Source organism: Mirounga angustirostris, unplaced genomic scaffold, assembly GCF_029215605.1.
Source record: "Mirounga angustirostris isolate CCGP_5_RB_7025 unplaced genomic scaffold, mMirAng1.0.hap1 SCAF_5, whole genome shotgun sequence".
NCBI classification, from domain to species: domain Eukaryota; kingdom Metazoa; phylum Chordata; class Mammalia; order Carnivora; family Phocidae; genus Mirounga; species Mirounga angustirostris.
The window spans coordinates 98144507-98259415 of record NW_026991713.1 but is presented as its reverse complement, the minus strand read 5'-3'; the positions used below and the strand labels follow the sequence as shown (position 1 = coordinate 98259415).

Below are 114909 nucleotides of genomic sequence, written 5' to 3'. Positions count from 1 at the left end.
TCAGCGGGGAGTCCATTTGTCCCTCTTTCTCTCCCCCTCCCCCTGCTCATGCTCTCTCTCTCAAATAAATCTTAAAAAAAAAAAAAAAAAAAAAATGCAGAATGCCAGGCCCTACCTGTTGGATCAGGACCTGCATTTAGAAAAGGGCCCTGGAAGATGTGTATGCACATTAGTGGAAAAGCACCGATGTGCAGAAATGCTGTATCAGAGTGGGGCCATTCCCATTACTCAGGTGGCTGAGGCCCACCCAAGCCTACTAAATCAGAATCTCTAGAAAAAAGACTCAGCGATTTTATTTTTATTAAACATGGCAGTTTATTCTGCACAGTAAGATGTGAGAATCACGTTCTAGGGAAAGGAGCCCAATTCCAGCTTTACTTTTTGTCTTCAGCGAAGATAACTTATTTCGGGTGACACCCAGGTTGGTCACAAGCCAGCCGGTAGGCACACATGTGGGTGGGTGTGATCTGAAAAGAAATCATAATTCTATAATGTACAGCATCTTCTCTCAGAGAATTTGCATGTTCCGGCAGTGCTGTTTTTCATTTGTATCATAACTCATGGTGCCACATGCTTGCTTTCTCTAAAAACCATGATTCAATCACGGTAGTTTTTCTTTCCTGTCATGGCCAACACCTCCTTTTATATTTTATAATGCATCCTTTATTATCCTGATAAGAAAATCATAACTTCTATAACATGCAATCAAAATACAATGTTGTATTAATACAAACAAGAAACAAAGGTAGTACATAATAAAGCAACATGTACTCCTGTATACTGATGTGTGCACAGCCATATGGAAGGCATGAGGAAGTTGTTGCTTGCTCGCCTCCGCTGGGCGGTCACAATGGGCACAGGTGTAAACTGGCCTGACATCGCAGGGGAGGGGTTGTGTTGGTCACTGAAATACTGTGAGCACCGCCACTGTTCATGATACCACCTTCTGTATTTAGTGAACAACTAACTTCTTGTAAAGTTCAGAACAAAACAAAACATAATCCTTCCTAGGTTTATAGTAATTGCATTCTTAGAAAATGCAGCATAGGGACGCCTGGGTGGCTCAGTCAGTTAAGTGTCTGCCTTTGGCTCAGGTCATGATCTCAGGGTCCTGGGATCAAGCCCCACGTCAGGCTCCCTGATCAGTGAGGAACCTGCTTCTCCCTCTCTCTCTGCCTCCCCTCTCCCAACCCCGTGCTCATGCTCACTTGCTCTCTAAAATCTTAAAAGGAAAACCCAAAATACAACATATTTTATTTTTTTATTTTAATTTTTTATTGTTATGTTAATCACCATACATTACATCATTGGTTTTTGATGTAGTGTTCCATGATTCATTGTTTGTGCATAACACCCAGTGCTCCATGCAGAATGTGCCCTCCTCAATACCCACCACCAGGCTAACCCATCCTCCCAACCCCCTCCCCTCTAGAACCCTCAATTTGTTTTTCAGAGTCCATTGTCTCTCATGGTTTGTCTCCCCCTCCAATTTCCCCCCTTCATTCTTCCCCTCCTGCTATCTTCTTTTTTTTTTTCTTAACATATATTAAAATGCAACATATTTTAAACCCATACCAGATGTCCCTTATATCTATAAAATAGAGTTAGATTCTAGTATGTTTCAACTCCTCATTGGTTGTGTTCTGACTCACTGTGGTAAGCCTACCACTCCTGGTTTGTGCCCACTAAATGCTCCTGGTGCCCCTCAGTCATCATGATAACCAAAGGTACCCACAGGTTTTCCAGATGCCTCTAGGGGGCTTTACCACTCCTGTTAAGAACTATTGCTGTGAAGACTGTTGAATCTCAGATCTGTACCTCTGAAACAAATAATGCAATATATGTTTAGAAAAAAAAAAGAAGAAGAAGATAGCAGGAGGGGAAGAATGAAGGGGGGGAAATCGGAGGGGGAGATGAACCATGAGAGACGATGGACTCTGAAAAACAAACTGAGGGTTCTAGAGGGGAGGGGGGTGGGAGGATGGGTTGGCCTGGTGGTGGGTATTGAGGAGGGCACATTCTGCATGGAGCACTGGGTGTTATGCACAAACAATGAATCATGGAACACTACATCTAAAACTAATGATGTAATGTATGGGGATTAACATAAGAATAAAAAAAAAAAAAAGAACTATTGCTGTGATCCATGCACAGAAATTTTTGAAAGTATGTTGTAATCTTGGGGGGTCAAGGGATGAGTTTAGGCAAGGTGACAGTGGTTGAACTGAAAAATCTGAAACACCATTGAGCAGAGTCCAGTTGTGCGACATAAGCACCTAACATTCTCTGTTGGCTCTTCTACCAGACGGGCCCAGGGCACACCATGTTTCAGCCTTCTGACTTGACCTCGGATTTTCTTCCACCGCAGTACACTCCTCAGTAGAGCGCACATTCGAAGTTGGGAATGCAAAAAAGCTGCCTTAGTACCTCTGGTACTAACTTTAGTTAGGTAAATTATTACTGTTCGTTTGCCCCGAATTAGCACAATAACCAAACTTCTATGGGTGATTTTGCTGGGTTTCACCTCCTGGTCTGCCAACCCCTCTGATAACTGTTCCTTTGCACTGTCCTCCTGGCTTGTCCTCCTGTGCTTTTTCCTTAGACCAGTGCCAGAAATTTTCTCTTTCATTTTCCTTGGCTCCTGAGGAATCCTGTTTAATCTGGGCTACCTGGCATCGTGCCTCAGCTTCAAATCAAAATGCCGCGACAGTCAACTGACCATGAAGGAAATGTCCCCTGGGCCTCCATTGAATAAATCATGAACCAGACAGTACTTTTCCTGATCCTTCTAAATGAAGTCAAAACTATTTTCTTCCTCTCCATTGCTTATCTCCTTCTCTCCAGACTTCATATTTTCTGTCTCTTAGGGAAGACAGCCTTTTCACTTTTCTCAAATTGTTCCCAGGAAACCCACTTGGATCTCTCTATCTCTGTCCTGGTCACTTGTCCACGGGGGACAATTTATGTCCATGTCTCACACATGCATATTGTCTCCTCAGCTCAAATAATACTGCCCAAGGTCCCAGCGTTAAAGATTTTCATCCATTCAACTAGTAACATAAAAGTTAAGGGAAGCTGCAGCCCTGGAAGTCAGCCTGGGTTCTGCCCGGGCTCCGACTCTTCCCAGCTGGGTGGCTGGGTTGTTGCTATTCCCTCCCTCCACTGTGAAAATAGGTTGCGGTGAAGGTTTCTTAAGAGCATATGGATAAATCACATATCACAGTCCTGGCAGATAGCAGATAATATCAGCTGGGGGTTGACTTACCCTTCGGGCCATTCTTGTGCTGGATTATGGGAGTACAAGGATGCTTTCCACTCAATGAATTCACAGTTCAGTGGCAGGAAACAGAGAAGTAGTAGTTACTGTACTTCAATGTCAATTTTTAGGTTTCCGGGAGGGCAATTTATCAGTATAGAGATTTTCAAATGATATAATTTGTTGAAATAACTAATTTTTAAACTTTTATATTCAATCCATAATTCTAATTATACATTTATTGAATTGAGCAATTGGCTTTGAGGGATTCTTATGATTTAGTTGCTTAAATTTCCTGAGATAGTTAAATTCATTTTTAAAAATAATAAATTATAAGTAAAAATTTAATAAATTATTTTTTCTGTTAAGTTTTGCAACTTAAGTTTTGCAATATACAAAACCTTCCCATGTACTTGAACAAATCTAGTAAAGCTAATAAATTAGTTATATAAATACTAACATTAAAGTCTGGTAATCATGACACTGTTTACAAACTTTGAAAAATTCCTCCTACCTTTCAACTTAAAAACCAAAGTAAATAAATAAAATACACATTTGAAACTGGAATCATAAGATGAATCTGTTAGACTCTAAAACGCTAAATTTTTAAATATTTCAAATACTTTTCAGTACCAAATAGGCAGAGGATATTCCCAAATTTGACATGAAATATTAATCAAGGTTTGAATTACTTCATTCTGTATATTTAGTTTTAAGTCTTTCAGAAGTGGAAGACCTTTACCAACTAAGGAACTAAGGAGGCAGTCGTCGCATCCCAGGCTTTTTGGAATGCCCTTCTCAGGGCATGGAGATTGTGAGTGACCCAGGGTCAGTGCCCTGGGCACAAGATCTGGGACACTCATATCCAGGGTGGTTCTTTTCATGATGAAGAGGGTCGAGCTTAGTGTTCACTTATAGGGCCTTTTTTTTTTGGTTGAGACCTCAAATCATGCTCTCATGGGGGAGCACTTAGAGCCTGTGTTCTCTGGATTCAAGTTGCATGTGACCTGATCATCACAGATGATACCAACCTTCAAGACTATAAACCCGCCCCATTTGTAATTACATTTGCATTTATAATTTACCTACATTTATCATTATACCTCTATAATCCAACAAATCTATTTACTTTCTGATCCTACTCTAAATTCCTTTCATGTTCTTCCTGGCCTTCCTGTATATCTCCCTCAGCTTTGCTTGGTCCTAAGGTCACCTCACATACTTTATCCTAATGACAAATATAAATTCTATAATGGAAGCGTATATGGAGATATATGTGAAGAGCTCTGGGAGTATTGAAGGAAAGGCTATTCTGAAAGGGTTGGGAAAATTCCACAGAAAATGAATTTTAAAGCTGTCTTGACGATAACCCAGAGAAACACATGAGTGTACATATGGGTTTGTTGTTTGTGTGTTTGGGTGAGGAGGAAGCAGTCACTTGGCATGAAGAGAACAGCATGAACAAATGCACTGGGGCATAGAGAGTAGGTGGTTATCTGTGGGAGGTAGAGTCCATGTGTTGGGAGATGGAGGAGTGGGGAGTGTGACCCTTACCTTGGAGGTTTAGCAGGTAAGCTCCATATGGACTTGGGTTCCAAGGTGAACTCCAACACTTCTCAGCTGGAAATTTGGACAGACCACCTAACCTCTCTTTCTCAGCCTCAATTTCCTTATCTGTAAAATGGACATGATGATGGTAATACCTACAGATACCTAAATCATAGGATTGTGGTGAGGAATTAAGTGAGATAATGCATGTAAAATGCTGAGTCTGGCACATAGTAAGCACTCAGTAAAAATTAGCTATAATCACTTAGTAGGGAATACCATGACTATCTGAGTCCATGCATTGGTTTCCTGACTTTATAAGTAATGTCTGCCTTTCCTGAGGGAGGGAGTAATCCCTGTTTTCCAAGTAGTGGAAACAGGGGCTTAGGGAAGGTGAATTGCCACATTAGTAAGTAGCTGAGCTGCTTTTCTAACCTGGATCTATCTGGTTACAAAATGGGAGCCTTGTTCCAGGAACGGTTTAAGGATGCTCAGGAGAAAGACACAGACAGATTTACATTCTAGAACGTTACAAAGTGAGTGGGAGCTGTAGGGAATGGAAGGCATATTTGAAGAAATCTCTCTGGTGAAGGAAAGACCTAAGAGAATGAGCAAGGGCAGGGCAGAAATTTCAAGGGTGTCAAATAAAAAGCAAATTCAGACTTAGGGAGAGGTTTTATTTGAAAAGATTATTGCAAGGGAGGAAAGAGACTATTGGAGTCAAAGAGAGAGACCAGAACTAAGTCTGAGCTCAACTCTGCTGAAGTAGAGCATGGGACGATTCTTAAAGGGCTGGGGGTGAGCTGGAGGAGAAGTCCTGGGGGACACTAGGCCATCTGGATTCCGTGAGGCCCAGGATGAAAGGAGGTCACAGGTCATCTGTGTTTGTTCACTGGCTTTATCCAAAGGGAAAATAAACCTTTCTTAATTGTATGACAGGAGGTGGTTTTTCAGATTGGAGTGAGGTACCCAAGTTATGCTCCTACCCCTCTACAGAGCCTGGGACATAGGGGGTGCTATGTCCCTGATGATTACATTTCAAAGGGATGGTCCTTGAGGAAAACATTCCTGCACTGTAAAATGGACAAAAGGCTTTAAAAAATATTTACATACAACTCAAAGGGGCAGAGAAAGACTTCACACGTTTTCTAAAGAAAATGCTCTAAGGGAGGTCGGGGGCCTAGAATCAGGAAAAAGCCTGTCCAAAGTTTAGTCAGGCTGAGGGAGTGGTAAGGCCCTCTTGATCAGGGGGTACATAGATGCAAGCACCTTGATGCACTGGGATGATGCCCGTGTAGTTTGGTTCTGGAGGAAGTGGACGGGATGGGAGTCAGAGCACAGATGGAGGATTAGCTTCAACACCAGGACAGTGTGGGTTGATAGTAATAGTAGTATGAAAGTGAATATTAAAAAAAAAAAACTTTTCCTAATGTATTCAAAGTGCAATGTCAGTTTCTGTCTCTCAACTTTTCTTTAAAATCTCAACACTAGAATGTAACCACATGAGACCAGGACTTTTTTTTTTTTTTTGTCATATTCACTGTGATGTGCCCAACACCCAAAACAGTGCTAGAAATCTATTTGGCACTCAAAAAGTATTTGCTGAATGAATGGGGTAGGGAGATTCTCACCTTAATATTCTTAGGTGAAAACTCCATCTGACCCCAAATTGTTCTGGCCTTGGTCACATAATAACAATTTTAACTTTGTAATAAAATCTCAAGGCTCAATTTTGTCATGAGGATGCCCAGTCTCAGGTAATAATTAAAATCCTAGCTTGGTAGGCTCCTGGGTGGCTCAGTCAATTGGGCATCTGCCTTTCAGCTCAGGTCATGATCCCAGGGTCCTGGGATCGAGTCTGGTATTGGGCTCCCTGCTCAGTGGGGAGCCTGCTTCTCCCTCTCCTTCTGCCCCTCGCCCATGCTTGTGCTCTCTGTCTCATGCTCTTTTTCTCTCTCTCTCTCAAATAAATAAATAAAATATCAAAGAAAAAAAAAATCCTAGCTTGGTAACCTAAATCTCTTCTCTGCTCCTCAGCTGGGGTCCAGGAAGATGGTGTGGTTGGCCTTCACTCATCTTCATCCTCACTTAGCCAACAGAGGTTTTCTTTGCTCCAGGATTGGGCCAAGGGTGAGGGAGTATGGGGGAAAAGGCACGGTCTTATGCGGCAAGCGTCTTCACTGGCAGATAGATGTGTGGGCCTTCTCGGCAGCAGATGTTTAAAGCTGAATGTTGTGGGGTGCTTTCATGAAAGTGATGATGGTTTGCAATGGTAATTGAAGCTATGGAAACAGATGCTGTGGAAGATAAAGTATCACATAATTAAAACATCACCCATTAACATCTTAGCACAAATTGAAGTGGCTACAGCTCATTGATAAGGACCCGAATGGCTGAATAAGGATGAATAATTTACAGAGTGATATGTGTGTGGAGTGGGGTGTCAGATGGAAGCAATACTAAGAAATGTGAATTCAGGAGTTGTAAGGGAATGTAGACATGATCAGGTCTAATCTCCACCTGTTGTAACTGAAGAAACCAAATAAAAACGAGAGATGACAGCTCTATAGGATCTGGGTGAGCAAACACTTCTGGGGCCAGGCAGTCAATAAATAGGATGACGGAAATTGAAATGTAGGGGAAAATGTGTACTTCCATGGAAAACAGTGCATCATCTGGAGTCTAGACTGTAAAGGAGAATTCACCCCACCCGGCTATCTGGTTCAGATTCTGTGGGGGCTATTTCACAACTCTGTAAGCTGAAAATAACTGCTAGCAATGCAAAAATAATTCTTGTCCACAGACACGTGAATTCTGTCCAGCAGGGGTTTGGCGGACCTTCTTCCCTAGTTTTACCTCCAAAGGCATTTTTATTTCAATATTCCTGATCTTTGGATTCTCCTTTGAACTGGTTGTAACATCTCACCACTTGACTCATTAATGAATTAAATACAGTTTTTAACATGTGTTCACTTTTATATCTGTATGAGAGTTGTGATTGGTACCTTTGTTTCAAAATTATCCTTTAACTCAAGGGACTGGAGCGAACTGGAGCAGTACCCCCTTGCTTTCTCCAGATGATTATTTCCAGATGGGGATGTTGGTCAGTGTTACCAGCTCTCCACAGAATTTCAAGGGAAGCTGAAAATCTAATTTTTGTACATGTGTGAAGCCTCTTGATTTTTAAATATTGATGACTGAATTTTTTAAAAAACAACAACAACAAAATCTGTGTGTGCCCCCCAAATCTCAGTGGCTCAATCCATTCCAATGGCCACCATGTTGGGTCAGGACAGCAGGGGAAACCTGGATCCAAGGAGTACCATATGCTGACCTGAAGTAGACCCTGGGCTCCCTCATGTATTTGCTCGCCCCCATGGCCAACCTGTGAAGTAGATACCACTCCATGTTACAGGGCAGCAGCCAGTCTAGACCTGGCTCTTCTGCCCAGTGTTGTTTTCCCTATGACCAGGAACAGTGGGTGTTGGAGGAGGAAAGGAAAGTTGTCATGCTTTATAATTTTGCTGGGGCCAGCATAAGCCTGAGCTGTGAGATCATCAGGTTCACAAGAAATGTCAGTTGGGAGATCCTTTAACGGTGGGTGGCGTGGGTTTTCAGGGAAGCTTTCATAACCCACCACCTTCTCCAAATGATTTGTTTTAGTGCCAAATGAAGAAGTATTCCTAGGTTCTTTAAACCTGATACCTAGATTCTTTCTCAAGGACAGTACTAATAGGGTGGTTGTAAATCAAAATGGAAACAACAGCATGGATGACTTTGTAGGAAAACTGACAGGATCATAGGATGGATAAAAAGCAAAGCTTCTTCACTTTTGAGTTTCCTTAATAAGTTTCATGACCAGAGTGCATAAAGCATTCATTCATTCATCTAAAAAATTACCCACGTCCTACTGGACATGTCTAGCACTGTACTAGAGTCTACTTGGCATATCACATACATATAAGACTTTCTGCCCCTTCTCATTTCACTTACCCCAATAAATGTGCCAGGCAAGACCCTGAGTTAGACTCACAACACAGATAAGGGGAAGCAAGGTAGATTCACCTAAAGATTCACAGCTGATATCATAAAACAAATGCAATGGTATCACAAGACATCAATGATTCTAAATCCAGAGTGCTAAAGTTGGATTATATAATTTCTGTGGGGCTCATAATCAGACACTTTGAAACAAAAACAAAAAAGCAGAATATGTGAAGAGCTGATTATTGATAAAAATAAAACAAACCTTTTGATGACCCTGGTTCAATTGCTTTCGTTGAGTATCACCAAGTTTTCTATTCAGTTCAATCTGGCAGAACTCTCATGATATTTCAGACATTGTGCGAGGTGCTGGGGAGTCCAAGATAAGAAACTGACACTACTCTAAAGGGGACCCTCTAGCTGGTGTTTTTTTTTTTTTTTTTTTTTTTTTTTACCACCCCTCCTCTTTTTTTTTTTTTTGCCACATGGCCTGAGAATAATTTTTTTTTTAATTTTACTATGTTATGTTAATCACCATACATTATTACATCATTGGTTTTTGTTGTAGTGTTCCATGATTCATTGTTTGCGTATAATACCCAGTGCTCCACTCAGTACATGCCCTCTTTAATACCTATCACCAGGCTAATCCATCCCCCAACCCCCCTCCCCTCTAGAACCCTCAGTTTGTTTCTCAGAGTCCATAGTCTCTCATGGTTCTTCTCCCCCTCCGATTTCCCCCCCTTCATTTTTCCCTTCCTGCTATCTTCTTCTTCTTCTTCTTCTTTTAACATATAATGTATTATTTGTTTCAGAGGTACAGGTCTGTGATTCAACAGTCTTGCACAATTCACAGTGCTCACCATAGCACATACCCTCCCCAATGTCTATCACCCAGCCACCCCATCCCTCCTGCCCCCCACCACTCCAGCAACCCTCAGTTTGTTTCCTGAGATTAAGAATTCCTCATATCAGTGAGATCATATGATACATGTCTTTCTCTGATTGACTTATTTTGCTCAGCATAATACCCTCCAGTTCCATCCATGTCATTGCAAATGGCAAGATTTCGTTCCTTTTGATGGCTGCATAATATTCCATTGTATATATATACCACATTTTCTTTATCCATTCATCTGTCAATGGACATCTTGGCTCTTTCCATACTTTGACTATTGTGGACATTGCTGCTATAAACATTGGGGTGCATGTACCCCTTCGGATCCCTACATTTGTATCTTTGGGGTAAATACCCAGTAGGGCAATTGCTGGGTCATATGGTAGCTCTATTTTCCACTTTATGAGGAACCTCCATACTGTTTTCTAGAGTGGCTGCACCAGCTTGCATTCCCACCAGCAGTGTAGGAGGGTTCCCCTTTCTCCACATCCCCACCAACATCTGTCGTTTCCTGACTTGTTAATTTTAGCCATTTTTACTGACCACCCCTCCTCTTAAAAGAACTTTTCCTCTATTTGGTCTTTTCCCCTCTGTACTCATTCCAAATTTCACCATTGTCAGAGTTTTCATTTTAACATAGAAACTTGAATTTTTATTCCCTTGCTTAAAAAACTAAATGGTGGGGGAGTCAATCCTAGTTTGATAGGGATAATGCTGTTCTTTTTAGGTGTGTGGACTCTGAAATGATTGTGAAGAATCAGACAGGAGGGGGTTCAAAGTTCATTACTGGCATTTTGCCTAACATCAGGACAAGAAGGTATAGATTTGGGAACTGTCAGTACTGAAGGAAACCCAAGGAGGAGAGAAGAGCCCTTGAAACCAAGACAGAACCAGGAGACATGATGGGGATGCTGGAAGCCTAACCTAGAGAGAAATTTGCAGATCACTGGGGACTCGGCATGGCCATCTTGAGTCTTTTCAGCAGAAACCACTTGGTTCCTTTGCTCTTAGTGAAAATGACAAAGTTAATATTGAAACCAGGTCCCCCAGCATTAAAACTCCAGAAACCAAGTTGAGGTATAAGTTGTCCCATTTACAGGAAGACTGTTCCAGAAATGCAGGGAATTTACCATGATATGAATCTTCAAATCACATGTGCCCAGTTTGGAGATGAGAGTCCATTATGGTGTGACAAAAGGTGCTATCTCATAAATGGCCTCAACATTACAAGTAATTGTGCAAAGAACATTCTTAGACACATTGCCCACATTTCTGATGGTCTTGTCAGGAAATGGAATTACTGGGCTGAAGGAAGTGAACATCATGATAACATGATTAACTGGTATGTCCATGTTAGTTATTATCATACACCAAATTCTGTCACTATTAGTGTCTGTTTTGGAGCTCTACTGTTTCATCAGTATACCATATTTTGTGGCAAATTGGATTCTATTTTAATTATTGTAGTTTTATGGTATTCTTAATGTCTAATGAAGTACACCTGAAGTTCACCTTGTTACTTGATGGATCAAGACCTTGGATGAAATGAGGAATTGGGTTTAGAAAGGAATAACTCAGGTCTTCTGAAACCCTAGCCAAGGAGGGGCTGCTCCCAGGGCAATCTCAAATGCATGAGTTGTTCCTCAATAAGAATTGAGTATTTATGTTCAAAACTAAGTAGTTTTTTTTTTTTTAATAAGAAAAGAAACATATATGGTTGGGCAGATATGCTATAGTTCTGGAAATAGAGTTTTCTTCACAAGACTTCTAGGAAGATTACCTTGAAACATTGGAAGATTATTGGTTTTGATTATTTTGTTTGATCAGCCTAACACTTTCTTCAGTTAAAAACTTTTTTTTCCTAACACATTTTATATGAAACAGATAAAAGCAAGATACTCTGGAAGCAGAAAGCAGTGAGGAGGACAGGTCTAGTGCTCTGCTGGCCTGCTCTCTACTTTCTGATCTTTATATCAGCCCCAGATGCATCTGATGGAGTCTCTAGACATCTCAGAGGATATTGGAAAAACTCTTGGCTTAGAACTATAGGGGTAAGAATCCAAGCTCCCTTGCAATGTAGAACTAATCTTAGCTGGCCAGGGGAATGCTCTGATGGCAAACTGCCCAGAAGAGGGGAGAACAGACCAGGGAGCCTTCATCTCCAGCTGTGTGAAGTAGGAGAAAAAATGGAGGGGAGGAGAGCTGAGCTCCTTCCCAAGATCTACCTCAGCCCTGAAGCACAGACAGAGCCTTTAGTAGGACCACTATACCATTTTGAAAGTCATGCCATTACTTGCTTGACTGAATCAGCTAGATTTAGAATCAAGCTGAGATATCACACACACACACACACACACACACACACACCTAAAACTTATACATAATAGGCTGTCTTCTACCTTGGTTCATACTGCCTTCCTGAACATGTATGAGAACATTTATATGTTGTAGCTCTGGAGGGAAGGAAGAAGAGTCTATTCCCAAAGAACTAGAATAATGACAAAATCCCTAATTAAGTTTTTGCAAACATTCTTCCGGCCATCCCCAAATAATCCCACTGTGGCAACATTAAAAATGGCTGAGAGAAGTCACAACAGTAGTAATAGCTGCCCCGGAAGCCTCCCACAGCCCAGTCTGCCTCCAACCCTTCATGGAAAAAGCAATCTCTACTCATCCTATCACACAGAAACACATGTACACCATCACCACCACCACACATGTGTAGAGTCCTTGCATTACTTGTGGATGTTTATCTCACCATCTCTTTTACCTTCATAATGTTGTGCACCATCCCAACTTTGGATAAAACAAGAGATTTTTCTGGCTACTGCTAGACCAAAGTCTATAGCCAAGGAAGGAGGAAAAGAAAGAATGCTAGAATATCATTTCAAATATTTATTTAGCGGCCTCTCTGACTCTCTCATATTTCTTCAGTGATTTCAGAAAAAAAATTGCTGGAGTTCCTAATTGCTTTTATTTTTATTATGAGGAGCCATATGTTTTATTTGTATTATTAAAACTTTCTATTTTGTTAATTATACAATATCATGAGTATTCACATAAAAGTCTTTTTTATGGACATAAGTTTTCATCTTTCTTGGGTTGGTACCTGGGAGTGGAAAAGTTGGATCATAGTGTAGGTCTATAATTAACTTTATAAGTGAGTGTTCTGTAAATGCCAGTTAGGCCATGTTGATATTGTTGTTCAGATCTTCCATATCATTAATGTGGTAGGAAGAGTTCTAAGATGGGCCTTATTGATGTAGTAAGAACATTAGGGTTCAAAGCTGACAGCCAAGAAAGAATTCTTGAGATGTCGTTGGTGCAAAAAGGTGACTTTATTAAAACATGGGGACAGGACCTGTGGGCAGAAAGAGCTGCACTGGGGTCATGAGGACTACCCCATTATATAATTTCAAGTTGGGAGGGGGTTAGGGATAGTGTAAGTCTCTAAGGAATTTTGGAAGCAAGGTTTCCAGGACCTTGGGGGGCCTAGCTATTGTTGGGGAAAGGTCATTTATTACTGTCTAATAAAACCTTAGTCATGAGACCCTTCAGATGTATATCGCTGGACCATATGCTTGGGGGATGATTGCCAACATTAGTATGTATCTTGGGAGTTAGAGATAAAGGAAGTTTCCAAAGGAATTTTTATATGTTAAAGTAGATTTACAGGATCCTGGGGTGGGGGGAGGGGGTCCAGTCTAGAATTGCCTTTTGCCCTTAGCAAAGTATTAACATTGAGGCAGTTGAGTCCCTAGAGGAATGTCACCCTACCTGTTTCAAGCACTTGTCAGTGGGCTGTAGGTAGTAAGGAAAATTAATAATTTTTCTTCTGCTTTTGTTTTCCACATCACTATGATCTCCATTCCCTAATGTTACTTCCATGATTAAATTATACTATATGGCAAAAGAGGATTTTACAGATGCCATTGTAGGAGACCAGAATATGCCACTTCAAAATATGCCTTTTTGGCATAAGGCTTATTTTAAACTGATTATTTTGAGAAACAACAGTCACAGAAGAGCTCTGAAAATTGAGTAGAAGTTACCCTTTTGTAATGTAAATTTACATTTATAAAGGAAATCTCTATTTGTAATGGTTTCTCCTTTTCTGTACCTGGAAGAGAAGGATGACAAGAGACTCATCAATGGACGAGGCACCAATTTAAATCTGCATAACAAATCTTACTTTTATTTACCATACTTTTCCTGACCACTCCCCAAACTGGACTCCCTATAGCCTTCTTGTTTTGGTTTTAGCTGAAGATGATATTTAAACCTGAATTCTAAGGCACCATACTGAGTGTTATTCATTTCCCTCAAGTATCTCCCCAAGAGGTATACATGTTAAAAACTTCTGTTTAAAAGCAGTTTTCTCTGGCTGGTAGCAGAGAAGGAAGTCAGATTTTGAGCATGAGGACAATGTGATGCACCACTGCTGACTTTGAAGATGGAGGGAATGCAGGTAGCTTCTAGGAGTTGAGAGTGGCCCTGGCTAACAGCCAACAAAAAAAAACAGGCTGCAGCTACAAGGAATTGAATTCCGCTAACAACCTAAAGGACCTTGGAAGTGAATTCTTCTATAAAGGCTACAGAGCCCAAATTAGCTGATACCCTGATTTTGGCCTTGTGAGGCATAGGCAAGAACCCATTTAAGTTCATCTTGGCTTCTAACCTACAAAACTGTGTTGTTTGAAGCCACTAATTTTGTGTCAATTTGTTATGCAGCAATAGGAAGCAAATACACTTACAAACTTTTTGTTCTAATTGTTTTATGACTTATTCTTTCCAGGATTGTAGATTTGCCTGTTTATCTTTAGTTCTGACACTTTTTACATTATGTATTTTGATTCTTTGTTATAAGTTTCATAAACATTTAAGATTGTTATGTCTGTCTGGTTGATTGACCATTTTATTATTTTAGAAATTTCTCCTTTATCTCTGCTAAAGCTCCTTGTTTGGAAGACTTTCTTGTCTGATATTAATATAGCCACACCAATTCTCTTATGCTTATTATTGCAGAGTATTTCTTTTTCTGATCTTTGACTTTCAACATATTTGTGCCTTGGTGCTTAAAATGTGTCTCTTGGAGACAGAATATAGCTGAGTCCTGCCTTTTAATATAGTCTACTTGTCCAGGGGTCAGCGAACTTTTTCTGTAAAGGGCTAGATAGTAAATATTTTAGGCTTTGTAAGTCATATGGTTTCTGTCAAAACTACTCAATGTAATGTAGCACAAAAGCAGCCATTGACAATCCATTTATGTATTCCACCAAAATCTTATTTCAAAAATAGGTGGGTTTCTGGTTTCCAGCCAAACTTGGAAGTTGTCATTTTGTCCTAAGAACAAATAAAAAGCTGAATAAAGTGAAAATCAACAACTCTTCTCAGATCCTTCAGAGAATTGAGATCACTGGGCAAACCACTGCCCTCAAAATTAAAGAGACAGGCAGATACAGAGAATCACAACTTACTGGAGCAGAAACCCAGGAGCAGAAACTTCCTCAGGAACCAGTACTGGGATATGAAAACCTAAACTGCAGTTGATGAGTTGCTGGAGACTCAGTGCAAACAATTCTGAGGTTAAAAAATCCTTGGGAGGTCCAGTCTTACAAGGGTGCCCACACTTTTATTTTACCTCTAGTAGCTTGACCAGATTTTCACAGTAAATATTGGAGAAAAATCTACTTGTGCTTCTACCAGTGGAAAGAGAAAATTAATCATTTTGAAATATGCTAGAGCATTCTTTTTTTTTTTTTTAACAAGACCTGCCTTCAAGAAAAACTATTTTACCAGAGCCTAACCTGATAGGGCTTTATCAGAGGGAAGAGGGAAATACCTAACTATAGCCCCCTTGAGTCATCTTGTTCCACCTAAGTGTGTGGGGGAGAACTGAGAAGCATTTATAAAGTTCACAGTCGTAGGCACAGGCTCATTAAAAGACTGAGACCTAATCATAAGGTTATATAAAATTTCCCTTCCCCCCACACCACCTTTCCACCACATCACTACCATGGTTCTTTTTACCCAGTACAATATGTGCAGCTTTTAGCAAAAAATTACAAGGCATACTAAAAGGCAAAAAGCACAATTTGAAGAGATAGAGCAAGCACCATAGCTAGCCTCAGAAATATCAGGAGTGTTGGTGTTATCAGACCAGGAATTTAAAATAACTATGATTAATACGGTAGGTTCACTAGTGGACAAAGTAAGACAAAAAACAAACAAACAAAAAACAACAACAACAAAAAACCAACAAGAACAGATGGGTAATGTAAGCAGAGAGATGGAAATCCTAAGAAAGAATAAAAAAGAACTGCAGAGATCAAAACCAGTGTAATAAAATTGAAAGATGCATTGTTAAGTCCATTGGTAGATTGGACCCAGCTGAGGAGGTATCTCTGAGTTCTGGAGGGTATGTCAATAGAAACTTTAAAAACTAAAAGAGAAAAAATACTGACAAAAATGGAGTAGAATATTCAAGAATGGTGGGACAATATACGAGGTATAACATATACCTAATGAGAATACCAGATGGAGAAAACAGAGAGAAAGGAACAGAACAATTGAAAAATTTCCCAAATTAGTGGCACACATCAAACCACATATTCAAGAAGCTCAAAGAACACAAAAAAGGATAAATGCCAAACTTCTCAAAAGCAACAACAAAACTCCCAAAAAACTACACCTCGACATCTCATATTCAAACTTCAGAAAATTAAAGATGAAAAAAAATACTGAAAGAAGCAAGTGGTGGTTGGGGGAAGTGCTTACCTTTGGGGAAGATAAGAATTACATCTGAATTCCCCTCAGAAATTATGCAAGCAAAAAAAGGGCAGTGAAGTATTTAGAGTATGAGAGAAAAACTCCACCAATCTAGAATTCTGTATCTTACAAAACTATTCTTTAAAAGTGAAGTAGAAATAAAGACATTCTCAGACAAATAAGAATTGAGGAATTTGTTACCCATAGACTGCCTTGCAAGAAATTTATAAGTTTTTCAGTGAGAAGGAAATAACATATGTCAGAAACCAGGATCTACATAAAGAAAAGTATTAGAGAAGGCATAAATAAAGGTAAAATAAAACTTATTTTTCTTATTCTTTTTTTATATTCCTTTTTTAAAATTTTATTTTATTATGTTATATTAGTCACAATACAATACATCATTAGTTTTTGATGTAGTGATCCACGATTCATTGTTTTCATATAACACCCAGAGCTCCATGCAGTACGTGCCCTCTTTAATACCCATCACCGGGCTAACCCATCCCCTCACCCTCCTCCTCTCTAAAACCCTCAGTTTGTTTCTCAGAGTCCATAGTCTTTAATGGTTCACTCTCCCTCTGATTTCTCCCCCTTCATTTTTCCCTTCCTTCTCCTAATGTCCTCCATGCTATTCCTTATGTTCCACAAATAAATGAAACCATTATGATAATTGACTTTATGAAAAAGTCAATTATCGTATTTTTCTTATTCTTAATTGATTTAACAGGTAAGAGTTGTTAAAAAGTAGCAACAATGTATTTGATAAATATATCTTATGAACAAGTGAAATGAATGAAAACAATGATACAAGGGGAAGGAAGGAGGAATTAGGAATATTTATTATTATAATGTGCTTGTGTACCTGTGAAGCATTACACTGTTATTTGAAAGTGGATTGGATTAGTTGTAAATGTATATTGCAAACTCTAGAAAAACTAAAATAAAATTTTAAAAAGTGGCATAATTGATATGCTAAGAAAGGCAAGAAAATGGATTCATATAAAATGCTCAGTTAAAACACAAAAGGCATAGAAAGAGGGGAAGACAAAAATGGGAACAAATAACAAGGCCAATAAGTGGAAAACATTAGCAAATATGGGAGATATTAATCCAAATGTATCAATAGTTATCTTAAACATCAGTGGTCTAAATATAACAGTGAAAAACAGATTGTCAGAAGTAGATAAAAAACTAGACCTTATGTTGTCTACAAGAAATCCACTCTAAATGTAAAAATACACATAGATTAAAAGTATAAGGATTCAGAAAAATGCATCATTCTAACACTAATCAAAAGAAAGCTAGAGTAGCTATAAGATAGAGCAGACTTCAGAATAAGAAAAATCACCAAAGGCAAGGGAAACAAGGGCAAAAATGAACTATTGGGACTTCATCAAGATTAAAAGCTTTTGCACAGCAAAGGGAACAGTTAACAATACCAAAAGACAACCGACAGAATGGGAGAAGATATTTGCAAATGACATATCAGATAAAAGACTAGTATCCAAAATCTATAAAGAACTTATCAAACTTAACACCCAAAGAACAAATAATCCAATCAAGAAATGGGCAGAAGACATGAACAGACATTTTTGCAAAGAAGACATCCAAATGGCCAACAGACACATGAAAAAGTGCTCAACATCACTCGGCATCAGAGAAATACAAATCAAAACCTCAATGAGGTACCACCTCACACCAGTCAGAATGGCTAAAAATAGCAAGTCAGGAAACGACAGATGTTGGCGAGGATGTGAAGAAAGGGGAACCCTCCTACGCTGTTGGTGGGACTGCAAGCTGGTGCAGCCACTCTGGAAAACAGTATGGATGTTCCTCAAAACGTTGAAAATAGAGCTACCGTATGACCCAGTAATTGCACTACTGGGTATTTACCCCAAAGATACAAAAGTAGTGATCCAAAGGGATACGTGCCCCCCAATGTTTATAGCACAATGTCCACAATAGCCAAACTATGGAAAGAGCCAAGATGTCCATCGACAGATGAATGGATAAAGAAGAAGTGGTATATATATACAATGGAATATTATGCAGCCATCAAAAAATGAAATCTTGCCATTTGCAATGATGTGGATGGAACTAGAGGGTATTATGCTAAGTGAAATAAGTCAATCAGAGAAAGACAATTATCATATGATCTCACTGATATGTGGAATTTGAGAAACAAGACAGAGTATCATAGGGGAAGGGAGGGAAAAATGAAACAAGATGAAACCAGAGCAGGAGACAAAACTTAAGAGACTCTTAATCTCAGGAAACAAACTGAGGATTGCTGGAGTGGTGGGGGTGGGAGGGATGGGGTGGCAGGGTGATGGACATTGGGGATGGTATGTGCTATGGTGAGCACTGTGAATTGTGTAAGACTGATGAATCACAGACCTGTCCCCCTGAAACAAATAATACATTATATGTTAATAAAAAACTTAAAAAAAGAAAAATTGTTGGAAATAATGAGGGGCATTACATAATGATAAAAGAGTCAATTCTTTAAGAAGATATAACAATGCTAATTGTGTATGCACCTAACAGCAAGGTAAAAACTGATAGAACTGCAAGGAGAAATAGATGAATCCACTATTATACTTAGAGACTTCAGTGCCCCTCTGTATATACTAAACAGATCTAGCAGGCAGGCAATCAGTCAGGACATAGTTGAGCTCAATACCATCAATCAACTGGATGTGACTGACATTTATAGAATACTTCATTCAAAACAAGTAGAATACTCACTCTTTTCAAGCTCACATGGAACATTTACCAAGGTAGACCACGTTCTGGGCCATAAAACTAATCTTCACACATTTAAAAGAATAGAAACTATACAATACATGCTCTTAGACCACAATGGAGTTAAAATACAAAGATAGCTGGAAAATTCCTAAATGCATGGAGATTAAACAACACTTCTAAATAACACATGGGTCAAAAAAGAAATCTCAAGTGCATTTAAAACTACTTTGAACTAAATTAAAATGAAAATACAATTTATCAAAGTTGTGAAATGCAATGAAAGCAGTGCTTAGAGGGAAATGTACACCACTGAATGCATATATTAGAAAAAAAGAAAGACCTAAAATCAATAATATAAGTTTACATTTTAGAATCCTAGAAAAAGAAGAGCAAATTAGATCCAAAAGAAGTAGAAGGAAAGAAATAATCAAAATTAGAACAGAAATCAGTAAAATTGAGAACAGGAAATCAATAGAAAAAAATCAATAAGATCAAAAGCTAATGTTTAGCTCTAGATTAGCAAAATTGTTAAGCCTCTATCCAGGCTAACTAAGAAAAAAGAGAAGAAAGAGACTAATAATATAAAAAATGAAGGTGGGGACATCCCAACAGTTCCCATAAATATTAAAAGGATAATAAAGGGATGCTATGAATAACTTTATGTCCACAAATTTAATAAACTAGCTGAATGGACCGATTCTTTGAAAGACATGATCAGCCAAAACTCACACAAGAAGTACACAATCAAAATGGGCCTATATCTATTAAAGAAATTGAATCAATAGTTATTAACCCTTCAAAATAGAAAGCACAAAGTCTAGATGGGTTCACTTGTGAATCCTACCAAATATTTGAGAAAAAAGCATACCAATTTTCTACAATCTCTTCTAGAAGATAGAGGCAGAAGAAATACTTCCTAACTTATTCTTTGAGGTTAATATTACACTAATACCCAAACCAGACAAAGAAATTACAAGAAAAGAAAACTGAAGACCAATGAACGTTGATGTAAAAATCCTCAATAAAATATTAACAAATTGAATCCAGCAATGTATAAAAAGAATTATACACCGTGACCAAGTTGGATTTACCTCAGGTATGTAAGCCTGGTTCAACATTCAAAAATTATTTAATGAAATCCTTCACATGAACAGGCTAAAGAAGAAAAATCACATGATTATATCAATAGATGCAGATAATACATTTGACTAAATCCAATATCTATACATAATTAAACTAGGAACAGAGAGGATTTTCCTCCATTTGATGAAGAACATTTACAAAAACTTTGAAGCTAACATCATACTTAATGGTGAAAATCTAGAAGCTTTCCTGCTAAGATCAGGAACAAGACAAGAATGTTCCCTCTCAGTACTTCTTTTTTAACATAATACTGGAAGGGCACCTAAGGCATAAGACAAGAAAAGGAAAAGAAGCACAGTTTTGGAAGGAAGAAATAAAACTATTTGTCCACAAATGATGTGATTGTCTATGTAGAAAAATCCCCCAAATCAACCAAAAAAACTTCCAGGAACTAAGAAGTTCTAACAGGGTTGCAATATACAAGGTTAATATATATAAAAGTCAATGGCTTTCCTATATACCAGCAATGAATAATTGGAATTTTAAATAAAAAACACAATACCATTTACATTAGAACCCACCAAAATTAAATACTTCAGTATAAATCTAACAAAATATGGACACAATCTATATGAGGAAACCTACAGAACTCTGATGTACAAAATCAAAGAACTAAATAAATGGAGAGATATATCATGTTCATGTATTGAAGACTTAATATTGTCAAGATGTCAGTTCTTCTCAACCTTATGTATAGATTCAGTGCACTCTCAATCAAAATACCAAGTTATTTTGTGGATATCAACAAACTGATTCTGAAGTTTGGAGAGGCAAAACACTCAAATACAATAAGAATAAAGTTGGAGGATTGATATTATCTGACTTGAAGATTTACTATAAAGCTACTGTAATCAAGACAATGTGTTACTGGCAAAAGAACAGATAAATTGATTGATGGAACATAACTAAGAGCTCAGAAATAAACCCACATGAATACTGTCAACTGATCTTTGACAAAGGAACAAAAGCAATACAATGAAGAAATAATCATCTTTTCAACAAATGGCACTAGAACAACTGGCCATCCACATTAAAAAAAAGAAAAAGAAAAAGAATGTATTTATAGAGCTTACATTCACCATAAAAATTAACTCAAAATGAATTATGGACCTAAATATAAAATATGAAACTATAAAACTTCTAGAAGATATGAGAAAACCTAGATGATCCTAGGTTGGGTGATGAATCTTTAAATACAGCACCAAAGCACAATACATGAAAGAAATAATTGATAAGCTGGACTTCATTAAAATTAAAAACTTCTGTTCTGCAAAGGACAATGTCAAGAGAATGAGAAGATAAGCCACAGACTGGGAGAAAATATTTGCAAAAGACACATCTGATAAAGAACTGTTATCCAAAATATACAAATACACTTAAAACTCAACAATAAGAAAATTAACAATCCTATTAAAAAATGGACAGGGGTGCCTGGGTGGCTCAATCAGTTAAGCATCTGACTTCGGCTCAGGTCATGATCTCGGGGTACTAGGAACAAGCCCCCCATTGGGCTCCTTGCTCAGTGGGGAGTCTGCTTGTCCCTCTGCCCCTCCCCCTTGCTCATACTTTCTCTCTCTTCTCTTTCTCTCCCTCTCAAATAAATAAATAAAATCTTAAAAAAACTGGACAAAAGAACTGAACAGATGATTCAGAGAAGATAAACAGATGGTAAATAAGCATCTGAAAAGATACTCCACATTCATATGCATTAGGGAATTGCAAATTAAAAAACAAAATACCACCACACACCTATTAGAATAGCTAAGATCTGAAACACTGTCAACACCAAATGCTGGTGAGTATGTAGGAACAACAGGAACTCTCATTCAGTGCTAGTGGGAATGTAAAATGGTATAGCCACTTTGGAAGACAGTGGGCAGTTTCTTAGAAAACTAAATATACTCTTTACACATTATTCAGTAATTGCACTCCTAAACAAGTTACCTAAGTGAGTTAAAATTTCTGTCCACAAAAGAACCTGCACATAGATGTTTATAGCAACTTTATTCACAATTGCCAAAACTTGGAAGCAACCAAGATGTCCTTCAAAAGATGAATGGATAAATAAAATGTGGTATATTCAAAAATATAATATTCAGCACTAAGAATAAATGAGCTATCAAGCCATGAAAAGACAGGGAGAAAACTTAAACACATTTACTAAGTGAAAGAAATCAATCTGAATATGCTCCATAGCATATGACTCCAACTGTATGACATTCTGGAAAAGGCAAAAACATGGAGACAGTAAAAAGATCAGAGATTGCCAGAGTTTGGAGGGAGGGAGGGCATAGCACAGAGGATTTTTAGGGCAGTGAAATTATTATAAATGTTACTATAATGGTGGAGACATGCCACTATATGTTTTCCAAAATCCATAGAATGTATAATATCAACAGTGAGCTCTACTGTAAACTATTGATTTTTTTTAATTTTATTTTTTTATGTTATATTAGTCACCATACAATACATCATTGGTTTTTGATGTAGTGATCCACGATTCATTGTTTTCATATAACACCCAGTGCTCCATGCAGTATGTGCCCTCCTTTTTAAGTTTTTTTTAAAAATTTTATTTTATTATGTTATGTTAATCACCATACATTACATCATTGGTTTTTGATGTAGTGTTCCATGATTCATTGTTTGCGTATAACACCCAGTGCTCCATTCAATACGTGCCCTCTTTAATACCCATCACCAGGCTAACACATCCCCCCAAACCCCTCCTCTCTAGAACCCTCAGTTTGTTTTTCAGAGTTCATAGTCTCTCATGATTCATCTCCCCCTCTGATTCCCCCCCCTCCATTTTTCTCTTCCTAGTATCTTCTTTTCTTTTTTCTTTTTTTTAACAAATAATGTATTATTTGTTTCAGAGGTACAGGTCTGTGATTCATCAGTCTTACACAATTCACAGTGCTCACTAGCACATACCCTCCCCATTGTCTATCACCCAGCCACCCCATCCCTCCCACCCCCCCACCACTCCAGCAACCCTCAGTTTGTTTCCTGAGATTAAGAATTCCTCATATCAGTGAGATCATATGATACATGTCTTTCTCTGATTGATTTATATTGCTCAGCATAATACCCTCCAGGTCCATCCACGTCGTTGCAAATGGCAAGATTTCATTCCTTTGGATGGCTGCATAATATCCCATTGTATATAAATATATATACATATATATCTTCTTTATCCATTCATCTGTTGATGGACATCTTGGCTCTTTCCATAGTTTGGCTACTTGGACATTGCTGCTATAAACATCGGGGTGCACGTACCCCTTCAGATCCCTACATTTGTATCTTTGGGGTAAATACCCAGTAGTGCAATTGCTGGGTCATACGGTAGCTCTATTTTCCACTTTTTGAGGAACCTCCATACTGTTTTCCAGAGTGGCTGCACCAGCTTGCATTCCCACCAACAGTGTAGGAGGGTTCCCCTTTCTCCGCATCCCCGCCAACATCTGTCGTTTCTTGACTTGTTAATTTTAGCCATTCTGATTGGTGTGAGGTGGTATCTCATTAAGGTTTTGATTTGGATTTCCCTGATGCTGAGCGATGTTGAACACTTTTTCATGTGTCTGTAGGCCATTTGAATGTCTTTGCAGAAATGTCTGTTCGTGTCTTCTGCCCATTTCTTGATGGATCATTTGTCCTTTGGGTGTTGAGTTTAAGAAGGTCTTTATAGATTTTGGATACTAGTCTTTTATCTGATATGTCATTTGCAAATATCTTCTCCCATTCTGTCGGTTGTCTTAGTTTTGTTGACTGTTTCTTCTGCTGTGCAAAAGCTTTTAATCTTGATGAAGTCCCAATAGTTCATTTTTGCCCTTGCTTCCCTTGCCTTTGGCAATGTTTCTAGGAAGAGGCTGCTGCGGCTGAGGTGGAAGAGGTTGCTGCCTGTGTTCTCCTTTAGGATTTTGATGGACTCCTGTCTCACATTTAGGTCTTTCAACCATTTTGAGTCTATTTGTGTGTGTGGTGTAAGGCAATGGTCCAGTTTCATTCTTCTGCATGTGGCTGTCCAATTTTCCCAACACCATTTGTCGAAGAGACTGTTTTTTTGCCATTGGACATTCTTTCCTGCTTTGTTCAAAGATGAGTTAACCATAGAGTTGAAGGTCCATTTCTGGGCTCTCTATTCTGTTCCATTGATCTCTGTGTCTGTTTTTGTGCCAGTACCATACTGTCTTGATGATGACAGCTTTGTAATAGAGCTGGAAGTCGGAATTGTGATGCTGCCAGCTTTGCTTTTCTTTTTCAACATTCCTCTGGCTATTCGGGGTCTTTTCTGGTTCCATACAAACTTTAGGATTATTTGTTCCATTTCTTTGAAAAAAGTGCATGATATTTTGATGGGGATTGCATCGAATGTGTAGATTGCTCTAGGTAGCATTGACATCTTCACAGTATTTGTTCTTCCAATCCATGAGCATGGAACGTTTTTCCATTTCTTTGTGTCTTCCTCAATTTCTTTCATGAGTATTTTATAGTTTTCTGAGTACAGATCCTCTGCCTCTTTGGTTAGATTTATTCCTAGGTATCTTATGGTTTTGGGTGCGAGTGTAAATGGGATCGACTCCTTAATTTCTCTTTCTTCTGTCTTGTTGTTGGTGTATAGGAATGCCACTGACTTCTGTGCATTGATTTTATATCCTGCCACTTGACTGAATTCCTGTATGAGTTCTAGCAGTTTTGGGGTGGAGTCTTTTGGGTTTTCCACATAAAGTATCATATCATCTGCAAAGAGTGAGAGTTTGACTTCTTCTTTGCCAATTCAGATGCCTTTGATTTCTTTTTGTTGTCTGATTGCTGAGGCTAGGAATTCTAGTAGTATGTTGAGTGGCAGTGGTGATAGTGGACATCCCTGCCATGTTCCTGACCTCAGGGGGAAAGCTCTCAATTTTTTCCCATTGAGAATGATATTTGCTGTGGGTTTTTCATAGATGGCTTTTATGATATTGAGGTACACATCCTCTATCCCTATACTGTGAAGAGTTTTGATCAAGAAAGGATGCTGTACTTTGTCAAATGCTTTTTCTGCATCTTTTGAGAGTATCATATGATTCTTGTTCTTTCTTTTATTGTTGTATTGTACCACATTGATTGACCTGTGGATGTTGAACCAACCTTTCAGCCCAGGGATAAATCCCACTTGGTCGTGGTGGATAATCCTTTTAATGTACTGTTGGATCCTACTGACTAGTATTTTGGTGAGAATTTTTACATCCATGTTCATCAAGGATATTGGTCTGTAATTCTCCTTTTTGATGGGGTCTTTGTCTGGTTTGGGGATCAAGGTAATGGTGACCTCATAAAACGAGTTTGGAAGTTTTCCTTCCATTTCTATTTTTTGGAACAGTTTCAGCAGAATAGGTATTAATTCTTCTTGAAATGTTTGGTAGACTTCCCCTGGGAAGCCATCTGGCCCTGGGCTTTTGTTTCTTGGGAGGTTTTTGATGAGTGCTTCAATTTCCTTAGTGGTTATAGGTCTGCTCAGGTTTTCTATTTCTTCCTGGTTCAGTTTTGGTAGTTGATACATCTCTAGGAATGCATCCATTTCTTCCAGATTATCTAATTTGCTGGCATAGAGTTGCTCATAATATGTTCTTATAATTGTTTGTATTTCTTTGGTGTTGGTTGTGATCTCTCCTCTTTCATCATGATTTTGTTGATTTGGGTCCTTTCTCTTTTCTTTTTGATAAGTCTGGCCAGGGGTTTATCAATCTTGTTAATTCTTTCAAAGAAACAGCTCCTAGTTTCATTGATCCATTCTACTGTTCTTTTGGTTTCTATTTCATTGATTTCTGCTCTGATCTTTATTATTTCCCTTCTCCTGCTGGGTTTAGGCTTTCTTTGCTGTTCTTTCTCCAGCTCCTTTAGGTGTAGGGTTAAGTTGTATGTTTGAGACCTTTCTTGTTTCTTGAGAAAGGCTTGTATTGCTATGTACTTTCCCGTTAGGACTGCCTTTGCTGCATCTCAAAGATTTTGAACAGTTGTGTTTTCATTTTCATTGGTTTCCATGAATTTTTTTAAATTCTTCTTTAATTTCCTGGTTGACCCATTCATTCTTTAGTAGGATGCTCTTTAGCCTCCATGTATTTGAGTTCTTTCCGACTTTCCTCTTGTGATTGAGTTCTAGTTTCAAAGCATTGTGGTCTGAAAATAGGCAGGGAATGATCCCATTCTTTTGGTACTGGTTGAGACCTGATTTATGACCTAGGATGTGATTGATTCTGGAGAATGTTCCATGGGCACTAGAGAAGAATGTGTATTCCGTTGCTTTGGGATGGAATGTTCTGAAATGTCTGTGAAGTCCATTTGGTCCAGTGTGTCATTTAAAGTCTTTATTTCCTTGTTGATCTTCTGCTTAGATGATCTGTCCATTTCAGTGAGGGGGGTGTTAAAGTCCCCCACTATTATTGTATTTTTGTCGATGTGTTTCTTTGCTTTTGTTATTAATTGCCTTATATAATTGGCTGCTCCCATGTTAGGGGCATAGATATTTACAGTTGTTAGATCTTCTTGTTGGATAGACCCTTTAAGTAGGATATAGTGTCCTTCTTCATCTCTTATTATAGTCTTTGGTTACAATCTAATTTGTCTGATATAAGGATTGCCACCCTAGCTTTCTTTTGATGTCCATTAGCGTGGTAAATTGTTTTCCACCCCTTCACTTTCAATCTCGGGGTGTCTTTGGGTCTAAGATGAGTCTCTTGCAGACAGCATATCGATGGGTCTTTTTTTTTTATCCAATCTGATACCCTGTGTCTTATGATTGGGGCATTTAGCCCATTTACATTCAGAGTAACTGTTGAAAGATATGAATTTAGTGCCATTGTATTGCCTGTAAGGTGACTGTTACTGTATATTGTCTGTGTTCCTTTCTGGTCTATGTTGCTTTTAGGCTCTCTCTTTGCTTAGAGGACCCCTTTCAATGTTTCTTGTAGGGTTGGTTTCATGTTGCAAATTCCTTTAGTTTTTGTTTGTCCTGGAAGCTTTTTATCTCTCCTATTTTCAATGAGAGCCTAGCTGGATATTATCCTTGGCTGCATATTTTTCTCATTTAGTGCTCTGAATATATCATGCCAGTCCTTTCTGGCCTGCCAGGTCTCTGTGGTAGGTCTGTTGCCAATCTAATGTTTCTACCATTGTAGGTTACAGATCTCTTCTCCCGAGCTGCTTTCAGGATTTTCCCTTTGTCTCTGAGACTCGTAAGTTTTACTATTAGATGTCGGGGTGTTGACCTATTTTTATTGATTTTGATGGGGGTTCTCTGTGCCTCCTGGATTTTGATGCCTGTTTCCTTCCCCAAATTCAGGAAGTTCTCTGCTATAATTTGCTCCAATATACCTTCTGCCCCTCTCTCTCTTTCTTCTTCTTCTGGGATCCCAATTATTCTAATATTGTTTTGTCTTATGATATCACTTATCTCTTGAATTCTGCCCTTGTGATCCAGTAGTTGTTTATCTCTCTTTTTTTCAGCTTCTTTATTTTCCATCATTTGGTCTTCTATATCACTCATTCTCTCTTCTGCCTCATTTATCCTAGCAGTTAGAGCCTCCATTTTTGATTGCACCGCATTAAGCCTTTTTGATTTCAACTTGGTTAGATCTTAGTTCTTTTATTTCTCCAGAAAGGGTTTCTCTAATAGCTTCCATGCTTTTCTCAATCCTAGCTAATATCTTTAAATTCATCATTCTGAACTCTAGTTCCAACATCTTACTAATGTCTGTATTGATTAGGTCCCTGGCAGTTGGTACTGCCTCTTGTTCTTTTTGTTGAGGTGATTTTTTCCATCTTGTCATTTTGTCCAGAGGAGAATAGATTAATGAGAGAACAAAATGTTAACAGGGTATCAATGCCCCCAGAAAAATATACACTAAACAAATCAGAAGAGATCTGAAACCAGGGGGAAATAAAGGGAAAGAATGAAAAAAGAAAATAAAAGAAAAAGAAAACAAAAAGAGTATGATTAAATATGATCAGGCTGGTGCTTAGATCAGTGCCACACACTGGATTTGGGGCATATTTTGGTCTGTTAGGAGAAAGTGCCTCCCAAAATTTTAAAGAAAGAAAAACTTATATATGTACACAAATAAGGGTAAATATGATGAAGGGATGGAATATGACTGTAAAGATGCAAATTATAAAAGATTTTATAAAAGGAATTGATAAGAAGTTCGTTGAAAAAAGAAAGAAGAGGATTTAAAAAATAGGGGGGAGAGAATGTGATCAGGCAGGAGACTAGAACAAAGCCATACACTAGAGATTTAGGGTATATTTTGGTCTGTTAGAAGAAACTGTATCTCAAAATTTTAAAGTGAGAACATCTTATATATATTTACATATATACCAAAACTAAGGTTAACTACTATGAAGGGATAGAATGTGACTCTAAAATTGAAAAATAAAAAAGATTTTTAAAATAAAGGGATTAATAAGATATTGGCTGAAAAAGGGAAAAAGAAAAATGAAAAAAAAAGAAAATTAAAAAAATTAACTTTGAAAGAGTAAAGAAGCATGGGGAAAAAACCATGAATTCTATGTGCAGTATTTCCCTAGTGCTGGAGTTCTGCCATTCTCATTGATCGGTAAATTTGGTCTTGGCTGGCTGTTCTCGCTGATCTTCTGGGGAAGGGGCCTGTTGCTGTGGTTCCCAAGTGTCTTTGCTGGAGGCCAAATTGCCCCACCCTTGCCGGGTCTGGGCTAAGTAATCTGCTGGGGTTTGCTCTCTGGAGCTTTTGTTCCCTGCAAGCTTTCCGTGCAGCTTTGGAGGACGAGAGTGAAAATGGCGGGCTCCCAATCTCCCCCCTGGAGGAGCTGAGAACTCGGGGCCCCGCTCCTCAGTGTGCCCCCAGAGAAAAGCAATCAGTCACTCCCTTTTCCCCGGTCTCTGGCCTCACTCCGTGCTCACCCGGCCTGTGACCGAGCATTTCTAGCTCTGTCACCTGACCCCTTGTGGTCTCCAAACCCAGCAGATCCCTGCAGTGCACTCCCGCGCCACTCCTCCCAGGGGAGGAAGGGGAGTCTCCCGGGATCTGCCGCTTGTTGGGTCTCTGCTGGAGGAGTAGTGGCCTGACTGCCATGGATCATGGTTTATGGCAACCCTGAGCGGAGAGCCCGCCCCTCAGCTCTGTCTTTGCAGCCGGCTTCCCCACTCTGATACCTGGGAGCTCTGCCAAACTCAGGCACCCTGGTCTTTCTGTGACCCCGAGGGTCCTGAGACCACACTGTCCTAGCGAGGGTTCCCCCCCCCCAACCCCCCCACCCCTGCTTAGCCACTGGAGCGACATCCCTCAGTGGAGCCAACTTCTAAAAGTTCCAATTTTGTGCTCTGCTGCTCTATTACTTGCCAGAAGTAGCGACGGAGGCCCCCTCCCCCACTGTCTATCTTCCCGAATATTGCCTCGGATTCACTTCTCTGCACGTCCTACCTTCCAGAAAGTGGTCGCTTTTCTGTTCAGAGAGTTGCTGCTATTCTTTTCTTGGATCTCCTGTTGAGTTTGTAGGTGTTCAGAATGGTTTGATCCCTATCCAGCTGAATTCCTGGGACCAGACCAAATCCAGGTCTCCTACTCCTCTGCCATTTGCTCCTCCCTGTTTGTCATATTCAGTCTGTGTTTTTTTTTTCAGAGGAATCTTTGAAGTCTGTTGTCTCTTCTCTGCAGGTCAGTTTGGCTAAGATTAGATAGTGTAATCTTGACTGAACCTTAATAAACTGTCCTAGATGCCAGTAGGCTGAGGGACATTGGAGGGCTTTGCTCTGGTGTGGACTTTGATTTAAACAACGTTTAAACTGGTGCAGGATGTTGATAGTGGAGGAAGCTATGTGTGTGCAGGGACAAGGAGTGTATGGGAATTCTCTGTATGCTGCCCAATTTTGTTGCAAACAAATTTATTTTAAAACTGCTCTAAAAAATTTATTTTAAAAAATAGGTGGCTAGCTGGATTTGGCCTGTGGGCTAATAGTTTGGCAATGCCTGATTTAGTCTAACAATCTTTGCCTTTAATTGGTGTGTTTAGTCCCTTTTTAAAAAAACATAATTATTGATATGGTTGAGTTTGAATCTACTACTTTGCTATTTGTTTTCTATTTATCTCATCTGTTTTTTGTTCCTCTGTTATCCCTTTTCCCATCTTTCTTTGGCTTGATCAATTTTTTTTATTATTTTGTTTTAATTTCTCTGTTTTTTTCCATTATGTTCTCTTGGTAGCTCCAGGGATTATAATGTGTATCCTTAAATTATCTACCTAGAGTTAATACTATATAATTGTTAGCTATTATATTATGTAATTTTAAATTCAGTATTTTTAAAATGTAGAAACCCCATAACCATGTAACTCCATTACCTCTTCACACTTTGTGCTATTATTACATATCTAACTTCTACATACATTGTCATTCCACCTTACTATGTCACTATTTCTGCTCTAAACAGTCATTTGTTTTTTAAGATTAAGAGAAGAAAAAAATGGAGTCTTTCATATTTAGCCACATATTTACTATTTCTAGTGTTCCTCATTCCTTCCTATAGATCAGAGGTTCCTTCTAGTGAAGCATATTATTGAAGTATAGTTGACACACAATGTTAGATTAGTTTAGGTATGAAGAATTTTCTTTAGAGCTTGTTCTAATGCAAGTGTACTGATTCAGCTTTCATTTATCCAAAAAGGTGTTTATTTTTGAAAAGTATTTTTGCCTGATGTATGATACTATGTTAATTATAGACTCCCTCCCACTTCTTTAAAGATGTCATTTCATTGTCTTCTAGCCTCCATGTCACTGATATTATTGCCCCTACAGTGGCTTTTAAGATTTCTTTCAGTGGTTTCCAAAAATTGTTCAGTGCCAATATGTGTTTTTAAAAAATGTATTCTGCTAAAAAGACATTTATATTTGCAGGTTTGTGGTTTTCACTAAATCTGACAATTTTTTTCAATTGTTTTTTTACATTTTTCTTTCTCTGCTGTCCTTCTGTGACTCTAGTTACAATTAGACTGCTTGGTGTCCCACAATTCACTGAGTGTATTTCAAAAAATCATTTTATTCTCTTTTTACTTGACATTGGATAATTTCTATTGATATATTTTGAAATGCATGACCTTTTGGTCTGAAGTTGCCAATCTGCTAAGTTTTTATCCAGTAAATCTTTAACTGGATCTTTAAAAATTATACTACTTGAATTTCAATTCTAGAATTCCCATTTGGTTCTTTATTAGAGTTTCTAGTTTTTCTTTGAGATTTCTCCATCTCACCAATCATTATGTCCATCTTTTTCTTTAAATCCTTGAAACTTTAAGTAGTAGCCTTTTTAAAGACTTTTATTTTTTAATGACCACATCTGGGTGATCTGGTGAATTTCTGTTGACTACTTTTCTTCTTTAATGAGTTACATTTTCCTACTTCTTCTCATGTCTAGTAATTTGTGATTGTATCCTTGAAGTTGTGAATAAATCCTTGTAAAACATCTGGTTTATATTTTTTTTCTTTAAAAAATGTTGAATTTTGTTTTGGCTATTAATATACTGGCAACTTATTTTGATACTGTTGAGACTTGTTTTTAAACTTTATTAGAGCAGTTTTAGAGTGGTCCTTACTCTAGGGCATGGTCCTTACTTGTAAGCACCATTGTGTTTGGCAGAATACCCAGGGTGTTCAGTAATATCTCTCTATCCCGACTCAGCCAGAACTCTTGCATCCCCAAAGACTGTGCCTCTAGCGTCTGTTATGCTTTCAGCCCTGTTGCTATAGGCTAGATTCTGTGGAGTTTCTTTCTTACCTATTCAGCCTATTCCTTGTCTGAAAACCAGAGGTAATACTCAGAAAGCTTCTGCTTTCTGTGTAGCTCCTTGAATTTTGGTACCCTGAACTGAAATTTTCAGATGCTTTAACACCTCCTATACTCTATTCTCTGACTCCTCAGCTCAGGGGACTATCATGCTCTGCTTGGAGTTCACCATCCAGTGGTTGTGAAATTGTTCCCAGGTAAAAAGATGGGATAAATGGAGGGCTCAATTCATGTTTCCTCTTTTGGGATTAGTCTTTTGCTGCCTCTTTCCTGAAAAACAGGTGTTTCATATGTTGTGCTCAGTTTTATAGTTGTTTTTGGCAGGAGGGCAAATTTAATGTAAGGTAGAAAATATCCTTCTCTCAAACCTATCAAACTCACTTTCACTTGCCTGCAATTCCAGAGTCTCTTTTCCTAAGTGCATCTTCCAATTTTCTTTCAAACCGATAGTTTCAGCTTGAATTATTTAAATGTAACTGAATGTATTTAAAGTGTCACTGGAATGCTTAAATGACATAGAAACTGAGCTGTTGGCTGGCAGGTGGCAGCTGGGAAGTAAGGTAGCACTTCAAATCATTATCCATCAGTTAACATTTGAAGAACTGAATTTAAAGGCTTATGAAAGTGAATTACATGGACAAGTATGGGCTTTACAAAAATTGTGTCCACTCTAGTTCTGATGGTAATAGCCAAGACATCCTTGCTAGATCACTGATAAAACTCACAAGCAGGTGTTGGAAACAAACAAACAAAAACAAAGAAAAACCCACATGTTTTGGTTGTGGTCCCAGTTCTTCTCTTCTTTTGCTACCTTGTTCAGCTATCTATATTGGTCTATTTTCGAGGCTATTTTCCCCCTTTGGGCCAATTCTGTTCTTTTATAAGTCCTTAGGGATGATGAATTATGCAAAGAGTTCTGTTAATCTGCCTCTTCTCAAGTTAAATGTTTATCAATTATATTGACTATGCCATTGGCTCTTCCTAATTCACACTCTTAATTATATCAAATGAATTAGGTTTTATGATGCTAATTCTTCAGTATGATTCTTTTTCCTCTGTTGCTATGGTGGAGGAGATTTGTCTAAGCCTCTTGACTATTGACAGGAAAGATTATCTTTAAAGTTAGTTTTGCAGGAAAGTTTTTCTTTTTACTCAGCAGTCTTGCTTACATTATTATTTCTTCTTGGATCATACTATTCATATTCCCACTCCTGGCTGAACAGATGGAGTGAAAAACTATTGCTTTGGAATACTTGTTCTGTGTTATATATAGATTTTAGTACAATGATAAATATATAGGCAACCAATCCAAGAAGTAAGGAAATATATGCAAAAGGAAAACTATTTGCAGGCCAACTGTACTAACCCTTAAAACTGTAGCTTAAAGAAGTGTGATTAAAACACTGAAAAGGAAAGAATACAACCTGATCCAGGGTGAAAATTACTTACCCTTCTGATCCTTAGTTTCCTTATCTATAAAATAGGGTAACAATCCCTGCATCACAGGTGGTTATGAAGATACCTATGAAAATGCCTAACACTGGCTGCCCATAGAAGATACTTACAAAATATTTATTTCCTTTTTGTCCTCCCATGCATGTTCACATCTACAGATAAGCTTTTTCAGCCACTATTATCAAACTTAGTCTTTGTCAAATGAATGAATCTTCTGATATTACGTAGATATTTGTAAGGAAGGGTGCAGTTTAATCTCTTGAGAATACAATATCCCCAAATGAGTATAGAATGAGCAGAAATTTTAGTGAGGAAATATGAGAGATGGAGGAGCTTCCCCTTAAAATGTCAGCATTATGATCAACAAAATCAATCAATTATGAAATATTTATTGTCTGGCTAGAGGTTTTATGCTAAGGAAGAGAAAAGATAGACATTATTAATGATTGAATCACCGTTTTTCCTTAATAGTATTAAGATAATATGAACATAAAATTGTCCATACTTGAATGTTCCACTTTATGTTTAATTCCAATACACTTCTACTTTGAAAAATTTTATTCTTTTCCTCTGAGCAAAATTTCTGTCCCTGATCTCTTCCTAGAGCTTCAAAGCCAGATTTCCATTTTCTCACTGGACATACCTGATCTTTCAGAGGCCTTTCAAATGTGCCTAGTTGACCCAGCGAAGTCATTCTCCTTCCAACCTGTATCCCTCAGTGCTCTAGCCCCTGCCACCCCAAGAGATAACCACTCTTCTTCTGTATATTTTTAATAAAGGGTTTGTAATTTCAGAAAGTGATGTACTTTAGTAATAAGTTTGTTTAGAGTAAGAATCACACCTTTAAAAAAAAAACTTTTAATTTTGAAATAACTATAGACTAACAAAATTTTGCAAAAATAGTACAGAACAGTCCTGTGTACCCTTCATCCAGATTCCCCCAATGGATGTATTTCATATAACTATAGTGCAATAACAAAACCAGACATTTGACATTGATAATTTGTGTGTGTACTTCTATGCCATTTGATCAGATGTATAGATTCATGCAACCAGCATACAATCAAAATATTTTAGAACTAGTCCATCACCACTGCACATTACATAACTTATCATAGTCTACTACTATCATCACTTTACCAGTTCAAATGAATTGTAAAAATATTACCTTATTTTAAGTTTCTTTACCCTCTTCAATTTATGATTGTCCTAAGTACCTCTTCCACATTTCTTCTTTCCTTCCTTCCTTCCTTCCTTCCTTCCTTCCTTCCTTCCTTCCTTCCTTCCTTCCTTCCTTCCTTCCTTCCAGATTTATTTATTTATTTTAGAGAGAGCATATGCACATGCATATGCAAGGGGGGAGATGCAGAGGGAGAGAATCTTCAAGGAGACTCCATGCTGAGCATGGAGCCCCACTTGGGGCTCGATCTCAGGACCCATGAGATCATGACCTGAGCTGAAACCAAGAATCTGAGGCTCAACCAATTGAGCCACTCAGGCACCCCCAAGATTCTTTCTTTTATCATTTCTTCATTTTGAAAATTTCCTGTAAGCTTTCTTTTGGAGTAGATCTACTAGCCAAGATTCTCTTAATTTTTTCTCTTTTCTCTTTCTTTCTTTCTTTCTTTCTTTCTTTCTTTCTTTCTTTCTTTCTTTCTTTCTTTCTTTCTTCCTTCCTTCCTTCCTTCCTTCCTTCCTTTCTTTCTTTTTCTTTCTTTCTTTCTTTCTTTCTTTCTTTCTTTCTTTCTTTCTTTCTTTCTTTCTTTCTTTCTTTCTTCTTTTTTGTTTTTTGTCTGAGAATGTATTGATTTCTCTGCCATTCTTGGGGAATATTTTTGTGGATAAAGGATTCTGGATTGACCATTCTTTTCTTTACCCACTTGACAAATGTGACACTTCCATTTGGTTTTTGTGATTTCTGATGGGAAATCTGCTGTCATTTACATTGTTTTTTCCCTACAGGTGAGCTGTCATTTCTCTTTTGCTGCTCTTAAGAATTTTTTCTTTCTTTCTTTTCTTTTTTAGTTTTCAGAAGTTTGATTATGATATGACTTGGTGTAGATTTCTTTGATTTATCCTATTCACAGTTAACCCAGCTTTTTAAGTTTGTAAATTTATGTCTTTTGCCAACTTTGGTTAATTTTTAGCCCTTATTTCTTTGAATTCTTGTTTAGCCTCACATTCTCTCCTCTCCTTCTGGGACACAGATGAAATATTAGATATTTTGTTGGAGTCTCAAGTTCTTGAGGCTCTGTTATTATTATTGTTATTATTTTAAAGATTTTATTTATTTGTCAGAGAGAGAGGGAGAGAGAGCACAAGCAGGGGGAGCGGCAGGCAGAGGGAGAAGCAGACTCCCTGCTGAGCAAGGAGCCCCATGTGGGGCTCCATCCCAGGACCCTGGATCATGACCTGAGCCGAAGGCAGACACTTAACTGACTAAGCCACCCAGGCATCTCTCTGTTATTATTTTTCAAGTCTGTTCTCACTTTGTTGTTCAGATTGAGTAATTTCTATTCTATCTTCTAATCAAGTTTCCTGATTCTTTTCTCTATCTTCTTCATTGTGCTGTTAAGGATCTTCCTGTGATTTAAAATTTTTATTTATTGTATTTTTCAGTTCTAAAATTTCCATTTGGTTTTTCTCTATGTCTCCTATTTCTTTCCTGAGACCTGCTATTTCTTTGCTGAGACTTACTATTTTTTTCATTTGTTTGAAGCATGTTTATAACTGCTCACTGAAGTATTTTTATGATGGCTGATTTAATTTTTTTTTCAGACAATTCTAACATCTGTGTCATATAGGTGTTGGTGTCTGTTGATTGCCTTTTTCCATTCAAGTTGAGATTTGCTATGACAAGTGATCCTTGTATGCATCCTGGACATTGGGGGTATTATGTTATTGGACTCAATTTTATTTAAATCTTCTGTTTTAGCAAGTTTTCTGACACTGCCTTGCTGGGGAAAGGAAGATGCCACCTTGTTACATCACGTGGGAACAGAAGTCTGGGTTTACTACTTGGCCTCCATCAAAACTTGGTGGGGCAGGGGTGCCTCATTATACTGCTGAGGGAGAAAGTTCAGGTTGCCCACTAGGCGTCTGCTGATACCACTAGGGTGAGAGAGAGCCATTTTGTTACTATTCCCTTACTGGCATCACGGGGGAACAGGGATAAAAGTTATGCCTTCCCTACTCGGCTTTCTCTGAACCATTTTGGAGGGGGAGTGGAAACCGAAGCTTCCCACATGGTCTTTGTCAATGGGATGGCCATGGCAAACAGCAGGTTTTTCAGTCCTGGCTGTTGGCTGGGGTAGGTCAGTTATTATCTAAACATTTTTTTCTTACTGGGCTGTCCCTTTCTTGTTCCTTTGGCTAGAGAGAGCAGGCTTTTATTGTCCAAGATTCTTGGAGGCTTTTATTGTCTTTTTTTAATGTAATTTCTTTTTTTTTACTTTTTATTTTATTTTATTTTATTATGTTATGTTAATCACCATACATTATATCATTAGTTTTTGATGTAGTGTCCCATGATTCATTATTTGCGTCTAACACCCAGTGCTCCATTCAGTACATGTCCTCTTTTTTTTTTTTTTAAAGATTTTATTTATTTATTTGACAGAGAGAGACACAGCGAGAGAGGGAACACAAGCAGGGGGAGTGGGAGAGGGAGAAGCAGGCTCCCCGCTGAGCAGGGAGCCCGATGCGGGACTCGATCCCAGGACCCTGGGATCATGACCTGAGCTGAAGGCAGTCGCTCAACCAACTGAACCACCCAGGCGCCCAGTACATGTCCTCTTTAATACCCATCACCAGGCTAACCCATCCCCTCACCCCCCTCCCCTCTAGAACCCTCAGTTTGTTTCTCAGAGTCCATAGTCTCTCATGGTTCATCTCCCCCTCCGATTTCCCCTTATTGTCTTTTCTTACTGGCATTTACAGTTTAACAACTTCTCCAGCATCCAGGATAGGCTATACTAGGAGGAAGAAAACACAGGGAACTCACTGCTGTCATTCCTCAGCTCCCAAGATCTCCAGCCAGTCTGCCCACTTTTTCTCCACCTTTCAGTCTTCTTATGCAGGTTTTATGTATAATGTCCAGAGTTTTTAGCTGATCTTAGTGGGGAGGAATAGAGATAAGTGGATCTACCCCATTTCATGCCAGAAACAGAAATGATCATGCATTTTTAATTTATTTTTTACTCCAGTTTGCAGGTGAGAGCATAGGAAAGATGATGAAAACAAACAAAAAAACTCCACCTGATTACTTTTCATTTTGTTCTTTTTCATCTTACCTGATTTTCCAAGATCCGCATTTCTTTACTTTAATCCACATGTCTACTTCAGCTCTTGTCTGCATATACCATGTTTGGGAACCTAATAAAGCGTTCAAGGGACTGGGATGAGTGGGAGATATGATTATTGAGGGACCCAACACCAGAATAACAACTTTGAATTTTTGGCTCTGGAAAACAATTTGAAGTATTTAACAATGATGATGATTAGGTGATTTGTCCAAACATATAGTGAATGTGAGGTATGGAAGCAGAAGAGTTACTGGAAGTTGGGGCAGAGTAGAACTATGTTGTTTGGAACTGTGTAGATGACAAAAGAGGATGGGACCAGTGAAGCATGACCATCCCCTGTGGCTCACCCTCAGGGGCTGCTTCCAGCTCATCCACCTGTTTCTAGGTAGATTCAGCAGGACAGTCTTTCCTCAAGTTTGTTGAACTAGCATTTGCTGCACATCTAATATGTTCAAGACTCCGTAGAGTTAGATAAAAGGACATCTGAGATGTGATTCTTGTTCTCAAAATCATATAGTATGGAAGCTTCCCATTTTGTGGATTCTTTTTTCAAATTATTTATCTCATATACTTCACATGCCCTTTCAGAGAGCAATTGTACCAGAGAGAGGGAGCATTAAAAAATAAAATAAAATGAAACAAAACAGAGAGAGAAAAGCCTCCCCCATCACAGCCTGAAATAGCTCCAGGGGCAAGCATTAACCTGACTTCTAAGATAGTGCAAGGTGTGTCCAGGTACCCTACCAGTCATTGGGTGGCTTCCCTGGCACACTCCACACATGTGACACAGCTCAGGGAGAAGCCAGGCAGCTTGTGACAGCTTTTCCAGTTGAAGAATATCAGGCTTAGCAGGCAGCAGCCGGCAGAGACAAAGCTCAGCTGATTGTGATCTTTAGCTTACCTGGGCAGTGACACATTCAGGCCCGCAGGAGGTGACAGTTTCAGAGGCAGGGTATGATGTCCAGGAGAAATGTCCTCAAAATCCTCTGCATTGGGCTGGCTCTGGTTATTGCCACCAATGTCCTCCTGGTATTTTATACCAGGAGGACATTAGAAAAGTTGGTTTGGGGAAATCTCCAAAAGCAGCTTCATTTGCCTTCGTCTGAAAGGAACAAGACAGTGATAAAGAGACTCTCTCATGTGGAGGTGGATTTGCGGCATCTGAGTAAGTTTATAATATCAACTTGGAGGGATGGTGTGTGTGTGTGTGTGTGTGTGTGTGTGTGTTTAGGGACACTTAGAAAAAAGGGGCATGGAAGAAATAATGAATGAGAGATCACATTCTTTTTCTCAGTTGCTCAATTAAGCATCTGATATTGAATTCTATCCCTCCAAATGGGAGGTAAGTGAGAATTAGTGGGAATCAGAGCAAGCAGTTGAGGGGAGTGGAGCAGGATATGTCTATGTGAGTGGTGTGTGGGTACACTTGCACACATACATGATCACAGGTACATGCATGTAGGCAGGGAGATTGAGGCTCAGTATAAAAACCCCTGAGAGGGCAGGAGCTGTTAAACAGAGGTGACAAACTCTGGGGCAAAGGCCTCCCTTCCAGGTTGCTGTGAGTTCCCATCAGGAATTAATGGGGACTGGGGCGCCTGGGTGGCTCAGTTGGTTAAGCGACTGCCTTCGGCTCAGGTCATGATCCTGGAGTCCCTGGATCGAGTCCCGCATCGGGCTCCCTGCTCGGCAGGGAGTCTGCTTCGTCCTCTGACCCTATCCCCTCTCATGTGTTCTCTCTCTCTCAAATAAATAAATAAAATCTTTTAAAAAAAAAAAGGAATTAATGGGGACTTGTTAGAGGACCCAAGATTGAACCCTGACATGGCCATGATCAACAAGTGCTTATCTCTCTCAGCCATAGACTCTGGATCTATAAATGGAGATGAGAGGTTACCTGCTGGATCTCATACAGTTGTGAAATATATGCAGAAAATGTTCTGTAGACTGATGTGTATCACATTTTAATCTCTCTCTTTTTAAGTTGAGGTATAACCGACACCTAACATTATGTTAGTTTCAGGTATACAGCATAATGTTTCAATATTTGTATATATTGTGAAATGATCACCATAATAAGTCTAGTTAACATGCATCATCCCATATTTAACGATTTTATATGCAAATACAGGATTAACTATAGACACCATGCTGTACATTATATCCCATAACTTATTTATTTTATAACTGGAAGTTTGTACCTTTTGACGCCCTTTACCCATTTCACCCACCTCCCCCATGCCCTGCCTCTCGCAACTACCAATCTGTTCTCTGTATCTATGAGCTCATTGCCCACCCCACTCTTTTTTTTAAATTCCACATATAAATGATATCATACAGTAGTTGTCTTTTTCTGTCTGACTTACTCAACTTAGCAAGATGCCCTCAAGATTTCCCAAATTTTAACTTCTTCACATGAATTCTGGGGTTTTAAAAATTTCTTTTCTGGGGTTTATTTTTGATTCTGGCTCACCGTGAAACTCTAATCCCTCTGAATTTTATGTGTCTCAGGATCTGACTCCAGTGAGGGGCACAGCTATGTTTCCTCTGCTCCCAAGTGAGAGGGATCTAATCCTTGTGCCCCTGAAGGGAAGTGTTGAATGTGTGAGCAGGGAAGTGACTGCACAGACATGAGAGTGTGTGCACATGGGGGCTGGAGATGGGGAAAATCCCTTCTATAATGAGAACTGAGCATTGTCAGGGTTCAGGGTGAGGCCAAGGGATAGAGAGAAGGACAGACAGGAGAAACAAAAGGAAGAGTTTAAATGGAGACTGGAGGAAAAAGGGAAAACAAGATGAGGGGAGAAAGAAAAAGCACCATAGCACCGTCTACATCCTCCTTCATAAGATGCATCATATTTTATTGTGGTACAAGTTTCTGGAGGGCAAATTTCATAGGGGCTTGCTTAGTGAGTATTTTATAGAGTGTCTTACCACTTTATTCCCTGTACCTGGCATGTAGAAATTATTAATCAATGAATAAATGAATGACTGTGGGAAGGAGAAAACAAAGACAGGCAGACAAGGATGAAGGGAAGAGGGGTACAAGGCAAGAAAGTAGATGAAACAGAGAAGATTGTAAGATCCAGAAGCCCTGGCTTTGAGCACACCCCAGTGGATTAACATTAACTATGCAAATGTGCTTAGTACAGCTTCACCAGAGGATGCCTGTGTACCTAACCAGTCACCGTCACTCTGGGGCAGAGCACCCAGACCACACCAGGACTCTCTCACCCAATCCCAGGGTTCATCCTATTGGCTCAGGCTCCTCTGGCCTTAAAATAGTAGGACTTCTGCCTCAAGCCTGACTACTCTTTCCTTCAGCTGGGACAAAGTATGCCTTGAGAGCCACCCAGAACCATTGGGTGTACTTCCCCTGCTTTCTTTGCAATGACCAGTTCCTCCTTTTCTTGTTATTCTCAGTGCTTCCCCCTTTATTCACTCTAAAATGATATGGTGTCAGGGACTCCCTACCACCTGAGATGAATTTCAGAATGTCTTCTGGACTCTGTTTCCAGATCACAAATGCTCTTCTTTCCTAAAGGGCTTCCTGAAATCGAAAGCCTGTTCAATTACCAATCATCCTGGTTGCTCATTGCCTCCAAAAAGATTGACAAAAGTCATAAGTCAATAAGGATGTCTACACAAATTATGTAAACTATCAAGAACAAAAGCAAACATGTGATGATAATTGTGGGAGGGGTTGATGACCCTAAACTAATTTGATGGAACCTCCCTAAGGATACTTTGTCCCACCACAAAGACAACATTGGGTGTGCCCCCCTTGGGTTCTGGAAAGTTTCAGTATAGTCATGGGGACAGTCTAGTGACACTGTATTCATCCTGATGGACTCTGCACTTACATCCTCAAATTAATTCTAGAGTGTCTAGGTCCAAACAATTTCCCATTGACAGCATCAATGAAAGAGAAAAATCAGATATTCCCCAAGAGGAGTGTAGGGGAATTCAAAGGCACAGAGATCCCAAGACCACCCTATGACCCTCACATACTTAGTATAGAAGAGTTTGAATAAAAAATACTATTCAATTTGGAAAACTGTAAAAATTCTGCTCTCATTTTTATTTTCCACTGGAGCAAATATGCTTGGTACTCACATGAGCCTTTTATAAAAGACCAACCATTTATTTTTCTTACCGAGTTTGCTTTGACCATCCTGTCTTTGCTTTTAAGCTCTTCCCTGGTTGTTTCTCCTTCCCTTTGGGCCAGTTTAATGCCACCTTCTAAACATGTCCTCCTCTAAGTTGAAGAGACTTTCCTGTTTCCTTTTTAGGGGCTGTATATTTAGCTGAAATTCAGTCCATGTTCTGCTCACCAAGCCATGTGCTGTGGCATGGAGCTGCACCTACTTAGAGGAAATTCACACAATAGGACAGTCCCCTCATCAAGCAGGTGCCCCTGGACTGTAATTATCCACAGATTTTCTTCTAACTTGTAGGAAAGTACTAGATGGGCTAGAAGGTGATCCTATCAGTCTGGTTGGAATTTAGAGAGTTTAGGGAGAATTAGTAGGAACTAAGTGGGTCCTTATGGTGGAATGCCTTGATTATCATTTTGGGGTTTAGTGCTGAGGAGTGTCATAATCCATTTTGGGCTTGGGAAATATTAATCTGATCTAGGTTTGGTCTAATGGAGGAGAGTCAGAAGTCTGTCACAGTAGCCCTTTACCTCATTATGAAAACCTGGCTGCCCTCTTTCCTCTGCTAACATTTCTCTGGCTGACCTCTCTGACGAGTTTTCTCACTCCTTACAGACTTTGTAATAGCTCCTGGTTTAGTTTTTGTCTCTGCCCCCAATCCTGTTATCCCCCTGGGTGATACAGTGTCATCATTTAATACCTTGTCCTTTCCATCTGTGAAGCTCTTTACCTACATCCCACCTCACATTTCTATGGTGTATTCTGGACTTTGTCACCTCCCAGAATTGTTCACCTTAGAAATGACAAACTCATGCTGTCCATTCCTGATTGAAACCTCATGACTACAATACATCCATCGAACTTTTCTCTATAACAGTGCTATTTCTCCAACTCTGCTCTTTGCAATATCTACAACTCCATTGCACACTTGTTCTGTTGCACCCACCTAAGAACCTCCCCACACTGTGTGAAATCAGTTGATCACCTTCTCTGTGCCTTCACTCAAGTGCTTGGTACTGCTGAAAAAATTCTCATAACTGAACCACTACAAATTCATTGTCACTTGCCTCAGCTGACCCTCTCTGGTCCCACGGTGCTTCTGTGTTTCAGAAATCAGGTCTTACTCCAATTTCTTATCATAACAATTTAAAAAGTTTCTCACTTTTCTTAATCCCCTTCCTCAGTTCTCCCTACCCCTCCCCCAGAAGAGGAAACAGAGAAAACAGAATTGATAGCCAAATTTTATTGTGTGCCAGGCTCTGTCTTTAGCACTTTATATGTATTAATCCACTTAGTTATCACTGAAACCCTGCGAGGTACTTGGCAAATCTAAGACCAAGAAGAGAAATCCCTTGGCCAAAGTCACACAGGTAGGAAGGTGTAGGGCTGCCTGGCTAAGGACTTTTAACATTGATGTGGTAAATTGTTGGATAGGATCAGCCTGTCTTGTCTGGCACTCTCCTTAGCAACCAGCCAGAGAAGATTCTCAATAAGTCTTTGGTGAATCAAAAGTCCAGATAAGAGTCAATAGGGAATTGGATGGGAGTGGAATGAAAAGAAAAGGATGAATTCTATCCAGAAGAGGCATACTCCACACATAGGCAATTGAATGGAGGTAGGGAAACAGAGTCAAAGGGGACCTGAGTTTTGGTGGTTGGGTAGGTAGGAGAAGAGTGGTTACCATTTGTAGAAATAGGGAGGTAACCTCAGGAGATTTGGGGGGAAGGTGATGAGTTCAGTTGTTAAGGAATTTGGGGAACTCGGGAAACAGCAAAATGAGAGACATCTCCAATAGACACTTGAGATGAAAGTGATGATGATAATGATGACCAACATTGACTGAGTATTTATTAAGTGACAGGTACAATTTTAACTGCTTTATACAAACTCATTTAACTGCTTTATACAAACTCATTTAATTCTCCTCAAAATCTATGTAGCAAGTGCAGCCGTGATTATCCCCATTCAGAGAGGTTAAGATGGTTTTCCTTAGGCCATGCAACTGCTAGCTGGCAGAGGTGACTTTCAAAATCAGGCAGTTTGAATTTAGAACAGCAGATTGTGTGTTGGGGGTGATAGTGGCCTTGAGTTGAAAGGCAAAGCCTTGGGGATAGATGAGATCACCAAGGACAGGAGGGGACAGAGGCCAAGGAGTGGGGTAATATTTGGGGGACAGGGCAGAGGTGCTTGTTGGATCCCATCTGTAATTCTATGGTGCAGAGAGTACTCACTGAGAGAAAAATGATGGCAGCATAGCCAGCACAGGCTGAGGTGAACCTAGCTGGGGGCAAGTGGCAGAGTCAGGTAAAACTGGTTTGTTTTTCTTCTGTTGATGATATTCCTAGCTGAATGATCATGTGCCCAGGCTCCAGGATGGAGCTATACCATGGGCCTTGTATCTGGAGACAAGGCCACTGGTTTGGATGGCACTGAGGAGAAGATATATTTAGTATTAAAATCAGACTCAGCTAAGCTGGCTCTCTGTGAGCTACTAATAGATTCTCCTTCCTTTGGGTAGGGAGATGGTAAGTCCTGGTTTGCCTAGAATGGTCCTGCTTTACACCTGTGGTCCTGGTGATTCTTGTTATGTAACTATTAATAGCACCCCATCTACTCTGAAAAGTGTCCAAATTAGATAGATTAATTATATTTTCATCACTAATTTAGGGGAATTGTGTTTTTGAGTGGATTGGCAGGCAGAAGCACTTACATTGTAAGTAATTACTTCCTTTTTCTCTTTCTCTGTGGAGTCCGCAGAATTGAGCTTGAGGTACATATGGTGAGACTCTCCAAACAGAAATCTTATAGGGTTGTTGTAAAGGTGACATAAATAATGGTTGGAAAAGTGTTCTGAAATTTGGAGGCCACTTTCCAAAACTATTGTTATTGATGTCATGGATCCTAGAAGCCCTCTTCTATATAAAAGAGTCCTGTCACTGGTTTCTTTTCTTCTTCTTTTTCTTCCTTCGATCCTTCCTCCTCCCCTCCCCCTCCCCCTCCCCTCCCCCCTCCCCCTCCCCCTCCTCCTTCTTCTTCTTCTTCTTCTTCTTCTTCTTCTTCTTCTTCTTCTTCTTCTTCTTCTTCTTCTTCTTCTTCTTCTTCTTCTTCTCCTCCTCCTCCTCCTCCTCCTCCTCCTCCTCCTCCTCCTCCTCCTCCTCCTCCTTCTTCTTCTTCTTCTTCTTCTTCTTCTTCTTCTTCTTCTTCTTCTTCTTCTTCCTCTTCTTCTTCTCCTCCTCCTCCTCCTCCTCCTCCTCCTCCTTCTTCTTCTTCTTCTTTTTCTTTTCTTCTTCTCCTCTTCCTCCTCCCCCTCCTCCTCCTCCTCCTTCTCCTTCTTCTTCTTCCTCTTCTTTGTGAAGACAGTGTTTCTGAAATTGATGTGACCATTAGATTGATCTAGAGCAATTGTTAAAAATTCTGATCCCCACACTCCACCCCAGACCTACTGAATCAGAATCTCTGGGGGAGACCTGGGATTCTGTGCTTTTAACAAACTTTTGAAGTTTGCTTATGATTAAGCAAGTTGGAAAATGTGGGATTAGGACATCTCCAATTTAAAATTCTTGGCAAATCAAATATATAAGTGAAGGGAATGGTGGATAATGGTGCAGTTTAGAATAGATCTGCCTTTGTTAGCCACTGATAGTGTAGTATGATGTTTCAAATTTCATTGTACAAAGGAGTTACTCCTTGATTTTGTTAAAAATGCAGATTCTGTAACTTCTCTTCCCCTATCTCTATCTGACTCTATGATTCTGATTTAGTTGATTTGGGGATAAGCCTGAATACCTACATTTTAAAATAATCATGACAATTCTGATATAAGAGTTTCTTGGGCCTTATTCTGAAAAATGTTAGCTCATTATCAATCTATTTCTCAGGTCACAGTTTCTTAAGAAGACTTAAATGTGTAGGACTCAGGATAGATAAGCTCCGATAAAGGTTTAGGAGAGGTGTGTTCTAGTGCACACCTGGCCAGGACAGCCTTGCAATAGCTCTGACAAATTCCCTTAACAGACTGCATCCCCTGGGACAAGAGATTACACATTTCAGAATTTGAAGAGGAAAATATTTCAAGAAAATTTGGATAGAAAACAATGCCCAGGATTACCTGAAATATTTTCTCCCCTGCCTTTCATTTGCAGAAGAAAGTATGAAATTGGCTATGAAGCAAGAAGAAAATGTGGACAACACAGTGGTGAGGGTGAAATACGAACATCCTGTTCAAAAGGCATTGAAAATCAAAGCAAGTGAGACTAAGAAGCACAAACCCAAAGAGTTACTCTTCCCAGACTCACAGCTTTTCAGGCAGTGGGGTAAGGATCTTTCTGAGGCCCATCAGAAAAAGGCCAAGGACCTTTTCCAGAAGTTTGGTTACAACGTGTACCTCAGTAACCAGTTGCCTTTCAGTTGCACCATCCCAGATACCCGAGATTCCAGGTAGGACAGACCAAGTTTGGGTTGCCAAGGGACCTTGGTTTAATTGGGGGATGAGCTTTGGGAGCAGTGAAAGTCAAGGGTTGAAAGAGGGTTGAGGAGTGGAAAATTGATGGGGAAGGAATTCTGGCAGGCTGACTGAGCAAAGTTCTTGTTTTTAATCCATTTTATAATGGCAGCTCAGAGAGGACAACTGACTGGTCCCAATGTTTACAGCCCCTTGGAAATGGGCAGAGATGTCAGAGAAACAGATCCTTGAGAACTGATAATGAGTCTAACTCATAATTGTACAGATGAGGAAACTGAGGAAAGACTTGTGCAAGCCACACTGAAGTTAACAGCTCTATTTGCTCCCATGGTGTTTTCCTCAAATTCTGTGTGAATTCCTCTCTGTTATTAATTCTAATTTAAAGAGCCTTCCCTGGGGCACGTGGGTGGCTCGGTTGGTTAAGCGACTGCCTTCGGCTCAGGTCATGATCCTGGAGTCCCGGGATCGAGTTCCACGTCGGGCTCCCTGCTCAGCAGGGAGTCTGCCTCTCTCTCTGACCCTCCCCCCTCTCATGCTCTCTATCTCATTCTCTCTCTCAAATAAATAAATAAATAAAATCTTAAAAAAAAATAAAGAGCCTTCCCTGGGGTGCCTGGGTGGCTCAGTCAGTTAAGCATCTGCCTTGGGCTCTGGTCATGATCAAGCCCTGCATTGGGCTCCCTGCTTGGCAGGAAGCCTGCTTCTCCCTCTTCTACTCCCCTTGCTTGTGTTCCCTCTCTCTGTCAAATAAGTAAATAAAATCTTAAAAAAAAAAAAGAGCCTTCCCTCTCTTTCTCCATCAGTTTCTTCTTCCCATTGCTTTTTCTTTCTTTGCTTCTCCCACCATTCTTCGTAAGTCTTGAAAATAACAACTTTGTTGAGATATAATTCATATACAATTCATCAATTTAAAGTGTACAATTTAATGGTTTTTAATATATTCACAAGGTGGTGCACCATCACCGTAATCAATTTTAAAACATTTTCATCACTTCAAAAAAAATTCCATACCCATTAATAACCCCTCCTTGTTTACACATAATTCCTCATTTCTAGGCAACCATTAAGTTTCTGTCCCTATGGATTTACCTATTCTCGACATTTCATGTAAGTGGAATAATATAATATATGGGTCTCTCGTGACTGGCTTTTTTCACTTAGAATAATATGTTCTTTTTTATATTATTATTATTATTTTTATTATGTTCAGTTAGCCAACATACAGTGCATTATTAGTTTTTGATGTAGTGTTCAACGATTCCTTAGTTGCATATAACACCCAACGCTCATCACAACATGTGCCCTCCTTAATACACATCACCTGACTGACCCATCCCCTCACCCCCCTCTCCTCTGAAACCCTCAGTTTGTTTTCCAGAGTCCAGAGTCTGTCATGGTTTTTCTCCCTTACTGATTTCTTCCCTTTCAGTTTTCCCTCCCTTCCCGTATGGTACTCCATGCTATTCCTTATGTTTCACATATGAGTGAAACCATATGATAATTGTCTTTCTCTGCTTGACTTATTTCATTTAGCATAATCCCCTCCAGTTCCATCCATGTCAATGCAAATGGTGGGTATTCATCCTTTCTGATGGCTGGGTAATATTCCATTGTATATATGTACCTAGAATAATGTTTTTAAGTTACATTCGTATTATAGTACGTATCAATACTTAACTCCTTTTATTGTCAAATAATATTCTTTTGTACAGGTACACCACATTTTGTTTATCTATTTTCCAGTTAGTGGAAATTTGGATTGTTTCCACTTTTTGACTATTAAGAATAATACTGCTCTGAACATTCATGTATAAGTTTTTGTGTGGACATATGTCTTCAGTTTTCTTGGTTATACCCTAGAAGTATAATTTCTGGGTTATATGATAACTCTATATTTAACATTTCAAGGAACTGCCAGACTGCTTTCCAAAGTGACTGCATCATCTCTAGCAGTATATGAGAGTGCTGGTTTTTCCACATCCTCACCAACATTTGTTATTCGTCTTTTGATAATAGATATTCTAGTGATGTGAAGTGGTATATCATTGTGGTCTTCATTTAAATTTTCCTGATGTCTAATGATAGTGAACATCTTTTCACGTGCATATTGGCTATTTGTATATCTTCTTTGGAGAAATGTTTATTCAGAGACTTTCTCCTTTTATTTTTAAATTTATTTTAATTTTATTATGTTAGTCACCATACAATACATCATTAGTTTTTGATGTAGTGATCCATGATTCATTGTTTTATTAATATGATTTTGTCCAGTTTATCTAATTTTTTTCTTTGGTTGCTTATGCTTTGGATGTCATATGTAAGAAACTATAATGCTTAATGCAAAGTCATGAAGATTTATGCCCTTTTTTTCTAAAAGTTTTGTAGTGTTAATCTTACATTTAGGTTTTTGGTCCATTTAAAATTAATTTTTGGACATGGTGTGACATAGAGGTACAACTTCATTTTCTTGCGTATGGCCATCCAGCTGTCCTAGCACCCTTTGTTGAAAAGACTACTTTTTCCACATTGGATTGTCTTGGCACCCTTGTCAAAATCAATTGGTCATAAATATAAGAATTTACTTCCAGATATCAATCCTATTTCATTGTTTTATAGGTCTATTCCTTATGACATTAACTCACTGACTTGACAACTGTAGCTTTTGTAGTAAGTTTTGAAATCAAGAAGTATGAGTCTTCCAACTTTCTTCTTGTTCAAGATTGTTTTAGCTATTCTGAGATCTTGAATTTCCATATGAATTTTAGGATTAGCTGGTCAATTTCTACAAACAAACCAGCAGTATTTTGATAGGGACTAGATTGAATCTGTAGATCAATGTAGGGAGTATTGTCATATTAACAAATCTTTCAATCCATGAACATAAAGAATCTTTGCATTTATTTAGGTTTTCTTTAATTTCTTTCAACAATGTTTTGGGTTTGGGAGTGTAAGTTTTGTACTTATTTTGTTAGATATGTTTATCTTTTTGATGCTAGTTGAAGTGAAATTGTTTTCTTAGTTTCATTTTCAAATTGTTCATTGTAAGTCTATAGAAACACAATTTTTTTTGTATGTTGAACTTGTATCCTGCAATCTTGCCATATTCATTTATTAATTCTAATAGTTTTTTTAGTGGATATTTTAGAATTTTCTATTAGACTATGTTATTTGTACATAGAGAAAGCTATACTTTTTCCTTTCCAATATGATGATTTTTATTTAATTTTCTTGCTTAATTGCCTGACTAGAATCTTCAATAAAATGTCACATAGAAGTGGTGAGAGAGGGCACTTTGTTTTGTTCCTCATTATGGATGGGGGATGCATTAAATATTTCACCATTAAGTATGTTAGCTGTGGCTTTTTGTACATGCCCTTTATCAGAAATCTCATTCTATTTCTAGTTGGTTTAGTGTTTTTTTCTTTCTTTTTTTTTTCTTGTTATGAAGGGGTCAGATGCTTTTTCTGTGTCTATCAAATTGATCATGAGGTTTTATTCATTATCTATTGATATAGTGTATTACATAAATTGATGATAGGATGTCAAACAAATCTTAAATTCATGGCATAAATTCTACTTGATCATAGTATGCAGTTGTTTCTATATGTTGCTGGATTTGGTTTGCTAATATTTTGTGTCTCTATTCATAAGAAATATTGGTTTTTAATTTTCTTTCCTTGTGATATTTTTGTTTGTTCATTTTTTAAAAGATTTTACTTACTTATTTGACAGAGAGAGATTGAGAGAGAGAGAGAGAGTGCAAGCAGGGGTAGAGGCAGGCAGTGGGAGAAGGAGAAAGAGGCTTCCCGCTGAGCAGAGAGCCTGATGTGGGGCTTGCTCGAGGACCCTGGCTGGGATCATGACCTGAGCCGAGGGCAGAACCTTAACTGACTGAACCACCCAGGTGCCCCTTTTTGTTTGGTTTTGTAACTAAGTAATACTGGCCTCATAGAATGACTTGAGAAATGTTTCCTCTTCTTCTATATTTTGGAAACATTTGTGAACAATTGGTACTAATTATTTTTAAATATTTGGTAGAATTCACCAGAAGCCATCTGGGCCTGGATCTATTTTGGTGGGTAATTAGTGATCAGTAATTCAATCTCTTTACTTGATATAGGTCTATGTAGATTTCTATTTATTTATTTCAAGATTTTATTTAAATTCAAATTAGTTCACATATAGTGTAGTATATTGTAGTTTCAGAGGTAGAATCTAGTGATTCATCAGTTGATATAACACCCAGTGCTCATGACATCAAGTGCCCTCTTAATGCCCATCACCCAATTATGCCATCCCTCCATCCACCTCCCCTCCAGCAACCCTCACTTTGCTCCCTTTAGCTAAGAGTCTCTTATGATTTGGCTCCCTCTCTATTTTCATCTTATTTTATTTTTCCTTCTTTTCCCCTATATTCATCTGTTTTGTTTCTTAAATTCCACATATGAGTGAAATCATATGGTATTTGTCTTTCTTTGACTGGCTTATTTTGCTTAGCATAATACACTCTAGTTCCATCCATGTCATTGCAAATGGCAAGTTTTCATTCTTTTTGATTGATGAGTAATATTTCATTGTATGTATGTGTATATATATACACCACATCTTCTTTATCTATTCATCAGTCGATGAACATTTGGGCTCTATCCATGTTTTGGCTAACAGACACATGAAAAAACGCTCAACATGACTCATCATCAGGGAAATACAAAACAAAACCACAAAAAGATAACACCTCACACCTGTCAGGATGGCTAAAATTAACACCTCAGGAAACAACAGATGTTGGCAAGGATGCAGAGAAAGGGGAACCCTCTTACACTATTGGTGGGAATGCAAACTGGTGCAGCCATTCTGGAAAACAGTATGGAGGCTCCTCAAAGAGTTAAAAATAGAACTACCCAATGACCCAGCAATTGCACTATTGGGCATTTATCCAGAGGATACAAAAATAGTGATTTGAAGGAGCTCGTGAACCTCAATGTTTATAGCAGCACTATCCACAATAGATTTCTATTTATTCTTGAGTTGCTTTTGATAATTTATCTCTTTAGGAATCTGTCCACCTCATCTAAATTTTCTAATTTGTGGGAAGATTGTTTATTTATAGTGTTCCCTTATAATCTTTTTTTATTTCTGGAAGGTCAATAATGATGTCCCACTTTTATTCCTGATTTTAGTAATTTGAATATTCTTTATTATGTTCTTGGTCAGTCTAGCTGCACATTTGTAAATTTTGTTGATGTTTTCAAAGAGCCAACTTTTCAGTGATTGTCTCTATTTTTATATCTATTCTCCATTTTATGTATTTCTACTCTCATCTTTATTATTTCCTTCCTTCTCCTTGCTTTGGATTTAGTTTGCACTTTCTATTTTCTTAAGGTGGAAGGCTCGATTATTATTCTTTTTTAAAAAATATACTTATTGATAGCTATAAATTTATTTCCTAGCTTCTCTTTAGCTGTATTCCATAAGTTTTGGTATATGGTGCTTTGTTTTTTCAGTCATCTCAATGTATTTTCTAGTTTCCCTTGCAATTTTTTTTGACTCAATGGTTACTTAGGAATGTATTGTTTAATTTCCACATATTTGTAAATTTTCCTTTTTTTTTTCTGTTTTCATCTCTAATGTCACTATTGTAATGAGAGAATCAATTTTGTATTAACTTAATCTTTAAAAAATTTATTGAGGCTTCTTTTGTATGCTAACAAATGATCTCTTCTGGAGAATGTTGTATGTGTAGTTTGAAAATATTATGCTTTTATTGGGTAGAGTGTTCTCTAGATATCTGTTAGGTCTAGTTGGTTTGTAGTGTTGTTTAGTCTTCTGCCTAATCTTTTCTTGTTTATATTTTGCTTAGTTGTATCTATTATTGAAAGTGGGATATTGAAGTCTCTAATGATTATTGTTAAATTGTCTATTACTTCCTTCAATTCTGTCAGTTTTTATTTCATATATTTTGGGAGTCTGTTGCTAGATGTATACTTTTACAATTGTCTTATCTTCCTGATGGATTGATCCCTTTGTTGTTATAAAATCTTCCCCTTATCATTACTAAGATTTTTATTTTAATATCTATTTTGTCTGATATTAGTATAACCACTCTAGCTTTCATATGGTTGCTATTTGCATAATATATCTTTTACTTACAATCTATTTTTATCTTTTTATCTAAAATATGTTTCCTGAAGATATAGTTGGATTTAAAAAAATGCAATCTGACAATCCCTACCTTTTGATTAGATTAATTCATTTAAATTTAATATTTTTATTGATATAGTTGGATTTATGTCTGCCAATTTATCTTTGTTTTCTAATGTTTTATGTCTTTTTTCCTCTCATCCTTTACTGATTGTTTTTTATGTTAAGTGAATATTTTCCAATGTAACGATATCATCCTTTTAATTATTTTTCAGTATATTTTAGAGTTATTTTCTTAATGGCTGCTCTAGGATTTATTGTGTACATCTTAATTTATCAGAGTCTACTTAGACTTATAATGAGATATAGGAAGGCTAGTCATATATAACTTTATTTAATCATTTTTGCTATTATTGTTATACATATTACATATATGTATGGTAAAAAATAAAAAATATATACTGTTATAATCACTTTATATAGTTTTATCTATTAAAATGAGGAAAAAGGAGAGGAAGTATAAATTTATGAAGTTTGTTATTTATCTTTTAAGTTATCATGTCTGATTCTCTCCACTTGTTCCTGTAGATTCAATTTACAATCTGGTGTCATTTTCTTGTGTCAGTACAGCTTTGCTCCCATCTACCTCTTTTGTGCTATTATTGTCAAGTATATTAAATCACTATATCTTATAGGCCCAACAATTAGATATACTTTAAAAAAATATAATTGCTTTTAAAATCAGTTAAGAGAAGAAATAGGCATTTATACTGTCTTTTATAATTGTGCAATTACCTTTACTGATGCTCTTTGCTCGTCTGTGTGTGTGTGTGTGTGTGTGTGTGTGTGTGTGTGTTGAGTTACTACTGTCTGGGATTACTTGTTTTCAGGCTAAGGAACTTAGTATTTCTTGTAGGTGGATTTGCTACCAACAAATTCTCTCAGTGCTTATTTATTTGCCAATGTCTTCATTTCACTTTCATATTTGAAAGATAAAAGATAAAAACTGCTTGGTTAATTTTTCTTTCTGCACTTTGAATATGTCACTCCATTGCTTTCTGGCTCTATTGTTCTGATGAGATATCAACTATTAATATCACTGGGGTTTCCTTGTACCACAGGTAGGTTATTTTTCTTTCACTTCTTTCAAGGTTTTCTTTTTATCTTTGGCTTTCAACATTTTGACTACGATGTGTCTGGGTGTGTATCTCTGCATTTATCTTACTTGAAGTTCATTGAGCTTTTTGGATGTGTCTAGAAGTATTTAAATATGAGTATTTCTTTTAGGGGTTATGAAATATATCAAAAGTTGCAGCCTCTAAGTGCTAAGATCTTATAGCTGAATTCATCCAATATCAAATGAACATGGAATTGTGAGCAGGAATTTTTTTCCACAAATTTTATTCCATTTATACTTTTAACCACCAGAACAAAAGAATCATCATTGAGGATCTGACCCATAATCTATGTAATACATGGCAGTGGCCTAATGTAGCATTTGAATGATGAATTGATACTCTTCGTCACATCACCCTAAGAAGATGATTCCTCAGCATCCCCTAATTCTCTAAATCAGAAGGTAACTGGCATAGCCATAGATGGAGATGTGAGAAGCTACTTTTTCACTGAGACTCACTCGTCTCAACATGTAGATCACCCCAAAAGCATTCAGAGAAACCTTTTTCCTGTACAAGGATGGTAACAAAATTTCACCTTAAAGCCAACTCCAGTTGATTGGTAGTGACTACCTGGAGTATTGTGGTGGGAAAACTTTTGAGTCCATATGATCAAAGGCATGGATGATCTGTTAGTGATGCCTGCCATCATGAGAGGGGAGCATGGTACCATGTGTGTCAGTATTTGCTACTTGTGAACCAGGACACAAATAGGACCTAACATATTTTCTCCTAGGTTGATTGCATAATTTAGGTCTTTAGGTATGAAGATAATATGCTGGAACCAGTTGGTAACTGAAGATGCCTTGTATTTATTGATTTTGAAACATCCAGATTTAATTCCATAAGGATTAACTCATGAAACTGCTTGTGAGAAAGCATTACTGTGGATACAAAATATTTATGAATCAAATATCTACATATACTTGAAAAATGTTTGAGTCACATCTGATACTACAAACCAAATGAGTACTCTTCCTCTCTGCTGTTCATAAAAAAAATCTTTGTGGCCCAGACATATATGGATTTCAGAGCTAAAGCATTCTGGAAACCATATGGTTTAAAACTATAGGAAGACCACTCCATTGACTTTCTTTGAGAGAAATAATTTAGTGAATTAGAGGTATTATTACATAGAATTACACAATAATGTAAGAATAGATCTTCTATGCCATTTAGTCCAGCTTCCTGCTAAGTGAGATGTCAAAGTGATTGTAATCACTGTTCCCCCACCTTTCTGGATAGCTATCTGAGCCCAGAAAAATGCCAGCCCTGGCAGCTCTCCTGTTCTCATGTCCTCGCTTTACCTTTCAGAGACCAGAGAAAGGCTACTCAGGAGAGCACTGTGTGGAATTGGAGAGTCAGTCAGTTACCTTATTGAGTTTAGGTGGATGTTAAATACCAACAAATGATTAAACACATGAAAAGTCATAGCTTCAATTGTTAATCTTTTTTTTAATTTTATTTTTATTTTTTTAAAGATTTTATTTATTTATTTGACAGAGAGAGACACAGCGAGAGAGGGAACACAAGCAGGGGGAGTGGGAGAGGGAGAAGCAGGCCTCCCGTGAAGCAGGGAGCCCGATGCAGGGCTCAATCCCAGGACCCCGAGATCATGACCTGAGCCGAAGGCAGACACTTAACGACTGAGCCATGCAGGCACCCCCAATCGTTAATCTTTAATAGGGAATTTATCAAAATGCTGTGGCCAGGACCAGCTACAAAATTTGCAGGGCCCAGTGCAAAATGAAAATGTGGGGCCTTTTGTTCAAAAACTATTTAGAATTTCAAGATGGTGTTAGGAAGGTATTAAGCCAAGTTAAGTCACTAAGTGTGGGGACCTGTGTGACTGCATAGGCTGCACACCCAGGAAGCTGGCCTTGCTGCAGGTGTAACTTGTCTTAGGGAATCCCAATGTAAGAATATATTTTGCAATTGTTTAAAGTCTGTTTCCATGTGTACATATCAGTTTATTTGTTATGCACAATGGTAGTTTCAGGTAAAGTTATGATATACATAAAGTTTATCTTTCTAGCTCTAACACCTAGAAGCTACCTTTTCTCTTCTCCCATTGTGCCTTCTTATTGTTAGGGGGAAGTGGGGTGGACTGTGGTTCTATAATGGAAGGATTTGCCAAAGATCAGTTCCTGTAACTGTCATCCAACTAATAAATATTTTTTAGGATCTTCTGCTGCACTACCTAATATGGTAGCCAGTAGTCACATGTGACTATTTAAAATTAAATTAATTAAAATTGAATTAAATAAAAAATTTAGGGTTTTTTTTTTTTTTTGGTTATATAGTGACATTATAAGTGCTCGATAGCCACACATGACTAGTGGCTATCATAATGGGCAGCACAGATTTAGAACATTTCCATCATTGCAGGAAATTCTGTTGGACAGAGCTGGTCTAACCATTCTAGGTCAGGTGTTGGGGAGCAAGGAGGAAGGAGAGATCATTCTTTTTGGAACTGCAGGAGCCACATTTCTTGCTTCCCTTGATATAAGGTTGGGAAGAGAATGTGGGGTGTGGATAAGAGAAGTGTTGGGAAAACATTTAGAACATAGCCAAGACAGTACTCAAAAGGAAGCATGGGAGACTGAGTGGAAAAAAGAAAATTTAAAGGTGGTTGATTGGATTATGTGGATTAGAGGGAAGAGAAGCTGAACAAAGTTTTAATCAGGTTTCAATTTAACTTAATTACCAACTCTTACTCTTGATTAAATACATATTTATTATATAATCAGTCTGTACTAGATATTAAGAACTGCCCCTGAACTTGAAAGAATTTAAGATTCATCTGTCACACTCCTTTGCCTCTGCTTTAAATATTGAAGACCCTCAGGCTTTAGCTTAAGGCTCTTTTCTGCATGTAACTTGAGTGATTTTATCCAACTCTTACGAATTCAACCACCACTTACAGGGTGATGACTCCTAAATTCACTTGTCTCCAATCCAGATTGTTCAGCTGTGACCCTGGGACCATATATGCAATGACCTGCTGGGGAATTCCATGGTGTGACTCACAGGTGCTTCCTACTCAACATGGCCAAACCAAAATGTATCCGTTTCTTTTTCTCCTCTCATTGTTCCTAGTTCAGTGACTGGTGCCACTGTTCAAGTAATAAATGTAAGAACAAGAACAGCAATAATCACTGAAGTAGTAATAGTAGCAGCTAACATTAAATGAGCACTTCTTTTGTTCTGAGCATTTTTGCACATTATTGCATTTTACCCTCATAATAATACTGTTGTGAAATAATAGAAAAAATATATTTGTCTCTGTCCCCTCTTCCTGACACAGAGCTAAAATCCTTGTGACTTCCTAAATGATGAGAACACTATGAGTATTTTATGTTCTAATGAGGTGACTCTGAGTGGATCCCTGGTTGGCGGCTGGTTATCAGAAATATCTACCATGATAAGGAGCTTGGAATTTTCAGCCCCATCCCTATCCCTCAGAGAAGGGAGAGGGATTGAAAATAGAATTAATATTCGATCATGTGTATGTGGAGAAGCCTCCATAAAATCTCAGTAGTATGGAATTTGGAGAGCACCCAGGTTGGTGAACACATTAGTAACTTAAATACTACTCAGGTCCAGACAGCTCCACTGGTGAATTCTACCAAAGTTTAAACAAGAATTAGCTTCAACTCCTTAAACTCTTCCTAACAATAGAAGAGAAGGGAATACTCCACAACTCGTTATATGAGGTCAGTATTACCCTGATACCAAAGTCAGATAAATACATTGCAAGAAAAGAAAACTGCAGAGCCGCATCCCATATGACTATAGATGTCAAAATCCTCAGCAAAATACTAACTGAATCTAACAGAATAGAAACAGGATTACACACCAAAACCAAGTTGGGATTTAAGCCAACAATATAAAATTGATTCAAACTCTGAAAATCAATCAGTGTAATACATCATATTGATAGAATAAAGGACAAAAGCCACACTATAATGTCAATAGACACAGAAAAAAAGCACTTGACAAAATCCAACCTTTTCATGATTAAAAACACTCAACAAGCAAGGAATAGATGGGAACTTCCTCAACCTAGCAAAGGGCATCTATAAAGAGCCCATATCATTCCTAATGGTGAAAGACTGAAAGCTTTCCCTATATGATGAAACTAAACAAGTATGTCCGACATCAACACTTGTATTCAAGATTTTAGTCAGGCAAGAAAGAGAAATAAAAAGCATCCATCTTGGGATGGAAGAAGTAAAACTGTTTCTATTCACAGATGACATGATCTTATATAGGAAATCATAAAAATCCATTAAAAACTATTAGAATTAATAAATGAATACAGGAAGGTTGCAGGATGCAAGATCAATACATAAAATTTATCATGTTTCTACAGATTTGTAGTGAACAATTCAAAAATAAAATTAAAAAAAAGTGTCACTTAGCATCAAAAAATACTTGGGAATAAATTTCACAAAGAAGTGCAAGCTTGTAGATGCAAAACTACAAGACATTAGTTAAGAAATTAAAGATTTAAATAAATGGAAAACATCCCATATTCATTGTTAGAACATTTAATTTTGTTAAAATAACAACAGTCTCCAGGTTGATCTACAACTGGATTTTCGGTAGAAATTGACATGTTGATCCCAAAATTAAAATGAAAACACAAATGATCCCAAATAGCCAAAACACCTTGAAAAGGAATAAAGAATAGAGAAAAGAAGAATAAAGTTACAAGACTCACATTTTCTCTATTTCAAAACTTACTGCAAAACTACAATAATCAAGACAAGGTTTAACTGGTTAAGGATAGATATATAAATCAGTGGTATAGAATTGGTACCAAGAAATAAACTCTTATGTTAATGGTCAATTGATTCTTGACAAGGGTGCCATGATACTGTGATTTATACTAAGAAATATATATTTGGTCTTCACCCCTGTTCCTGACATAGAGTATCTAAAATCCTTGTAATTTCCTAAGAGATAAGAGAGATGAAAGTGTCTTTTGGTATCCTTAACAAGCTCCTTTCAGCCCTGAATTAATGAGGTGACCTTTAGAAAGCCTCTAAGGCTATGAGCTGGTTGCTATAGTAATGAACCCTATAATTATAAGGTTGGGATATTCAGTTCCTCCTATATCTTCTGACAGGGGAGAGAGGATGGAGATAGACTTGACCACTAACAGGCAATGATCTTATCAATTATGCCTATTAAAGCATGAAGGATGCCAAGGCTGTGCTGCACCCCAAACTCCACTGGGACAGAAGTTCCTGTGCTCTGGACCCTTCAGAACCCTGGCCTGTGTATCTCTTCACATGGCAGTTCATTCATATCTTTTAGTATCTTCTGTAATAAACTGGTAATCTAATAAGTAAACTGGTTTCCTGACTTCTGTGAGCTGCTCTAGCAAATTAATCTAACCCAAGGAGGGGGTCTTGGAAACTTCCGATCTATAGCTAGTGGGTCAGAAGCACCAATAACAACCTAAACTTGTGATTGGCCTCCAGAGTGGTATGTGTGTGTGTGTGTGTGTGTGTGTGTGCCAGTCTTGTGGGTGGGAACTCTTAACCTGTGTGATCTGATGTTAACTTCAGGTAGGTAGTATCAGAATGCAATTAAATTATAGGACACGCAGCTGGTGTCACAGAATTATTTGATGTGAGGAAAAAAACCCACTATCCAGTCATCAAAGTTTTCATTATGAGTAGTGCTGTGAGTAGAGAGAAAGAGATACACAGGAGAGTTTTTCCTCTTTACAGGTGCTAAGACAACTGAATGGGGGTAAGAATTATCTCTTCAACAGATGGCACTGGGACAACTGGTTATTTATATGCAAACAGATGAAACTAGGTCCTTATATCATACCATACATAAATATTAACTCAAATGATCATAGATGTAAATAAAACTAAAGCTCTTAAGAGAAAACACAAGATTAAATCTCAGAGATCATGGGTTAGTCAATGGTTTTTAGATATGACACCAAAAGCATAAGTGATAAATGATTGAAAAGCTGGACTTCATCAAAACTGAAAAATTTTTGCTGCAAATAATATCATCAAGAAGGTTAAAAACAGCTCATAGTGTGGGAGAAAATACTTGCAAACCATATATCTGATAAAGTGCTTGAATCTAGAATACATTAGTAGCTCTTATAACTCAATAATAAAAAGACAAATAACTAAATTAAAAATAAACAAAGGACTTAGACAATGTTCCAAAAAAGATACACACATGGCTAACAAGCACATCTGAAACTAATGATATAGTAACTATATATTAACTAATGGAATTTAAATAAAATAAGTTAATAAAAGAGAAAAAAAGATGCTAAACATCATTACTTATTAGGGAAATGGAAATTAAAGTCACAGGGAGGTAATACTTCACACCCACTGGGATGACTATCATCAAAATGACAGATAATGACAACTGTTGTGCAGGATGTGGAGAAATTAGGACCCTCATTCATTACTGGTGGTAATGTAAAATGGTTTGGAAAACACTACAGCAGCTCATCAAATTGTTAAACAGAGTTGTCCTATGACTTAACAATTGCACTCTTAGGTGTATATATAAGTGAAATGAAAATATATGCCAACACAAAACTTGTTCAAGAATGTTCACAGTGGCATTAGCAACAGCCAAAAAATGGAAAATATTTTATATGTCCAACAACTGATGAATGGATAAACATGTGGTGTATCCATGCAATGGAATATTGTTTGACAGTAAAAAGGAATGAAGGTCTGATGCATGCCACAATGTGGATGAACCTTAAAAACATTATGCTAAGTGAAAGAAGCTAGTCATAGAAAACCACATATTATATGTTTCCATTTATATGAAAAGCCAGAATAGACAATTCTATAGAGATAGAAAGTAGATTAGTTGCCTTCGGCTGAAGGGAGTGGGGGTGGAATGGGTTGGGGAGAAATGGACTGGTAATAGGTATGGGGTTTCTTTTTAGTGTGATGAAAATGTTCTAAAATTTGACAGTGGTAATTGTTGTTCAACTCTGTGAATGTTATAAAAAACACTTGTATACTTTTAAATAGGTGAATTTTTATCATATATTAAGTACATCTCAGTAAAGATGTTAAAAGTAAAGAATAAGCTAGTTCCTGGCATATGGTAAACATTTAATAATGTAAACTATGAAAACTATGAAATTAAAAAAATGTGTCAAGCATAATTCTTTGAACAGTTCCCCTCTTCCCTACAGTGGTGAAGTAGAGGTTTGTGTCAGAAATGACTGACAGCCTGAGAATATGGGGAAAAGGTGGTGGCAATGACAGAAGACTTCTGGCAAGAAAGCAAATTTAGAGATGGGGGAGGAATAAGGAATCTTTTTGGGGGAATGTTGGATGTTCAAGTTGATCCATCTACTGAAGATTGATATGAAAGACAAGGATTTTATCCTCATAACAGGAAAATTTTGGTTAAGCAAATATAAGATCTTGCTGCAGTGACAATCACCTTAGAGTTTCCCTTCCTAATGAGTTTGGGGGTTGGTGAGCCGATTAATATATTAAAGCATCATATATAGTGAAGGGGTAGATTGGATAGTAATGTTTAAGTAATTTTTAAAAAGTTTTTAAAAAGTAACGTGGTTATTTAAAATGGTTTCTTATAGGTGTCTTCAGAAAACATATCCTTCACAACTCCCATCCCTTGGTGTCATTCTCATATTCATGAATGAAGCTCTGTCCATTATACAATGGGCCGTCACTAGTGTCATCAACCGCACCCCCCTCATTTGTTAAAGGAGATCATCTTGGTGGATGATTTTAGCTCAAATGGTGAGCAACTTGATCAAAGAATAATAGTTTATTGACTGCTGAGCTGGAAAAGAGTTTTATCTTAGAGTTTAGGACACTTTAGTTTCCTCATATAGTGAAGAGAAAGGGATCATTTATTGAGGTCGTATGTGCTGGACACATTAATCTTCACAAAGTCAAGGCAGAGGATCATCACCTTGATTACATAGATGGGGAAGCTAGGACACAGAGAGATCACATAATGTGCCCAAATTGCAGAGTGAGTTAATGGTGGAGCTGACTCAAGTCCAGGACTGAGTGACTCCGAAGCCTTTCTATGTACCATGATGGAGACCTGAGGGAGTAAACTGGGGTCCAAAATTAGACCTCAGATACCAAGAAGGGATTTAGAACTGTTCCCTATGAGGAAAAGCAATCTTTCTGTGTAATTAAACCCAGAGAAAATGGAGCTTTGGATGCTGAGACTCTTCCCAGTGGCAATGTTTCTTGCTCATAGCATGCCCCCTCCCCATCCCTATCTAGTTCACCCAGCGGGGACATGAAGAATTGGGAGATAGTGGGCAAAACATGAATGTTGGTAATAATAACTATCTCATAAACTGCAAGGAGAGTTACATGAGATAATCGTGGCAGCTAACATTGTTCCAAGCACCTTATGTATGTTAACTATTTTAATCATTACAATAACCTATGAGGAGGAACCACTGTTTTGGCCATTTTACAGATGCAAAAACCTAAGGCATAGTCTGGTTGAGGAATTTGCTAAATATTGCAATGCTGGTAAGTGACAAAATTGAGATTTGCAGAGTCCAGAGCCCTATCTCTAGCCACTATGTTCACTGATATAATACGTAGGTGATGAACAGTATTTAGCACATAGTAACCTCTCAGCCAGTGTTAGCTCTTAGTTTTTTAAATTTTGAAGAACTAGAACAAAGTCACAGATTTGCGGTAGCAATAAGGAAGAAATTTCTGAGAGTAAGGACTATGGAGTGGCTGCTCATGGGAGGCAGAATTTGTTCCTTCTCTGGGGGATCTTTAAGTACGAGACAGGTACTTATTGCAGATTCAAATTAGGGGCATATATATATATATATATATATATATATATATATATATATATAGTCAAATTAGGGGCAGTTTGACCTAAGAGGAAGAGGCAAATGACCTCTAAACTTTCCTTTTTGGATTTCCAGACACTAAAAATACTCCTTTTCATGTTTTAAATACCTTCCTTTCTTGTCATTTCAATATAAATGCACAAAAAAATAAGAAGGTACAGTTCTTAAGCAGAATTCCATTGAAAACCAAAGAAAAGAAAATGGCTGACTTCATTCCTTTCTGTGCAGGCACACCTAGTTTTTGAGTAGGAAATAAGAACTTGATTAGAAAGACCTCTGTCCTCAACATCTGGACACACCCTGGCTCCACTCCCTGTCTCTGTGAGATGATCTGAGGCAAGCCGTCTCACCTGTCTGAGACTCAACTTTTTCATGGGGCAAATGTAAGGACTGAGCTGGGGGACCCCTGAAGATATTATTTCCTGTGGGAAAAAAAAATCAATGGCTCTTTAATTCCACATTCCATGAAGAGTAGATAAGAATTAATTCAAGATTTCTACCTATGGAACAATGAAATCAAAAGATACAAGATTACAAATGTAGGTAGACACATAAAGAGAAGTCAAGCAAAACTCTGGATCGTTCCAAACTATTCCCTTATCATATAATACATCTCTCTCACTTTGGTCAGGAACCCATTATGCTTTTCATAGAGATAATGTGTGAATTGGCAAAGAAGAGGGGACTGTTAGTCCTTCTTTGACTGGTATCCCTGGGACAGGGATTAATTTCTCTCTCCTTAACCATAAAATATCAACTAGATTGGTCCTACACTGAACAGAACTTAAAAATCTGTTTTGTGTTAAATTGAGGAAAATAAATGGAAGTCTACCACATATGCCACAAGAGAAACTTACTATTCATTTGACTTCGTGGGGCAAGTAATTCAACTACTCCATGTCTCCACTTCCTCACCTGTAATACGGGGGAAATAATAGTGTTTACCTGATAGGACAATTTTGAAGATTAAATAAGACATGTGAAGTCCTCAACACAGGACTTGCTCGCAATAAATGTTAACTAGTGTTATTACTCCTTGTTTACCTCAGTATCATTTATAGTACTGTTGAAATGCCATAACTTGATTATGTCCCTGTCCTTTTCCCCCTAGATATGAAGCTTCATTTGTATCAGGTCAAATGTTTCAAGTGTCAACAGAGCTAATCCAACTATTTCAGAAATTGTATTAATATATGTGGGATTCTACATATTCGCTCCAATTTTAGGCAAATTTTATAACTAACAACTATTTATTTTGTACCAAAAAACAAGCACTATGCAAGGAAGATTTCAAGAAGTTCCCATATTAATTTATGAGGCAAGACATACCTATGGAAAGATATTTCAATATATGAAGAATGGTGTGTCAAATTGAGTGAGCTGTTAGTGAATGCAAGAAAGCCTGGAGAAATGGCTGGGATGAACTAAAGAGGCTTCCTGGAGGAGGAGGACTTGGATTGGGACTCGAAAATTTGGTAGGATTTAGAAAAGCAAAGAAAACAATGGAAGACTGGGTGTGTGTATGTGGGTGTCGGGGATAGAGAGTGATGAAAAGAATGATATGAGCAAATCTGCAGAAGCCAGAAGCACCCTGAGCTGAGCATCCTGGAATAAAGAGTTTGGGGGCAAAGAGGACCAGTGGGAGAGCAAGGCTGAGAAGGAGGCCTAAGTTTACTTTAGAAGATCCATTGAAGGGTCTTTAATTCTTGTGCTGGACTGTAGGCATTATTTCTGAGAGGATGACTCAGAATCTACAACTTATAAAATTTTGGAATTGGAAGGATCTTGGCATATTATTCAGCCTTTCTTTCTAAGTTGAGGAAACAGAGATCCCCAAATGGGAAGTGACACAGAAATAGATAGTGAGGGAGGTTGAATTACACACTAGATATCTGGGGTCTATGGGAAACTCTTTTTTCTCTTTTTTCCTTTTTTCTTTTTTTCCCACCATTTTGGTTCACACAGTTTATTTAAGAACTCATACAGAATACTCAAGATAAATGATTTTTAATCCTCATCTTTAATTCTCTTCTTTATCCTGGTTAATCTGGAAGTAATGTAATTCCTAATTATGCTGTTAACAACTATGTACAACCAACCACACAGAATATTCTTCATATTTCTTGGTGAGATTTTTCTAATGCCTTTTAGAAAAAGGTACCTCAGAAGTTATGGTAATCCTGCTCTTGCTCCTTTCAATGATTATAACACCTCTACCAGGATTCCCAGGTTTTCCATTCACTTTGATTTTTTCTTGAAGAAATTGCTAAAAAAATAGGCAGAATCCATGATTCTTCTACAAGGTGGGTGCCATCAAGGGTGAAATTCAGAACCTGCTCCCTCCCCTCACTTTGCCACAAGCCTTTTCAGGGGCACCATGGTGGCAGAAGAAGAAAAAAACATGGCAACTCCTTCTGATTGCTTCCTGAAAGTAGTGACTGGGTAAGTGTAGGGACTTTCCAGCTTGGTTTCTCACAGTTGGAGCAAAAGCCTTCAGATCCACTGGCTCTCTTTAAAACCTTCAGTTACTGAGTCAGTCTTCCTGGAGTGCACCTGGGAAAGTCCTAATATAGGGCAAATTTTTGTGCCACAGTCATGTAGGTATTGCTTCCAGATCTTGGTCATTCCAGCACTCACAAATCTACTCTTCTTCTGAGAGAGGAACCAGCAAGAATTTCATCTCTGGGCCCTGGGAAGAGAGGGATAGAGAGAGATCATGATAAATCCAACCAAGTACACACATAGTTCTTGAGGCAGCATTGCATGGTGGTTAGACACAACATGGGCTCACATCCAGGGTATGCCACTTATTGGATGTGTAACTTGGAGAAGTTTCTTAATCTCTCTGTGTCTCAGGGTTTTTTTTTGTCTGTAAAGTGAGGATACTGAAATACCTACCTTATAGGATAATTTGAAATTTAAATAAATTAATGTTATCAATGGAAAACTCAGTCACTTGGTTAGATATTTTAAACACTGCTTAGTGATTTGCATGCAAGTTTTTCTCATACATATGAGGAAGTCAACTGGTAGGCTGAGTCAAAGAACAAATTTATAGACAGCCTTTATAAAAGACAGGGGAAAGAGGGAAGAAAAAAAATGGAAACAATCTGGGAATAGTGAATCCTGTTTGCATAATTTAGGGGACAAATTCATTAGCTAGAAGCTGGAAAAGTGATTAGCCTGGGCATTCTGTCCAAAACTGGTCCTTGAGTAGGCCAAGTAGAAATATGTAAAATAAGACAAAACAGTTTCAGTTGTTTATGGATTCTCCAGAAAATCTTGAGAGTTTAGCCATGGGGAAGACATTCCAGGCTGTCTCCACAATGTCTGTTCATCAGCATCTCTACCTTAGCTAGGTCAGGTCTATCTACTCATTCTTGTGAGAATTCTCAATACACATAAAGCTTATATAACAATCCTTGTTACATGGTAAGCGGTATGATTATTCTAAGGTAGTTAAACTTCAAGGGAAATGAGATTAGGAATGAGCATTAAGCCTGAGGATAGAATGGAGAGAAGTAGGTGCAGGGGAAACACTACTTATTTCTCAGTCAAGATGGTAGAATTGCTCAATCTAAACTGGAAGTAGTCCAACCACTACTATATAATAGTATGAAATTTCTACACCACATTGATTATTGCACTCAGAATTTCTATAGGTGTGCATTTGGTTGGCAGGAGAACTAAACGCATACTTGGATGAGAAGATTAAACTTTACAACCAGAAGTATCCAGGACTACTAAAAATAATACGGCGTACAAAGAGAAAAGGTCTTGCTCAAGCACGCAACACTGGCAGGAAAGTGGCCACAGCTGATGTGATTGCCATCTTGGATGCTCATGTTGAAGTGAACGTTGGGTGGTAAGGCTCCAGGAAGTTTCTTCTAAGAAAGGGGAAAAAGGAGATACTGAAAATGTACTACATACAAGACAGGATATTATGGAAATAGGGAAAGATAGCACCAGATCTCGAACAAAGAAAAGATCCAAAGACAGGGTGTTTTACTCAGGGATTCGTAACACTAAACTACTAAAGAAGTAATAGTTTAGTGTTAGGAAAAAACAACAACCAGAACAAAAACAAAAAACAATGGGCTTGGAGTGTTGACAACTGGATTCTGACCCTGACTTTGCCAAACAACTTTGTGACTTTTAATAAGTCACATTTAACTAGACATTTATGTCCTTAACTATAAAATGAGGAAATTATCTTTTGATGATTCCTAAGGTTTTTCTCAAATAGTAAAGAGACATCATTTTGGAAACAGGGAGACTCAAAGAGTTAATGTAAATTTAGGCAGAATACAAATAGTCCTGTTCATAATGACTTGAGAGTGGTATTTGGGTACTAATTCCAAATCTGTTCTTGACATATCTGTTCTTTTCATATCCTGAAAACTGCGAGTCTTTGCATTCTGGAGTATCCTACTCAGAGCTCAGCACAGCATAAATGAAAAAGGTGCTCAATGTCAGGGCAAAGTGCTTGAGGAGGTTTTGTTTGCTTGCTTCTTCTTACTTTCGTATCCAACCTGGATTTGTTACACACTCTTCTTCTAGGGCAGAGCCCATTCTGTCTCGGATTCAGGAAGACCCCACTGTAATTGTGTCTCCTGTGTTTGACAATATTCATTTTGACACCTTTGAACTGGAAAAGTATGCATTGGCAGTTGATGGCTTTAACTGGGAACTATGATGCCACTATGATCCACTGCCAAAGGCCTGGTTTGATCTTCATGATGCCACCGCTCCAGTGAAGTAAGTCTGAGATTTAGGGAATTTGATTAGAACATGGGAAATCAGGAATGGATGGTGTGGGTTTTGTTTATCTTTTATGGTACTGATGGGAGTGGGTGGGAGAAATGGAGGAGATGGGGTGAAGGACAGAGGATAGAGAAAAAATTATAGGCACTTTAGGCTATCTAAGGACTTTCAAACAAAAACCAAAGTATATAATGTTTTAAAAAAATATTTGAGACATTTTAAGAATTTTCAGGCTATGAAATAGGGATATGAAGATGAAAAAGGTATAATTTCATTATAATATGAGAAGGACTATGGCAGGATGAAGGTGAAGGAAGGCTACATGTACTTAGTTCAGCCTGAGGGTTTAGAGAAAACCTTCAGGATAAGAAGAGACTTGAGTAGACCTTTGAAAGCCAAATCATCATTGGCTTTCTACCCCTCACCACCATCCTGACCCATTTCTCTCATCAAGAGGTTAGTAACTCTCTTACTATGTGTTCTATAGGAATCCTTCCATCATGGGCATCCTGGCTGCCAACAGGATCTTTTTGGAAGAGATCGGATCTCTGGATGGTGGGATGCTGGTCTGTGGAGGAGAGAACGTGGAGCTTAGCTTGAGGGTGGGTACATTTTCTTCTCATTATGAGAAAAAGCAGAGGGGGAAATAATTGGAGAGTAGTATGGTCTTTGGAATTCTGGAACAAGGCTGAATGTCATTGGCTCAAGAGATGGACAAATTATCATGTTTCCAAGTCACTAGGAAAGGCAGTAAAACTTCTGGAGTGGAACTTTCTAGTATAGGTTTGTATAATCTGGGAGATATGGATGGAAAGAGGTATAATTGAGGCTTGGCAGATGGTATTCTTATTTACCTTAAGGGAAATAAGCATTCCAAGCATTTTTCCAAGCATTTCCTAGATCTCATGCATAAAATATCCCTCCTATAGTATTCCTTTTGCAGCTTCTGTATAATCCAGAATCCTTTGTTAAAAGGCCTTGCCCCTTGGGTTTGTGGTTTTTCTTATTAATTTACCTTTCTTTCATCTTCCAGCCTAAGACTGAACTTTAAAAAAGGCACTAACTTATGTTAGTGAGAATTACATGAGTATTGGAAACAGACAGACTTAAGTCCAGATCCTACTCTACCACTTGAAAGTTTGTGTTATCTTGGGCAGATAGAAGCTCTCTAAGCCATACCTACTACATTGAGCACCTAGCATGCTGAGTGACATGTGACTTATGCTCATAAATGGTTAAAGATAAAAATAATAATGATAAGGATGTCAGGATGGCATTGTAAAAAAATGCTGAACTTGGCTTCTAATCCTGACTCTGCTAACTCACTGTGGACTGAGGTTCTATAAAATGGCTTTTTTTTCCCCCCAAGCCCTGAAATTCTGTGCCTGAGACCAGGTGATCTCTAGTCCATAACAGTGTCTGGAAGCATACGATATTTTCTAAAGCTTATTTAGATCTACAACTTTCAATTTTTTACTTGGAACTGATGACCCTAGAACTATATATTATACCCAATGAAGACCTAACCAGGACCTCACATTTATGTGTTAACAAATACAATTTGAGTCCCTATCTGGGTTATACCGTAAGCCACAGTAATTGTTGGGCAGAGAAAACTACTGCTTTGCATGTTTGTCTTGACCAGTTTTCCCTTTTATGAAATGAAGAGAAACATCCTTGTTTCATCTACCTCATAAGGATAATGGCACTGTTAAAATGTAATAAATATTTTTAAATGATTTATAAAGATATTAATTGAATCCTTGTTTGACTACTGTGAGAGAGGCTAAAATAACAGGTTTAAACAAGATAGAGATTGATTTCTTTTTCCCAGAACAGTTTGAACATAAGCAGTTCAGGATTAAGATGGCAGCTTCAGGGTGATGGGAACAAAAACCCATCTTGTGGTTCTGCTACACTCAACACCACACCTGTATTCTACTCAGTAGGAAGAGAAAGGGGGGGAAAGACAGAGCATGTTTTCTTTTTAAGGGCACTACCTGAAAGTTGTCTATGTTATTTCCCTCAAATCCCATTGGCCCCTGCTGGTCATATGGCCACTGGTGAGCGAAAAAGTCTGGGAAATGTAGATTTCAGCTAGTTGCTATGTGTGCAGTTATTCCTTCTACAACTATAGATGTAGAGGGAAATAGGTATTGAGTGTACAATTAGTCTCTAGCACAAAATAGAAATGTAGAAATAATTATTTTATGCATGGTACTTAGCAAAGTCCTAAGATGACCTTAGTTACATTAGGGCTGATGTTTTCCTATCTATCATAGCTTCCATGAATTTGGAACTCCAATTCTCCAACTTAGGACCCCAAGCCCTTCTTACCATTTCTGAGTTCCCCATGCTTTTCTCTGCTTTCTTCTTCTGCTGCTTCTTGTCTGTTTCCATTCCCCTCACCATCCCATATTGAACTCTGATATTTTAGTTTCCACAAGAAATTCTCTTTCTTTTAATATTTTGTGCTTTTTTGATAGATTTTGCTGGAAATGTAGGGAGTGTCAGGGAAAGGCCATTCTTTTCTTTTTCTTGGATAAAACAGTTCTACCCATATCTAGTTTCCTTAGTTTGTGTGTGTGACTATTTGCCTTTTAAAACCTTCCAGCACTTGTTAAGATCTGTCTTTCTCCAGTGACAGATCATGGGGAACATTAGAACTGCATGGAATGTTTTGTTCTGACATCTAGAGGCATGGTAGTGATAGTGCACATGGAAGTGTATAAATGGAGATGGACTGTTGGGGTTGATGCTCAAGAAAGGAAAACCAGCATTTATCAGGCACCTTGTGTATTCCTGACCCCTTGACAGAGCTTAATAGGCTCACTGCTCAGAATCCAATTCTGTCATTTACCTGCTGGTAAATGTGGGCAACTTACTTAAATGAGGATAATAATAATACCTACATGTTAAGGATTAAATTCATGAAAAACATTAGGGTAACATTTGCCACAGAGCAAGTCATTGTTACTATAAGCAGAAGCTTTACATCTCTCTCTGTGTGTTACACACACACACACACACACACACACACACACACCCCACACACAGAATGAGAATGGAGGAATGTTTGGCAAGTGGGAATAAACTGAAAGAGTAAAATTTGAAAACTGTTGGTCAAGGATAATAGTTAACATTACTTCATAAATGGCAATCATGACTTTTATCTTTTCACTTGAATTTAAGTTTTTTTTTGTGCCAAAATTTTTTTCTCCTCTGAATTCCTGTGGATTGGAAACTACCAGCAACTAAAAAAAATGAAATAAATTTGTATTTGAAATTTTAGATGTTTGGCTTCAGAAACTAAAATCTGAAAGCACATGAGTTTTAACCTCCACATGATTCTGGAAACTAATGAAGAGAAATTCAGGAAGATAATGGAAGAAAAGATCTGTTTCAAGTTAAAAATCATAGACATTTATGGATACTTGTTATGCCATTTATTCCTCCTGACAGCTTTATGCCCTTTGTGGATGAGCCACCTGAGACTCAGAAGGGGAGTGTTTTGCTTCTAGTTGCCAGGTATGCAGTGATAGAATCAGGGTTTGAACACAGGTCAGTCTGACTTCAAAGCATGGCTTTTTGTCATTGTGCTAGTCTGGGTTTTGGGGGATGAGGGAGAAGAATCTGTGGATTCAGAAGTAGAAGAAGGGATAAAAAAATTTTGAAAGTCAGATAAGGGGACTGACCCTTCAGGTGGTTAACTGAACCAGCAGGACCTAAGTTCCTCACTCTTATCTCAGAGGCTCCCTTGGGCATGAAGGTAGTAGGTTTTTAACCACTGCTAGATAGGCCAATTAACTCCCAGAAACTGCACTTTTCTTGGGAAACCATGAGGAGAAGACACTGGAGCCATTATATCAATCTAATATCATTAGATAATTCTATCATCTATCTGGATGAAGATCATATTTTTAAGCCAAATATTAGAGTATGTGGCCTGAAAAGTAAGTTTGTACCCATCAGGATGGCAAAGAAGAGTATTTATAATTATATCATTATATCATAAGTCATGATATCTCTTAGTCAAGAATTACTTGTATTAGTTATCTATTGCTGTGTAGCAGGATTATCACAAAGTTGGTGATTCAAAGCAAAGTGCATTTACCATCTCACCGTTTCTGTGGATTAAGAGTCCATGCATGGCTTAGCAGGGTCATCTGCAAAGCTGCAGTCAAAGTGTTGGCCAGGGCAGTCAAAGCGTTGGCCATTGAGGATTGACTAGGGAAAGATCTGCTTCCAAGCTCATGGGATTGTTGGCAGCACTCAGTTGCTTGAAGCCCTCTAGACTGAGAGAGCATTCAGTTTTTTGCTGGCTATCAGTTGGAAGCCACCCTTAGTTTCTTGCCCTGTGGCCTCTTTATCATGGTGGCTCACAACATGGTGGCTTGCTACTTCAAAGCCAACATGACAGCACGTCTTCTAACCAGATGGACACTGCAATCTTATATAGTGTAATCACATACATGCAATCATGTACATCCTATCACCTTTGCCATATTTTATTGGCTAGAAGGAGATCACAAGCCCACACTCAAAGGGAAGGGATTAGAGAAGGGTATGAACACTAGGAGGCAGGGATCATGGGAGCCCCTGAGAGTCTGTCCACCACATTGCTTTATATCTAGTATGCAGGACAGAGTGGGTCTTGGGAAGTGAAGTCCAGTGAGATTGGCTCAGAGTGTGGTACCTCTTAGGACTCTGGCACTTTCTTGGGGATAATAGAGCCAAAGGCAGCCATTCCTTTGGTCTGTTCAGGAAGATTTCCTGAAGGATGTAGGATTTTTGGAGCTGTCTGAACAATGGGAGAGAAGAATTTTGGTAGATTTCTAATGAAGGTTGTTTTAGGTAGGTAGGTTGAGAGGCCACATTGAGATGGGAGTGAGAGAACTAAATTTACATTCTTTAAAAATGATTCCAAAATGTGTTCTCTGTGAGTCTACAAGCTATGCTGCTTCTTGGTCATGGGCCTAGCCTGCCCAGGTGACTTTCTTTTCTTCTTTTACAGGTGTGGCAATGTGGAGGGAGAATCGAGATCTTACCCTGCTCCCGGATTGCTCACCTAGAGAGACACCACAAGCCCTATGCCTTGGATCTGAGTCTTGCCTTGAAGTGTAATGCTCTGCGAGTGGCTGAAATCTGGGTGGATGAGTACAAACACATGGTCTATTTGGCCTGGAACATACCTCTCCAGGTTTGTCATGGATTGAACAGAAGCAGGGAAGAACGAAGGAGGAGGAGGGGGTGATAAGTGTAGGAAATGGGAGAGATAGAGTGAAAGTGCCATCCCTGCCCTAAAAAATTAGCATAAAGTTCCGATGGTGCAAGGATAATGACATCTAACATTAGGTAGTAATACTATGCTCCAGGTAGTCATTAATCATTGCAACATATCTATGAGGAAGGTTTTTTTTTTTATTCTTCCAAGTTTACAGATGAAGAAACTGAAGTACAGAGAGTTGAAAGGAATTTGTTTAAAGTAATAAAGTAATAAGCAGGAGAGATATAATTTAAACCAAGGAATCTCCTAGATTCTATGATCTTCATGCATCATCTATACTGGGGGATTCCTTGTGGGGCAGGGCTGGACATTAGGAATTTATGGGACATGGCAGGTGGGATGTGGGATGGTGGGAATAGAGACTGTAACCCTGCTGGATGCACACAAATGAGGATGGCCTTCTTGGCTAAGGCCGGCCACCTGAGGTTGGCATGGCATGCTGTCTTCTGTCCTTGAGCTGCGACTCTGGGCTCAAGCATTCTTTCCCTTTGATTCCCCACAGATATCACTTGTAGAAAATCTCCTTCAATCTCTAAATCTTGCTACCAGAATATTCCTTTTGAAAGCCTTTTTCTATCATGAGGAGTATTTTGTGCCTTACTGGTGTAAACATTATCTCAAATGGGAGCAGTCTGCATTAGCTTGCTAATGAAGGGAAATAAACCTGAGTGGCCCTACTATGCAGGCCTTGCAAGTACCTTTGAAGCTAGCAGAGATTACTAGGTTTCAAGCTCTTCCCACTTTACTTGAAAAACTATAATTATCAAGGTTACCTTCCAGGCTATCAGGAAAATATTTCATTCCCTCGTGTGTCATTCATACCCTTTGGTGGAGTCAAGGATGTTATAAGGCACAGAAATAGTCCATGTTTAATTTATAGAACTCTGGAATCGATTTTGGAGACATTTCTTCCAGAATGGCACTCCGGAAGAACTGAAATGTAAAACTTTTGACTGGTATCTGAAAAATGTTTATCCAAACCTGAAGCCAATCCACAACATTGTGGGCTACAGAAGAGTATGTATCATGAAATTGCAACTCAGATTTTAAATATTTGACTATAAAAGACAATGGGACCTGAATTACATGACAGCTCAGAAAAGCATTTCCTAATTCCATCCTGTCCAGGATTATCTTTCTAGCCCTTACCTCCTTTCTCAGCTTTTTGCCCTTGGGCCTTCTCAGTGTCCTTTTGTCTCTTGCTCCCCAGACCCCATCTCTTTTCCTTGTCTTTGCCTCTGGTTCCTTACTTTGCAAACTGCAGCCCTAGATCTGACCTCTCAGTTTCTCAGCCAACCAGGGTATCTGGCTTGGTCCCCCTTCTCTATATGTGCTGTGACAGTCTGAGGGGTGGGAGTTCTTAGGAAGGAACATCACAGCAGCACCTCCTTCCAGCATTTGTCTAGTGCAAAGAGAATGGCTTCCAAGATCCCAAACCTCTGCTTCCTTTTGGTTGGTAATTTCTGGCACCCTTGGAGTAGTGGGGAAAAGGCACGACGTAGGGAGGCTTGAGGGCCCTCTTTCTCTACCTCTTTCCAATGGTGTTTCTGTGTGTTTTGCCCTTTCAGATGAAAAACACGTTGGATGAAAATATCTGCCTGGATCAGGGACTTGTTTCAGGCAAAACCCCCAGCATGTTTTATTGTCACAAATACAGTCTGCAGGTATCTTCCACAATCTCCCCTGCCCCAGGGTGAGTCTGTTGTGGCTCAGCCCCTGGCAACACTTGCCAGATTCAGACTAAGTGTTAGATGATGGGAAGGCAGAAACAGAGCATCCTGAGCAATGGGTAAGGGTGAAATCCAAACCTGTCTTTGTAACTAAGCACTTCGAAGTCCATTCAAAAAATCATACTAGACAGTTCAACTTTGGGTACAGGAATGATAGGTAGAAAGTATGCTCTGTCACATTTGTTCACAATGGTAATATTTTCATTGACAGTTACCTCAGGTTCCACCTGACAGTTCCCTTCCCCTCACTGTCTCCACCATCCTCCCACCACTCCTGGTATGCCCTGGAAGGTGGGCAGGTGATGCTACCTGTGACTTCTTCTGTAGAGAAGGAAACAGGGGCTAGAGAAGAGAGGCTAAATGGAAGTCGCTCCATAGAATAGAAGAGACCTGGCATCAAGTGGATGGTGCAGCCTGGGGGACTTTTTCCCCTGAGAATATTTTCATCCATCTTGTTACTTTGCATGTTGCCCTCACAGGGAACTTCTGGTAGTATGTATGATAGATAAGCATTTCCACCTGACAAATGAAAACACTGAGACACAAAAAGAACCCACTTGTCCAAGCTCACCAAGCAAGATAGTATCAGATTAAGAACTGGAAAGGTTTCTTGACAAGCCCATAGCTGGAGCTTATGATGACAGCTTCTGAAGTTCAGGTGTGTGTGTGTGTGTGTTTCAAAGATAATCTCCTTTGTCTATGCAAGTCATGATTGTGTTGGAGTCCTTGTATGGAATCAAGTAGGCTGGTGCCCCCTCCTTATGCCTGGTCTTCTTCCTAGAGTCAACTGGGGTTTGAGGTGAAGGAAGAGGAGGTGGATCCTTGTTACCCATGAAAGTTCAGTGCTCCCTCGTAGTGATTGAGTACATAGGGGACCCAGGAACAGCCTTCATGCCCTCTATAAGGTCAAGGACAGCCCCACTGACCGTATCCATGACAGATTCCTTTGCTCTCTTTTAGAATGTCTACTATCACCTAACTGGGGAGTTCTATGTGGGACCACTGATTGCGGAGGCACGTACTGATGATCACTGCCTGACAGACCCTGGCAATGGGGAGAAGCCCATTTGAGAGCCATGTTCCAAGGCAGTCCAAAACAGACTGCACATATATTGGGATTTTAAACCGGTGAGTCACATGTTTTTTTATTTTTATTTATTTATTTTTTAAAGATTTTATTTATTTATTTGAGAGAGAGAGAATGAGAGAGAGAGAACACCTGAGAGGGGATAGGGTCAGAGGACGAAGCAGACTCCCTGCTGAGCAGGAAGCCCGATGCGGGACTCGATCCAGGGACTCCAGGATCATGACCTGAGCCGAAGGCAGTCGCTTAACCAACTGAGCCACCCAGGCGCCCAGTCACATGTTTTTTTAAAGATAAGCATATTCAAATCTAGTCTGTGAGGTTCATATTTGATTTGATAGTGTTTTAGAAGGACTGGCTTTGTGGCAGTGGTAGGGAAAAGACTGGAAATGAAACTGGGCGTGGAACCCTGAGTCTGTTGGCGAAGGTGGATGGGTAAGGGAAGCAATATTGGAATCTGTTATAGTTTAACGGTAAGAGTTTAGGTTCGGTCCTAGTTCAGTCACCATTAGCAAGTTTCTTACCCTCTCTGATACTCAGTTTCCTCATTTATAAAATGGAGATCACAATATCTACTTTAGGAGCCTGTTGGGAGGATTAAATGAGATAGTGTGTATACAGAATTTAGCATGGTGCCTGCACATAGAAAGTATTCAGTAAATATTAGCCATTATGATTAGTTTTATTATTAATGGTAATCAGAGAATCTGGAGCCCTGGGCTGAAATTTGATAGTATAAAAGCCCTGGTTTTAATTTCAATATCAACTGACTAAGAACAGGGTGGAGGGAATCTGGCAGAATTCACAAGACAATGAGATAAGGGATTTGACTGACTATAGCCTACATGTGAGTTTACTGTGTGATGGGGCTGCATTAAGCCACATTGGCAGAGATGTGATGTCCTGATGAAGGGAGGCAATGCTCTGTCTGTGATGGTATCTCTGAGCATTTTGGTACTGTGTTAGGTTCAGGGGCTACATTTTAACAGACATGGATCAATCTAACTCATTTACTCCTAATGTAAAGCTAATAACTCTTCTAAAAATCTTCTTTCCAGGAAAACATATATATGGACATATGTGCACAATTTTGCTTACAATTTCAGAGGGTTTTTGGACCTAGATCAAGTCTTTTTGAACTAGGCACTATCAGTGAGAAGGAGGAGGAGGGTAAGCTGTGTTTCTGCTCTTCACTTCCTGCTCTATATGGAACTACATGTAATTCTATGAAAGGCTATGCTCCCTCTTATCTTAGGCTTTTGTGTACGTATTATTCCCTCTCCTCCCACCTCTTTACTGGGCCAACTACAAAATGTTCCTCTGGCCTCAGACATTGTCTTCTTTGAGCAGCCATCTGTGCTCCACAGGACGAGGATGAGTGATTCGTGCTCTCAGGGCTCTTCGTACAGGTTTTATCTCACGATTATTTCTAAGTACCTCCTCACTTGCTTCTTTTAATCACTAGACTGTGAGCTGGAGGGCAGGGCCTGGGTTTTGTTGTTGTTGTTGTTGTTTTCTCTCTGGCATCTAGCACAGTGCCTGGAACATGACAGGCACTCAATAAATAATTTCAGAGCAGAGGAAAGATTGGCAAATCTGGAGGCACTAGCTTGGAGACATGAGCCTAGAGAAAAGATGATGCTGATTTCATGAGGAAGAGGGATTAGATTTGTTCAGTTTCTGCAGGGGGGCAGAATTGAGACCAGTGACTGGAGATCAAGGAGAGGGAGTTCAACTTAACATAAGGGGAGGACTTTCTAATAGCCTGACAGCTTAAGCTATCCTACAGAATAATGGGCTGCCTAGCAAGGTGGTGAGCTTTCTGTCAATGGCAGTCACCAAGCAGACATGTTTGACAGGCAGGTCCAGTGTGCTAAATGTGAGTTTTTGATGTCCTTAACAGTATCTTTTTTGTGTATGCAGAAAATACTATCACAGGTTTACTTTAGTTTTAAAAATTAATATTAAATTAAGTTATAAATTAAAGAACTATAGTTTTTCTTAAACTTTTACATTCAGCTTAGAAATCTTATTATTTTATTAAAAAACCCAGCAGTTTTTAACAATCACTTTTTTTTTCATTTCCAATCTGTATGACTTTTATTCGTTTTGTTTTTCTTGCTATATTACATTAGCTAGAATTTCGAGTACTATGTTGAATAAGAATGGTGAGACTGGATATCCTGACTTTGTTCCCAAATGCAGGGGGAAAGCATTGAGTCTTTCATCATTGCATATACATTAGCTGTAGATTTTTTGTAGATGCTCCTTATCAAACTGAAGTAATTTATCTGAATTTCTAACTTGCTAAGAAATATTTTTATTGTGAATGTGAGCTGGATTTTGCCAAATGCTTTTCCTTTGTCAATTGATATCATATTTTTTCTTCTTTAGTTTGTTGATATGATGGATTACACTGATTAATTTTCTAATGTTGAAACAACCTTGTGTGCCAGGAATAAACCACACTTAGTCATGGTGTACACTTCTTTTCATAACTTTATTGGATTTGGTTTGCTTGTATGTTGTTGAAGATTTTTGTGTCTGAGTTCATTAGAGGTAATGACCTGCAGCTTTTCTCTTTTCTTTTTTTTCTTCTTGGTACTGTCTTTGGTTTTAGTATAAAGGTAATAAAGGCCTCATAAAGTGAGTTAGGAGGTGTTTTCTCTTCCTAATTGATAAAATTTGTCCTATTGACAAAAATTTAGAATAGATCAGTTTCTGAAAGAGGCATTTCTGGAAGAGATTTTCTGGAAGAGATTGTCTTAAATTGGCATTAATCCTTCTTTAAATGCTTGGTATAATTCTCCAGTGGAACCATATGGGCCTGGAGGTTTCTTTCCAGGGGCTTTTAAACCAGGAATTAAAATATTTTAAAACCCTTTTGGCCTTGTGTGTACCCCACAAATTCCTGCCTATACTCAAAACTATCAGCACAATCCCCTGAGCCTGAAGCCAAGTTCAGTGAGCCTGGTTTCCACTCTGAAGCACCCAAGCATAGACACTTTGCTCCTTGCACACTTCCTGCATTCAGATCTGCCAGCTTTCTAGGCCTGTGTGCACAGGTGATGTGCCAGCCTGGCAGGCCTTCTTCCTGGAGCTCAAATTGAAAAATTTTTTAATAGTTCAGGGCTATTCAGATCATTTATTTCATGTTGATTGAATTTCAGTGCTTTATGGTTTTTCAGGAATTGGTCCATTTCTTCAAATTTATGAGTATAAAGTTATTTGCAACAGTGAATTAATTAATTTATTTATACAAGTGACATTATATTAGTTTCAAGTGTATAACATAATATGCCTAATTTATGCATAAATTGCAAAATGATCACCACAGTAAGTCTAGTTAACATCGATCACCACACATAATTACAAAAACATTTTTTTCTTGTGATGAGAACTTTTAAAATCTACTCTCTTAGCAACTTTATGGGGGAATTTACAATTTAATAAATTCCCTTAAACATTACATACTATATTTATAAATTTAATACATTGAATTTTCTTTCTTAAGAATGTCAATTATCTGATTTTAAATTAATGATTCTTAAATTCTATTATATGTTTCAACAGTGTTTGCAATTTGGTAAGATTTCACAAACTTAATTATTCAATTACACATTTTTAAATTGGTAACACAAGGTTAATCTGTAAGATTTTTTTTTTTAAACATAGCAGGTACTTAAAAATAGTAACTATACACAGAATCTTTAACAAATACTATGTGTTTAACATCTTTACTTGATCCTAAATCTCCCAGGAATTAAACATACTAGTTATGCTAAAGAAACAATTATAACATCTCAAACATTTTGAGGTTTGCCTTTCCAAGAGAATTTTGGAAAGATCACTTTCTCAGCTGGCTGAAGTTGCTGAGGGAATATAGATTCTGGTTGGGTGTGAGGCCTGGAGCTGCAGGACATGCAGGGGAATTTTGCCCACCACTCCAATGTCCAAGCCAGGTCCCTTTTTAGGTGACTGTGTCAAGAAGTCCAGAAGTTGAAGAAAGAGGTGATCATGTAGCTCATGAGTCAATTCATTCTATCTAAGCCTTTCCTATCCACCTTATCTTAGGATCACAGTTCTTTCAGGTAAGAAAGCTGTAGACACAACTTACACATTCATTCCACTAAAAAGCTACCAAAGATAATTTCCAGAATTGAGAGGGAGTTAAGACTAAATAATCCTTTCGTCTTCCAATTGCATGATTCATGGTTTGAGTCAACCAGAGGAGGTGTGACTTCTGAAAGCCACAAGAGAGATGGCATCAATGACTGAGAAGGGACCCAATTTGAACATCTGGACTTTGAAATGAGGAGCAGAGTTGCGAGTAGAGACATACTGAAATAATGGAGGGTTGGGGTAAATGTCATCATGCAGAAGTCTTCTGGATTGAGTGACACAAAGAAGAGTTCTGGGAGAGGCAGTGAGAATGAGGAGTCAGGGTTCGAGAAATAAAAAGGAAGAGATACTGTGGGAACGTGTCACGCTAGTGGGCACAGTTGCAGAAGGCAGTTTAGCTCTCTGCGTGAAAAACCCTGATGCTAATCAGCGCCCCCAAATTAATTGTGACCCCTTTTATGGTGCTCATTCTGTTTTAAGACAGTATTTTAAAAAATAATATAGAATGTGGGTCAAAACTAATATGGAAAATATCTTAATATTTATCATAGCAAAATATTAGGAAAAATTAAATGCCCGACAGTAGGGGAGATTTTTGTTCATCCCCTGAATATTGAACTGAATATTATATAGCCATTCAAATTATATCCTCAAAAAGTATATTTTCAAAAATTAATGAAATTGGAAAGTACACGAGATATTAAATCATGATATTAAACTTAAAAAGCAGGATATACAAACTATATATACAATGTTATTCTATTACGAGTACTTCTAATTTTTGAAATATGCTTTCCAAATTAAAAGAAAGAACACATATTCCTTCTGTGAAAGTGGAAAATAAACAAAACCAAAAATTCCTTAAAAACTGTCAGACAACACCCCCTAAATAAAAACCAAGCCAAATATGTATAAGATCCAGATGAACACATTGTAAAGGAAAGAAGTCTGAAGAAGGTGCAAAGAATACTTCCAAAGGACATGTCACATGGAAGTGGAGAGAAAATAGAAAAAAAAAAAGCGTCACTGACTTTATCTAAAAAATCACAATAAATTAGAACAGCCAAGATTTATTGAGTACATATAATGTATAGGCACAATCTAATTTAATCTTTACATAAATCTTACAAGAGAAATATTATCATTAGCTCTACTTTACTTATGAAGTTACTAAACCACAGAGAGTCAAATAATATAACCAAGGTCACATAGCAGATTAAATGTCCAGATTCAAACACAGAATCTTATCCACTGTTGTTATCGCCTCGTTGCTTGGGAAGTTTGGTTCTGAAAGGGAGGAAAGCACTGAATTTTGGTTAAAAAGGATGATAGAGTTAAGGATTATTTTCCCCCTCTAATATCGGGGGGAATTTTTGAATTTTCTTTCTTAAGAATGTCAATTATCTGATTTTAAATTAATGATTCTTAAATTCTATTATATGTTTCAACAGTGTTTGCAATTCAAAAATTTATTGAATTTTCTTTCTTAAGAATGTCAATTATCTGACCCAGACACATAGAAAAGTAGAATCTGGAATCTGCCCAGAGGGAGAAATGAAAGAACGATGTTAAACAGGAAGAGTGTTTCTCTGGCATCCACATCAGAGCACGGGGCTGCTAGCAATAGAGAGAGGCAGGGCAGCTCCTTTGAGACCACCCACAAGCAGTGTCCTGAGGGTCCCTCATGGCACTTGGGGAGGGACTAGACTGGCTGGCAGTGTGATCTTTTCAACAAAGTGAAAAAAAAAAGCATTTAGTGTAAGTGAGCATCAAGCACCAAGTGGGGACCAGGGTTAAAGAGTGCTGAAGAGGTCTGGAAGAATAACCCTAAGGAGTAAGCCAAGTTTTAAGCCAGACTTCTGTAGGCACATTTGTGGTCAGGCCTGCTTGGTTGGTGGACCCTCTCCAGGAGCACCCTGTGGGCTACAAACAGGGCCCACAGAAAGGAGCAGTGGAGGTGACAGGAAGATTTCTAGAACCAGGGGTGCCTGCGTGACTGCCCGCACTGGGGAGGTACACTGGGGAGGTGCACCTCAGAGAAGTCCAGTGTGGGCAGGGCAGGCAAGTTTAGGGGAGCAGGGTTGGCAGTGGGGGTTGCATTTTGTAATGGAAAGAGATCAGAGGAAGCAGGGTTTGGACATACTGCTGCAGCCCTGCTCAATGTTGAAATGTTTGGTGGTAGGTTCCAAAGTGGGACAGTGAGATCAGGGTCTCTCACTAGACCTTCAAATAGAGGCTGTTAACTCAGGATGACAGCAGAGGGCAGGGTGGATAAAGCGAAAACAACTTCACCGAGGCACTGAAATAGATTCTGTGAGTGATTCCTGCAAAGAAGTGGAGAGGGGTGTAGGAAATGGGAGGACTAGGAGAAGAGGACAGGACCAGGACAGATGGCATGATGACAGTAGTTGAGCCATAGATATGAGGAAGGAGCTTAGGGGCTGGAGGTGGCACATAGGAACAAAAAGAAGGATAACCCTTCCTCCCCTTCCCCCATTAGAATGGGAAGAGTCAGAGATGTACTAATTTACTGCACATCTTTCATGTCAGGCACAAGATGCTCAATAAATATTAACCAACTAATTTAATTCAATTAGTATTAATTTTAACCCTAATATTAACTATAAACCCATTTTACAGATGAGGAAATTGAGACTTAGGATAGGTAATTTGCCGGAGCCCTCTCCTATATGTGGTGGAGTAGGGATTTAGCCCAGACTCTTTGGCTCCTAAGCCCATAACATTCCCAGTAGTAAACTTTGGTGAAGCCCCCAGGGCAGAACAGGTAGGAACTGCTCCCCCCCACAACCCCCACAGTGGTAGAGAAAACAAGCTGAGATGCCTGAATGTAGCTTCTGCTCCTTTGGCCACCAAGCTTCACTGAAGAAGGAGGGAGAATCCTGATGGGTTTCATGGGCTCAGGGATGAAGATGTGGAAAGGAAGGCCAAGTAGAGAAGGACCATGGCTCTCCAAGATGTGTCATGTCTAGACAGTCACACTGCCCTGATGCTTCAACCTCATGAGAGGTGGATGATAACAGAAACCCAGCACAGCCTTGCTTCCTCCTAGATCTGTGGTTAGTCTGCCATGGTACTAGTAGAGAAAGCCCTGGGTGGTCTAACTCTGCCCTTTGCTTCATTTCCCCTCTGGATGACTGGCAGAAGATTGAGGGACTCTTCAAGCATGTGGCTGAGCACAGCAGGAAGAGCAGAAGCAGGGGAGATGAGGGCATTTTGATACCTTGACTCTGTCTCTTCTCCATCCAGGAAAAAGCTGTCATGAACAGAGCCACCAAGCGATGTCTGGAGATGAAGAAAGACACTTCCAGCATCTATGAGCCTGTGCTCCAGACCTGCACCACACAAGCGTGGACAATACAGTATACTGTGCAAAACTGGGGGTCAAACTGGCTTCCAGTGATCCTCAGAGAGCCTGGATTTGGGATACCAGTCCTTGCCACTGGAATGGCTTCTACTCCTAATGCTGCTCAAATAGGGAGAGGGTGAGAATAGGAAAGTATGTGTGTATGTTTACTGTGACTTCGGCCTGCAACACACAGGCTAGGGGAGACGAAGTGTATGCGTGTGTGAGGATGTCCAGGCTGCAGACGGGTGAGGAAACTCCCCCAGCTTCCCTTGGAAAGTCATGATATATATCAAATGCCATTATTGGAAACTCCTTGAGATAAGCACCATTATCTGGCTGCTGTGTGGGGACAGAACTAGGAGGGTGGAAGTCTATCATTGACTTCTGCCAACACTGTTTAGTCTTCATGCCTGACAACTACTGTTGCCATCTGCCCCACACATCCTCCCCCAGCCCATCTGCTCAGAGACTTCCCAGACAGCTTGGGGGCTGCTCCATGGGAGAGGCTGGGTCATCATCGGGCTGACAGCATGACAATGATTCAGGTGGCACCAGTTCTCTGAAGGTGTGTTGCCCCTGCTGTTCCCCTTTTCTGAACTGTCCTGAAAGATGCAGCAAATAGACAAGTAATCTTTAAAAATTCCTCTGTCATCACTCCAGAGCAGTTTTATTTGGATTACCCAATCTCTCCCATACCAAAGAGATTCTGGAGGCTGAGGGTAGGAGAGAATGTGTCTCCACTAATCCCAACTCTGCACAGTGCATAGAGAATGGTAGAAAAGTCCAAGTCCATCTGAGTCTTTAAGTAGTTTCTAACACTTAATAGACTTGATTACCTCTTTCCTTCCATTCTCCCTGAAAATTATGGAGAAATTGAGGCTTGAAACAGAGGGGCATCACTTATTGGGACACAAAGAAAGAATTGTAGGCACAGACTTAAAACCAAAGGCACTTACTGCTGTCTGTTGGATAAATCCTTTCCCCTAATTGGTAAATTGGGAAGAGATGTCTAGGGATGCCAATTTTGGCAAGGTCCTGGTGGTTGGTGGGAGTGGGCACCATGATAGGAGAGGAGGTAGGATGTTATATGTATATGTTGTTTTGTGGTCTCACCTTTCAAGGATGTGCAAACTGGTCCCTTCCTTAAGAGCATCACCTTTTCCTTTTAGTTTTATGTCAGTGCTACTTGGGTATGATTCTGGGAATAATTAGGCTTCTTTTAGGCATTAGGCAGACAAGACACTGATAATTTAGTACAGAATTAAATCAGCTAATTTTTTTAAAGTAAGCTTTTAGAAGTGCATAAGTCATAAGTGTACAGCTTGATAAAACTTTCACAGTGGCCGAATCCATATCCAAGAACTAAAACATTACCTTAGGTAGGATATTATGATGAAAAAATTAAGGAACAGGATAAATGTTAAGCAAATGTATAACTTGTAGTTTCTTCATAGCAAATTGAAGGGAAAATGCAATTCATAGCAAAACTTTTTTTTTTTAAAGCTTGTACCCATTAGAAAGATGGGTAAAAAATGGGTAATATCCTTAAACATACGAAAAGATGTTTAATCTCACTCAGAGAAATGCAAATTAAAATGGTACCGAGATAATTTTTCACTTAAATAGGTGAAAATTAAAAATTATGACAGCACATTCTGTTAGCAAGGTTGTGGGAAACAGATAGTCTCATATTTTGATGATAGGGATGCAAATTGGTACAACCATTTTGGAGGGATATTTGGCAGTATTTAAAAATACTGTAGGGGCACCTGTGTGGCCCAGTTGGTTAAGTGTCTGAGTCTTGATTTTGGCTCAGGTCATGATCTCAGGGTCCTGAGATCAAGCCTCAGGTCAGGCTCCACTCTCAACAGGGAATCTGCTTGAGATTCTCTTCCTCTCCTTCTGCCCCTGCCCCTGACTCATGTGCATGTGCATGTTCTCTCTCTCAAATAAATAAATAAATCTTAAAAAATACTATATGTGCACTTTTTTGTGTGTGTAACTCTACCTTGAGAAACTCACACCTCCAAAAAATAAGAAAATACTTATGTGTAAATGAATTATTTGCAGTATTGAATTTAATTATAAAATGTTGGAAATGAACCATAATGTTCAAACATCAGCAAGTGGTTGAATATATCCATACAACAGAGTACTATGCAGCTATGGAAAAGAACTAGGAACATTTCTTTGAACTGATATGGAACGTGTTCCGGTGTGAAAAAAAAGAAAATCATATTTATAGTTTGTACTTTTTAGGTAAGAGATAAGGGGGAAATATACATGTATCTGTTGATTTCTGCAAAATGAAACATAAGGATAAACCAGAAACTAATGAGATTGGTTACTTATGGCTGGTATTGGTTGGAAATAGGATGGAAAGGATTGAGGATAGAAACAAGATAGAAGGGATGTGGGGAGAGTGACATTTCTCAAAACATATATTTTTCTGTAATTTAGACTTTTAGAATCATGTTATGTTTCATATGTTCAAAACATAAATATACAAACCCAACAAGGATAAAGGGAAACCCAAAATGGAGTGCAAACAAAACCAAGTGAACCTACCTATGTTTCTGTGTTTAACACACTCATTCTGAGCACACTCAGCATCCAGCATGCAGATCTTTGTTTCTAAATATTTTCGAGTAAAAGGAATTAGGGCTCCTTGGAGAAATAGCTGATTTGGGGCTTAGACATTTTCCTGTGCTAGAGAATAAGGAAATGCTCCAAGGGTGATGGGGACATGTCACAACCTATAGCAGCCAGATCCAAGGGGTTCTCACTGGCCAAAACTAGAATAGTTTGAGCATTAAAATAAATAATGCTTTTATTATATAGATTAAAAGCCATAGAAAAAGTAAGTGAAGGAATGGATGGATAGATGGATGAATGAATGCATGGGGAGAAGGGAAAGCTCTTCCTTAATGTAGACTGCCAATTAAAAAATGTAGGGAGAAATCTGGAATTAGAAAATTATCTGACAATCCATAGTTAAAATTGTTTCAGGCAAGAATCTTAAATGGATATTAAAATTAATGGGTGATGAGAAACAGAATACATACATAGTATCAAAGTAACCCTTCAGAAGATATTTGTTAACTACAAAGGGAAAACTAATTTCATGGTGGAGAAATCTGACAGACACCATCTTAACTGAGTGATCAATGTTAATATCGCCAGTTACAAGACAAATGGATATCACATGACTTCTGATAAGATGCACCCAGAAAATACAACATCATTTCCAATGGTATTCTTGCCCCCAACACAGGATCTGAATCTATAATTTTTAGGAAACAATTAAACCCAAATCAAGGAATATCCTTCAAAATAAATGGTCTGTCTGCTTCAAAATGTCAAAGTCATAAAAGACAAAGAAAGACTGAAAAACTTCCCCAGACTAAAGGAGACAAAGAGTCTCGACAGCTAAATATAATGTGTGGTCCTGGATGGGAATCTGGGCCTGAGGGGAAATTAGTTTTCCTTTGTTCTAAAGAACAGCAGTAGACAACTGATGAAATTTAAATAAGGTTTTTTGATCAGATAACAGTACTGTATCAATGTTATCTTCCTGATTTTGATCACTGTACTCTGCTTATATAAGAATATAAGAGAATGTCCTTGATTTTACAAGATACTCTATGGATGGATTGGGGGAGGGGCATTATCGTTGAGATTATATCTATTATACTTTATATAACCTCCTTAGCAAAGAGACCTAGGCAAAAAGTCAACTTTATGACAAGTTAAGAAATGGATATAGTTTATTTTCCTTCTTTCTCTAACAAGTCATGATGGCTAGATCAGGACTTGTCTTTTCCAAGCACCTTGTCAATCTCCTTCCATTTTTAAAGGTTCGTCATTAGCTACTAAATGAGGCTGGTGGCTTCTGCTTCCAATACATTTCCTAGCTGAGGCAAAATTGAAGAAGATGGGCTGTGCTGTCCTATTTTTACAGGTGCTTTGTCCTGGGGCTAGTAGCAGCCCCCAAGTCCTAGTTAGTCTCCCCTCACCAAGCTCCCTATGTCCCCTTCCAGAGAGCTTGCTGGTAGGCCTTCCCATTGGGCCTACAGCACATCTTGATTAGTGTTCCACACGAGAATTCCTTCCCAGCAGTGCTCAGGAAAGTTCTGCATTTTTTCAAATTTCAAGTTTCAAGAAAAATCAGTTGAAAAATTAGGAAGACAAGAAAGAGCTCTATAATTCTCCTGCAAGAATTAAAGCTTTGTCGGTAACATAGAAGTGTTACTGGTTTGAAGGAACCCACTGTCATCCAATGGAATGCAGGAACAGGAAACACTGAGACACAGAGTCCAAGGTTAAGGATGTATTTTCGGAAACCAGGACAGGAGTGTGCAGAAAAAAAGATGGCCACAGTCTAATCAGTTGGTCACGCATATAGCAATAGCCATGCTGTAAGTGTGTGTGTTGGTCTATTTGCCTCTACTGGTGAGGAATTCTTGCAAATAAAAATACATATTAAGTTTTTATGCATAGCGTACTTCATACAAATCTTACGAAATTCCAAGGAATAACAAGTTTGGGGAGCAAAATATGGTCTTAAATTGGCAATTTCAACACATGATTTTGACAAGTGCTATTAACCTAGTTAACCTCTCATCAGGAGATCCAAATGTTACATTATTTGAATACTACAAATTTCATGTAATCTTGGCTGGTGCTTTCTAGGGTTTGAATATTTGCTATAGACTTGTTTTTGTAAATATTACTAAGCTTAATATCTCTAATTCACTAAACAACTTTTAGAAATCCATAATAGCAAGTAAAGAGTATATCTGATTTTCGATATACTAAAGAATAACTTATGCTTTGGGGGAATTTATGAAAATTACTGAGAGTTCTGATTTTTTTCCTGAATCCCCAAGATAATGTCTGTTGGGAAATTGTTGGGATTACTATCCTAACATTACTGAAACCTACTGTGGGTGGTCTCTGTCAATTTATTGCTCTGGGTTCTCCATTAAAAATCAATCAAAGGGACTTCTTTCAGGTTTTTTAAATAAAAATTATGTCCTATTATTTTTGCCAGTTTTTTTTAAAACCACTTCATTGAGATATGATTGACATGTAAAAAGCTGTACATATTTAATATATGAAACTCAGTGAGTTTGGGGATAAGTATACGTATACCCCATGAAATCATCACCACTATCATGGCCATAGACATATTCATTACTTCCCAAAGTTTCCTCTTGCCCCTTTTATTATTATTGTTATTATTATAACTACTACTACCATTTGTGGTATGCATACTTACCATAAGATTAACCCTCTTAAAAAAATCTAAAGTATACACATAGTATTGTTAGCTATAGGTACTATGCTGTATTGCCCCAGAACTTATTCATCTTGAAAAACTAAAACTTTGTACCCTTTGACCACCATCTCCCCATTTCCCCCTCCCTGACCCCTGGCAACCACCCTTCTACTCTCTGCTTCTATGAGTCTATTTTTAAGTTCCACATATAATTGAGTTCACATTTGTCTTTTTTATATCTGGCTTATTTCCCTTAGACTAATGTCCTCCAGGTCCATCCATGTTGTTGAAAATTTGCCAAATGTTTTTAAATGTCTTCCACAAAATCAGTTTCCTGGGAGTCTTTTTTTTCCCCCTTATGTCTGTGGGCACATGTGCTGTGGCTGGCTGCAAGATCTTAGCTCCTACTGGAGCACAGTGGTTCTCATGATTGCAACAATCTTCAACAGTTAGTTCCTAGAGACTTTTTAATCTTCAAGAACTTCTCTCCAGGGCAGAAGTTCTGCTGAAGATGGAGTTCACTGACATGGAGTGGAGTAACATGTACTTTCCATTTCCTCTGCTCGTGAGGAAAGGGAAAAATCTAGGATTACAGGTGCAATAAAAGGAATCCAAGTGTAGCTCAAAGCTCTAGCATTATAATCCATGGCACCCCTTTCCTCCAAAATCTGTCCTCCTAGTCCTATCATGGACTTCTTTCCCTCCCTGCTGGAATCTGTCCTCACAGATTGGTCCAGGGTGCAGGGCAGGTGACACAGATTTTGCAGTACAGAAACTCTAGGCACCCATGCTCTGCTTTCTAAGCCTTGAGTCCTGCCCCTCTGATGAGGGCTTCTCTTCCCTAGTTAGAGCCAGACACTGGGTCTCAGGCTGGACTGCTACCCTGGGGATGGGCTGTCTGCCAAGCCTTGATTTGCTTTTCTGGGCTGGAACGCTTCACTACTGAACCGCCCAGCATGGCTTAGGAAATAGGGGACATGGACTAAGGGGACAGAAAAGCACTGGCTCAAGGGTGACAGAGGTGGTGACTGCAAAGCCAGTTTGGGTGATGGTAGATGCTGCAGGATAGGTGTGGCTGGGGTGGCTGTGTGGATACCAGCAGTGGTACCTGCATGATTTAGGACAGGGTCAGCAGGGCAATAGATCCTGCGGGGTGGTGAAAGGAGTGGGGGTTGGCAGAGGATTATATTTGCCTCCAATAGCTGCTGCAGGGGGCCACAAGGTGCTGGGTAGCTCTCAGAGAACTCTGGCAATGGCAAGTAGTGGCCCAGTGTAAAAATGTTGATAGCTAAGCCCGGGAATTGGCCAGGCAGGGAGGCAGTGAGAGGGCTCTGAGAAAAGGCCTCTGTCTGTGGTTGCTGCAGTTCTTATTCCCCTCCCTGCAAGAAGGCTTTGGCTTTCTCTCTGTGCCTGAGGTTTTCCTTGCTTTTACCCATCCTCAGATGTTAAGACTTTTGCACCCAGGGTTAACTCAGCTCCAGTGGAGCAGGTACTGGCTGCTACTGATCAATGGGATAGTTTGATCTGTGCATATTTTTGTTCAGTCAGGAGGGGACAGTAGTGGGTCTTTACTTAAAAACACTTTTCCCAATAGATCTTTATTCATGACTAAGCTGTTTTCCACGGAATACTTTTCTTTAGGGTCCTGCCCTAGCCCTTAGGATCTTGAGAAGAGCTCTGTAAAGGGAGTAAGGTTCCTACCTATTGGACTCACTATTCTTCCTTGAGCCCTTTGGGAGCAGGGAGACTTCCTAAGTCCCCCATGAGAAACACCCTTTAAAAGTGAAGCCATCTCTTTTACCTCAACCCTACCAGTGTGAACTCCTTGTAGCCAAGTTCTCTTAGTGAAAGAAAAAGAGAGAGGGGGGGAGAAGGAGGGTGGGGGAGAGGATTTAGCTATTCTGGGCAACATCCAGGCAGAAGCAATTCCACTGATGTTGCCCAACACTGCTCTCCAAGTGAGAATCAAGGGCCAACTCAGCAGACCCCTGGCCATCTTGAAGCTTTCCAAACATCCTGTTTATGCACAGAGGGGTTTGGAAAAATAAAAGCAGTGAAGACCAGTTCCACTCAACAGGAAAGGAGAGGAAGTTCTTAAGGGAGCCAAAGTGCCTGGGGGAGGGTGCTGTGGTTGGGTTGAGCCTCTTTGGGCAAATAGACCAGTTGGCTGGTCACTCCCTGAATACAACATGGTAGAATAAACAGGCAACTGTTCTGAAATCCCACTTGCCCTGGCCCTAGGCGGGAGTGGTCTGGCAAATCCAGTAGTGGAGAGACTTCACTCCAGACATGCTTTGAATAAGTGCACCCAGTCGAGACTTTGCCAGACTCTTGTCTGTCTCCACTCCATCCTTAGATCCTTTGGGCTCCAGACAAGATCAAAGGTTCCTGCTCTTCTTGGCCAAAAGCCTCAGAGAGAGAGAGAGGAGAGAGAGATTTGTAGGAGTCTTTTCATTATGGGCTCCTGGTTACTGGAATTTGAAAATCTGGCTGTGAACACTTATTCCAGGCCAACTGTTGGCACCGATGTTATAACAAGGATCAACTTCTACCCCTACTCCCCACCCCCTTTCAAGTCAAATATGGAAAAACTCCATTTGGCAGTTATTTTCCCTGAAATAGCAACAAGAAGAGAGACAAATATCCCAAATTTTTAAAAAAGAAAACTTTACAGTGAATCAGGCATTCCCTTACAATGTTATTTTAATAAGTAATACCTTTGATTCTGCCATCACACTCCTGGTATTGGTGATTATAAATGGACCTCTAGACTGAGCGTGCAGGTCAGTGGTAAAGCCACAGTTGGGAATTAAAAAAACAAACAAACAAACAAAAAAAGTGTATTAGAAGACACACAGCCAGAGAGAGAGATAGAGAGAGTTTAAGTACATCCATGAGTCAGAAAATAGAAAAGCCAAGGTAAATAAGCTCCCTGCAGGGATGGCTCCGGGGACAGGGTTTGGCTTACCTTGAGACTGTGTGTTTCCTCTCTCCCATCATGAGGGCACCTTGTAATACAGTGCTTTTCTTTGGAGAGTGAGTGTCCTTATTGAAGAGACACCTTTGTTTCTTCTCTTTCAGATATACATTGTCTTGCCTCCTACTGCAGGGGTCAGAAAAAAGAGAGAAAGGTCTATTTGAATCCCTTTCTGTTGTTGCCTTTTGAGACTTTGTATTCTCATGCATGACCTAGACATACCAAGGGTATGCAAATTTAGCAATGCCTTTTTTGAATTTTATGGTTTTCTCCATTTTTCCTGTCCTTCAGTCCTAACTTTCATTTCTATTTATCTGACACTTGACTGAATCAACTTGAATGGTGCAGAAAGGGAAGCAGGGGCACAGGAATCAGGTCCAGGCTAATAGGTGTGGGCAGGGTGTGTGTAAAAGGTTCTCAGTTCATGCCTCACGCTTTAGTGTGGGATTTGAGGAAGTGAGTGAAGTGGACTCTTCCTGGTCGAGAAGACTGAGACTATGCCAAGGACATGACTACAGGTGAATAGAGAACTGGGAGCAAAGGGAGCCAACAATGAATTTGCCTGGATGAAATGAAAGAACAAGGAGATGAGAGCAAGCCCAGGGAGAGAGCTGAGCCTTCAGGGAGCACAGCGGCCGACAGAAATATCTTTCCTGCCATCTTCTCCCTAAGGAATACACAGAGAAACAAATGAATAACTAATACTTATGTTTTATTTTTCATTGTAAATATTCCAAAGCACATAAAGACATAAATAATAAACAAATAGCATGTGTCATCTCACCACTTTGAGGTGATAATTATAAATTTGTCTTTATTTCCTTTTCATCTTTTTCCTTTGAATCTCTATGTCTGAACACGTTTATACATTTTATAAAACAAGGACCATACCTGATATACAGTTGTAGCTTGATTTTTTAACTTAATATTCTATACAGAATTCTAGCATTTTTCATGGATTTAGAGAAGTCATCAGCTGAAAGGCAGAAGTTTCTAGCACAGGCTTTAGGATTTAACTGTAGAACAATGGTGTCAGTGAGTCTCTTTCAGGTTCAGGTTTTGTGTGGAGCAGAGGACTCCCTCAGCTTACCAGCCCAGTGCAGAGGACTGCTGCTCTAAGAAGGAAGAGGGCAGAGGGAGGAATATTGGAAGGAAGAGTTCTGTTCTCCCAGGTGCAGCGGGAGGGAACTTGCAAGGCTGGAACTGTTCTGTATTGCACAGGTCAGTGCTTCCCAACCTAGGGGGATGCTCATTACAGTTATCATTTATTGAGCATCTACTACGTGCAGGGCAATGGAGCTGTGCCAATACTATCTGTCATCCTCCAAACAATCTGACAAAATAGGTGTTATTACCCATACTTTCCATGAGAGGAAACTAAGGCTCTCAGAGGTTAATTTACCTGTCCATAGCCACACAACTGTCAACTGAGTGAATGTGGGCTCTGACTTGGGCTTCCAAGAGGGTAGAAGAATAGAAAATTATAGGCTTTGAAATATACAGAAAACATGTATTTGAATCACTTTTGTTAAAACAAAACTTTTTTTTAGACTGTAAAAGTAATGCATATTTATTGAAGAAAACTTGCTATTAATCTCTCTCTTTTCTCCAGTACCTTGATTTGGAAAGTCTCTGTTATCTGATTTCCCCTGCCAGGATTTTACATTAATTCATCCAACAAATATTTAATTTTAGTCACTGTTAAGAGGAGTGGGAAAAAAATTGGTTAAGTTTTAGCCCCTGCCTTTAGGAAATAGTGCAATGGGACTAGGCAATCACATGTACCCTAACTGTGACATCTGTAATGATGATTACCATAGAGACCTGATGCAAGGGCTCAGGAAATACAGCTGTGAAAGAGGATTAAACCGGCCTGGTGAGGGTCAGATGAGGCTTCAGAATGAAGGCGGTTGTTCTCTCCCTGAGTCTTATTTCATCTGTTAAATTGGGCAAGAGTGACTTCTGGTCCTGGCATTCTGTAATTCTCATCTCCTTTTCCTATATGGATTTGTCACCAAGAATAGCTCTTTTCCATACATAAAGATCTCTGGGTTCCCAAGGAGGCCTGATCTGGAGCCCGAAGTGAATGGCTGCCTTCAGAGGTCTCTTCTGGAGCGAGGCAAATGGCTTCCTTGATCACAGTTCCTTATGCTTGTTTGGCTCAGCTACAGGTTCGGGTTCTATTTCCTTCCTACTTTTAGCTCCCTCCCTCTTTCAATGCCTTCTAGTCTTTTCGTGGCGGATTGTGATGTGCTCCACCTCTCTCCACTCTCAGATTTCCTGGAAGGATAGACCCAAAATCAAGATTTGTTCTGATTCAGCTCTATATCCCTCCAGGACTTAATGCTTTGCACACAGAAGATGTTCAATTAATGTACATGAATGCATAAGTTTTTTCTTTTGGAATTTTTTTGCATTCAGGTTAAAAGTACCTGTATTTGTTTTCTCCAGTTTGTGGAACAAATTACCACCAACAGTGGCTTGAAACAACATAAATATATTGTCTTACAATTCTGGAGATCAGAAGTCTGACATGGGTTTCACTAGGTTATACTCAAGATGTTGGCAGGGCTGTGATTCTTTCTGGAAGTTCTAGAGCAAATCCATTCTTGTTTGTTTGTTTGCTTTTTGTTTCTGTTTTTGTCTTTTCCAGCTTCTAGGGGCTACCCTGTATTCCTTCCTCTTCCACCTTGAAAGTCAGCAGTGGCTAGTCAAACTGTGCTCACATCACGTCACTCTGACACTGTTCTTCACCCCTTTTCTAGCTTTTAAGGGGTGCTGTGATTACATTGGGCCCATCTGGCTAACCCAGGATCATCTTTCTATCTTGAGGTGTATTGATTAGCAACTTCAATACCATTTTACCATGTAATGTAACATAGTCACAGGTCATAGGGATTAGGATGAGGATACCTTTGGAGGACCATTACTCTGTTTACTATGGTACCAAGTGACTCCACCCCCCCCCCAGGATTCTGTTTATTTAATCATCTACCCATGCACTTACTTACTTAGCATTTGTTGAGCTCTAACTATGTCCCATGTGCTTTGCTAGGTGCTGGGAAGTCAAAGGTGTACAGTACATAGTCAAAAGTGGGAGGCAAGAATGAACAATTGATGCAGGTGTGCAAAGGGGACTGGGGGTACAGAGGAGGTGCATTAATCCCAGATTGGAGAAAGAGATGACACCTGACCTGAGTTTTAAGGGAGCTGGGACTAGAGATGGGGGTCCATACAGAGAGAAGAGCATTTGCAAAGACCTGGGCAGTATGGTGTTCCCTGGAAGTTAAGATAGTTTAAGTTACTGGAGCAGAAGGTATTTCCCCCACATTCTTCCTGTGCCATCCTTAAGGAAGAGAGTTGAGTCTGAATCAGTGAGCATGGGCATAGACCATGGTGGGCCTCATGTGCAGATAAGGAGCTGCAATTGATGGGATGCCTGAGTGGCTCAGCCAGTTAAGTGGCCACCTTTGGCTCAGGTCATGATTCCAGGGTCCTGGGATCGAGTCCCGCATCAGGCTCCTTGCTACTTGGGGAGCCTGCTTCTCCTTCTGCCTGCCACTCCCCCTGCTTGTGCTTGCTCTCTGTCTCTCTCTCCCTCTCTCTCTCTAACAAATAAATAAAATCTTTAAAAAAAAGAAAAAAGGAGGGTGCCTGGGTGGCTCAGTTGGTTGAGCAACTGCCTTCGGCTCAGGTCATGATCCTGGAGTCCCGGGATCGAGTCCCACATCGGGCTCCCTGCTCAGCAGGGAGTCTGCTTCTCCCTCTGGCCCTCCTCCCTCTCATGCTCTCTGTCTCTCATTCTCTCTCTCGCAAATAAATAAAATCTTAAAAAAAAAGAAAAAAGAAAAAAGAAAAAAGGAGCTGCACTTGATGTGATAGCCACTGGGAAGAGACTGAAGACTTTTTTTTTTTAAAGATTTTATTTATTTATTTGACAGAGAGAGACACAGAGAGAGAGGGAACACAAGCAGGGGGAGTGAGAGAGGGAGAAGCAGGCTCCTGGCAGAGCAGGGAGCCCAATGCGGGGCTCGATCCCAGGACCCTGGGATCATGACCTGAGCTGAAGGCAGATGCTTAATGACTGAGCCACCCAGGTGCCCCGAGACTGAAGACTTTCAAAAGGGAGTGAAGGTGGGCTGATGTGCCAGTTGCACGTAAAGACTTTTCAAGTTTAGGGCTTCTTTCCTTCCAGTGTACACACATGGTCTTCCTTTTTCTTTTTTTTTTAAAGATTTTATTTATTTATTTGAGAGAGAGAGAGAGAACACAAGCAGACGGGAGGGGCAGAGGGCGAGAAAGAGAGAGAGAAGCAGACGCCCCACTGAGCAGGGAGCCCAACATGGGGCTTGATCCCAGGACCCCGGGATCATGACCTGAGCCAAAGGCAGACGCTGAACCAGGCGCCCCTGTCTTCCTTTTTCCAATGTGAATTTAATGCATTCATTTTCTACCCTTGTTGTCAGCCTTCTTAGGCTAACCTTGTGGCCTTCTGTTGGCTAAGGCTGCTTGAGGTCCTCAAAGATGACTTTGTAGCATCTCTTCCCATATTAGGCCCAGGACCTGGCCCTGAGTCCCCTCATGCTTTCAGGCTCTTTCCCCCAGAGCCATCGGCACGAAGGTCCTAATTATGACAGCATCAATGAATGCTGAGTACATCTGTAGAAAAGGATTACTCGTCTCAGCAGATTTGTTGCTTCTTTGAAGGTAGTAGCAGGAGCAATTACGCAGCAGCTATGGAATAGTGGCAAAAGCGCGGGGTTTAGTCAGAAAATCTATGAATCTCAGCTCTGCCATTTAATAGGCATTTGGCTTTGGGGAAATCACATAAATTCATTGTGTCTCAATTCCATAATCTTTAGAATGGGGGATCTGTCAGTCAGGCTGTAACTGCTGTAACCAGAAGTTTGGTAGTTTAACACAATACAAGCTTACGTATTACTCATCCTACAGCCCAACACGGCTGTTCTGCTCAGGTGGCTCCTCTGCATAGCTCTTCACTAACTTACAACTCAGGCACTCAGGATCCCTCTATTTATGGCTTCCTCAACCCCCTCCACCCGGCAGTCCTCAGCGTCCTCCCCTTTTTGATCAAAAGATAGGGAAAGGAGATAGAGCGTTGAGGTTTGTGCAGTGTTGCGATTCAGGCCGGGAAATGACCACATCTGCTTTGTCCACATTCCATTGGGCAGAACCCAGTCACATGGCTGCGTTCAATTAACTGCAGGGGAAGCTGGGAAATGTAGTCCAGCTGTGTGCCCAGGGGTAAAAGGAAATGGTTTGGTTTACCAAATACCTGGTCAGCCTTTCTAACTATACCACTATAATGATGTAGTTGTTTCTAGAATTATGTTAGATAACTAAGTGCTGGTGCTGAGAGCAGTGCCACATACGTGGTAAACACAGAATGCAGGTTTTCGTCCCTTGCAAAGGGTGCCTGGGAGAACAGATGCTTCAGGAAGGAAATGTAAATTGTGGGTTGTGAGAGCAGTCCTCCTTTGTGGTTTCTTTTAGAGTGTATCAGGAAACAATATTCAGTAAGAAATAGTCCATTAGAATCAGTAAAAAATACTTAAACAGAAAGTAGTCCATTAGCTCTGGCACCCTTAGGAAAGAGCTCTTTGTCTGACAGACGCGGTGATGCTTCCTGGATCTGAGAGAAGCAGTGTCCCTAGCCATCCTCATCTGCCTTTGCTGCTTCTTTTCCAACTAATTGTCCCCCTCCCACCATCCCCAATTAACACACACTAATTCCTCTCATTAAGGATTATAATGGGAGCCGAATCAGGAGTGATAGGCAAGGAGGGGGGATTAAATCAGGCAAGATAATTTAGAGGCATAAATAAGGCAATATAGGTCATCTAAAGGAAAATTAAATGGAATTTGGCCTGAGAGAAAGGTCCAGACTAATTTAAACACGTGTGCAACTAAGTATGCAAATCATTTGAACAGTAGAGGGAACGCTGATGTAAATGTTTTGTAATGAAGTAAGACTTTGTTGACTCCAAATGTTAGGGCCTTTATGCCTTTTCAATCCCATTTCTCCCTCTCCCCCCATCTGATAACAGGAACTTAATTAGGAATATAAGAAATTCTACTTCCCTCCCTGCATATTTCAGGCTGATGATTTTTGTGGAACGAGTATTTTTTTTAAGACATGATAAGATTATTCCTTCTCCCTTTCGCCAGTTCAAGCCCTACCTTGGAAAAAACAGCAAGAATACACTGTTTACTGGTGTGCCTTCAGAGCCATCCCGGGGGACAGATACATCTCCATTAAGTATCCAGTTGTTGAGAGCTGCAGTAGGCTCAGTAATGAACTGTGTGATCTGAAGATGGGGCTGGCTGGGAGGGGGCTCTAACGGTGACTTGGAAATCAAGACCCTCTCTGAAGATGTCCAAGAATGGGTCATTAGAAGAAAGCTGATGAGCCACATGTGTGAGGGCTGAGGGGCAAGCTGCAAAGAGTGATGAATAGGGGTCATTTGAAAGAAAAGACATGACAGGTTAAGGGAAATAATGATTGTGTCTCAGAACTCAGAGCTTTTATCCAGCCATGAGCTATTCTTGCTCTGCTTGGGGGAGGGAGGGCTGCAGGCTTCTTCTGCTTCAGAGAAGCATGAAAAGGAAGAGAGTCCAGGTCTTCGGGTATATGGGAGGACACGAGGACGGGGGGAGGGCTCAGCCCAAGAGCTAGAAAAAAGGTGGAAGAGAAGGAGCCCAGCAGGAAGTGTGGAGAACCAAGATTCAGGATTCTAGTTCTAGAGCCCTCAGAGTCCCTGTTTCAGGAAAAAAAAAAAAAAAAGGAATAAGTACCAATGCATAGCTATCTCACCATCAGGGTGGAGAAGAACTCCATGGTTGCCCTTCTCTTTAACTAGTTTTGTTTTTCCTTGTGGTGGATTTCCTTATGAAAGGGGGTTGCAATATGTGGTTGTTAAAAACCTGGGTCTGAATTCCAACCCTACCATTTGTTAGGTGAACTTGGGGAAGTTCATTAACTTCTCTGAGCTTCAGGGAAGGGTGAAGATTAAAAGAATAATGCATGTAAAAAGCACAGCATCTGGCACAGCATTCATTTATCAAAAATTAACTGATACTGTAAAAAATGTTTAGTTTGATCAAGGAAATGACTGGAAATTTGGGAAGGCTTTCCAGACAGTGTGATAGAGTTGTCCTCATGCAAACAAAAACCTGAAGGCTGTTTTCATAGGATTTGTGCCCATTTGGAGACAGAAGATGTGGCTTCCAGTCACAGTGCCACCACTAACAAGCTGTGGACCTTGCAGGCCGCCCAAGGAAGCTGTTCAAGACTCAGGTTCTCATTTTATTTTATTTTAGTTTTATTTATTTTTAATTTTTAAAAAATTTTATTTATTTACTTGAGAGAGAGAGAAAGAGAGAGAGAGAAAAAGCAGGGGCAGCGGCAGAGGGAGAAGGAGAAGCCGACTCCCCTGCTGAGCAAGGAGCCTGATGCGGGACTCAATCCCAGGACCCCAGGATCATGACCTGAGCTGAAGGCAGACACTTAACTGACTGAGCCACCCAAGGGCCCCTCAGGTTCTCAGTTTAAAAATAGGGATACCACTAAGTGCTTGATCTGCATCACAGGGGTCTCCTGGGGGTCTGTAAAGCAAACTCAAGAGCACCTTGTGAAAGGCAAAAATCTAGACAAACACTAGGGGTCAGTAAAGGTGAGTAACTGCAGCACTAAGCAGGATAGTGATCCCTGGAAGGGGGAGGCTGGGATGATTAGGGAGAGAGAAGAGTAAGTGGGGAAGGACAAGAGAGTGGTGCTAAGAGAAGGGAGGAAGCTAAGAGAAGGTCCTAAGAAGCTGACAGACAGTAGATAGAGAGACCAAGATTACCCTTAGGTTGGCTGGAGGATCATGGTTATAACCAGGAATAACCAAATCCAGGTACAAGAGTAAAGGTAGGACTTCTGTGAAAGACTGTTTTGTATTAGGAATTTAGAGGTACATGGGCTGAAGGCCATAGGGGTTGAAAGTGTAAAATAATGATAATAAATTACATTTATTGAGTTACTTATTACTCCTTTATTTGACAAACCTTGAGTGCCCACTATGTGCCAGGCAAGGTTTTAGGTGCTGGGGATACAGACATCAGTGAACAAAACAGAAAAGAATCCCTGTCTTCATGGAGCTGATGACCTAAGCAGGAAAATAGATGCATTTTTAAGAAGAAATATATAAACTGGGACAAGTGGATGTCCACAGTTAGACCCTAACTTCGCATCATATGCAAACATAACTCAAAATGGATCAAGGACCAAAGTGCAAGAATCAAAACTATAAACCCTTAGAAGAAAGCATAGGCATAATCTTTGGGATCTTGGACTTGGCAGTGGAGTCTTAGGTATAACACCAAAAGCACAAGCAACAACAGCAAAATAAATTAATTTGAATTATCAAATTAAAAACTTTTTGCTTCAAATTACACCATCAAGAAAGTGAAAAGCCAACTCATAATTTTTTTTTGTAAGCCTGGTCTAAAAAAATAAAATCTACTCACTTAAAAAAAACTCACAAGAAGGGAGAAACTATTGCAAACCATATATCTGATTACAGACTTATATCTAGAATACATAAAGAATTCTTTAAAAGTGGACAAAGGATCTGAATAAACATTTCCCCAAAGATGCTACACAAATGGCCAAAAAGTACATGAAAAGATGCTCAACATCATTAACCACAAGGGAAATGCAAGTCAAGACCACAATGAGATACCGCTTCCCACTCACTTGGATGGCTACAATTAAAAAAACAAACAAGAAAACGAACAAACAAACAAAAACCTTAGAAAATACCCATTGTTGGTGAGCATATAGAGAAATCTGAACATTCACACCCTGCTGGTGCTGGTGGGAATATAAAGTGGGGTAGCCACTTTGGAAAACAGTTGGGCAGTTCCTCAGGAAATTAAACACCAAGTTACCAAGTGACCCAATGATTCCACTGCTAGGTATATACCCTAAAGAAATGAGAACATGCCCACAAAAAATTTGTATATGAATGTTCATAGCACATTATTCATAATAGCCAAAAGGTAGAAACCCCCCAATTTTCCATCAGCTGGTGAATGGGTAAACAAAGTGTGATATATCCTTGTGATGGAATCTTATTTGGCCACAAAAAGGACTGGAGTCCTATCATAGGCTATGACATAGATGACCCTCGAATATGTTATGCTAAGGAAAAGAAACCAGTCATTACAGACCACATATTATATAATTCCACTTATGGGAAACGTTCAGAACAAGCAAATACAAAGAAAGAAGGTACGTTAGTGGTTGCTGTGAGCTGGTGGGAAATGAAGGGGGACTTTGGGGAAGACTTCGGAGGTGATAGCGAAAGGGGCTTCTTTGGAGGTGATAAAAATGTTCTAAAATTGATTGTGGTGATGGTTTGCACAACTCTGCACAGACTTTAACCCATTGGATTGTACATTCTAAATGGGTGAATTGTATGGCATGTGAATTATATCTCAATAAAGCCGTTACAAAGAAACAAATATATGTTGTGCCAAATGGTGATAAGCTCTCTGAAGAATAGGTGGGGTGTGGTCAGGGAGGGCCTCTCCACAGAGGTTACATTTAAGTGGAGACCAGAGAGAATTGAGAAAGGAAGTTCTGCATATATATCAGGGGAAGAATATTCCAGGCTGAAGGAACAAGTACAAAACAGGAAGACACAGAGCTTGCCATGTCCAAAAACTATGAGGAGGCCCGTGTGGCTGAGGTTGAGTGAGGGAGAGGAACTGAAGTCTCAGAGGTAGGCACTAGCACCTTCCAGATTACATAGATCATACGGACTGAGGTTGGGAGTTCAGATTATATACTTGGTGTGAATGGGAAGCTTTTGCAGTCTTTGAAGCAAGCAAATGACACACGTGGATTTACATTTTTAAATTACTCTGGCTGAGGGTGGAGAACAGTCTGCAAGATGGTTGGAGTGAGTGGAACACCGGTAAACCAGCTCTCTAGGGGGAAGAAAGGCCCTGGTTTGTAATGTTTGCTAATTTCTCTGGTGTAAATGTTCCCACTGTGGCCAATTTTAAATGAGCACCAGTTTGACAACAGGCTGGAAAAATTCCTGAAAATTTAGCAGTCGGCTCTGATGAGCCAGTTTGAGTTCCAGCACACCCCTGGCAAGAGGAGACTGATGGAGAGACTTCTAGAGCAGTAAAGTGGTGAGAAAAAGTAATCAGATTTGGGGCATATTTTTAAAGTTTCCTCCTATTATGAACAAGAGTAAGTGGCACCTTTAGCCCATAGAGGACCGTTGTGCAGATTAGAAAAAGACACCCCTTACTCTGGATATGAGCAGCCACAGCAGGGTATGTGCTATAGTGTGTGGAACGCAGGTTTGGCTTCAGCCACTCTCATACCAGCTGCCCTGTGCAGGGCACAACCTTACAATTTATAACAGAGCATCCCTTTGACAGTGTTGACAAAGACGTTATTATGTGACCTCCCTTTTAAAAAAAAAGATTTTATTTATTTTGAGAGAGAGAGACAGAGAGAGCACAAGCAGGGGGAGAGGCAGAGGGAGGGGGAGAAGCAGACTCCCCACTGAGCAGGGAGCCCGATGCAGGACTCGATCCCAGGACCCTGAGATCATGACCTGAGCTGAAGGCAGACACCTAACCTACTGAGACACCCAGGTGCCCCATGACTCCCTTTTTATAGATGAGAAATTGGTAGTCCAAATTAGTTAAGTAACTCTCCTAAAAGTGAGGGGATGGGATTTGCACCTAATGTCTTAGAGTCTGACATCCCAAAGTGAATCCGTATAATCTGTATGTCAGATTACAAGGGTAAGGAGGTGAAAGGAAGAGAAAGAACAGAAAATCCAAGGTTGTAGATTTCTCTGGAAAATTTTATCCCTGGAGTTGAGGCAACCCAAGGTAAAGAGAAAGGAATCACAGTTATTAAATTTCTACTTTATGTATAAAGTACTCCAGATTTCTTCACATTAATTTGGAAAGAAGAGAAATTTTGGCTTCATTTTAAAGAGGAGGACAGAGAACACCAAGGCTCAGAGAGGTTAAGAAATGTGCCCAGGGTAACACAGCTGGTGAGTGGCATCTGGGGCAATGACTTGTGCTCTTCCCATATCATCTTTCAGGAGCTTGAGCTCTACCAGCTGGCAAAGGAGCCCTACGCTTTCAGTGTATCTACCCTTCCTCTAAAGATGATAGGCACATTTCTGGATAGGGAGCAAGTTGGCCACTTCCTAAAATATTTTAGGAACCCAGTATCAAGCCAGTATGGAGATCAGATTTTCATTCACTCAACAAACATTGATTGTCTGTTAATTACCAGCCATCGCAGTTGGGTCCTGGGAATGCAGTGATGAATAAGCATTGTCTCTGACCTTGTACATTCTTCTGCCCTCCTCTCTATGTTCTCGTTTACAATTTGAGGCGCCAATCCCATTTGCTCACTCCCAATCTATCTATGACTTGAAGGGAGACTAGGATGTTCATATGGTTTGACATTTCTCTAAGCAGCTGTGGGAAATGGAGTCTGGACACATGGAAGCTGTCAAAAATTGAAACTCTCTCTCCTTTGCATAAAATGTCACTTAGTCCCTTCCTCTGCCAATTCCTGAGCTGACAAAATCGGGAATGCCAACTGCAGAATTTCTAGACAGCATCGGGCCAGCCCTCCATTTGTACCCACTTCTCCACTCTTCATCTCTCTATGCTTGACAAGAGAACAAGGACCTGTTTTGTGAGGATGCAGGCACTTCCCTAGAGCAGGGCCTCTTCCTGGCTTTGGGAAGGACCAGACGATTAGGCTGGAATTTTTTTTCATGGAAATGGAATTCAAATTGGAACCTTATGTCTAGTTTCTCTGTGCTGCAGAGAGCATGGCTAAAGTATGGCCCCCATCAGCCAGATGTGGCATTCCATATGCAGACTCTGATGAGCTAAGCTTATGCCTGCTCCCGAAATGAAAGTCTGCATGCATATCCTTTTCCTGAAAGAACTCACTTCTGTGATGAGATAGTGAAATACAATGCCCAAGGGTGTGTGTGTGTGTGTGTGTGTGTGTGTGTGTGTGTGTGTAAAAAGGAAGCCACAGAGGGTTACTTCTGCATTCAGGAAAGCAGATGACTAGGTTGAGCCTGGGCACCCCTGAGCTCCAACATCTGAGTTCCCAGGACAGAGTCTATTCTAGCAGCTCAGCTGAGTGACTTTCTACAAGTTACTTGACTTTCAGTTAGCTATTGATGCATAACAAAGTACCCAGCTCCTAGTGACTTAAAAACAACGATTTGTCATTATTATATGCCACAGTTCTGTGACCCGAGAATTCAGACGAGTCACAGTCGGAATGTTCTGTACCTGCTCTGTGATGTCTGGGGTCTCGGCTGGGATGATTTGAATGACTGAGTGCTGAAACAGCTAGGGGCCGGTTGAAGATTCTGTGTGTGTGTGTGTGTGTGTGTACATGTGAGTGGGTATGTATACATTTTGCTCCTATTAGATAGACTGTCCTTGGGGCCAGGATTCATGATTATTTTGTTCAACATTGTATATCCAGAGCCTAACGCAGAACCTGGTACACAGAAGATGTTCAATAATCATTTGTGGAATAAACGCATGAGTCCCTCTGAAGTCTCCAGTATACATGGAAAAGACAGCAGGCAATGACAAGAAAGAATCAACAAAGAGCACTCTCAAGGAGCCTTTTTTTTGTTGTCTCTCCACATAAAAATACTACTCAATTCACACTAAAATGAGTGGAGAATTCTATTTATTTTGCAGTTAATACAGTCTGAGGAGTTTAGGACTCACAGATTCTTACCTACACTATTGTCTGGGATAATACAAAATGCATGCATTAATTAATTTGGGCTTTTCAGATTAATAGGTTCTGGGGCTAAATGGGAGACACAGAGTACTTTGAGATTTTTAGATGACAAATCTGTTAGAAATGTCCTTTACTGTGATTTTCACCTCTCTGTATTTTGGCTGTTAGTATAAGATCCTTCAGCTTCTGCCATTCATCTTTCTCTTAGATGAGTACTTCCCAATATAGAATGGTACAGGAATACTTGTGAATCTGAGGGAAAATGGCATGTGGAGGGGTGAGTGTCTGCATCCTCTCTCTCTCTCTGCCCCTGTGGCTGTAGATACTGCCACTGGTAACACATGTCCCGCTCTGCATTGCCTCCAGAAATCAGGTCCTGGGCCTGCTGGGAGGGTGCATAAAGCCCGCTCCTCTCACCCAGTGCGAAGGGCCTGGTGGGTGATGCCTGGGGTCACAGTGGAAGACCGAGACGGAAGAGTACACATCAGGGTGTTGCTGCTACTCTTGTTCTTGAGGAGAATGTAGTTCTTTCTACCAGTCAGTGGGCAGAGACCCTCTGAAACAGTATAGACCTACCTAGAATTAGGGGCACATTTCCAGAATCCGAGGGTTATAGAATTAGGATTGTAATTTACCTTAGAATCCAGAGTCCTCTTGTGCAGGGGAAACTGAGGCCCAGGGAAGTGCTCTGACACAGCCTGAATGGTGAGCATGTGGGCCCAGAAGTCATACTCTCTGACTTCAACTTGAGTGTTCAAGGCTCTGGATGTGACTGTCCTTTGAAGAGGATAAAGCACCATGAAAAAGTCATTGTTAATGTTATGGTCACGTATCCTGTGGTTACCTGAATGGGAAATGTGAATGAAGAGCAAACAGATCACCTCCCCCCTCTCTCTCTTGCACCCCCTCCCACCCCACCCTCCACATGGTGGTCCGCCCTTTCTCTGGACTCTGGTCCCCTTGCTGTTGTCCTGGCCCCAGACCTGGGTGGAAACAACATAACTGTTCCAGGAAAAAAGGTGCAGAGAAGGAAGAGTGGGGGGGGGGGGGCCCGGTGGGGGGGGGGAGAAGCTTCGACCTGTTCAGGAGGCACGGATAGGGTGTGAGTTTCCCCTGCACTCTACGCCCTTACATCCTCTCTGGCCCCTCATTCCCAGGGTCCTGACAGTCCAGATCTCCAGGAGGAGAATGCCGGAATCCTCACTCTCAGCCCCATCAGGCACCTTCACGCACTGTGCTCAGAGCCTGGCTGGACTCTATAAATTGTGTCTGGGAGGAAATGAGGTCCTCCTTCTACTGGGCCCTTTCCAGGCTTCTTGAACCACCAAGCACTGGGAGGGAGAATGAATATTTTATAAAAGGCCATAAAACATAATCTGTTACTTTGAGTGAATTAGAGTCTGTAGTTAAAAAAAGAGAGAAGTTGCCATCAGTGGACCAGGAGTTCTGCATTATTTAGCCCCAGCTATTCCACCACATCAGTAAAGCAGGAGAACCAGAACATTAAAATCACACACTGTGCTCCTGAGGAGGGGAAGCAGCATGCTGGAGGCCCACTCCCTACATCTTGGATTTTCTTTGCAGGGGACAGTGGGTCTCTGCCTGGAGTGTGCTTGGGAGGAGGGGGCATAGATCTCTGCTCCCCTACTGACACGGTACCTTGCAGAGAACGTTTCTGAGATCTTGTCTTCCCACCCTATTTTGGGGACCTGTCTTACTCAACAGACAGCCTTCTCTAAGTTCTTCTCTTTTACAGCAATAGGCTTACCCAATTCCTGATCCTAGGGGAAAACCAAAAGTCATTTTACTTCTGTTTGGATACACAATGATTCAACTCCCTTTGCCTTAAGCACTCCATCACAGACTACAGCCGGGGCCTCATCATTTCTAACCATAAAGTCCTCTAACTTGTTTTCAGAACTAAAGGAATGAATGTGCTACCCCCATCAACTCCACAGTTAGCATAGTAAACCATAGACATACACTTTGGAACTACAACTTCTTTAACTGTGTCAAAGATTCCAGACCAACCTCTTCATGATCCTACTCAAAGAATTTACAACCATAGACATACACTTTGGAACTACAATTTCTTTAACTGTGTCAAAGATTCCAGACCAACCTCTTCATGATCCTACTCAAAGAATTTATGCTTCACTCCTATGGTGGAAGAAACAGGAAAATATTTTCTCCATCTTTCCAGAACATACCCTGACAGTCATGGCTTTTGTTTGTTTGTTTGTTTGTTTATTTGTTCTTTCATTACAGGACTGGCTTTGGGTACCTCTTTCCCTCATGCTTGTTATTTGGGGGCCATATCTACAATGAGATGTGGCTTTCTGTGTCTTGGCCAGTTCACCTTGCCTCTGCCATCCAACCCCTTCCCTCCCTTCCCCCCCACACTCATGTTCGTATATGCAGCTATACGGGATCTGCTTTTATTCCATCAGTGCCTTGAGAAGGATGGTGTTATTGCAGATGAAGGAAGGTGTCTGGACCTTGTGGCATTCCTTATATTACCTGCTTAGCAACTGACCCTCTCTCTGCATAGGCTGCATGCTCTCTTCATCTCTGCTTTCTGATTGCTTTCTCCTCCTTCTGCTCCTTATTGTTACTCATCAACTAATATGATGAGCACCTGTTACATGAAGGCTATTGTTCTAGGCCAAGGGGGAATGATGACAGGGGCCTTGTCCTTATAAGGTTTGAAATCTGTGGGAACATATGCTTCTTTCTGATCTGCCACTTCATCCTAGGAGAGTTTGCTATTTATAACCCATGGGGTGGGGAAATCCTAATGAATGGTGAATTCGGAGATCTGGATTCCAGTCATTGTACCTGTAAGACCCTAGAAAAGTCATTGACTCCTTCTAAAGTTCGATTCTGTCATTAGCAAATAAAGGCATTTGAGTGAGGTGATGTTCACTGTCATCCCTAAGGTTTGGTTCCTATGATTTAATTTTCTCAAATCATGCTCTACAGTACATGAATGTCTCAAAACATAAGGTTTGGTGAAAAATGAGGTTCAATGGTTAAATCTATTTGGAAAACATTAAATAATGTTAAGGAATGTCTTAGAGGCTTTAATATTCTAATGTCTATTGTGAACCTCTCTGAGATGGCTAAAGTATCAGATTCCCAAATTCATTTAATTGGGGAGTGTGAGTGTATGTAAATATCTATTACCATGACACAAAACTAGAATTGTGTAGAACACAGTTTGGGAATGAAAAGTGGAATGCCTGCAATATGAGCTCTGGATGCAAGGCTGCTTACATTTGCAGCCTAGTTCTACCGCCTGGGGGATTATTTAACTTCTCCATGCTTCAGTTTTCTTGTTTGTCTAAGAAAATTAGGGAAAGCTCCTAACTCATGGCTCTTAGAAAGGTGATTGGAATACAGTAAGCATTCAGTAAATGTTTATAATTAACTATTGCTATCTTTAATGAATATTTATTAAAAAGCTGATCAACAAAAGGTGCTTACATTTTACTGTAAAGACAGACTTAGCCTCAGTCTGTGGTCCTGTTTGAGATGTCAGCTAGGATGCCAGAACTAGACAGCATGCTGCTGCATCAGTGACATAGAGTTGGGTCAGAAAATGGGCAAGGAAAAGCAAAAATTCCGAGGAGCTCAATACAAGTACATGGGAAAATCCCTACAGAATGATATGGCAGGGGTAGGAATAAGCAGCAATAAGAACAAAAACATTGGCCAAAGTGATGCTTTGGTAATGAATTTCATGATTCATGTTCGATTTTGTTTCTTTTTAGCCAGAGAAAATGGAACATTGATTACTTTTGTTGTATGTATCTTCCAAACAGGAAAGCAAGGAGGTATATAGGTGAGGAAAGGTTATGTTGTAGTAACAAATATCTCATAAATCTCAGTGGGTTATCATAAAGGGTTACTTATTGCTCAGACTACTTATCCATCCTGGTGTTCTTGAGGCTGTGCTCCATTCTTTCTGGGTCATAGGCTGGTGGAGCAGCCACCTTCTCATTTGCTCTGCATCAATATGGCAGAGGAAAACCACTCTGGCAAGTAAGTGCTGCAGGCCAGATGTAACACATGTCCTAACTCATCAACTAGAACCAGGCACACGACCCCACCACATCATTACACGGGCCAGGAAGGACACAATCCTATCATGTGCCTAGGAGGTGGAGAGCTGGAAATATTTGGTAAACAGTAGCAATGACTCCCATCAACTGCCTTCCTGATCATGAAATGTCTGGCTATCATAGACAGAATGGCTTACTCACTCCCTAAGGGAGACGACCCAAAAGTCACACAAAAGTCTTATCTATTCCTGGCACAAAGCTGAGATTCTAGGATCTCTAGTGGCATGTAGTCATCTTCATGTTACGGAGTGACATGTTCAGTTAGGGTTGTGGCTCTTCCTAATTCAGAGATGTAGGGAACCCAAAAGACAAGTTTTGTTTCCCTCTTTCACAACACAATAGACAATAGTTGATCTGAAATAGGGTAACTTTAATAAATAGTCACATTCAGAAAGGGGGAGATAGAAGAAGCTCAGCAATCCCTGCTTTGTAGTGATTCTGAAACCCTGCTAAGGACAATTGGGTCCTTGTTTGGCTGCTCTTCTCTGCCTCTTAGCTTCTTCTCTGGAATGTTCCTTTTTTTCTGTTATCCTTGTTGCTCATATCTGAGATGGGCATGCTGCTGATACTTTCCTTTGGGACTGAGTAGCTTTCTCAGCCAGCTTCTTGACCATAAAAATTTAGGGACACAAGGTTGTTTCAAGTCTTGAACAGTAATGAATGGTTTAGTCCAGGGCAGGGTGCCTTTGAGTATGGCTATCTTAAAATTACCTTGGGCTTTTCCCTATCTGTTCCAGGCAGCTCTATGTGCCAATAGCCAATAACCACACCAATGGTTCTTCTTCAGAAGAACGTAACCGTGGATAATTTGAGTCTATCAGTTTTCTGTGGGAAGTTACACTTTTAGTCTTTCTCTCGGTCTCTCTCTCTCCTCTGCCCTCCCTTTTTAAGCCACTTTGTCTAATTAAAAATGATTTTTTGTGGTAGTGGTAGGGAAGCGACAGCTATAATTAGTTTTGCTCTAAAACACCTTATTCCATTCAGAGGTATTAACAATGGGCATGATTGACCTCTGCTTGATTTGTTCCATAAAGCAAACCTGAGTCCTAATAAGCCCTTTTTGCACAGAGGTCTTTCAAGTTTTGTTTACTTTCTTGGGGGAGATGAGAAGCAGTTCCCTCTGCCAGTCCTCAAAATCCCCACATTTCTGGGCCATCTCTGGTCCATTCCACCTCTGCTTGCTGAATGACCAGTTCTTTTCTGAGCTCATCAATACCTTGTACTACATTGTCAGATGTAGCTCGCAGTAGTCACTGTACAAGACTAACAATCTGTTTTCAAACCTCCTCCCAGATAGGCAAGTTTTTAGGTACTTGATCTGCCTTCTAAGCTGTCACAGGCAACAATTTTCAAATATTTTGCCACTTGTAACATGAATTGCCTGTGAAGTTTCTTTACTGTCCATCATCTGGCCCCAGTCCAATGCCAAGGCCACAAATTTCAGGTTTTTGGTTAGAGCAGCTCCTCATTTCTGGGTAGTACTGTTGAATTGGTTTGGATAAGCTAGATTATGCCATGATAACAAATCAACCCCCATATATCAGAAGATTGGAACAACTGAGGGTCGTTTCTCACTCATGCTACATTTCTATTGCTTTGGCTGGGCTCCATGTCACCTCACTCTGGAGCCCACCTCCCTCTGACAGCAGCCACCATCTCGACCACCGGCTATTGTGGCTGAATAAAGAAAGTTCTGGAGGCTTTCTTTACATTCAATGCAATGTTTTAGTCTAGAAGTGACACGCATCACTTCTGCGTCCAAATCCTTGGCCAGAACTATTTGCCTGGTCTAACCACAGGGGAGCTGGAGAGCACAATCCCCCCCCATTCCTGGAAGGTAGAGAACTGGAGACATCTGGAAAGCAGCACTGGTGACTTATCTCCGTAGTGGACTGGCACAAAGAAGCAGGCTGCAAACGTGTGATACTAACAAGCTCTCTCGGGATCCTCCCTGAATGATAAGGAGTTCTCTATAGATTTATTTCTTGGCATGGCTAGTCATTTCCTAAGGCTGTTGATTTGCATGGCACAGATGTCTAATGCATTCCTTTTCCAATATACAGCTTCACTCAAGCAAAAGCTGTTAGATTTTTCTCTAGTGGATTCTGGACTATCATCATCACCAACACCATTTTGTAGTTGATATCACTATCATCGTCATCATCATCATCAAAACTCTGTCTAAGTAGCTAAATATAAATGATGCTTATCTGTAGAATATATATTTGCAGTTGTCCTTCCCCTTGTCCACTCTGGTCTCAGGGAAAGCCCAGGAGGAGAGGAAAATGGTCATGGTACTTCCAAAGACTAAATTAATAGAAGGGGACTTTAGGTCTAAAAGTTACGCTATCAAATGTGAGAAGGGGCACCAAACAGTTTATAAGACTAGTGGGTGCTACTGGCAGGAAATTAAAGCTCAAATTTCAAGACAGTGATTTCTTTTTAATGTAAGTCTTAAATGACCAAATTTGTGTGTGTTTGTGTGTGTCCATGTAGAGGGATGGGAACAAAAGGAATGTAGCAAAGATTGTCTGCAAAGTATAGAATCACCCAATCATCCATTAGTCTCCCCATGTCCCCCAGAATTCAAAGCTTCCTTCCTTCATCTTTCCAGCCATGAAAATGGGGGGAAGGTTAAGAGGAGTAAAAATGACCCAGGAAGGAGGCAGGGTCATATAGGACACTGTTTTCTGGTCAGAGGAACTTCCACATTGGCCATTCTGAAGAACGGAAAGATTGGGGCAGTGAGCTTTGCCCAGAGGTGAGAGAGTAAGATGAGAGACAGAGTGTCTGATGCATCACACCCCTGCCCCCAACTGTCTCCATATGGTTTGTCTTCCCCAGTGCAAAGCCAAAGAAAGGGGTGATTCTTCTTGATTCTTCTCAGGGAGGATGTGTGTATACTTGTGCACTCAAGTAGGAACTGAGGGTGTCAACCACTTACCACTCTTTCCTCCCACAGGGGCCTGTGGGTGATAAGGCAGGTAAAAAGAAGCATCCCGAGATTATTTAGAGAAACAAGGCCCAGTCTATGACCACTGTCCTCTCTCTCCAGAGAAACACTACAAGGATCCTACTGCTGGGGTGATGACAAGCACACACATGCATGCATGTGTGTGTGTACACACACATATAGGAAGTAAAAAATTTAATAAAAGAAGCCTGGAAAATAGGATAGAATGCTAATTTACATACCTGGGATGAGTACATTTTAAACTCCAGGGCAGAGATACTAATATAAATGGTTATCAAATTATGTGGCACATTGTTATGTACTCATCTTGGTTAGTACATACATCCATTTTCAGGTGGTTCCTCCCTACTGTGACCTTTTTCTTCCCACGCTGTGCTCCTGATCTGATGCAGATATTGTGCTCATTTGGAAGTCAGCATGACCCTGTGAAGATGCGAAGCCGGGACAACATCTCCTGGTTTTCTTTTGACCCCAATGACCACCCCTTGGTCTCCTTTGCTGGCTCCTCTTCCTCCTGAACTTGAACTGTGAATTGTAAAGTACTGTGCAGGACTTGGTCTTGGTTATGTTTCTCTTCATTGTCCATATTATGTCTCTCTAGAAGATGTCAGTGCCATGGGCTTAAATATTTCTAAATATTTTACATTCACAAATCACTCATTTCTTTTCCATATTCCAGGCCTGAATAAATAACCACTTCTCAATGTCTTTATTTGCATGTCTAATTTACCTCTCCAATTTAACATTTCTGAACATGAGGTCTTGATTGATCCCAACCTATTTATTTTTTTAAAGATTTTATTTATTTGAGAGAGAGAGAGCACTAGAAGAAGAGAGAGAGAGTGCGAGCTCGAGTGGGGGGAGGAGCAGAGGGAGAGGGAGAAGCAGACTCCCCGCTGAGCAGGAAGCCCAATGCTCAACCAACTGAGCAACCCAGGCACCCCTGATCCTAACCTGTTTAATTCCTTATATTCCCTTTCTTAATAAATGACACCTCTCTCCCCCGTTGCTCAAACCCCAAACCTGGAATTCCTTGATTGCTTCTCATGCCCTATCCATCACCAATTCCTGCTGATTCTCTTAAATCTCCGCCCCCCCTCCCCCACCTCATCCCCACTCTATCCCTACTTGCTTTACCTTTAGTCCAGTCTCAGTCACTATCAACCTTTTCCCAGACTACTGCAATTTCCTGGCCCATTTTCCTTTTGCCCCCTTGTAATGCATTCTCTTCACAGCCTCTATGCAAATCATGTCTCCTCTCTGCTTGTCAGCTATCCACATATTATCTCTTCTGGGGCATCTTTCCCAACCACCCTGTTCAAAGTTGAATCCTCAGGTTGATTTCTGACATAGCATCCCATTTATTTTCTCAAAGCATTTACTATAATATATAAATTTCTTCTTTATTGCTTACTGTTAAAATTTTCTGTCTAGGATGTAATGTATTTACTGCACAGACATGTAAGCTCACGAAAACAGATATTTTGTCTAGATCACTTCTAAACCCCTAGCACCTTCCAGTATGATGGGCACCCAGCTGCTTCTCAATAAATGCTTGTTAATTCTGTGAATGGCCTCTAGCATCATTGCAAATATCTGAATTTAGGCACAAGAAAAATCTGTGCTGTCATGAAATCGGTGCTCAGTGAATGTGGGGGAAATGTTCACCCGTCACTGGAAGTGGTGTTGCAGTGTGTGGATGGGGTTGTGCCTTTTGTCTTTCTTCACCTGGGAACCAGCACTTCTGAAGGTGTAATTTTACTCACTCTTCCTATATGCTAGAGAAGAATGATCTAAATATACAGGTTTTCTAAAGCTAAGAAATGAGTCTCTTTCACAAAAGAACTAAAAACAGAACTCTGATTCATGAATTTGCTAATGACTTCTCTCTCAGGGGGAACCTCCTCGTGCACAGTGAGACATCTCCCTGGGCACAGCCTCATGCCTGATGTGAAGGTAACCAGGAACGTCAGCTCTGATGTAGGCTGGCGGGAAGCACCAGCCAGAGTTAACCCAGGGGTACTCAAATGTGATTCCTTTCACCATGTTAGACTTTGCACCCTCCTGGCGAAATGCAGGTTTTTTTCCCCATGCTTCCCCAACATTTGTTTTGAAGAGTTACTGACCTAGTTGACAGCCTCATGAATAAAAACAGCAATGACAAAAACAAGCATGCAAATGAATAATTCATTATAAATTTTGAAAACAAGGACAAAAAGAGTAAATCAATTTATAATCCAGAAAATAATTGCAGATAATTGGACAAGGGTGAAAGAGTATCTTCTGTATTGTGTCTGTTGATGTTTCCTTTTCTTCTCTTTTACATTTTTTTTTTTTTTTTTGGAATGGAGTGACTTGCATGAAGTCTAAATTGCTTAATTACATAGCCTGTAAATAGGGAAACTGTGGACTGGGTGACCGGGTGCCCTTGCTTTCTCACCTTTCACTGAAACATGCAAGGTGAGGGGAGGAAGTGGAAACTAAAAGCACAGGCACAGAGAGGAAGCAGAGTCTGTCTACACCTCCTGAAGCAACAGCCCAGAGAATGTAGATGCAATGAGATGCTAGCCTCTCTCCTATGCATTCACTACCTGACCTCTGCCCTACGCATCCAGAAGACTTCGTTTCTACTCCCCCCAACCCCTCTGGCAGTGGATGCTGCTGTGAACCACTGTGGTTTTAAAAAACTGGACAATACAAAGAATTCTTACTTGTATCTTGTAGTTTGAGATTACCTTTATGTATCATTCCTGTCATTATCAGCAATGAACCCTTACCAATGATATAAAATGAACAAGAAGCTACACAAAAGAACTTGTAGTCATCAGCCAATTAATTTTGGCCACAGACAACCAGGAAGGGAGAAACTGGGGCAAAGAGAAGCAAATGTCAACCATACCTGGAAGTGGCAGTCTGAAAAAATCAGAGCAATCCTCTTCCACCAAACTCTAACCTGTCTGGTCTAGTAAAGAAAGACTATATGGTTTCCAGTGGAAATGGAGAGAAAACCATTCTTACCGCTTCCCTCCTGGAGAGTTAGGGCAAGAGTCCCTAACATCAATCTTTGGTCCCTACCCAAATACTGCCAGGTGGGTCTTCACTGTAACATTACCTAAGAGCAGAGGCCATCTTTCTCATAGGGTTGTGAGACAGACGGGGCTGTGAGGGACATAGCACCTGGAATGCGGCCAGCACATATTAGATGCTCAGTAAAAGTAGCCATTATTTTTTTCCCCAACATTCTTACATACCACTTTCCACTCATCCCCTGCTCTCTTTTCTTGCCTGTGCAATAAGAAGGCATTCCCCGATGAGCTCCCAGGAGGCTGGGAACAAATGAATTCCAGGGTGTGCTTCCCTGCACCAGGATACCTCTGTGATACCACCATCTTCTGGTTCTTTCTTCACTGGGGCTGCTGCCTAAGTCCCCAGAACTCCCCTGGAAAACTTCTGACGCGAAAGGCAATGGGAGACTTCCCAACCCCTTCTCTGCTACCACTTTGCTACTCTAGAACAGTTGCAGCCTTGCCCTCCCAGGTTCGCAAAGGGAGGTATGGATTCTCTGGGGACTTACACTGGAATACTATCTAAATTGGAAGCTCTGAAGACTTCTACAGATGCTTTCTCTCTCTCT

At 39.7% G+C, this 114909-nt stretch overlaps 1 protein-coding gene across 1 annotated transcript; it reads left to right on the top strand.

The window, feature by feature from the left end:
• Positions 1–38856: 38856 nt before the first annotated feature.
• On the top strand, positions 38857–84980 carry GALNT8 (polypeptide N-acetylgalactosaminyltransferase 8). The gene is given in 13 exon segments (XM_045869907.2): positions 38857–39067; positions 46202–46496; positions 61459–61574; positions 61577–61624; positions 66406–66589; positions 67285–67482; positions 67976–68090; positions 72503–72688; positions 73656–73698; positions 73701–73792; positions 74344–74439; positions 75466–75633; positions 82979–84980. Coding segments are annotated over 13 exon segments (1992 nt in total). The 3' UTR covers positions 83219–84980.
• The last annotated feature ends 29929 nt before the right edge of the window (positions 84981–114909 follow it).